At 52.4% G+C, this 125,821-nt stretch overlaps 1 protein-coding gene across 2 annotated transcripts; it reads right to left on the bottom strand.

The window, feature by feature from the left end:
• Positions 1–7,799: 7,799 nt before the first annotated feature.
• On the bottom strand, positions 7,800–76,680 carry Unc5b (unc-5 netrin receptor B). 2 transcript variants are annotated; one of them, XM_052744900.1, is made up of 17 exons: positions 76,573–76,680; positions 28,406–28,633; positions 25,326–25,469; positions 24,891–24,994; positions 23,721–23,901; positions 22,922–23,089; positions 22,060–22,224; positions 21,822–21,854; positions 19,757–19,951; positions 19,128–19,517; positions 18,492–18,579; positions 16,872–17,040; positions 16,546–16,779; positions 14,260–14,409; positions 13,434–13,598; positions 12,375–12,556; positions 7,800–10,482 (listed from the first exon to the last, which is right to left on the bottom strand). In XM_052744900.1, exons 1-17 carry the CDS (start codon positions 76,649–76,651, stop codon positions 10,317–10,319), a joined length of 2,841 nt encoding a protein of 946 aa, XP_052600860.1. In that variant the 5' UTR covers positions 76,652–76,680; the 3' UTR covers positions 7,800–10,316. The 2 variants fall into 2 exon arrangements, with proteins under 2 accessions (XP_052600860.1, XP_052600861.1); XM_052744901.1 differs by lacking the exon at positions 21,822–21,854.
• Between the last annotated feature and the right edge of the window lie 49,141 nt (positions 76,681–125,821).

Below are 125,821 nucleotides of genomic sequence, written 5' to 3'. Positions count from 1 at the left end.
GTGTGTGTGTGTGTGTGTGTGTGTGTGTGTGTGTGTGTGTGTGTGTGTTTGAGACAGGGTTTCTCTGTGTAGTCCTTGCTGTCCTGGAATTCACTCTGTAGACCAGGCTGGCCTTGAACTCACAGAGATCTGCCTGCCTCTGCCTTTCCAGAGCTGGGATTAACAGCATGTGCCACCACGCCAGACTTCAGTCTTATTTCTTATCCAATTGAAGACCACCTGCCCAGGGGTGGTACCACCCAGAATGAACTGGACCCTCCACATCCATCATTAATCAAGAAAATGCCCCACAGGCCAATCTGATGGTGGCTATTCCTCAGCTGAGATTTCCTCTTTACAGATCTGTTTGAGATTGTGTCAAGTTGACAAAAGCCATCAGGAATGGGGAGGGCCACCCTTCCGCACAAGGGCCTTCTTTATAGATGTAAAGTCCCCTTACTAAAGAGCAGCTTTTCTTACCATGTGTCTGAGGATTGCTGTTGCTGTGAGGAAACACCATGACCAAAGCACCCTGGGGAGGAAACGGTTGGTTTGGCTTACACTTCCACATCACTTCTCATCTTAAAGGAAGTCAGGACAGGAACTCAAGCAGGGCAGGGACCTGGAGGCAGCTGATGCAGAGGCCATGGAGGGGTGCTGCTTACTGGTTTGCTTCCCATGGCTTGCTCAGCCTGCTTTCTTATAGAACCCTGGACTACCAACCCAGGGACGGCCCCACCCACAATGGGCTGCCCCTCCCCCACCCATCAATCACTAATTAAGAAAATGCCTTAGGGCTGGATCTCTGGAGGCATTTTCTCAGTTGAGGCTCCCTCCTTTCAGATGACTCTCGCTTCTGTCCCGTTGACATAAATCTAGCCAGCCCAGAGGGGAAGGAAGAAAAAGAAGGAGGTTGTCTCTGTTTACTTTTTACTGTTGTGGTAAACACTACGACCAAAAGCAACTTGGGAAGGAATGGGGTTAGTGGCTCACATGCCCCAGTCACACACAGTCCATATGAAGGGAAGTTGGGGCAGAAACTCAAGAGGCAGGAACTCCTGGAGGGAGGGACTGAAGCAGAAGCCATGGAGTAAAAATGCCTTCCGGTTTGCTCAGCTTGCTTTTAATACAACCCAGGACCACCTGCCGAGGCATGGCACTGCCCCCAGGGGGCCAATTATTAATCAAGAAGATGTCCCATAGACTTGCCTACAGGCCAATCTGATGGAATCTGAGGTTCCCTTTTCTTGGAAGACTCTAGCTTGTGCCAAGTTAACAAAAAACTCACCAACACAGGCAGCGTTGGGAAGATTCAAGTTGAGTGTTGGGAAGATTCAAACCTATAAAAGTATTTGGGCCCCATCTTCCAAGACTGGAGGTCTACAAGCTCTCTGTTTTCTGCCTCTACCAGCTGTCTTCATTTACCTTTCTGCTCCTGTGATAAAAACACTCCCACGAAAGCACCGTAAGGCAGGAACAGCTTCTTTTAGCTCACAGTTCTTCTTCTGGTCCATCTAGGCAGGGGCGTCCAGGCAGCATGGGCCTGAAGCAGTGGATCGCATTATAGCTATTGTCAGCAGAGAACAGTGTATGTGTGCATGCTTGTCCTCAGCTCGCTCTCTCCATCTTTATACAGTTCAAGATTTCCCTGACTAGGGATTGGTGCCACTCACAGTGGGCTGGTTTCCCCACCTCAATGAGTATAATTTAAGTAGTGCAACCCAGACATGGCCAGAGGCCCATTTGCTGGATGATTCTAACGTCTGTCAGGTTGACAATGAACAGGGACCATTACACCTAGAGTCTTTGGGTTTTTTTTGTTTTGTTTTTTTACCATATGGTCTTTTCCCACAACTCGTCAACATGTAGAGAATAAGAGACTGTGGAGTGCTCAGTCCTAGACGGAAGGTCTGTGCCTGGCGGTGGCACACGCCTTTAATCCCAGCACTCGGGAGGCAGAGCCAGGTGAATCTATGTGAGTTCGAGGCCAGCCTGGGCTACAGAGCGAGCTCCAGGACAGGCTCCAAAACTACACAGAGAAACCCTGTCTCAGAAAAACAAGAACAAAAACAAAAAAGGCCTAAATAGAAGGTCTATACCACACCCTTCCCTCTCAGGGAAGACTCAGGGGTCGCTGAAAAAGATGGAAAGATTATAAGAGTCAGAGGTGGTAAATGACTATAAGGAAATAGTGTTTGGGGGCACAATGGGGGGAGGGTTGCACATATGAACTCATAGGGGTTGGGACAGCATGTACAAGACCCACGCGAACTTAACCAGACAAAATCTCATCGTGGAAGGAGACAGGTGGACAGAAGGCAGGGCAATTGTACCCCTACTGGAGGAGCAGCTAGGGGAGGGGGAGTCAGTATTCTTTAAGGGTGTGGCCCCTGTTAGGTTGGCCCCTCTCCAGGGCAGGCACTGCACTCAGAATTTAGACAACAGAAATTGAACCCCATGAGGAAAGAGAGAGGCAGAGAGAGAGAGAGAGAGAGAGAGAGAGAGAGAGAGAGAGAGAGCATGTGCCAGAGAGCATGAGCCAGAGAGCACAAGTTGGGCAGATAAGGAGTTGGGGATGAGTATGATCAAAATACATTCTATGAAGTTCTTTAAAAATTAATAAAATTATTAAAAATTTGAATTCACAAAAGAAACAAAAGAAATTGTGTATACACATTTCCAACAAAATTAGTTTATACTTTTCTTGTCCAAAAAACAAAACAAGACGAAAGGATAGGGGGTTCCTCTGTATCCCTCCTGCTGCCCCTCCCCCCTCGCCCCTCCCCCACCCCGACCCTGTCTCACAGGTGGTAGGAGTACCTTCTTTGGAGTCAGCCTGGCAGGCGCAAGCTTGTCTATCGGGATTTACCGGTAGATGCTGCCATCTTGTGGCCATTTTCCTGCCACTGCACAAGCTCCGGGTTTAGGCTCGCCAGTATCACCCCAACCCACCTGCCAGGGTTCCAGGGCTCCCAAATGGAACACACTCGTACTTCTAATATCCCTACAATAACTAGTTCTAATCCAAGTCCCTCCCCAAGGTGACTCAAGTCACCTCTCCTTGCTGCGTGCTGGCTCATCAGCTCCCTCAGAAAGTTTTGACCTTTAGGGGACTCCGGTCCTTTGAATCCTCTGACCCTGCTCCATACGTGGGACACCCCTTTATTTTCATCCTGAGTCTGTTTAGAGCCCGAGGTCTTAGTAACACCCTGAATACCCATGACCCTGTTTCCCTGGTGCCACTGTGCGCCAACCCTGGGCGTCTCACTTAGACCCAGTTAAAGAGTGTCACTGGAGAGGCACCCGCAGTTGGGTGGATCCACTGGAATCCATGACCACCAATCCAAGCCAGGGCTTCCCAGTATTCCCTACACGCCTTAGCTCCGCTTTCACCTGCTTCAAACCGCAGGGCCACATCCCACCGGCACGGTCTGTCCTCCCGTCCCCACTATACAGAAAAGTTGAAAATCACGAGGGTGTTCACCCTGCCCTGTATCCTCTACCCCTCTTCTGTATTTACAACGAGGAAGTTCCTCTACCACTCCTTCTTAGTCTGGCCCCCTCTCTGCCCCCACCTCACCCCACCCCCTAAGCCCCCTGCTTGCTCAGGAGCCTCCTGGACCCACACTTTCTTAACACGCCCCATCCCACGCTCTCTGTTGCTTTCTGATCTCTCATGTCCCCACAGAAGCATAATCTACATAGAGATCCGCATGCAAATCTCAGGTGGTGCTTGTGGATGAATGCACATGATAACAGCCGCACCATCCGCATCCTGGCCAAGAAGTCTGTATTAGTTCCCGTTCTTATTGCTGTGATACGATACTGGGCAACAGGAACTTAATGGAGGGCTTTTCTTGGCTCACACTTTGATGGCTCCCAGTCCATCATGGGGGGTAGGGCGAGTCCTGGGAGGAAGAGCAGAGCATGAGGCAGCTGGTCACATGGCATGCCTGCTTAGGGGCAGAGAGAAATGAATGCTGCCCAGCCAGGGACCCCAGCCCGTGGGACGGCACCAACCATATTACTGCTGCTCTTCCCAACGAATCTAGATAACTTCACAGACAGCCCACATGCTTCTGTCAGGATGAGACTCAGTAGTCACCATCACCCAACAGAGCTGTTCTTGTGCCCCAGAAGGTCATTTCTGCTCACTATAGCCTAAAACAAATGCCCTTTACACGCTGCAGCGTCAAGTGTTTATTATGCCGTGGGCGGTGCCCAGTGAACACATTTGTCTCTGCCTTGTGGTCTCCGTCATTAGGAAGGTCCAGAGGCTGAGGCCCCAACTGCCTTCCTACCTGTTTGTGTGTCCTGACTCTCAGTGGTCCTGGCTGTCGCTGGGACCTGAGCTAGAGTCCCTGACCACAGTACAAGCAGCTGCTTGCTGTGACTGCGTAGGCTTTGATGCATGATGGTGATGGTCTCGGGGGGTGAGGGGGGTGATCATCTTTTTGTGACCCAGGAGTTATCCAGGGTGGAGTCTCACAAGGAGGCTGATCTCCAAGCTCACTATGCAGCCGAGGATGGCCTTGAACTCTCCATCCTCCTGTGCTGCTGGGGTTACCGTTGTGCGGCGCCATACCTGGCTAATCGTCATCTCTAGGTGGAGGAGTGCCCAGGTCATTTTGTAAGAGGAAATCACAGCAGAGAGAGATGCTGGGTCATAGAGACCCCAAGACACTCCAAGGCTGCAGCCGCTGCCGGGTCTTGCGTTACTGTTCTGTCGTTTGATTCCACAGTATTTGAGGACTCACTTCGATGCCCCCTTTTTCTCATTGTCACAGCTGCTGTTGTTCTGTCCAGGTGCTTTTTCCACTATCCTTTGCCCAGCCCCTCCCCATGCTTGCCTCCTCCTCCTCCAATCCTTTCCGTTTCTATCAAGGTCAGCCTGCTAACCTTTAAAAGGACAGCTTCTGGTGTCCCCAGATAACTCGGTGGGTGAGGGTGAGGGAACCTATTGTAAGTGGTGGGTGGAGAGAACCATCTCTACGAAGTAGTCCTCTGATCTCCACGCTGTGGTACGTGTGTGCTCTCTCTCATACCCATCAAAAATAAATACAGCCAGGCAGTGGTGGCGGCGCACGCTTTTAATCCCAGCACTCAGGAGGCAGAGCCAGGAGGTTCTCTGTGAGTTCAAGGTCAGCCTGGTCTACAGAGTGAGTTCCAGGACAGGCACCAAAACTACACAGAGAAACCCTGTCTTGAAAAAAAAAAAACAAAAAACAAAAAATAAATACATTAAAAAAAATAAAATAAAAATAAATACATATTTTTAGAAGGGTCTCTTCACAGGGTCTGGAATTCCAGTTGGTTTTCTTTTCATTTTTTTAAGGATGTTAATTCATCATTTACTTCCAATGAAGATTTCTGTGATCCCGCTCTGCGGGGCATTTACCCACCAACCCCACAGTTCCCCCAGAGTTTTCTTGAGTTCGAGCAGCAGGAAATATTAGATAGAAGGATTTATATTGTGGAGATAAAGCAGATAGAAAATAAAGGATAGCCTCGAGAAGGCCTGGAATCTTTTCCAATGTGCCCTGACTGTCTCTGCCCCAGGGTATTTATAGAGACGCCAACGGGTGGAGCAAAAGACCTCCTCCCCCAGCACAGCCAAGTGCAGACCATCTCAGACACCTGCACTCAGGCCCGTGGCCCTAATCATCCTCTATGCGGGCCTGCTGGGTAAAGCCACGAGGAACCCGAGAACGGGCTCCCACACAGCTCTAAGCCTCACTGCTATTCCCATTACATACCAGAGGAGGGCGCTCCTGGGATGCCTGGAGAAAAGCATTCCAAGCTCCCGGGGTTGCGGTCAGAAACATCAGGAACTCCGGAGCTTTGGGACAGCAGCTCCTTCCCGGTTCTAACTGCATCGGTTTTCAGGCGCCACCTAGTGGTTTCTTTCTTATTGTCCCTGTGGCATATTGACTCTACCGCCCCAGAAGGTGACTTAATTAGCCACAGGACCCAGGGCCAGGTGTTCCAGGACGCTCCTTCTGAGAATCTTTCCTTCACGCCAAAGTCCACACCAAGCCCTACCGCCCCTCTTCTGCTGTGGCTGGATGGCATCTGTGCAGGTCTTGCCAAAGTGGAGACCCGCTGCTAAGAAGGGGGGCAACTAAGACCTCCTGCCATCCCGGGGAAGCGCTGCAGCGGCTTCTCTCCCACGACTCGGAGACACCGCGGCTTTAACCTCAGTCTAGGTACAACGTTCTGAGGCCTGGCCTTTGTGATCTAGAGTTAATGGTGGCTTGGGAGGCCCCTTTGTCCTTTATAGCCTGTCCTCTGTTTTCTCATTCTGTCGGCCAATGGGCTTCACAACTCTGTGCCGGGGACCACCACACCGTCCTCTCCACCCCACTGATCCCAAGACAACCAACCACTCTCTCTCTCAGGGCAAGAAGGACCCTTACTTCCTGTTCTCACCCTGACCCCGGTGTACCATCTACAGGTTTCACTTTTTACACTATGAGCTGCCCAGCCTAGCTGACTCCCCATACCCCACCCCTACCCGCAGGACGTGTCCACCTGCCTGTCGTATCAATAAATTCCCCTTGAATTTTCAGACCACACACCTTCACCCTGGGGCAGCTTCTGGGGCCTAGAAACTCACTGAATGTGGCTGTCTCAGGTCTAAAGCTGCCCAGGTAGTGAGAGCAGACCAAATGGAAGTGTGTGCACACTTGTGTGCACACACCATGTGCCCTGCCTCCCTCCCAGACCAGACACCCAGAGGACCCATGGATTTCCCTTTTCTTATTAACGTCTCATCTCAGACCTGCCTCACATGCCCTCCACACTGAGACAGCCCTAGAGCCAGTCACAGGTGCTGGGGGGCCAGGGCGGGCAAGGCCCACAGGAACCTTGATCTCTGGAGACACCCTGTATTAACGAAGATGAGGGTCTCACCACAGACAAGAAAGCAACCACTAGGTGGTGCCACCCTTAAATGTGTGGTGGGCACTGTGCTCCTCCATAATGGAGCCAAGGGCTCTCCAAACTCAAGGGACTGGAGCAACACAGGCTGGGAACTGCCAACCAGACCAAGTCACAGGGTGAGGACAGGGTGATGGGGACCAGCTTAAATGGAGGTAACCAACAGTCGTGAAAATTAAAACGTGCACCCCTCCGCCTGCAGATCCGTCCATCTGCAGGAAAACTAACACAGGTCCATTGATCTCATTAGAAGGAGGCCACCTGCTGGGAGAACTCAATGCTGTGTCATTGGCGAGGGAATATGCTGTCTGCAGGAAAACTAACACAGGTCCATTGATCTCATTAGAAGGAGGCCACCTGCTGGGAGAACTCAATGCTGTGTCATTGGCGAGGGAATATGCTGCCCCCCTCCCCCTTAGACGGGTATTTGTCTGGGTTGTTAACTGCTCACCTGTGCCTGGTACCCAACCACTCAATCCCTGTGTTCATGTCACTCTCATCCTGCCTGGACAGCATCCTCACAACACAGGCTGACGGCACTGGAAGGACCCCCAGCTTCAGTTGGGGTGCATCCTTCTGAACGGGGAGGCAGATGGGTGCTGGTCTTAGTCCACCATCATCCCCCCCCCCCCACCTATGTTCTGTGCTTTAAGCCTAGCTGGTGAGCAGGGTGAGGTCCAGGCCATCATGGGGACCTAACTTGCTGTGCACCTGTCAAAAAGCTCATTCCCCCTCCGCCCATTTTCCCTTCTGCAAGGTGAAGGGGTTGAGCTGGATCAAGGATTGGAGCTCTCACTTGCTGTGGATTGATGGGAAGAACAAGACAATCACACCCAACTGCCATTAAAAGACACCAAGAAGACATCCGACAGGCCAGGACCTGGATTTTTTCTTTTTTTATTAGACTAGGAAATATAATTTATCTCATAAAAATTAATCTCGTTACAAGAGGAATGCTGAAGGCTATTTACAGGTTGTTTACAGAACGGATGGGTGGGACTGAGAGCATCCCCAGCATATAATCCAGGGACACAGAGCCATGTTTACATCCCTGCATCCAAGCTCCCAGCCACCTGCCCTCCAAGGGTGAGTGGAAGGGGCTGACTCAGATGCCCGGGAGCTTCAAGATGGGGACCAGAGGGCCCTGGAAGATCCAGGGATGAGGAGGGTTCCCATCCCTCAGGAGGAGTCCGGCCAGAGCTCAGAATCATGGGCCCCATAAGAGAGGGCAGGAGAGGCACATAGGATATACACTGACTGACCCTGTGACAGCAAACAGGCATGCCCACCTCCAGGGGCACAAGCCTGGGCACAGAGGCCATGTCCACATATGGGAACAGGTGTGTGCGTTCTGGGGGAGGGGGGGTGCCCTGATGTGCCCAAGTTGAAAAGCACAGGCATGCACACACATGTGCCACACACACACACTCACGTGCCACACACACACCACACACGCGCACACACACATACACCCCAGATGACACACGAATACCCTGCAGGACCCGGCAACACCAAGCTGGCCAGGAATGGGTAGAGGAGGCTCCAGCTCACTGGAGGCAGGAAGTGGAAAAAGTCAAGCCAACAGCCCCGGGGCGGGCCAGAGTTGGCAGGTATTACCTGGGTCGCTGCTACCAAACTGTCCGCTCGGTGCCCTACCCCAGGCTCCAGCTAACTGCAACCCACTTGCCAAGTGCCCAGGCAGGCAGGCAGGTTTCTGAGGATGGGCAAAGGAGGGCATACAGACCACGATCAACTTCTCACTACTTGAGTCCCTTCTGAATTCCAGAAGAGTGTGAGGTGAGACCTCAGGGGGCCTCACAGATAAAAAGGACACTGAAGCCCAGAGAAGGCAGCTATGTGCCCAAAGTCACACAGCACAGCATGGACTTGGTTCCTGGTCTTCTGACTCCCGGGGTGCAAATGGACAGAGAGGTCCCTTCTGTGCATGGGCTAACAGTGACCAGCAAGGTCATGTCCACAGGGATGGGCATCTTTGGCAGGAAGAGCTGAGGGCCACTGTCTGAGGCAGTGTTTACCTAGGTGCCGGGGGCACCTTGGTCTCAGTCTCAGAGCCCCACCTCAGGAGCTGCGGCAGGGAAGCCAGGACACAGACACTTGCTGGGTCTGTGACCAGGAAACCTGCTCCCCCTTCAGAAGCTCCAACTTTCAAAATCCCAGGCTGTGGCCAGGAGTGAAGGCGTCCACTTAGTAAAGGCTACCTTCATATCTCCTGACCCCAGCAGGAGAGTGAACGGGCGAATGAAGGACTGGAGGCGCAGGGGTGTGGACTGGCCAGTGCCCACCTAGACACAAAGCCATCCAGACTGAGAACCTGGGGGACCCCTCCACCCTCTCCGCAGGAACCTCACCTCTGGGCCACATTACTAGACCAGGAACCTCCAGGGTAAGAAAGACCTGAACAGTCTCCCCAGGTCACAGCCGGCCTGGGCATCCATCCAGATTCTCAGAAACCCAGGAGGCCACAGAAGGGCATCTGCCTGGGAGGTCTGGGGGGTAGGAGGACCACCAGGCCCCAGCTTCCACTTGAGATTTAGAGCCCAGTGCCATGGCTCAAACTCCATACCAGCTCCCTGCAAAGCTGGGGAAATGGAGACCTTGTTGGAATTTAGTCCACAATGGATTCGGGAGGAGCAAAGCATTTCCCTGTGCGGCCTTTTCCGGACCACACCCGAGCATGTACACATATGTGCACACATGTGCCCATGAATGCGCTCGCCACTCTTAACCACATTGGAGAATAAAAGTCCCCCTGCCCACTCTACCCCCCTTTTTTCTTTTCTTACTTTTTTGTTTGTTTTTTCTTAAAAAGGACCTATCCAAGTATCTGGATAATAAATCACTTGCGTTTCCTAAGAAACTGGGGTGTTTTTTTTCCCCTTGTGGTTTTTGCTCACTGACTTATGAAGTGTTCATTCATTCTTTCTTCCTTTTTTTTTTTTGCTTGTAGATAGGAGACAGCAGTTTGTCTGAACTAAACTCAACCTTTCAAAGAGGACCAGGAATAGGAGAGACATCCCTAGCAAAAGACGATGTGAACACAGAATTGAAACCTGTGGGCCCCCAAAGTCACAGGCCTGAGGGTGGTGGGTGGTCGGGGGGAAAGTCTCTGGCCTTAGGCTGCCCCCAGAGGCCTCAGCCCATCCCAGTGTGAGCCAGGAAAACAGTGAGGCAGAGGATCCTGGCCTCTCAGCAGTAGAGCATAGAGGTTTTCTAAGGCTGGTGGTGGTCTGAGGGTTGTGGCAGGGAGTGTGGGGTGAGGGACCGTTCCAGCTGTGAGCCAGGGACGGCGGAGGCTGGACACCCCCATGGAGAGGCTGCTAGGCCTCCTTACACTGTCTGTCTCATACTGGTCCCAGCTGGCCTGTGGTCACAAGCACTCAGCAGTCCCCATCAGTGGCCATGGCTACCAGCATCTCACTCTTGCCCATCTCCTCCAAGGCACTCGCCAGGCTGTTGAGGTCCCCATCGTCTTGCTGCTGAGCTTCCCAGAGGTCCAAGATTACGCCCGTGGGGCTGGTTTTGGTGGCGAAGTAATTCAGGTACCTGTTGGAAAAAAAGAGAAACGTTGGCCTCCCCGAGGTGACCTGCCTGTGAGTTGGGAAGATCCAGGCGGTGAGAAGGCCGTGGGCTCCAGAGTCCCAACAGCCTTGGGTCTGAATCCCAGGTCCTCCGACTGCCGGCTGTACAGCCCCATGCACATCAGTGCATCCTCTAAGACTCATCCCATCTCCAAAATAGGAACAAACGTCAGTTATCTCCTGTTAAGAGTCTGGGAATGCAGTATTCCTGAAAAGGCTCGTGGATGGACGGCCTGATCTCCCTCCTGCAAGCAGAGTTTTTTTGAGGTGGGGCTTTGAACAAGTGCCTGGGTCTCAAGCCTGTACGTTCATCAACAGATAAACCCACAGAGGGACTCAACATCTGATTAAGGGCTGGCAAGACAGTTCCGTGGGTCAAAGTGAGGACTCGGGTTCAAATCCCTGGAACCAACATAAAAGCCATATGCATAGTGTGAATGTCTACAATCCCCACCTCAGGGAGCAGAGACAAGGGAGTCCCTGGAAGCTCCTGGGCTAGCCTGGCACACAGGCAGAAGAACCAAGAGACCCCACCTCAAACATGGTGGAAGGTGAGGCCCGACACCCAAGGTTGTCCCCTGACCTCCACACACGCCCCGTGCAGTGTGCGGCACACACACACGTTCTGAACACACGCTCGTGACATCTAAATAGATGGTTGGCCAGGGGTGGACCTGTGGAAGGTGGGACATGATGGAAGAAACCAGTCACGCTGGGGCGTGTCCTGCCCTGGCCCTTCCGGTCTACTTCTGAGGCGACTTTGCTCCATCGTAGCCCCCTGCCACAGTGCTCAGCTTTGACCTACAGCAGCGGCAAAGGCTGAGCAGGAGCCAAAGCCTCTGGAACTGTGGGCCGGGATCCATCTTTACCCCTTTAAACGGCCCGATGAACTCCACAGTGGGGGAAGAGTTGACTCCCACAGCCGCTCACACTGCCGATGAGGTCCAAGGTCACCCAAAGCACCCTCACCTCTTATTCATCACCATCATCAAAAGATGCGGGGACCCTGAGAGGCCTTCCAAGCTGCCGTGCTAACACACTTCTCCGACATGCACTTTCATTCTGGGCCTGATCCCGCAGGACAAGCTCCACTGAGGGCAGGGGCGGAGTCTTACCCATCTTTCTCAGCCCCTCCCATTTCTAGTAACCAGTTGTTTTTAAAAATTAATTTTTAACGCGTACGTGTGCGTAGGTCAGAGGACAATCTCCGGTGTCATCCTGAGCTACACTGCCCACCTCATTGGAGGCAGGGTTTCTCACTGGCCAGGAGCTCACTATTCAGCTGGACTGGCTGGCTAGCAGATCCCAGGGACCTTCCTGTCTCTGTCTCCCCAGTGCTGGGATTATAAGTGTGTGTCAGCATGCCCGGCATTCTGACGTGGGTCCTGGGGATTGAACTCAGGTCTCATGCGTATGACGTAAGCGTTTCACTGAACCATCTTTTATCCCTGCTCAAGGCCAGTGGATAAGAATTTCCAGTAAGTGACCATTTAACACTTTCACCATGTATCCCTGGCATTCAGAGTACCCTAAAAGAGCCGGGGCACCGAGACACTGGTAGCGATCATGGCTACCTGGTGTCAGGGCTGGGTCTGCCCCTGGTATGGGCAAGGAAGCGTTTGCCTACACTATGGCAGATCAGAGCGTAGAGAATGGTGGCGATCACTCAAAGCCCACCTGGCTCACAGGCCTATTCTCTGAGAGGGACACTGGGCAGAGGGACAGTGACCTCAGTGCGTACAAACCCAGCTGTGGATCTGTCACTGATGGCGGCACAAGGGGATCGGAGCTGGAGAGCTGGCCTTGGCCTGCTGGGATACGAGGACAACAGAGGTGACTGTGGCTTGGGATACTCACCGGTCCATCGATAGTTTCTGAGCCAATAACCGCCAGTCATTGCCCCGAGAGCTGGGGGCGTCCAGGCTGTTGCAGATCTTCTGGCGGATGGACAGTGGTATCTTGAAGGCATAGGGTCCCAGCTGGGTGGTGACAGTATTGCCAGGGGCAGAGCAGAGTGCATCCAGGGAGCCAGCAGGCGTCTGGAAGGGTCGGGAGGAGAGTGATACAGCCGGTGGTGGACAGGAGCTCATCCCATCTCCCTGCCTGGGTAGCGGCTGAAGGGCTGAGGCTGTAGCTTAACTATGCCCTGGGCTCTACGCTCACCTCTGTCTCCTCTAGGTCATCTCTAGCAAGGGTGGCTCGATGCCCGTATCAGGTGTGATCTTACTTGGGATCAGCCCTGGGCACACGCTGACTCAGCCTTGGGAGGAGGAAGCCCCAGGAGTCAGAGCCATGGCCTAGGCCATTTAGACCAGCTCTGGTATAGATAGAAAACAGAGTCTAGAGAGGACAGGTGAGTGCTTTCTACTACACTGGTCATCTCAGGGGGCTTTGTCTAAAGCTCAGTTTGGAGTTAGCAGGTAGGAGCCACAGGCCAGTCCTTAATGATATTCCCTTCCCTAAGACCTTTTTTTTTTTTTTTAGATAGGGTCTCACGTAGCCCAGGCTATCCTTAAACTCACAATGTAGCTGAAGATGGCCTTGGATCCTCCTGCCTCCACATCCCAAGGGTTGGGAGTACAGGTGTACACCACCATGCCTGGTTTATTTGATGGTGGAGCCCAAGACACCATGCATGCTACGCAAGCACTCTGACAAGTGAGCTACAGCCCCCAGCCTTGAGAGTCTCATCTCCCACACCGGGACCACTACAACCCCTCTCCCTGTGGTGTGACACTTGATCTGGTAATATATGCCATGTGAACAGCACTCAGTAAGTGATGGTTGCTCGCTCAAGGTGACCAGGTCCCTGCTGTGACTTGAGGGGTAGAGGAGGAGACTTCACGGGAGATGCTGGGGAGTAAGGTGCACTTGTGTGCCAGAGCCCCAGTCCCCTGGGCTGTCACCAACCCTCACCTCGGCCAGCGTGGTGTGCAGCTGGAAGATCTGGCCTTCCCCTTCCACCTGCCGCACGCAGACCTTACAGGAGAACTCGGTGGAGGCCAGGCTGTGTCTCTCCAGGGTGAAAGTGCAGTGCAGGGCCTTCTGGCTGCCGTTCCAGATGTGGTAGAAGGGAATCTCCTGCAGGAGAGGTAGGTAGGTGGTCAGGGTTGCAGGAGAGAGGAGGCATTTGCCAGAAGTGGATGGGGACCAGCCTCAGGGAGAGCTGGGCCTCTGGGGACAGTTCAGGTCTCTCTACGGAATGTTTTTAGAGTAGGAAAAGCTGGCTAGCTAAATGGTGACGACCCCCTTGGATCTGGGAGGGAGTTGAGAAATGGGAGGGGAAGACAGAAGTAAGTGTGTGTGTGTGTGTGTGTGTGTGCGTGCGCGTGTGCGCACGTATACACGAGCTGGAGCATGGAGCACCTAGGGCCTCCATGGTGGCATATACTGCAGAATGGAACAGAGGACCATGAGTGCAGAGATAAGCAGAGTTAGTCTGCAAGGCTTGTATTTGTTTAGACGGGTGTGGCCCCAGACCAGCACTGTGCAGTATAAAGGGCCTAAAGGGGATGTGGAGGTGATGGGCATGGGTATTGGGGGGGTGGGGGGTGCAAGAGGGGCTGCAGACGTGGCTGTCACTGGCACAGAATTTCGGGTTGGGCCTGAAGATGGCTGGAAACATGGAGGACAATAGACTGGGGAGACAGGACAGGGATGAGAGACCCGGGAAACAATGCTTGCGTCACTACAAAGGATGGAGCAGTGGTTCCTCCCCGCCCCTCCCCGCCCCAGTGCTCACCTGGTACTTGGCCAGTAGCTTGCTTCTCCAGTGGGCATGGGGGATGTCGTGGAGGGAGAGGCGCAGGTTGTGGTAACTGTCCTTAAAGAGCAAGGGCTTGGGCTCCTCCACCAAGTAGCCGCCCAGAGTCCGCTCCAGCTCCAGCACTTCCTGTTGACGGGGCAGTGGGAGGGACTGGTTACCCTTGGCCCAGGGGTCTTTTATACTGCAAGTTGCTAGTCTGGGGCCAGACCCATCTGATCCAATGAAGAAGGTGCTTCAGACAAATGGATGGGCAGATACATGAGTGGATGAATGGAAAATGGGTGGGTAGATGGATGATGGATGGATAGGTAGGGAGGGTGGAAGGGAGGGAGGGAGATAGATAGATAGATGGACAGACAGACAGACAGACAGACTTACTTATAGGTTATGGGGGATAAACAGATAATTGGTAAACTGAATAGATGATATAGGTGGACAGATAGAAGGATAGACAGATGCATATAGAGAACACATGTGTGCGTAACAGGAGCTTGGAAGGAGAATTAGATAAATGTATAGATAAGTTGGACATACAGGTAGGATACTCACAGTAAAGGAATGGTTGAACACAAAGATGATGAATGGATGGATGGACAGATGATTGAATGGCTCACTGGATAGCTGTGTGGGCTAGGTGGGTAAACAGATAAGCAGATGGATATATAAAGGAGTAGGTATATGAATAGAATATTTGGAAGGAAAGATACCTGAGTGAAGAAATAGTTAGTAGCTGGATGGCCACGTAGGCTGTTGACATGTACAGTAAGAGTAAAAAGGCAGTGGGAAGGAAGGGTGAATAGATGGGGCTTGAACAAGTAAAGAACGCAATCAGGCCAGAATGTGGCAGCTTCCCTGTCGATCCTCACACCACCCTCTGGCCAGGACAAACACTAGCCAGCACCAATGCCACCAGATCTTTTCGTCTGTGTTGCATCAGTCCCCAGCATGGAGCTTGAGAAAGCCACATGAGCCTCAGAGACATGACTAGGAGAGACCCCAAGTCAGAGCCGGGAGGAGGCATCGGTCCGTCCGGTCTGTCCGGAAGAACTATGAGGCTTCTCAGAGGGCCGCTGGAAGGATGGAGAAGAGAGCCAACTCTATATCCTCCAGTATCATGCTAGAATGAGACTGAGGACCTAGGAAAGGGACAGTGACTTTGAGACATGTGCGACAGGAGGTACCTACACTGGGCTCCACATCTGCCAATATTATCCCCTTCCATCTCCGCCTAACATCTCCTCATCTGCCCTTGCTTCTCCCTCACTTCCGGACTCCGTTGGCTTTTCTTTGTGTCTGTTAGAAGTCTGGGCTACGCTCGCTCATCCCATCGGTCCCTGGTCTGTCCATCCTACTGACCAACCACAAGGTCCAGCCTCATCTCCTGGCTACTGCCTGCTGTCTGGGACTTAGCCCCAGCTTCCCATTGTCTCTTGTTTACCAACACACACACACACACACACACACACACACACACACACACACACACCATAGCTGCAGACCATTCTACAGAGCACCTGTGAACGGGTGTACCACAGCTGGGCCCCTTGCCCCTGGACAGCATCCCAGTTACTAAGCATGACCCAAGCTTACTAACAGTGGCTCGTTTCTCCAGCCCTCTCTCTCACACATACACACTCCCTACACCCGTCCACACCTGTCTTGGCAGAAAGTCTTCCTGCTGGTTGGAAATGTCCTTCCTCTTCTCTACCCAGAGTGACAACTTGCTATCCAGGGCTTAGGTCTGAGGTCCACTTTCTCAAACTTCTCAAAAGAGATTTCCCTGCTTGTCTCCCACCTCCAGCCCAGAGTCAGGAGCTGTGGCCTCCACCCCTGTTTAAAAGCCCAGTGCTGGGGCTGGAGAGCTAGCTCAGAGATTAAGAGCACTGGTTGCTCTTCCAGAGGTCCTGAGTTCAATTCCCAGCAACCACATGGTGGCTCACAACCATCTATGAGATTTGGTGTCCTCTTCTGGCCTGCAGACATACATGCAGGCAGAACACTGTATACATAATAAATAAATAAATCTTTAAAAAAAAATTCAAAAAAAAGTTAAAAAAAAAATAAAAATAAATAAAATTACATATTTAAAAAAAAAAAAAAGAGTCCAGTGCTGTTCTGATGATGTCTGATGACGGAAGAGTGACTACTGACTGATGGAGGCTGGCGTCAGAAAGATGCCTGGCCGGGACCATGCACCCTGGGAGGGGAGCAACTGACGATGGGCTGTGCCGATGCCCCTGCAGTGCCCCCATATGCTCCTACCTTCAATGCCACAGGCGTGTCCTCCAGACAGTAGACCCTGAGGCTATACTCCAGGGAGGTGCAGAGGGCTGGGGCAAAGATGGCCAGCTGGAGCCGCTTGACTGCCGAGCGCGAGTAGGACTCGCCCGTGAACACGTAGGTGCCCAGCTGGTCCAACAGGATGTGGCAGGACTTAGCCTCCAGCTGGCAGTAACAGGGGGTGTTCAGGGTCTCCTCATCCAAGGTTACCACCTCCTACAGGGGGAGAAGAGAATGTTGTCCTCTGGGCTGGGATCGGTCAGGAGAGGAGCCGATCTGAGAGTCAGCCGCTCCACCCAGCGCCTCACCTCCCAGTGGCCCTGATGGGTCTGGGTCTTGAGCTGGAAGATCCAGTCTCCGGCGATGACTTCAGCACAGTGGGGCACAGTGAGGATGACAGGGCGGCACAGGAGGAGGCCCGTGGGACCACAGGTCACCGAGGGGCTCAATACTGTCTGGGTCCCTTCCGAAAGCGGGCTAGGGGGAGGGCAGAGGGAGACAGTGAGCGAAGGCCGGAAGGACCCATGCAGCAGGGGCACACTTCACTCCTGCAGGGCCCCCACCTCTACCCAGGGCCTGTGCCAAGGCAAGTCTCTGCTGCTGGGGGTGGGGGTGGGGGAACTGGGGTTGCAGACATCACAGCAATGGGAAGTAGGGATATGGTCTACACCAGGAATTACATTCTAGGTTTTGCTGTTACATCAAAACAGTCTCATCCAAAGCTTTGCACAGCCTCAAAGGTCTGGGGTTTTACATAACATTCTGGTCTTCCTTTACTTTCTTTAAAACAAAACAGATCAACCAAAACACAAAACCAAACAACAAAACAAAACAAAACACAGTCTGGAGAGATAGCTCAGTGATTAAGAGCACTGACTGCTCTTCCAGAGGTCCTGAGTTCAATTCCCAGCAACAACCACCCGTAATGAGATCTGGTGCCCTCTTCTGGCTTGCAAGGACACATGCAGACAGAAAACTACATAATAAATCTTTAAAAAAAAAAAGGTGGGGGTATGGGTGGGGAGAGAGAATGAAAGATTCAGAAACTAGAATGAGCTGGGCATGGCACATATCTTTAATCCCAGCACTCAGGAGGCAGAAATAGATGGATCTCTAAGTTTGAGGCCAGCCTGGGAGTATATAGGGAGATGCTGTCTCGGGGGAAAAAAAACCATTTGAGACCATAAACAAAACCATAGTGGTGCACACCTTTCATCTCAGCACTTGGGGAGGCCGAGGCTGATCTCTGAGTTCAAGTCCAGCCTGTCTACATAGTGACCACCATTCAGATACAATGACCTCTCATGAACAACGCACACGGCATGTGTACATGTGAATCTCTTGTTCACGTTCTAGGCCCATGTTCGAACTCAGACATTCCATTTTTCTTACTAGCTGTGAGTTAATCTTCTCTGTGGACTTGACTGGATTTGGGGTCATGGAAGAGATGCAACTCCTGACATGCCTGTCTGTGAGGGTGCCCCAGAGAGGGTTAAGTAGGAGGAGAGACCTACTCTGAAGGTGGGCAGCATATTCTGTGGGCTAGGGACCCGGACTGAATGAAAAGGAAAGGGGAACCCTGGGGCACCAGTGCTTGGCCCTCTCCAGTTCCGACCACGGATGCACCCCGCTCCCGTGACCACAGTCAGAGGGGTTGTCACTACGGTGAGCCCAAATCAATGCCCCCTCCTTAAGTTCTTATCAGGCATTTGCCACAGCCATGGGACAGTAAGCAATGCATTCATTGATAAGTTCCCTCTACATAGGAAGGATTTACTGCTGCCAGGTTTTACCCATTTAGAACACGCTTTCTCCGGGGGACCCCGGGCACTGGGGACCAAGCTCCAAGGGGCATATGGAAGTATCTGTGCCCAGTGTGGGCAGAGGAGAAGGGGCGCCGCCTGGCCAGGGTTGGAGCGTCTACTCACAGGATGCTTTCGGCTTTGTTGATAAGTAGATACATCTCATAGAACTTGCCCGGGGGGATGGCTCCATTTGGCACCAACAGGCTGACCCCTAGGGAGGAAGGGAAGGTCGTCAGGAAGGAAGTCGGAGGAAGTAGAGGCGATGAGAAGAATGGGGTGGGACCTGGCTCCAGCTTAGGAAAGTTTCAGGAAGACTCTAGATTGGGGAAGGGCGGGGGGCGGCAGATATAGGGAGTAGCCAGGCCGCTCGGCCATAGCTGGTATGCCCAGGAATACAGGAGTCTCTAACATTGCTGGGGTGGGTGGGGGGAGTGTCAGAAGGCCTTGTGCTTGTTCCATGCTGGCTCAGGTCAGCACTCTGAAAACCGGCCAGCTGATACCTGCGCAAGTTGAGATGGGTACCCCTGCCCCGCTGTCTCTCAAAATTGGGATCTCTCTGTGGGACTTTTAACGATAAGAGCCATTCTCCCAATCCGACAGGGGCGGGGAGGCCCCCTCCAAGTGGTTGACCCAAGACTTCCCTGACCTCGAGAGGCCCAGGCAGGCCTGATCTCAGGTCTTCGACCAGACTTCTCTAAGTATAATCTGCCCCAAGCTTCACTTTTCCCATCTGAGCAACGAACAGGACCATGGACCTACCTGTGCCAGGGATGCTCAGCCTTCCACCCAGGCAGCCAAAGGTGCCGCTGAGGCTGCTGCTGGGGTCTCGAGGCAGGCCCAGGAGCTGCTGGGAACCAAGGCTGGCACTGCGCAGATGGAGCAAGTGGGTGTCCCGGGGGAAATCGCCTGGGTATGTGCCGGGCGGGAGGACACCCAGCAGGTCGGCTCCATCAGCCAGGCCAGACCCAGAGCCGGTGGTGCTGGAGTTATAGACCTTGATCTTGAGGCTGGGCAGGGGATCCAGCAGGGGCGAATTAGTCATGGGGATCTTGTCGGCGGAGTCCTGCAGGGCGTACACGGGCCCACGGTAGATGCCAGCGCTGGCTGTCAGGTCTGGAGGGGCGGCCGGGTGCAGGAGCTGTGGGTTGTCTGCAGGGGTGAATGTGATAGTCAGACTCACCTTCCCTGCCCATCACCACACTGGCCCTGCCTACTCTGTTCCCTCCGGGCCTTCTGCCCTCTCCACAGGTCTGGCCACAGAAGGCTCAACTGCCACCTGCCACGGGGAGCTTCAGACAAATGGAGAAACCCACCATCTCTGGTGACAGCTTCACTGCTCTGCGGTCCCCCCACCATGCCTGCTACCCCAGGCTCCTCCAGGTCCTTACTAGGCCTTGCCGTCTTGAAGTTGACAGGGTGGAAACCGCCAGTGAGGGCAGCTGAGGAGTCAGTGATGTCCGTGTCAAAGTCCCGGCAGTTTCTTCGGTACACGACCACGCCCACGGCCATGAGGATGGCCACAACCACGAAGACGGCCACCACGAGGCCTGCATACAGCGCCACATCTCCTGAGGGTTCCAGAACTGTAGAAGCAGTAGGGTTAAGTAAGGGGCGGGCCCCTGAGGGTCCCAAGGAAAATCTAGATTCCAGGCTTCACCTGCCAAGGCAGATCGGTGGCCTCAGGGAAGTCTCACACCCCCAGGAGTCCATCCCTGTCCCCCCCTCCCCCTCCCCGTACACTGTCATAAAATCCCTGCCCTATTGCCCATCCTCTTAGGATCGTGTTGAGGGTAACAGAACCAATAGTTCCGATTCACAAGCTGAGGAGCCCGGGGTGTGAGGCTCGGAAACACGCGGGCACACAATTCCACCTAAATGACCAAGCTTCGCTCCGGGCCTACGACCTCCCTATGACCGAAGGCCCTGGCTCCCCGAAACCTCTTTAAGCGGTCTCCTCGGCCATGCCAAGGATGGGAGGTGGAGAGGGCGGGAGGAGTGGCGTGAGAGAGGCAAAGCAATGGATGGAGAGGTGATGAGCAGATGGGTGAAAAGAGGTGAACTGGGGGAGGCCACCCACGGCTACACCTCCTTCCTCCAGCAGGGGGCTGTGGTTGCACATAACTACTTATTGCCAGGCAGGAATGTGGAAAGGTCAGAGGCAGGGTCCACAGACCATTCTAGGAGGATGGGAATATCCCATCCACACCGTCCCTTGTGTACTCAAGTAGACATAGGCGGCGACTGAGAACTGAAATGTGACCAGTGCAACTGAGGAGCTGTGTGTTTTAATGAATTTCCTTCTAATTAAGTGAAATATGAATTTTAAAAGCCACCTGGGGTGAGCGACTTTCACGTCAGCCAGCTCAGGCACAGCCAAGATGGGGGCCACCGGGCAGGTGCTCTTTGACCTTGCTTCTTTTAGGAGCTCCAAGAGGCACTCATGTTTCATTAAAAGCAGGGAACTCCGGGAGAGGTAGCCTGAGTTCCAACGCCCGGCCTTCTGCACCTGTGGGTGAGCCCAGGCCTCCTAGCATGGAAGGCTATGGCTTCCTGCTCTGGGAACCTGCTCATTTCCATACTGCCTTTCTACTCAGCAGTCCTCACTAAGGGTTCCCCAGAGCATCCTGGCAACCAGGGAGCTGCTAGAGACTCTTCCTCAGGGCTGACCTCCTCCCTCTCCGGAGGCTCCTGCCCCAGCAGGAGCAGGCTCTTCCCTAAGCTTGGCTCAGATACTCTCACGTCCTCACTCACACTGGGGGCCACTTGCTTGGTGATTTATACTTCCTAATCAGCCACCGGCCTGGCCTCTCGGGGTGCTGGGCTGAAGACTTCCCTGCAGGTTTTATGATTCCAGAATGATCTGAAATTGCTCTTTAATTACCACAGGCCAGTCTGAGGGAGTGGCTGTGTTGCTCTGATATTGCAGTCGCAGCGGCAAGGGCCCGAGGGGCAGGAGAGAAGTCACCCGGGAGCTGAATCGGAGCAGTACCACTCTCGCCAGAGTTAACTTGGGAGGTGTGGCCCAGCTGCTAGGGGTACAGTGTGGGACAGACAGGACACTGTCTCCCGGCATGTCCCCGAGAGGAGGGACAATGATTAAGACCATCTGCTCTGGCCACAGAAATATCTGGGTTCAAGTCTTGGCTCTGCTACCTTCCTGGTTTGTTCCTTGGACAGATTTCTTCTTCTCTCTGAGAGTCAGTGTCCTATTCTATACCAGGAGGGTCAGGGGAGTCCTGGGGCCTTTCTGTCAGCCAAGAGTCTGCCTGCCTCTCTGTGATGGGAGTGTGGCACGATGCATGAGGTGGAGGGATCCTATTGGGTTGTACTGGGGGTGGAGGGGTGGGAAACGGCATCAACTCTCCCTGCCTTGCACCCCACACCCATGGAAAGCCAGCCGAGGAGAGCCAGGGATCCCCAGAAGAAAGAGGACAGTCATGAAATGGGACTTACGGTGGCTTTTAGGGTCGTTTAGAGTTCTCTTATCTGTCAAGGGAAATAAAGGGGGAGACAATGACATGGATGACAAAGGATGGTAGACGGGGTGATGGGGGTCACGGTACGGATGAGATGAAGGATGCGGGGGGGGGGGCGGACAGACGCCCCACGGGCTGCTCTGCTCAGGGTGGGCACAGTGGCTCGAGGCTGGGCAGGGGCAGAGGGGCCTGTCACCTGACTCCAGAGCACTCACTCTGCACGCACAGCCCATCGGTGCAGTTCTTGGAGTCAAGCAGCGTTCCGCTGCAGTCCCGGCCTCCGTTCTGGGGTGGGGGCGCCATGCACTCCCGGCTGCGCCAGTGCGCGCACTCTGTGCTGCAGGTTGACCACTTGCTCCACTCCGTCCACGCTCCATCCACTGCGGGAACACGGCCCGTGCCGTTATGCATTGGAACAGCAACAGCAAGGCACACACATGCGCCCACGTACGCATGCATGCATGCACCATTATGTGCAGGCCAGTCAGTAAATCAATACCATATCCACACACAGCCACAGCAACACAGAAACAGTAACAGCAATGCACACATGCACCCACGTACGCATGCATGCATGCAACATTATGTGCAGGCCAGTCAGTAAATCAATACCATATCCGCACACAGCCACAGGCTAGGGGCAGCTAGATGCACTCAGCGGACTATAACAAAGACACTTAAGGTCACTGGCTCAGAACTTGGGTGAGAAAACAGCGCACGGTCACATATGCGTAAACAAAGGACAAGCACAGCTGGATGGACAAGGACAGGGGCAGATGAACAGAGGAAAGACAGACAGGGAGGAGGCTGTTAATAGGACCAACATCTGCGGCCAACAGGCATCCCAACAGATACATGCAGCAAGCTCTCTGGGACCCCCCCAGCAGCTCTCGAAGACAGGAGCCCCATCGAGCTTCAGCTCACGGCCCGATTCCAGCTCTCCAGCAGTCTGGGGCAGAATCAGATGCTACAGACTACAGAGCATGCTGAGGACCTGGGGTCTGGACTCGTTGCTGCTCAGGGGGCTCTATAGACATCCCAAAGGCAGAGGAGCCTGGACGGGCTTGTGGCTCCTACCTGGGCACACGGTGGTGCAGGCTGTCTTCTGGAAGGCCTGTCCCTCACAGAAGGCACCTCCATTGAGTGGAGCTGGGTTGGTGCAGGTCCGTGTACGCTTCTGCCAGCCTCGGCCGCATCGATTAGAGCAGGGTGACCACTCTGCCCAGCTGGACCAGCCGCCATTCACTGGAGGGATGGGTCATCACACAGTTAGCACAGATCTGGGTTTCTCCAGGTCTTTCAAACCCATCACCCAACTTGACCCAGCCACTCTTCACCTGTGGGGCTGGGCACCTGAAAAGGTTTAGGAGGTCACTGTCTAGTGGCCTATTGCACAGTAACATAGGAAGGCTAGAAGGTTAACACTTAACCAAGGCCACCCAATGTGTGATGGGGTACCTGGGTCTTGGCCTCAGACTGAATTCCAGGAGAGGAATTCACTGCCACTATGGTTCTACCCTCCATCCGTGGGCCCAAAGAAAGAGCAGAGAACAGCCTGGGTAACATCCTTACCCCTACTGGGACAAAATGACTTGAGTGTGGGGATCTGGCTGTGACCCTGCCTTGGGCCTAAGAAGAAGTGGGTGTTTTTTTTTTTTTTAGAGACGGCCAAGGGGCCCTGAGAAGCAGGGGAGTGGACCCAGAGTGCCTTTATCTCTCTACATTGCTTCTCCATACAGTTCAGGGGGCCCACTGGCCTCCTGGAGGTCAGGATGGGTGGGATGTACTGCGGGCCTCCCCCGAGCGCCCGAGAGCTCCCACCATATAGGGCACCTAGGATAACCCTGGCACATCCCGGCAAGCACCCCATCCACACCGTAGACAATGACTGTGGCAGTGGTGCTCCGGCGCTTGGCCACAATATTCTTGGCCACACAGGTGTAGTTGGCCGTGTCTGACAGACGAGCCTGGCGGATGATGAGGTTGTGGTCAATGGTGAGCAGGAAGTTGGTGTCCTCAGTGGGGTCAATGACATCTTCATTCTTGAGCCATTCCACCTGTGGAGGGGAGCAGTGGGGACTCACGGTCTGCCTGCTGGCACTGGGGACGGGCCCCCTGCAGAGGGAAGGAGGGGTCCAAGCATAACTAGAATACCCCGCCCTGCCTATATCCACAGCCAGGTTCACACCTGGCAGCAACAGGGACCAGCACCACCGTGGGGCACATCATTTACCAGCGGAGTGATCTTGGGAGACCCAGGGCCTCAATTTTACCAACTGTAAAATGGACCCTGAACAGCACCCACCCCATGGGGCAGGGGTGAATGTGGCATGCTGGGCTCAGAGAAGTACCAAACATGCACAGGCTGCTTGCTAGTGTCTATCCTCCAACCCCCAAGCCTCTCAAAGCTGCAGCCCCCCGCAGCAGGACCCCTGGGTTCAGTCCTCAGCTCCGCTACTCACTACCGGTCACAATCCAGGTGGTCACACCATCCCTCCCATCTCTAACGGGGTGGCTCTGCCCACATCGCAGGGCTGCTGAGGAGACCAAAGGCCAACAGGTAGCAATCACCACCCAGGTGCCCACTGTGCCCACTGCCCAGGAGGGCACACGAAGAAGCCTAGGTGATCAATACAAAGTTTGGGGGCTTGACAGCTGAGTCCTGAGTAAGAGGCCCGTCCTCTGCTGCAAAGCCACACGTCCCCTCTGAACTTCTACACCAGTGTAGGGCATGCGTGGGAAAAGAGGAAGGTGATGTCTGGCTGATGGAGTGGACATCTAAGTGCACGCACTGAAACCTGGCGGTATCTACAAGTATGGTTTCCTGGGTCTGTGCCAAGTGGGGGTGTCAGAGACTAGAACTGGGGCTAGACTACCCAAGGAGCCCCGGGGTTCTCTTCCTGTGAGGTTGCATGCACCTATGGAGGGCTGGACAAGGTCCCGTGTGAGTGGAGTGCGGAAGGAGAGGCAGACAGACGGAGGTCTAGAGGCTGTGGCATTCCAGCTGCTGAGAAGTGCCCTGCCTGGCTGGCCACATCCCCCTCACCTCAGCCACAGGTATTCCCTCCGGTGGGCGGCATTGCAGAAGGACCTCATGATCCAACGGCACCTCCTTTGCCAGAGGCTCCTGGTCAAAGTTCTTGCGCAGGTCTGAGAGGAGAAGAGTTCCAAGTATATCAAGTGAGGGATGGGAACATGAAGTGCCCATTGTGGCCACTAGGGGGCAGAATATACCTAAGGATCTATATTACAGGCTCCCTTCACCTGGGGAAACAGGGCCCCGCTCCCTGACTCTGGGACCTGGCCTAGAGGCTCAGCTTTCCTTCCACAGGTGGCAAGGGCTGCTGGAAACCCTGGGGTCTGAGGGGGCCTGGCTTCTGGGTCTAAGAGCCCATGTGGGCTGGCATGCACACGCTGTCCCTTAGCAGGTATTTCTCTGACAGCAGTGGGGAGGTGGAGTGGGGGAATCAGGGCAGCATACAGGCAATGCGGATGTAGGCTCGGCGACTCTTGGTGGTCCCTGAAGCGCTCCAGGCTACACACTGGCACCAGTAGTCCTCCAGCCCGAAGAGTTCCTCCACCTGCTGCCGTGACACCTCGATCTGCACCTCTCGCACCCGCAAGCCTGGGAGAGAGAAGATGGGGTCCTCGGTGTCAGGGGAAGACACCACCTCCCTTCTACCCCAGCCTGTGGCTCCCCTGCAGGATCCTGCCGGCTTCCATTTGGAGCTATCGATAGCCATTCCCCAGGTCTGTGTGGAAGCTAAAGCCAGCCTTCTGTAGCCTCAGACCCATTCACCACCCAGCTAGTCTGTGCTTGTCAAGAACACACACGTTCCACAGGTCCCTCAGCAGAAAGACCCAAGTCTTCCACAGGGCCTCAGAACACTGTCTCCTGCCTTGAACTCTTCTGTCCCTTCTACACCCAGGGCACTCTTTCAGTTACCAGCGGTTTGGGCTACCCGCTGGTCCAGGCAGGGGCCCCAAGGAGGCCTGTTCCTCTTGTCCTCGTCACAGCTGTCCTCCCATGCATGGGCTGTGGGACCACTGTCACTATGCACAGCTTGTGGGGGACAACAGAACCCCAGTTCTCAGGGCTAGCAGGTACCATGCGCTCCTGATAGCAGGAGAGAGACCCCTGCGCTGGCACTGTTACTAGGAACCATGGAGTTACTGCCACCACGGGTCATCATCTGAGGACCCCAGCAGGCAAACCGCCTCTTGCTTGGGTTAGAACTCGTGGTTGGCTCTGACTGGGACAAGAAGGGACTCACAGGCCAAAGAAGTAAGGACTAGTTGTAAGAAGCCAGGACAACCCACCCAAGAAGAATACAGAGGTGTTTGGCAGGGCCCAGAGGGCCCTGGTTCTCTGCCTGCCTGACATCGCGCATAGGCCATCTTATTGCCTCTCCATTGGGACCTCCGGCTAACAGAAGGAAGGACATGGGGCGCAGAGCGGCTGAGTGACTGCCCCACAGTCACACAGCCAGAGTGATAGCGTCTGGGTGGTAGGTTTTTGTTGAGAGAAGACTTCATTATGTATGTGGACCTGGGCTGGTCTCAAACTTTCCATCCTCCTGCCTCAGCTTCCCAAAGGTTGGGATTGACAGGCCTGCCTGTTTGGTTTTGCTTCTAACTCTTTTATTCATCGGATTTTAGACGAGAGTGGGATATCAAGTCTTTTCTTTTATTACAGTGCCGGTACCATGCTCACACCTGCCACTGAACCTCCAGAGCAGCGCTCAGTGGTGGTCAAGTCTGGGGCGGGCCTTTCCATCTGGGCGGGTCTGAAATCAAGGCTTCTCGAGGCAAAGCAGAAATTGAAGGAGACAGAAAGGGGTGGGGGATGGACAGAAGGAAAAAAGTAAGAAAGACACAAACACAGACTGAGAAGGCAGCATCCGGCGTGACCAAGGAAAAGAAACAGGAAAGGGAAGAGGAGGAGGAGGAGGAGGAGGAGGAGGAGGAGGAGGAGGAGGAGGAGGAGGAGGAGGAGGAGGAGGAGGAGGAGAAGGGAGAGCAACATCAGAGCCAGGCTGGATGCCAGTGCTGCTCAGCTTGGGTTGCCGGGCTCCCCTCTGTCTGGGGGCTCCCTTCTGTCTGGGGGCTCCCCTCTGTCAGGGGGCTCCTGTACGTGCTCTCTTCCTAGGTCTACGTTCTGGGAAAGCATTCGACCCAGGGCTCTCACACCAGAGACAGGGCCTGGTGACAGGCACCTTCACTGAGCCAGGGGCACTGGGGCCTGCCAGCCCTCGGGAGATGTTTAGAGCCGCTGAGCCACCACCTGACAGCCCCGTGGGCCCCACCTCAGCAGGAAGGGCCCTTGTGCCTCTTCCCATCCCCAGGGTTCAGTCACTGTCCTTCCTTCCTGAGGGTCTGGGCTGCGTTCCAGTAACACTTGTTTGTTCATTCATGTAATATTTACAAGATAGGGCACCCCTAATCTGCAAGCCAAAATGCTTCCCCAAACTTATTTAGTTAGTTTGTTTTGTTTTTGTTTTTTTTTTTTGAGACAGGGTTTCTCTGTGTAGCCCTGGCTGTCCTGGAACTCACTCTGTAGACCAGGCTAGCCTCAATCTCAGAGAGATTAATCTGCCTCTGACTCCCAAGTGCTGAAATTAAAGGCATGTGCAATTTTATTACTTAAAATATCTTTACATTTAGTGTGTGTGTGTGTGTGTGTGTGTGTGTGTGTGTGTGTGTGTGTGTGTGCGCGCGCGCGCCTGCAGGTGTGAGTGCCTGGGTGCCCAGCATGCATCTGGAATAAGAAGATGGTTTTCTGGAGTCAGCTCTCTCTCTTTCTACCACGTGGGTCCAGGGATTAAGTTCAGGTTGTAAGACAGGTGCCTTTACCCACCAGGCCATCGTGCCAGTCAACTTTTTTTTTTTTTTTGCCATGTAGGGGATTGAACCCAGGACCTTGTGAATACTGACAAGCACTCTGCCACTGAGCTACAGCCCTTCCGATTCTTCTCACTTTTTGAGACAGTGTCCTAATATAAACTTGAACCTGTCATCCTCCTGCCTCAACCTCCTGAGTAGCTAAGATCACAAAGCCTGCACCATGCGACCCCATTCCAAAATCAAAACCTTCCAAGCGCTGACAGAATGTTGCAGAAGTTTCAGGTTTGGGAACGTTTTGAATGTTGCTTTTTTTTTTTTTTTTTTAAATTGGGGGCGGAGACTATCTGATTCATAATCTGGGCAAATTCAAAGTCCAAAAAATTCTGAAATCTAGAACACTTCTGGTCCCATGGGCTATTCAGCATGTGTGAGTCTCTTCTGGAACACCAAGAACAACTTCTGTCTAGGAAGCACATCGTGAATGTAACTGGAAAATGGCACCATTTTCCCCGTAACGCAAAGTTATGGAAGGACAACGCCAGGGCTGAATCTTGTGCACAAGTGTAAGACTGGCCACCCGTGTGGGAGGATGGGGAGTCCTCGTTCCCTGCTGGAGGCTTGTAGCCAACAACTGGGGGACCAGAGGGGACACTGAGGCCCAGAGGAGCATCACGGCTGTATGGCGTCTCTGGGGAGCCCGGGCAGGGCGGGTCTCACCTGTGGCCTCATCCAGGCTCTCCTGTGTGACGTGGTCGTTCTGGCTGACCCATTCTCCGTTGCACTTGAAGTAGATCTGTGTGGCGGGGAAGGCTCGGCAGCGCAGTTCCACGGGTTTGTTCTTTACGATGTAGGCGTCCTGTGGCTCCTGCAGGAAGTGGGGCAGCTGCTCGGCCGGTGCTGACGGTAAGGAGTCTGGGAGCACCTGGCCACCTACGTCAAGAAGGCCTGTGGAGGGAGAGTACCATGAAGTGCAGGCTGGACACCCCTCACCCTGGGGACCTGCTCCATCACTCACAGGAGGTCTCCTGAGCCCACAGCTTCCCGGTCCCGCTTTGCATCTAAAAGGCCAGACTTTGGGGGTGTTAGTGGTCCTTCTTCCTTCTAACTGGAGAAGTCAAGGAGACCAGAGGCGAGGACACCCCCTCTGGACCTGCCCACGTCCACTGCCCTGGCTCTGCCTGGCCTCGGTCACCTCCCACGGCGAAGCCTCAACACACAGGCTGAGGCTAAAGCCCAGAGCTCTGCCCCAACCCACCGCCGCCCGCCCTCTGCAGCTACAGCGTGACACAGAAGCATCCAGGACCTGCAGGGTGTGTGTGTGGGGGGGGGGGCAGGGGTGCAGTGCCAAGCCCAGGGCTCTGAGCATCCTGCAGCCTCCTCCCAGGCTCACACCCTTAGCAAGAACCTTAAGAGGAGAACCTTCAGAGCAAACAGCTGGGCTAAGCGGGGTGGCCACCCCCTCCGCCGCGCGTGGTGGCGGCTGGGTGGAAACGCCTGTGTCCCTGGAAAGAACAGCACCTTGGGAGGTGAGACAAACAGGAAGGGAGGAAAGCAGGCCAGGCCTCTGATTGGTCACAATTCACTTAGGAAAATTGGCTCTGCATCACAAACGCAGAACAATCAGGCAGCTGAGGACAAGCCGTGGGGGGGCCTGTGCTCCCCGCCCCTCACTTCTCCTGGGAAAGTGGAATCCAGTGCAGGGTGGCCTGTGTGTGTCCACGGATCACATGCGGCCCCTCCCACCAGCCATGTGCTGTCCCTGCCGTGGGGTCCTGAGAGGCCTAAATAGGGCATCATGCACTTGTCCCTCAGGGTCAAAAGGCTGTGCACGGCAACAAGGAATCCCCCTGAAGGCAGAAGGGCAGGGGACATAGTTCTGCAAGACTACAACAAACAAAATGTGTCTGTCCTTTCTCTGTGGGCAACGGGAGGCTGGCCTAAGCCGGGGGTAAGTCTTGGGAGAGAAGAGATGGACAAAAGAGACTAGCTTTAGTGGGGTGGGATGGAAGAGAGAGAGTGTGCAAACATATACCCCCAACCTAGTGGTAAACAAGAAACCAGCCAATGGGGTGCGAATCCATCTCTTCCAGAATCCTCTATGTGACCCAGAGAGAGTGCATCCTGATGGGTGTCCTGCTCTTTTGTTGCTGAAGACTGGGAGGGGAGCACCAGCTTCCTATCGGGCGACTTTGAAGATCCCTTGATGGTCCTGAAAGTGGCCTGGCACTTGGTAAGGACACATTGCCCTGTTGAAGTCCTACCAAATGCCTACCATAAGCAGTGAGCCATGGAGTATCTGGGAACAGGTGAGGTATCAAATTCTTGCAACAACCCTCTGTGTTCTGTTGTCTTCATTTTATAGAAGAGAAAGAGGCTCAGAGAGGTTGATCAAGCTATTTAAGGTCACACAGCAGAGCTAAGGTTTGAACCCAAGAAATAAAACATCTGGACTGGGCCCCTCTTGGCACAGCAGGAGCCCAGGTGTGGTGGCCTCAGCCAGGTCCTGAGGCACCAGCCAAGGATGAGGGTACTTGGGAGTTCCTGGGGACTACTCTGCCTGACCCTGCTTAAAGGATATTACCTAGCCCCTTAGACATACCTCATGATCACCCTCAACACAGTCACCTTCACTTTCTAGTGTGGTAGTAGTAGATCAGTCCATTTTCATGTTATCACAAGGCCACAAAGAATTCCCTCCCAACAAGTGAGGAATTTATTACACAGTCAGAGTCAAGGAACTCAGCATGAATTTATTCCTAAAAGCTCAGTCGCCATTTGGAAAAATACCCAGTATAATTGCACATCCATGGTCATCGTGGCTCCACTCACAATAGCAACAAAATGGAATCAGCACAGACGCCCATCAATTTGGATGAGCAGATACTGAAAATGTGGTACACACACACACACACACACACACACACACACACACACACACACACACACTGTGGAGTTTTTATTCATCCACAAAGAAAAATGAAATTTGCAGGGAAATGGGTAGATATGGAAATGTATATTACATGTTCTTTCTCACATGTGGATCTGTGGCTCTTAGCTTTTAATACACACACAGACACACTCCATACACACATACACACAATCAATCTCTCTCTCTCTCTCTCTCATTTCAACAACTTACTAACTGGGATGGCATGTGGGCCCAGCACCAGTTCTCAAAGCAGAGTATCCTTACTCCCAAGTATCCGCAGCCCAGCTAAAGGAGGCCCAGGTAACATTAGTGCTGGAGCAGCTTCTGGGACTACTGTTTCCCTAGGATTAAAAGAAATATCCCACAGCACCCTGAGATGGCATGGCCCACGGAATGGGAACCACAGTCCTAAGTCAGGGGACCTGGCCTCCCCACTTTCCAGAGCCCTTTTAGCCCAGGCTGTGACCAGGTATCAAGTACAACAGGCTGGCCTCACTCTAGGTGGGTGAGGGTGACCTTGAACTCCAGGCCCTCCTGAGATCCACCTCCCAGGTGCCGGGATCACAGGTGTGCACCACCCAAGCCTCACTCTTAACTTCCTGTCCCTATGGAATGAGAGCTCTGTGGGGGTGATTTAAATGCCACTACCCCCAACTTTAACACACACACACACACACACACACACACACACACACACACACACACACACTCCTTCAGGGACCCGGGAAGACCCTTCTCCCCGGGGCTGCTTTGACAGACCAACAGCTGTTCACAGATGCCACTTGCTGGAGGTTCCAGCCATGACACTAACCTTGGAGGTCACAGAGCCTCCCCACCTCTGGAGGTCCCGGCCTCTCTTTTGTACCCTGTCTCTAAGGCCAGGTTTGAGTCCACACACCACTCTGCTCTCCTCCAAGTGCCAAGTTCCCCTTTCTCTTGGCCACGGACACACGGGCAGGTGTGGAGCCAGTGGGCCTCACAGGCACTGTTGGTTGGAGCTCCGAGGCTCCTCAGCAGTTTTACTGGCTGTTCTGGAGAGCAGGGGATGTACCACACCCTTCCAAGGGACCTCAGTGTTCATGTCAGGGTGTTGAAGAAGGGCGGTGGGGATGGCGAGATCGTTCGGTCCACAAGCTTCTCCCTGGGCCTTGGGCTACGCCAGCAGTGAAGACACCAGCTCCAAAGGTGCCAAGACCTGTGGCACTGGAGTAGGCAGGAGGCAGAGGACCAAAAAGAAACCAGCTTCCCAGAGGTCCCAGCCCAAGTACTTTCCTTTCCTTCCTTTAAAAGGGTCTCACTCTGTAGACCAGGCTGCCCTCAAATCTGTGATCCTCCTGTTCCAGTCTCCGGAGTGCTCGAATTATAGGCACATTGTCACTAACCCCAGTTGCTCAAGCGTTCGTTCTTGTCACCTTATGAAGGGAGAGTAGAGTAGCTTTGCTTCTTCCCCTGTGATGACCTTGATGCCAGGCTGGGGCTGGGCAGGAGTGGGCAGGTTGTCCAGAGTCCCTGACTTGGTTCAGTCTGAACCAGGAGACCTGGAGAAGGTGGATTGCCTCTCGGGTCTCAGTTCTGGTCTGTTCACTTGAGGGTGTGACCGTGAAGGTCACCCAAGGAACCAGATGAAAGTGTGCCTTGAGAACAATGGTGCTGTGGTATGGACAGGTAGAGGATCTGGAGGCCTTGACTCCTTCAGGCTCCGTGGTCTGCTGTCACCTGAACCCCTTAGAGGGAGGTGGTCTGGAGACCTGCACGTGACCAGCTCACAAAGAGGGGGAGGGGTTAACCAACAATATCAGACAGCAAATTAACCCAGCCAGATCAGAGTTTAGTTTCTGGCTCAGGGCTGATAGATGGTTCAGAAAGCTGCCCAGCTGTGGCAGGATGCAGGCATATGCCCAGTGTTCCACACTGGAGGACAAGCACCCATCATTCTTTTAGAGGCCAGACTTTGTTCCCAGGGTAGAGGTTCCAGGACAAAGCTGCGGCTTGGTGGAGAGGGTCTTGACACCTCCGTCACGGACCTTTGTCCCTGGGGCCGAGGGACCCTGGCACGGTTCTAGGCATCTATTCACAGCAGAACAGGGCCATGTGTCCAGGGCTGGCTGGCACAGGATAAGGAGGGAAGGAGTGGGTAAGGGAGGTACGTGCAGAGCTGCCCCACGCTGGGCACATTCATCATCAGTAATCACAGTGGTTCTTCAGCTTCTGGACACCGGCTAATTCTCCCAGGCCTGACTCCCACTGCATGGAAAATCTCTCCCATTCACTGCAAACTGCTGAGCTCGGTGGGGAGCAGGCTGAGCTGGAGGAGACCAGCCAGCTTATTATTATGTTTTAAAAACACAAACCCCACAGATTGGACCCCTTCCTGGACACAAAGCCCTGCCTCCATCTGGCCCTGGCTCCTATGGGGTTCGGGCCGTGGTCCCCCCTCAGAGGCTGTCACAGTGCCCGTTACTGAAGACAAATGGGGGCTGGCCAGCTTGAGGATACCAAGTTGCTCCTAACAAAGAAGGTCTCTCACCCAGCCCTGTTCCCACACCCTCCACAGACCCATCTGTGCCCATGATGTCATTTCCTGTGATGGCCACAGGAAGTGGCCTTTCCAAGAGAGCCAATGGGGCAGGAACCTGTACCCCGAGAGGAGTCCCGATGCTCCTGTGAGGTTCCCTCCAAGGCCCAGGCATTGGGCTAGAGTGGCGATGTTACTTACAGAGTGGGGATGGACACATAGTCCTTGGGTCATCGGGCCACCCAATTCACAGAGGCACTTGGGGAAGCTATGCTACATGCCGTCCCTCCAGACCCTTCCCCTGAACCCCGGACCCCCCAGACATGGACACCTCTACAGTTAACTTCAGTGCCAGCCTTGGGGGGGGGGGGTCAGAGCTCTGAGGACATGTCATCTGCTTCCTCCTCTCCTGGGTAAGGGGACCAAGGCCTCTCTCATCCACCTAGTCCAGAAAAACGACCTCTGATCCCACTCAAGGCTTTTAAAAACCTTTATGGTACCACATACACACCAGCCACGCAACAAGCCTGCGTCGGCACTCCATTTTACAGGGCCAGAAACTGAGGCTCAGAAAAAGCCAAAGGGTACATCCAAGATCACAGCTACTAAGAAACACAGCACTCTCTCCAGTCAAACACATTGATGATCCTGTGGACCAGTGGGAACAGCTTTGTCTGTCTCCTCAGAGGTAAGGACCAGGCTGCAGCCCCTTAAGTCCACCCTGTGGGCCCCCTTCCTCTTGGCCTAACTCTCCCATGCTCCAGACCTGTTTGTGGGCACCTTCAGATGGCCTGGCAAACAGCCCTCCAGGTCTTACTGCTTCCCAGCCTGCAGGCCCCCCCAGACCTTCCCCATTGAACTTGCTTTTTCTTTTTGACCCCTGGACCCACCCTGCCCCCAGCCTGGAGGGGTCTTGAGAGACCTCAGCTATCCTTCCAACAGCTTTCCTAATCCTGTTTTAGACACCCACTCACCCATCCAGAGCCCCTGGGATACCCCCTCCCTGACCTCTACCTCAGGGCCTCTGTGAAATGAAAGCCCTTCCCCAGATTCATGGCTCTTGGGGAGCCATTTCAGCTCCAATGCTATGGCCTCAGGGCCTTCCTAAGACAAGCCTCCCCACACTACCCATTCTCATCTTCGCCAAAGGATGCTCACCACACTACTGCGTCCTTGGAGTAGAGACCTAAAGCCACCTAGTTCACTATAAAGCAAACTTCTTGAGAGCCTGGGGCCCTGTCTGTTTGTGGAGCTGGGTCCACTGGGAAGGCAGGCTTTTGCCTGGCTATGCTGGCCAACCTCTTTGGGATTGGGGTATCAGTTGGGGTACAGGGAGTGCCTGGGCCACGGGAAACAGCCCCTTTAGAAACTAGCCCCTTTGGAAACCCTAGATCCTCATAGCTCATCTGATCATTGTCCTCTGAAACAGAGACCAGAGAGGGTATATTTGGGCCTTGGATCACACTGTACAGAGCAGTGGAGCCCCTGGGCACTAGACCCCCAGGGGCATAGAAGGGACTTTATTTTAAAAATCTTTCCTCACGGCTGGGGTAAAGTTCAGCAGTAGAACACTTGCCTAGCATGCACAAGGCCCTGTGGGCTCAATCCCTGACACTATACAAATAAGTTACATTAAAATATTTCTCTGGGCTGTGGTGGTGCACACCTTTAATCCCAGCACTTGGGAGGCAGAGGCAGGTGGATCTCCGTGAGTTCAAGGACAGCCTGGTCTACAAAGAGAATTCCAGGACAGCCTGAGATGCTACACAGAGAAACTCAGTCTCAAAAAAACCAAAAACTTTTCATTTGCTTCTAATGAAAACATGTTTCTGAGTCTGTTCTGATTATAAAAGCAATCACACCCTTGATATTAAGAATGGTTTGGGGAAAATAAATAATAAAAACCACCCATTCCTACTGTTACCCTTGATGGCTTTTTGTTTTGTTTTGTTTTTGATTTTTATTATTTGAGAATTTCATACTTGCAAGGGCATGGCCTCGTCCTCCTCCATGCAGTAGGCATCAACTACTTATGCCCCATAACCGCAGGAATTTCTCATCTCCAGGCTCCTACCATCCCATGCCCTTCTTGATCTGGAAGTCATTGGTGTTATCTGAATCACGACTGTCCCTAGAGAGTCCACTTCCCATAGGCCCTGGATCTTTCCCATCTGGGAGACGGGGTCGTTTTAATTTGCTTTGCCAATGTCAAGATGTTGGGCTTATCCAATTCAGAAGTCTAAAACTCTTTTCTCAGCCCAGTTGCCCTGTTGGCTGCTGATCTCTCTTGTCACCTCTAGAAGAAAAAGCAGCTGAGCCTCTGAGGGTATTAGGGTGCTGGCTAACAAACAGTTTTTGGTTTTTTGAGACAGGGGTCTCGTTATATAGCCCAGGCTGGCTTTGAACTTGCAAGGATCTTCCTGCCTCTTGAGTGTTGGGATTTCAGGCATGCAAGCATGCCTGGCTGGGGCTAACATATCCATAGACAGCCTCGGGTTTCCAGGGGCCCCCCACCCCCACTCCAGCCTCTGCCTGGCCTCCCTGTGATGACACGGAGCTGTAAAAGGCTGATGCAAGCTGGAAGAAGGGAATGAAACAGACTCCGTGGGGCAGATGGAGCCGTTGCCAGCCCTCATGGGACGTAGGGCCCAGCTCAGCCCGCCTGTTTGCGCCTGCTGATGTAACCACCAGGCCGCCTTGGCTCAGGGCTGGGGCCGGCTCACCTGGTTTTCCAAGCGGGCTGCAGGCAGAGGGTGAGAGGGCAGGAGGGTGGGTGTGTGTGTGTGTGTGTGTGTGTGTGTGTGTGTGTGTGTGTGTGTGTGTGTGTGTAAGCAAGAGTCTGGGGAACTGCATGAGCATGCACTCCAGGTCACAGGGATCACTGTCACTTCAGGGGAGCTGGCTCCATTTCTGATGCCCCCATGGTATGAACGTGGGATGTAACAGGCTCTTGGTTAGTTCTCACCCATGAAGTTCTTGGGTGGAATAAGGAAGGAAGAAAAACACTCAAAGAGTCCCTGGTCAGCTGCTAGCCCGCTGGGTGACTCGAGGTCAGCTGCCTTACCTCCTGGGGGCCTCAGTTTGTTTATCTGTAGAATGGGTGTGGTGGCACTAAACCCACTCTGAAGCAGTTGGGGGCCAGAGAGTGAAAGCAGAACATGACACCAAGGTGTGCAGATGGCTAGGACACTTGGGGCCAGCAGTAGTGAGTGGATGGAGGAGTGCTTGAGTCCCAGGGAGCCCGAGCCACAGGCTGGGCAGAGAGGAAGCCCAGGAGCTTCCACAGGAGGAGAGAGCATGGAAGAGGAGTGCCAACTCCCCGGGGTCTTGGAGGAGCTAACAGAAACATGCTGGGGCAGAGACCTGCTAGGAACCCCAGAGGCACTGGGAACAGTAAAGCTTCTGGCTGTATGGTGAGAGCCGGACCCTCAGGGAGGCTTTGCCTCTGATTACCGCCCTGGACATTGGCCTTCTAGAGCTCTCTCTGCCCCTTCCCTGCAAAAGGGGAATGAGGCCTCAGATCATCGTCTCCCTGCTTGGTCCCTATAAGCCCCCGGGGCACAGAAAGTCACTGGACAGTACCAGCAAAGTTGGTACTTGGGGGTGGGGACTCCATCTCTGAGTCCCCAGCCCTCTTAGGTAGGGGGAGGCAGCAGGAGGACTAGCCTGGCTAACAACACCACTGAAGCCGGGACAATTGGCTTCCCAGGCCACACACCCAGCGTCCACTGGTCAGCAGGTCCTCCCACCGGCCCTTGAGGGTAGGAAATGGGCACAGTGACCTGCCCGAGTCCACAGAGGAGGAGAGTCAGCACCCAGACCTGAGTCCCTCCGCTGCATGCTTTTTAAGTCTTTTGGTGTTGTGTCAGAGCAACTCAGGTCCATCACCGTCCGCTCCTGCAAGGGGTCGGCAGAAGACTTTTCACGTGGAACCGAAGGAATGGATGACACGGTCACTCGGTGGAGCTCTGTTCCCTGTTCTCTTGCACGAATGCCCTGTCCTCCCCGGGAATCCAAACTCTCACTTGATAAACAGATACTGCCCTGTGGGACACCCCGTGAGGATGCAGCAGGGACACACAGGCCACATCAGAAGGCTCTGAGAACTAGAAGCCCCGCATCTCGAGTACCGTCCTCATCAATGTCTAAGTCATGCGCCGCATCTCAATGGCTTCCATAACTTTGCAATGTGAACCGTCACCACTGTTTATGGAAAGTCACGGGGTCACTAAGAGTCAGAGCCAGGTGTCCAACCCAGGCAGCGGATGTGCCACCAGCAAAGAGCAGTGCCCCCTTAAGGCTGCTTCCCCTGAAAGGAACAGAGAGCCATATTTTAAAATGTCCTTAACTTCCTCCCAGTTCAAACACCTGCCCCTCATTAGCCCAGGGCATAGGCAGTGTTGCTGGGGGAAGGGAGGGTGTCTCAAATAGGGCAACTTGAGGCTGTCGGTGGCCTCGGGTAGCCCAGCACACTCCCTCTCAGACTGTCCACCCTCTGGTTCCTTTACTGAGCATTTGTGGCTCAAGAGCGGTTCATATCATCTAGGAGAGGGGACCGCCATCGGATTCCCAAGTCCCCTGGGATCCAAAGTTCAAAACAATAGAGGCGTCGGGCTGCCCTTGCTGCAGAGGTTTTGTGGGTGGCTAATTTTAGCTGAGAACTCCAGCATTTTCCCAGCCACGTCCCTGGTCACTGTCTCGTCCTGGCCCTGGACAAAAAAGCCTCCCTTTTCCTCCCCAATTGTTCTCAACTGGGAGCTGAGAACTGCCTGGGGCTCAGGACAATTCCCTTTGTGCCTGTTTCCGGGTGGCTCTTAATAACTCAGGGAACGGTCAGCCTTGGGCTCCCAGCCCTAGCTCTCAGCCTCTACCACCACTTCAGCGTCCCCTTGCTATTCCCAAGAGGTGGCCTTGGTAGGCACAAAACCTGCAACTTCCTTCCAGGCTCCAGGGTCAGGGCAGAGTGAGGAACCGATGATGTGATGAGAGCCACAGTTCAGAGAGGGTTGTGAGTGGCCTGAGGTCACACAGCACTGTGGCAGAGCTGGTCCTGGACTGTGCATCTATTTATCTATTCCTAGGCCAACACCATAGGAGCGACATGCTGAAATTCTATCCCTTCTACCAGGGGTGCCTGAGTCTGACATTGGCACCATCTGGGGGGTGAAAGGCTGTCTTCCGGCTTTGCTGTCCTTTACCTGGCTACTCCTGGATCCTTCCTCAGGCCTCACCTGCAAAGTGCCCTGCTCTGACTGCAATACCCCACCCCACCCCGACCCCAGTCAGGGTCCCGCTCTGCTTCTGGCTTGTCTTCTTCATTGCCCACATCACCTCCTCCAAGCCCAGGTGGATTGGCACTGGCATGCTTCCTTGTTAGTATCCGGGCCCTTCCAGACCCCAGGGTCCCAGAGGACAGATGCTCTGCCACAGTACATTCAACGTATACTGCATTTGACCATGTGTGTGGGCACCGAGCAATTTAAAGATCCTGGGACAGGAGCCTGGAGACCCCCACCCCCATCCCGCTGTGCCAACTGAAGCTACAGGGTCCCAGGAGACTGGCTGGGGCAACTGAGAGGCTCTTGAGGCTTGGGACAGGGGCATCTTCAGATATGTTGCTAGCAGCGAGGCCTCACAATGCTCTCATTTTGAAAGTCGGATAGCATGAAGGCATTTCTTTGTCCAGTGCAGTGTCTGTGGGTTGGCCCGGCGTACGGTAGAGTGTAGATATTTTTCATTTTTGAGGCACAGTCTCAAGTAGCCCAGGCTGGCCTTGAACTCACTGTGTAGCCAAGCATGACCAGGAATTTTTGTCTCTTCTTCCCGAATGCTAGGGTTATCAGCCTGCGAGACCACACCTGTTTGTGCTGTGCTGGGGACTGAACCCAGGTCCTCGTGTATGCCAGGGCAAGCACTCTATCAACTGAGCCACATCTCCAGACATTCCTGTATATTGTAGATACTTAACAAGTGCCCCTTAGCCACACTTCTTTAATCCCAGCAGAGCCAGGCGGATCTCTGTGAGTTCGAGGCCAGCCTGGTCTACAGAGCGAGATCCAGGACAGGCACCAAAACTACACAGAGAAACCCTGTCTCGGAAAAAAACAAAAAAAAGAACTTCACCCTTGCATGAAGTACTGAAGTTCCTGGACTCTCCTCTGGAGGCCCCACCTTCCCACACAGACAAGAGGAATAAGGAGCCTTCGGGAGGGTGCCCAAGGCCAAGGCCAGCCCCCACCCCACTCCCAGCCAGCTCAGGGTGCCTCCCTGTAGAGGCAGGCTGCTTCTGTGGCCTGCCCCTGCAGCCACTCCAGCCGGGCCTGCATGCTGTAATTAAGAGTGCTCCTTGCAGGCCCTGGTAATGAGGGGGTGTCTGGTGCCAGCCGTAATTACAGCCTGGTTGGAAGGCGCAGGGGCCGCCTCCAAGCCACATTACAAAGTCTGCAGCGGGACTCCCGCCCGCCTGCTCCCTTTTTATGGGGCTGGTTAAAGGAAGGGACAGGAGTTGATGGAGAAGCCAGCTCAGGCTGGGGGCTGCGGTCTTGGGAGAGTTGAGAACTGAGAGTCCGGGCCTGTAACTGCTTTGAAATTATGCTCCTGCCTCACCCCTACCACACCCACGCCAACATTCCCATCCAAGGCAGAGGTCAGACACGCAAGGACACCAACTGAGACACATCCATGTGGCTCTCAGCTAGGCCCAGGGTCATGGGCCTTAGGCAACCACCCCAAGATGACACAGCACACCTATTTACTTAACTAAGGGTCAAGGCTTTAAACAACTTGGTGTCACTCACATAGCCAGTGAGGACAGATCCTCCGCTCAGGCCTGTGTCCCTGATGGTAGTGATACAGGGCAAAGAGCAGCTAAGGCTCAGCCAGGGCCGGGCCATGGTTTGCAAGCTGCTACCTGGGAGGCCGACTGGAATCCTCCTCTTTCTTTAACAGATGAAGAACTTGGGTTAGGGTCTTGCTCGGTGGCAGGACACCTTGTTTACCATGTCCAAGACCAAACACAGGGTTGGATCACCAGGATGGGGGTTCAGGGTTTAGACTCCCAGATTTTAAGTTTCTGCCCGGATCCCAGGGTCTAGTAAGGCACAGAGCCAGCACCACACCATCCTGAGGCTTCTAGGCCTCAGAGTATCAATCAGGATGTGAGTGAGGATGGGAGAAAGCCATTCCGGGGGCAAATTCCTGGCTGTCTGGCACACCCCCAGGCATGACAGACATCACTAATCAATGGTGGCACATCTGGACAGTGCATCAGTGCCCTTAATATAGAGAACAGTGAACTACAATCAGCTAATGAAGAAGACATTCCACCATCCCTGATTTAATCAGTCCCCACTCACCCTTTCTCAACAACTGGAGGTGGGTGACTCGACTTTCTTAGTGAACGGTCTCCATGCTCGGTCAGCCTGCCACCCCAACCCTGTAAATATGGGGCTTCCTCAGTAGACTCCCGTTAAACCCTACTGCAGGCTAGGGACCATTATGCTACACAAGACCCATAGGCAGCTTTTGCAACGAAGCAGAGTTCCCTGGAGAGTCGTCCAACACAGCATTGGGCATCTCTGCGCTCGGCTCCCGTGCCCCGCACCCTTGCATAGTCTCTTCCTGGGCTTCTCTCACGGCCCAAATACCCGAGGAGGACTCTAACAACCACTGCCCACTGGCCTCAGGTGACCCGCAGGGATGCAGTCTCTAAGATGCCTCCCCTCCCCCACTCTGCTCGGACCCCTCAGGGCCTCTTCAGTGGTGCCTTTAATCCCAGAGAAAGGGCGGTTGTGGCTGGCTTCAAGGGTATGTAAGAGCTGTCCTAGAGGACGGGGTGGGATGGGACTGGACAGGGTGGCCATAGCCCTGCCTGCCCCAGCCTCACTTTCACAGCGTAGGTCCTGACAAGCGAGACAAGGGAGCCCCTGAGACAACAAGGGAGGGTAACTGCCTCACCTCACCTGCTATGCTGAGCCAGGACCGGAGGGCATTTTCAGAAGGACACTCTAAATAGGAAACAGGGCAGCCAGCCACTGGGACTATGGGCCACACCCTGAGCCATCAGAGACCTACACAGTCTAGGCCCAGCCTGCTCTCTGACCTCAGGCAGCTTCCACCTCCTCTGTGGGGCTTGGGCAGGGACCCCAGTACTCCCCATGCCTCCTGGGACGGTGGTTCCTGGCACAGGAGCACTGGATTCCAAGATACGTTCTCTATGCAGAGCTTTGGGTCTGGGAGGCAGGAATGGTGTGGATGAGGCTGGTGCAGCCGGGAACCCTTCTGACAGAGGCAAGGGAGTGAACCCCTGCAGTGGGCCACTGAGCCCTGATTCGACCTGTCCCCACCAGCAGAGACAATGACAAAAGTCCCTTTGGGCCGCTGGCTTGTTTCTCAGAAGTTTCAGCTCGAACCTGAGCTGTGCTATCCCAGGGGTCGTCCCCAACAGACAGTGGCTTCCACCTGAGGAACTGCCGCCCTGCTGTCTGTCCCGAATGAGTGGACGGACCTGGGCTCCACCCTCCACCCTGCCCCAAGCACCTGTGTCTTCATTAGTCTCAGGTCTCTGTGTCTTATTATTTCCTCCTCTATAAAATGGGAATCACAGAGACTCCCAGGCCACTCTAAGGTAAATAGAGTCACAGTATGACAGTAACCACAGAGGACTGAGCAGGACACCAGACTTCAAGTCTTCTCCACAGACTCCTACAATCTAGCTGTGTGGGGCTAAGCCTTTACAGCCTCGTCCATGGTCTTGGATGGGGTAAACACTAGATTCTTATGAATGCAAGAGTCTTTTATAAACTGTGAAGGGCTGTCCGAGCCTAAGATTAGTCGTTACAATTTTTCTAATGGTCTATTTTACTCATTCACTCACCTCCACCCTGCCCATGATGGCCACTTCGGTCCCAGCTCACCTTGTGGGACTCTAGTGACGGCTGGTGTACAGGACCCCCATAGTCCTGCACCTTGAGGCCCAAGGTCCCCCTTGGACAGGTGACAGTCATCCTTGGGCAGAGTGGAGGAAGAAGGGCTTTGAATGCTCGGGTTTCTGCTAAGGGGATCTTTAGCCGTCACGTGGATGGCTCTGCAGGGCTGAGAACCAAGCCCAAGAGAAACAGCCACATAGGTGTGAGGACCCTGGTAACTGGGAGATGAGGCGGTTACATGGTTAGAGCTCGCCACACAATTCCACCCTTGGCTCCTTCTGCCTTTTCCTGGTAGGAATCTGGGAAGGATTACTTGGAGGTCCATGCTATGTGACTTCTGGCAAGGCCCATCCTCTCTCTGGACCTCCTTCTTCAAAAAAAGGAAGTGCTAAGTTCATGGCCTGTCCTGAGGTCTAGGTGCTGGGAATAGAGGTTTAGGAAAAGTCTATCAACTGCTGGGGGGAGATGCCAGGCTGCTTAGTCGGGGGAGGGACGCTATGTTTAGAAGAGCAACTATAGCCCTGGCCCTTAAGAATAAGAATGGGAGAGACTGCCAGCCTTTGGCCGATCTGCAAACCTTCCTCTCCTCTTGGCGTGGCAGTAGTGGGCAGAGACAAGCACAAAGCAGTTCATGTGGATGCCTCCAGCCTCACCAAGAGGTGGGAGCCTGGCTCTGCCCTGCCAACAGCTAAGGGCACCTATCTCACCCAGACACTGAAGGGGCCTTGCCCTTAAAAGGGACCAACGCACAGGACAGGAACTTGGCTTTGATAGCTGTGGGATTTTAGGTAGGTGATTTGCCTCTCTGGGCCGTATTCTTCACCTGTAAAACCAAGTCCCTAGATATCAAACAGAATAACCCCAATCCCACGTGGCATTACTAGCTAGATGGCCGGCATAAAAAGGATGCTAAAAAAGAAAAATGTTTCCAAGTTAGGTATCACTTTTCTTGGACACACTGTCTATGTCTCTGGCCTTTATTTTCCTGTCTATGAAATGGGTGCATACCCACGAGACCATTGGCAAGGCACTCAGTGTTTGTGGGAGCCACTGAGACCAGGTGACCTGGCAGAGGTCCCAGCACACCTGGCCATAGTCACCTCTCGGCCTTGCGACAGGCACGGGAGTTGTTGTCAAGTCCCAGGTGGCTGTTGGGCCCCCGGCCAGAAGCAACAACACCTTCCCAACCCACACACACCTCCGAGGAGCACCTGGCATGAGGAGGAGGAGGGAGCTCACCGCCCAGCAGAGGGATGCCAAGGAGGAGGGAAGCCAGAGCCTAGGCAGGTGGCCCTGGGTGCTGCCCCTTCCCAGTGGGGTCCAGCATGGGGACATGGGCCACCTAGGTGACTGACTGGTTTGGAGGCCTTCAGGAGAAGGAGGCCGGGGATGTATCTGGGCCTTAGAATCTGAACTATGGGCAGCATTTATTCACTTAGGCTTAGAAATCTCAGCCCCAGACTCCTACCTTTCCCATGAGGTAATAGAATCATTCCATTTAGCGAGTGGGGGGGGGGGGTAGGCAGAGGCTCCACAGAGGTGAGGGGCAGGCTGCTCACATACTGAGCTACAGATAGCTGGGTTGGGGGGGAGGGGAGGGAGGAGACCCAGGCTTCATGTTCCCATCAGAGGAAAGGCATGTGGTGACATCTGGGGTACAGTCCCTTCCTGCTCGCTTCTGAGCATCAGACATAGGATGTTCCAGCCAAGGAGGGACCCACTCGGTTGTGGGATTCCAGTGTTCTCCTCAACTAGCCTTGGAGGGGTACTATACCAGATGCTGGCCCTTCCCAACCCCCCTCAGCCCTGGTCACCCTGACCCTCCCTGACATTCCCAGCCTGACCACCCAATGTCACCTTGGCTTCTCCCAGCTCATGTCTCTGCTCCCTCACCCCCACGCTGGCTGGAATGCGCCTGTGGCTTGGCAGAGAGGCAGGAGGGCCTGGGCTCTGGACCCCAGCTCAGTAGCTGTGTGACTTTGGACAAGTCCTGACCCTCTTCCAGCCTTTGCTTTTCCATCTGTCACTGAAGGGTCGGATGAGACTCTTAGTCTATGATCACCAAAGCTCGCTTCCTAGACACAGGCTGGGGTGCCACCGAGCATCTGGGACCTCAAGTCTGAGTTCACCTCTTGGCTCCTCACTGGGGTGTCTGGGGAAGCTGGTCTGAGGAATGCCAGGCAAGGCCACCCTCCACGCAGGCATCCCCACTGGTCTCCATCTGCTCTCTCTCGGAGCTTTCTAGACTGGGCTCTGGCCTCTGTCTGATGTCCCCCATCCCGCTCTTAACCTGTGGTGGCTGCCCCCCGTCACTAGATCCATTCCTGGCAGAGTTATTTCCCTCTGCGCGAGCTTCCATTAGGCAGGAAGTACACCGGTTGCAGGCGGGGCACAGGGGGAATAAGGTGGCCATAAATCACTAGCCTCTCCCCGCACCACCAATGCTGCTGGCTCGGCAGCACCTCCCTTCCTGAAGGAGCTGCAGCCCGGTTACATGTGGCTCTGTGCGGGACCAGCTGTATGGGTGCGGCAGGCAGGCGGGCGTACCCACTCACCTAATCACTCCTGAGTAGGCCCTTATGACCACAACAGTTCAACTCTCCTCAGAGTGACACCTGGCTATCCAGAGGGAAGGGCCAAGGATGGGAACAGATCAAGTCATTGAGAGGACAATAACAAGCTCACAGAACAAAAATCTAACTCGGCCTCCTAGGGACATGGAAAGAATGTGACCCAGAGACCGTGGGCGCTCACATCAAAGAGTGCAGCCTTGCCCCTATTTACAGCTACCTCTTCCATTCCACACTTCCCCTTTTGCAGCTGGTAAGGAATAGCGCTTTTGTTTTGGGGTACAAGCTGAAGGAAGCCTCAGCCGATCATCTGGAAGTCAAACCTGCCATCGGGAAGGGTGAGAATCAGCCTGCTAGCCGGGCGCAGAGCCTCTGGCTTCCTCTGCGAACAAAGTTTGGTTGAGGAAATTAAATGAGATCACAGGAGTGATATTAAAAGAGCAAATTACTTAAAGGGCTTCCGCTCGGTCCAGATCTGACTGCAGATGGATGGCGCTAATTAGCAACGAGGAGTGGCCTGCTCCGTAAAGCCGGTCCTCACGCACTGGGGTTTCTAGGGGCTCTGAAAGTGAGAGCCCCCAAGCTCCTCTTTCACCACCCTCCCCCAGTCGGTGAGGCATAGTGAAGTATGGAATGTGGCCATCTGTCTGTGCCCATCTGCTGGGACTTCTGACAATGAACTTGGGAGGTGACTCTTACCCCAAATCCACAGAGCTATCCAACAGGGTGTGTAAAGTAGGGCATGACTTTTCACCTACGATCCCCACTTCTGGGAAACTCTCCCAAGGGACTCGACTAGCTGTGAGCACAAAGATGAGCGTGAAGTGCCCCTCTGGCTGGGTAAAGAACACCTATGATGTGAACTGCACTCGCTCAGGTATGACAGAGCAAACGAAGAAGTCTGCGCAATTATTCAAGGACAGTCGTGGGGGGCAGGGGAGGGGGCGGGTGTTACCCGAGGAGATCAGAGCGATATTAAGTACATGAGTAAACCATAAAACAAACCCGGGCATGTGCCTGAGAGGAAATGTACTAACAGGCAAGGAGGAGTCGGGTCTGGGTGGGAGCATGAGTGATTGTGTCTCAGAACTTCTCCCATCATTTGGGGGGAATTGTGACTGCAGTTATCTGGATGATGTAAACAAACAAGCAAATAAACCTCTTCCTGGACACCCAGACACTAGTGAGGACGTCAGAGCCTGGCGTTGTTTCAAAGGACCTGGGGATTCTGGGAAGTGACCCTCAGGGCAACCATCTCAGTGTCATTTACCCAGTGAGTGGCAGCCGAAGTAGGCTGGGGGCGGGAGCTTGGGGGCCATGGCTATCCACCTATGCACCTGTTCCCACAGGAAAGTACCTCTGGGGGGCCCTCATTGTTCTCTGGCTAGGAGGAAAGTGAGGGGCAAGGGGCACAGCTCACTCCAAAGCCAGGAAATAAATCTCCTTCTTCATTTGGGTCACCTTTATTTGATGGGGACCCAGGGGGTCTGAGGACTCGTGAGAAAAATCTCCCCAGGCCAGGCCCACGCCATTGAGTAGACTCCAGGGGCCCATCCCGGAGGCTTCCTCTGGCTATTTCCTGGCATTGTTGACCCCATTAATCCCAGCAGCAGCAGGACATGCCACCTAGCAGTCCTCAGCGATCAGCAGACTGTCGGGGACACAGGTCTTCACAGACCTTGTGAGATCTGATAATCTGTGAATGAGGAAATCCCCCCCACCCCCGCTCCCCTTCTCCATCAGCTCCACTAGGACACCCCCACTCCCCTGGTGCAAGAAGCCACTCGAATTTGCATAAAATTTACATCAATTTGCATAGCCACCTGCTATAGTGGAGAGCGCATTGAACCAAGACTCACACTTTGGAGCCCCGTCCGGCGATATGATTAACTGACTGTATGACCTCAATCCCTGTCCTCTCTCAGTATCAGTTTCCCTATCTACCGAACTAGGGACCCACATTGTCAGGAAGTGTGGACCTGGCTGGAGGACGGATGGAGCCGCTACGAAGTGACGGCAGGAAGACAGACAGACAGACAGCTGGGAGTGGGTCCCCACTGTAACCCCTACTTTGGGCAGGTGCTTCCTGAACACTTCCTGGGAGACACCTATGAGGCAGCACCTCTAACTTCCTGGCAACTGCCCTTCTGCCCACTGTCTCCCCACCCAGGCTATGGGGATGCCTAGGGAAGGGTACACACTCATGCTCTACCCAGCTGTTCCGTCTCTCCTCCCCTAGGCTGCCCCTGGGGAAAAGAGTAACTCTGGCACCCTGGAAATGCTTTCCGCCAGGTGCCAGGGAGCTTGGTGGGGCCCCAGGGAGTAGGAGGTGAGGCCCCAGGTTGTCCTGGAACCAACTGGACACAGCACATGTACACACTCTCATGCTCACCCACTGCCACATTAGCTTAGACCAAAACAGTAATGGAGAACAGGGGCAGCAGTCTAGACCAGGCTTTCCTGCAGAGTCCTTGGGCCTGCTGCAAACATTTGCCGGGAAATGGATGGGGAGGAAGTGGAAAGAAAGCCTCATTCCTGGGGAGCTGCTCTTGCGGCTCCTTGCGTCAAGATCTCTTGGGCATGGTGGCAAGGGAAGGGGAGGGCACCAAACTCTGGAGGGGGCCACTGGTGCCGGCTTCCCTGTGGGGTCGTCAGCACGGGGCAGTCAGTGAGGCTGCAACCAGGTTTTGGTGAAAGAGGCGGGAGAGCTTTGGCAGCAGGGGTAGGGAGCTTCTCAGTCTCAAGCCAAGGTGAGCCAGGTTTGGGACAGTCCCAAGGGGTCTGCAGTGAGAGAGCTGAGTGGGCACTAGACGCAGGGAGCTCGGGCTGAGCTGCAAAGGACCATGGGGCTGTAGCTCGGCTGACAGAGCACTTGCGGCACATACGCTGAGTCCTGGATTCATCCCCAACACCCTATAACCTAGGTGTGGTGTACAGGCCAGCACGAGGGAGACAGAGGCAGGAAGATGAGACATTCCAGATCAGCTGGGGATACAGGAGACCCCGTCTCAAAAATAAGGACAAGAAGCTGAGCGGGCGAGTGAGGGAAGTTTCCTCATACTCTGAGGTCAAAGTGCTACCTCCTCTCCCGCTGTCTAGTAACCTCCCCCTCCCCCAACTCCTTCAGGTCGCATCCACAGCCGGAAAAGAGTGATGAATAAATGCATGCTGGCGCTTAGCTTACCCTCTCCATTTCATACAACCCAAAGTCTCCTTAGCCAGGGAACGGTCCCACCCACAACTAAGATGGGTCTCCCTATTATCATCAACCCATGTAATCCAGACAATCCCTCACAGACATTCTCAGAGGCTAATCTCCCTGAAGACCTGCCTCCTGGCGTGGCGTTGACAGTGACTACCATCCATCATAAGTAGTGTCACCACGGTTGGATGTGCAAGGAGATACGTCACGGTTTTCTGGAAGGCGAAAAGGGGGAAGTTTTCCTCTTTATGAGGAGCCATCGGGTAACCCCGTGAGAACCACTAGGAAGCAGTAACAAGACTTTGTAATTTGGACCTGGAGCTTGATGCTGACCTTTGCAAACTGGTCCAGATGTGGCCCTCGATCTCTCAGCACAACACACCAGGCAACATTCTCAAGCTTTCTGACATTTAGGCCACCGCTACCCACCCTTGGGAGTCCAGGGAGGCTGGAGTCAGAGACAGGAGCTTGGCTGGGACTCCAGCAAACACCCCAATGCTCTACTCAGGAATGGGGGTTTTGAGGGGGCAATGGTTGGGACTTCCCAAGAGGGCTAAAGCATGTAGCCAAGGAAGGGGCTACTGTTTGGGGGTCAGTTGAACAGCTGAAAGCTTAGGGTCATTCCTGAGGGTCGGTGGGGAAGGGCACGGCTCTAATGTCTGCCAAAGGCATCCTGAGGAACAGGGACTGGAGCTTCTGTGTGGTAACAGGCCTTCAGCAAGCCGCTGGCTCAGGCTCGGCAGAATCAACTCTGGGCTTCCACATCCTGCTTTAGAGTTGGGGGCTGCCTGGCACGACAGCAGATTCCTCATGGTATAGGGAAATCGGCACCTGTAGCCCCCACACTTTACACCTGGCTATGTGGGAGCTTGGAATGCTTCTGCGTCCCATCCAGGCACCAGGACCAAAGCCTAAGCCCCGTGTGCATTGGGATCAACAGCCGGATTCCCAAGTATACCACCCTGCAGCCCGAGTCCTCCATCTCTTATAACTTGGCAGATGACCGCTCTGCCCACTAGCTACCTGCCTTCACCCTCCTTGTTGGCTGTGAGGAAGGCAGGAGACGTCATAGGTCCTACCACACGGGCTCTCCTGAGTACAGAATGACAGCTGGGAGGTAACGCCATGGAAGCTCCAGATCCAAGGGCCTTGCCCACATAGTATGGAATTGGGGTGACTGCCTGCAAGGCCAGGGTAGCATCCCAGCCAAACAAGGCTCATGGGAGGTCATCACTCTGTTGCTACTGTCCTCGTGCCTGGAAAGTCCTGGATCCTTGCAGACTGGTGCAGGGGAAGCTGGGCCAGGATTCTGGAGGCAGCCGGGAACCAACTATCCCAAATGTGGTCCCTTTGACAACACTGTTACGTCAGGGCAAGAGCTCAGGCTGTACCAGGCTCCAGTGCCAAGGCCCAGGCTGGCAGCATGCCTGAGAAGCCTAGGTAGAGTTCACATGTGGTGACAGTCTATGCCAAATGAGCAAGCTGGACATGTGGCCACTGTCCTATATTCAATGGTATATTCAGTCCTGGGGTCAGGTGCCAGTGCAGAGGTGTACAAGGAGGGACTGAATGCCTGGCCACAGCATAGCTCATATGAATGAATACTCCTCAGAGTCCCAGTGGCATCCATCAGAAGTGGTAAAGTTGGGACAACAGATGCCCAGGACAAATGTGTGTGCTCGTCACCTGCGGGAATACAGAGGGGTGGCGCACAGGTGCGTATGTGCAGATGGCCTAGCTGATGGAGTGAGCATTTATGTCTTTCTTTGAGGGTGTATGTGCCAGAGAAGACCCAGAGACGCCTGTCTCGGTGTGCGTGCCTGCAGTGAGTGTGAACCAGCGTTCACCCTGGGTACAGAGAGCCTCCTGGTGTACCCGTGAGGGTGCCCGCTGGCTCCCGCTCAGGCCGATATTCATGCGAGGGAGACACTTTTAAAACAAAGACCCCGGGCTGCAGAGGAAAAACGCTGAGATGCTTGGGACCACGGAGCTCAGCGGATCTCCACAGGTCTACTGGGGGCTGTTACATGAACCGCGTGTCCATTCTGCCTAACGTATAAATTACTAATGTAAATTAAAGGATAATTGAAGCCCTTTAGGCCCCAAATTTAAATTATTTAGCAGGTAGTCAGGAATAGGAGAAAAAGGGAGGAAGAGCTGAGTTTAACACCCAGAGGGGGGGAAAAAGTGCCAGCTCAGGGGGAAGAGAAAAGGTGCCCCTCCCCCACCCCCCCACCAGCTTCCAGCCTTCTGCTCTGGGACTTCTCCCTACTCTGTCTACATAGCTTCTTCCTGGCCATGTAGCCTCCCAGGAGAACATTCCTGCTTGGGTAAGCACTGCTGGGCCAGAGGCAAGGCTGCCTCCCCTAGGGGTGCGGCGGGTGGGGGTATACACTGACTTCAGCTGCTGGGAGTGAGGACCTGGGGCGGCCTCGGGATGACCCCACCCCAGGAGCTGAGAGCTGGAGCCAGGGGCCTGGAGCCTTGGCTTACTCCAAGGGAGGAGAAGACAGCCGGAGTGGCTGGCCATACACTAAAAAGAGTTCCCCATCCTTTCCCTGGAGGCTTGAGATGGACCTCCCAGGGGTCAGTCAGCGGGACACAGTAAGACCTCCAAGTCACTGCTTCATACCCTGACCAGGGCTCAGCAGCCTAGAGATGGCAAAAGTCTACGCTCAGGTTCCTGAGTCAGCCTGTGCTTGGCTAGGGAGTAAATGTCAGGTAGAGTACAGCGTTCAGGGGAGAGGGTAGGGCGAGGCCACTGGACAGTGTTGGCAATACCCACAGCTTGGCCAACAATGGAGCCTTCGGTGAGGAAGAAGGACACGAGCCAGGACCGTTGACACCTTTTTCTCTCCAGCTCACCCCATGGCTGAGAACTCGCCATGAGTGCCCTTTGCCCATTCAGCGTCCATGGCATGGCACCACGCCACATCGATGTCCCTGATATCTGGGGTGCTCCTTCTTTGGCCCTCCTGTCATTTCTGTGACTTCTCTGCTTTGGGGACAAGGATGTTCCTTAGCTACCCTGATTGTCTCCGGGAACGTCTGTCAAGAGGCTGGAGCTCGATTACTTTCCAGTGGCCGGCTTTCCGGAGAACCTGCCGGGCCTGAACATGCCACTGGTGGATGGTCAAGGCCACTGACGCTCACGTTGGGTCTATGCTGGAATCTAAGCAAAGGCTCAGCCCAGACGCTGCTGGCGCCAGCGCTCTTGGAGCAGCAGAGGCAGGACCAGACAGGTCCCTGGTCAGACGGGGGATGGGCAAGGGAATGGTGATGACTTGGGCTGGAGGGAAGTTACTGAATGCTCATTGCTCCCCTGTGGGTCTAACTCAGCTTCATGCCACCACGGACACTGCTGTGGCTCCATGATCCAGAGAGGCAGAGGGTGTCGGGTGGAAAGGGTGCCGGCTCTTACAGAATGACCATCACTCACTCATCCATCCCTGTAGCTGTTTCTCCCTCCGCAGCTGATTACCCATCATTCACCCAGTGATTCCTGATAGACAGTATGTATTTATTGTCACTTGGCTGCTCCTCAGTGCAGAGGGGTACCCAGCTCCCACAGAGCAGCCGACCTCTCTTAGGAAGGCTCTCTTGCCAACCCAGCCAGGGAGATTCCAGCATAGCCCCACCCCCTCCTACTCTGAACTCACCTGCCCCCCCCCCCATTAGATAGCCACCAAGCCACCCTGCTCCTTGGGGAAGCCTCACTGATACTCTTCCCTGGGGCCCTGCAGCTTGCCGGGACCTCTCCATGCCCCTCCCCCCATTCTCCTTTGCAGGGCACAGAGCACCTTCTAGCTGTCAGTCCCTAGTCAGAATACCCTATGCTCTGTTTCTATCTTTCTTGCTTTGTTTTTGTGGCCCAGTCTTGTCTCCAACTTCTGGTCCTCCTGCCTCAGTTTCCCAAGTGCTAGGGTTACACAGGTGCACATCAGGACGTCAGGCTTAGAGTCTGGTTTTTGTCTAACTTTTCACAGATGGGAACCTGGTTCCCCTCCGCTGAGCTATCAGCGAGGCTAGCAGAGGTCAAGCTTGGGTCTGTCCTCTTGAGACACTTGCTATCCCTACCTAAGGCGGTTGCACAACTCACTGAAAGTCAAGAGACAAGCCCCAAGCATGCACGGGACATCAGATCGTTTACAGAACACCAGCTACGCTATTTGTTCTACTTACTAGGGGACAGGGCCACCATCCAGGCCACCTAGGGACAGAATACAACTCCCTGGCATCCCTGCAGGGTCAAGGACCTCTCAACTGGGAGAGAGGGTGTGTAAAAGCTATCTCAGAGGTCAGCTGGAGATGGGCAGATAACCAGAAGAGCCCAGGTCTTCTTCTCAGTCTGGTGTCTTAATCAGGGCTAGGAAAGCATCAACTCTGGATACATACACCCAATATACCCCCCCATTGTCTCCCATCATCAGAGGCAGCTAGGTTGCCTCTTTCTCCAGACCACCCAGAAGGGCAGCTCAAACCCCCCAGCTTCTGTGTTCTCGGGCCCTGCCTAAACCCCTAGGCTGATGATACAGGGCTCTGTCCCACTGGACTCCAGCTTCATCCACATGATAGAGAGCTGAGCTCTAAACTTGAAGGGAGGTAGAAACTCCTGGGAGCTTCTGGCTTGAGACTGAGTAGCACTGGGACTTCACACTGTGAACAAGCTTCCAGGTGACAATGACAGACAAATGCTCTAAGGAGGCTCCAGTTGAACCCCAGCTTCACTCTACTTCTCCAAACACCAGCCCCAAGCTTCCCGGAGAGCAGGAGTCACGGGCAGCACATACACTGTGTAGTATAAAAAAGAATCCTTTTCAAAAGTGGTCCCCAAGGGTGGGGGAAGGGAGGTGGATGAGAAAGGAGCCGGAGGACAATAGTGAATAGAGTTAGGATTATTTCCTGAACTCTGACTCCTCGTGGGAACAAGGTTATGAAAAGCTTTTCTTTAAATGGTTATTATTTAGTGGGCTGCCCAAAATAAACACGAACATCCATTGCACGGAGCCAAGCAGGAAGCGAGAAACATCTGGGAGACATCTGGCTGCTGGAGAACAGGGAAGTGGTGGGAAGCTGGCTGGGGAGGGGACAGCAGGAGCCGGACGTCTGCGTGCAGCGGTCACCCATAGTTACGCCCTGACACGCTAGCACGCCGCGCCTGTGGCCCAGCTTGCAACATAAACACGTGCACAGAAGCATGTATACAAGCACACACGGGACGGTCCCAGGGACCCAGGAGGACCCCAGCTCATGGCAGGCTGGAGAAGGCGCACTCCGGAAGCAGCCGCCCTTGCGAGCAGACACTCTTAATGCTCCGCATCCTTCCCTCTTGCCTCTTCGCTGGGAGGCTGCTGTATTTATGTTTGCCCTTTACCTGATCCCCTCTGTGATTCTAGGAAAGCAGAAGGGGAAAGTGTAGTCTGGAGGTGACAGGAGAGCTGGACGGCCTTGTTCTGTTCTGTTCTAAGCAGGGAGAGACCTTAGGACAATTCTTCAGGCTCTCCTGAATCTGTTTCCTCCTTTGGTAATACCAGCTGTGAGTGATGCTCCTGAGTAGCTCCCCCAGAGGGAGAGCACATGAGAACAACCTGGGGAGAGTAGGCCCATTCCCCAGCATGCTGCCATATTCTTGGGAGGTCCCAGAGTGGAAGCCACCCTCTTGCAGCAGGCATAGGCCTAGGCTGCAGACAGGAACCTCATGGTGGCCTGTGGAGACCAGAGACAGCCTGGATTGTACACCTGGCACCCTGCACCATTTCTGTGTGGCAAATTATCATGCGTAGAGGTGTAGCTGAGAGATTCTGGATGCCCAGGGGTCCAGAGAACAAGTGTAGCATGCGGGGCAGTGGACGTTTCCGGTCTGCTGGGACACAGCCCCAGCCCTCTGAGGAGACATCACAGTCTAGTGGGGGACAGCACCATACAAGAGCCTGAACCCCCGGGCCCACCATCTTCCAGCCGCGAAGAGCTTCTGCCATGAGCTGTGTCCACACACTGTCCTGTCTCAGGGGAAAAATGATACCGCCTGGAACACTCTCTGTCCTCCTAAAGGAAAAGTGGAGTGGAAAGTCCTACTGGGTAGTTGTGATGCCCAGCAAGTGCAGCCCACCTACTGTTCAACCTCTATTCTCCCTGTGTGGGCTTCCCTCTGGGCAGAACCAGCCTGTAGGACTCCAAAGCGCCTCAGCTTCCTCACCAGCACAAACGAGACCGTCACACCCTGGTGACATGGGGTGTGCAGCAAGCCAAAGCCAAAAACCCCTTCCTACTCTACTGGGAGGTCCTAGCTAACTAAGAAGGGCCATGAACCTCAGCCAAGCACAGACTGACAGACAGGTGGGGCCACGGCAGCCTGAGTGCCAGGCTGCACGCAAGTCCATCACCACCATTTATTTGGGTGATCTCTTCAAATGGGGTCACATCCATTGTGCTGCCCAGGGTAAAGGGCAACACAGTGGCCTATCTCAGGAGTTTGAAACCACTACAAACCTGGCCTAACCCCACCTAGTAGCCTGGAGACATCACTACGATCCTGTGCCCTGGGGAGGCACTGAATTCAGTGTGGCTCTGGGTCTCCCCGGGGCAGCTAACAGAAGGTTTCCTGAAGCTCTACCAACCTGTGATTTAGAGATCTCCTACAGATGGGCCAGGCTAAGAAGAACTGCTGTCTCCCTGCCAGGGATCACTGCTGGTTCAAGTCCAGACAGTCCCTGTACAGGAACAAAGAGAGATAAGCCCAACCGACTTATCTCAGTCCTCTGTCGGCCTCTGTGCCCCCTCCCTACCTGATATGGTACCAGGTTCCACGACACAAAAGCTGGCAGCTCTCAGACCCACAGGGCTGAGCTGCAAGAGAGGCCTTCAAAGCCCCTGAGACAGGTGGGGCTTGAGTAGGACACCTGCAGAGGGCTCACAGTCCCTCCAGGGACTGCCTTGGCCTAGGTGACCCACTAGGCTTCTTGGACCTCCCCTAGGACCACCTGTCCTCCAATGGGAGAGGATCCCAGCTACACAAGACCTCAGAAGGCAAGGAGGCAGGATGCAAGCAAGACCCTAGCTGGTGGCTGGACTCCCCTCTGTTTGCTCATCGGTAGCTCGAGGCCCTAGTTTCTGCTTCCATACAGGCAGTGCTCAGAACAGGGCCTGGCTGGCACACAGGAAGCCTTTTGATGAACGCCGAGTCTAAAATTAAACAAAACCACAGAACTTACCGCATCAGGCTGCTAGCTTCAGAGAGGGTCATCCAAATGTGCCCTCTAGGCAAGGATCTTCACAAAAGCTACCTTCTCGGCCCCTGGGTCTGAGTACCAGAAGAGGCCACAGGCATGCTCAGGACAGAAAGACAGAGAGAACACACATCCCTGCTCTTCCCCAGCCCCGTCCTCCCCCCGGGGTCTCTAAGACATCAGTTAAGAAGCAGTGAGGAAGTGGAGGGTACAAGAGAGCATGAGGCAGCCATACTCCTGCCTCTACACAGACGCAACATTAAGAAGTCACTGCATGGGCCCAGGGGACCCCAAAGTCTAAGGGGTGCAGAAAGGATGAGAGGAGACTAGACCTAACAGGCTCACATCTTCCCGAGCTGTTGGCTCCATCCACAGTGTGGGCCTATCCCAGGCAGGCCATGCTACCAACCTCCATGGCTGGGCTCCCGGCTGCCCTCCCTCTGAGAACTGCCTTCCTTCACGGAGTCTTAAGGCCGCTTCACTAGAGAAATGGGAGAGTGCATTGGTGAGGAACCCGCATGTCCTCGGTAGCAAGTGGCCGGCCCAGAGGTGGGAAGGGGTAGCAGAGGATAGCAATTCAAGCATGACACCAACAGTAATCTAAATGACCTCAAACCCGGAGTGGGCCTCCTGGAGGAGAGCAAGTGCCTTGTGTGGGCAGGCCACATTCGGTTGCTTGTGAGGAGTACGGCACATGACCTCTAGGGCTACTGCTCTGAGCAGAGCTTCTGAGGGAAACACAGCGGTACAGGGGTGGGGAAGGAGGGTTCACCAGGGGCAGCACCTACGAGTCTCCCTCTCTCTTGCCTAAAGCCCCCTTTCCTGCTTGTTTTCACCAAAGCTCAAGAATAGTCCTCCCATGGACCAGCAGTTCCCAGTAAGCAGGCCCAGTGGCTTGCATGCATAAGCTCACATTGAGCATCCAGCCCAGTCCTACGCTTTTCTTTTTAAGAAAGCATAGCTCACAAGCTCAGCAATTATGATTATCATCATCATTATTATAATATATGTGTATGAGGGTTTTGCCTGCATGTACATCTGTGCACCGCATGCCTGCTTGGTGCCCGGGGAGCTGATGAGCTTCCATGTAGGTGCTGGGAATCGAACTCGGGTCTTTCAACAACTACAAATGCCCTTAACCACTGAGCCAACTCTCCAGTCCCGACACCTACACTTGATCACATGGAGACCACAGAAGAGAACTTCTGGAAGCTGACCTGAGGAACCTGGGCTTTAAGTCACCCAGGAGCCGTCAGGCACCAATGACCACCCCTGCCCACTACACACGCCCACAAGGGAATCCGGCTCTTGCACTGGTGGAATGAACTCGCAGACCCTCTCACTAACATCCCCACCACTCATGTGGTAGCAGCAAGAAGGATTACATGCCTGTGGGTTAAGGGACCAGCAGGTGAGGAGCCCCTAACTGCTCACACCTGATGCATCTCACCCACCTTGTCCACCTCATTCATCCCCATGCTACTTTCTAGGTCTAGAGAAACCTCTTCTGGGTAACGAGGCTCCCTAAGAGGGGAGCCACTGTCTCGTGCAGATTCTTGTACAGGAAATGTTTTTCCCCTGAAACTCAGCCACAATTCCTACAACCACCTGTTACCCGCTAGCCAGCCTCCAGAAATGAGCCTCCAGAAACCCTCGGAGGAGAGGAGGAAATCTTCCCTAGGTTATAGGTAGACTGGAAAGAGAGGAAGTGCTCAGGGGGACATGCAGCGGGACCTTCTCAAACCTGACCTTGCTCTCCCTCCACCTGGGACAGCTCATGGGTGAGAGAGGAGCAAGGAGGCTGTTGGCAACTCTTCCCGGAGGAGGTCCAGACACTTCCTTCCAAAGCCTGCCACGAGGACTGTGGGCAAGGACACACTGCAATGACAGGCTATTCTGTATCCAGGTGAGGTGGGGAGACAGAGCTCAGCCATGGCAGGTCTGGCCATGGAGCCACACAGACCAGCTCTGCCCTGCTCTCAGGGGAGCCCCGGGAGAGCCATGGCAGATCCTGGTGGATTTTGCATGGCTCTCCAGATCCCTTCCCTGAAACAGTCTATGCATGAGTTTCACAAGTGACCGGGTGCCTGGCACTCCACCTCATGGAAAGGCTGGGGTCCCTAGCAGGAAGTTAGCAAGCTTTCCATCAGGACTGGGGGGCACAGGCTTTCCTGTTTCCACACTCCTATTTATACAGATGCCCCAGATGCCTATCTGGGAGTGGGGGGCGGGTGGGAATCAATGGCGGTGTAGCTGTTTGTGGGCAAGTTAATGAAGCACCTCCTCCCCTCTCCCCTGCACCTGTGGGAAGATAAGGGAGGACCAGATCCCCAGTTACCTGCACAGGGGGCCTCTCCCCACCTCCTCACTTCTCCCAGCTCAGGTTACAGCCTGCTCCCACCACCCCACCCCCCACTCCAGACCCTCCCGCTCACCGCAGATAAAAACCGACTCAAGATAAGTATACGAGCATACCAGCACACACCATTCATCCTCCATAAAGACATTTCTAGCTTCCAGGCAGGGGTTGTTATGTTAAGGATGGAGTCAGGAGGCTTCCAGCCCAACCCCACTGCCCACAATAGGCACTGGGGGTATAAATACTCCACCATGAAGGTGGTGACTCTTCCACTCACCGGTGCTCAGGCTCTGTGCTAAGGACCTTTGGTGAATTCACTGCCATCCGATAACCTTAGGGCTCATCTACCCAATTAGCAGACCAGAGAACTGTAGCTACCTGAGGCCAGCATCCATAAGAAGGAAGAGCAAATCTCAGCTCTAGGCTCCAGTAGGAGCACCAAGCCAGAGGGCTCTCTGAACAAAGGACTGAACTCCGTGGCAATGTTATAAGGCAGAATGCTCTGGATTCCATTGTGTGGTTGAAAATGAGGCTCAGGCGGGCTCAGTGACTTGTCCTAAAGACTGAGAGATGGGAAGGGCAACTTGAAGCCAATCAGTTGTCACAGCCTGTTCCTATAATCCCAGGTCTTAGTGAATGACAATAAAAAGAGGGGCCTCTGCTCACACCCAAAGGGACCAATTCCTGGCTCTCCTGCCTCTACTGTTCATTCCACACTGGGCTCCTGGCTTTCCTTCACTCTTAGCCGTTTCCTCTATCAGCCTGCATACACCCATTCCCACCTTCCCCTAACTCTGACAGTCCTGGAGCCCTAACCCACATCCAAATATCCCTCTCCCTGTTCCCTTCAGGTCTGGGCTATAAAGACCCCAACTCCGGAGCTGCTACGCCAAGATTCAAACTCCGTGTGTGTGTGTGTGTGTGTGTGTGTGTGTGTGTGTCACTCCCCCCCCCTCCCCGCCCCGAAATAGTTTCTCTGTGCAGTCCTGGATGTCCTGGAACTCTGTAGACCAGGCTGAGATCCACCCTACCTCTGCCTCCTGAGTGCTGGGATTAAAGGTGTGTACCACCACTGACTACCCAGCAATAGATAGACACTTTCTCTTACCATAAGTGAAATGAATTCTGGGAGCTCCTTGGATGTGGTTTGAGTAGCCTGGGCACAGAAAAATATAATGAAAACAGGGGCTTCATAATGTCAAGAACACAAACAGCTCTGTGGTCTTCTGGAGCCTCAAACTCCAGGGACCCTTGGGCCTAGACCTCCTCATTCATCTCCCCAAAGGAGATAAGCAGTCTTCCTTTGCACAGAAGTCAAAAGAAATCTAATGGGATGTTCAAGCAGCAGCGTAGGCTAGGAGACCCAGAGCAGGCAAGTCAAGCGGCCATGGCTGGGGCTAATCAAGGTGGGGTGGGAGACCCGGCGCCTAGAAGCTCCACGAGGCACGTTACTAAGTGGGTGCTCTGCTGACGGCTTGAGGGCAGCTCCTTCTATAGCCCTAGACTGTGTATTTATGAGCTGAGAGGCTGGGGGTGGGGGGTGGGGGTGGCGCTCAGGAGGAACCCAGCCCATACAGCTAGATTCTCAGCCTTCTGGCTCCAGGTCCAGGAAGCCATAAAAGATGAGCTTGCTGAGCTCCCCCTCACCCAGCGGGTGTTTTAGGGACTAGGGAGGGGCTGGTAGGGAGGCTGGGGGCAGGGAAGGTGGGGGGTCTTGAGCAAAGCCTGCACAAGCATAGAGTGCTAGGTGGAATGGTCTTTGCCTCCTCATAGGCTCTGCCCTGTACTGGGGTTCCTGGCCTGAGCGGTATCATAGGCTGGACTCTTAATTATGGGAATCTACACCAGGCCAGAGTGAAGCTGGAAGGGTATGGGAAGGTGGTGTCTGTTCCCTCCTGTCCTTGCCAGAAGGCATCCTCAGTTTATAGCAGAAACAGGGGAGATCCAGAGACCTTAAAGGAGCCTGCCCCCCAAATCACGGAGCAGAAGGCTCACCTCCCCGTGAGGCAGGGGCTGTGATGCTGGTACCAGGAGACAGAGGAACAGACTGCTGGCCTGTCAATGGGCTTGGTACTCCCTTCTGGTCCTAAATGGATCACGTATAGACTGCCTGTTGAGTCCAGAAGCTCTGAGGGTAGAGGATGGGGGGGCTCTAAGGCTGGGCTTCTAAGCCAGAAGCCAGGGCATTTATCTTGGGAGACCACTCCCCAGAGTCTCTGGCTGGGCTCTAGGAGCCCTCTAGCATTCCTTCTCCCCATTCCCAAGTGTCCTGAGCCCTTCCCAGGCCAGCTGCTCCCACAGGATGTGGGTGTCTGGCTGGCTGCAATATCTACCACATCCCCTCTGGGCACTGTCCAGGTCCAGTGCTGATGAGTGCTTGACCACGGAAGCGACCCCACCCTCAGCCTCCATCTTGGCCTGCGGTGGCCCAGCCTCCAGTCTGCGTGCCCATTTCTCCCCCATGAGAGGCAGTCAGCCAGTCAGTCCTACCCTTAGGAAACCAGCCCTTCCTTGGCTTGGGGCTAAACCTCCTGTGGAGTTTAGCAAAAACAAAAAGATGGTTGAGGGCCTGGGAGCCAGGGGTAGGGGGGTGGGGGTGGGGGTGGCTCTGAGCTCTCAGCACAGTCCCTGGTGGCCCCCTGGAGAGGGGATGTCTGCAGATAATCAGGGGACAGATTTGGAAAGAAGGAGGAAAAAAAAGCACCCAGGCGCCAGACAGGATCCTTATCTGCTGGGGCGGAATGTCAGAGGCAGCGCAGCGGTGCAGGAGGCCTGTAGGACGCGCATCTGCATCTGCAGCCTGGGAGGGCAGAGGGGACCTGCCTGGTCCTAGGGGACAGACATGCGGGGGAGGGCTTTCTGGCCCAGACAGGCAGGAATGCGGCCTACCCGGAAAGGACTAGATGCCACATCCTGGAACCTCTCCTAGCTCTCACCTCCCCCAACCGAGAAGGGAGAGGGACCAAGGTTCCCAGCAAGAACACCCAGACCCAGTAGTCCCCAACTGTCAGGGCTGCCGGAGTCACAAGACTAGCTGGGTCCTCGGGCTACCATTACTCCTGTACCCCCAGAAACACCATGCAGGTCCTGCTCTGCGTTCTAGGACATTCACCCCCTCCCCCGAGGCGCAGGGCATGAGAAAAACATCACACAAAGGCAAGACCCAGCAGCCCCAAGAAGGCCACGGAGGAGCATTATGGTCCCGGGGAACAGTGTCAGTGAAACCCCAGCTGCAGCCGGCTCCAGAGTGGAAGGGCCGGTTTCTGGTGGGCACTATTTCCCTGTGGTCGATTCCCTGACCTTTTCTCTGTGACAGGGTCAAGGGCACAGGCCCCAGGTCCCCGGACAAATCCAGGATCTGCCACTGTGAACCTGGAGCAGGTAATCTGAAGCACCCACTGCCGGAGGCATCAGCATCCTTAGCTATAAAATGGGCTTTCCAGCATTAACGTTCCATGGCTCTATACCGGACCCAACAGCCCCCCCCACCCCCCCCCCCCCCCCCCCCCGCAAGAACCAAAACTAACTAACAAGAAAGCCTGTGGCCACAGATAACTCACACGCATCGTTCGCAGAACATGGAAACTGTGCCCCCTGTGAGCCCCGGTTCCAACTTCCTGGTGACCTCAGCCAATAGCTGGAGACTACAGGTGGCTGAGCTGGAGGGCATCTCCTCTGTGCCCCTCCCCCAGCCCCAGGAGGGTCTGGCTGGACTGTCCCTGTCAGCTGCAGACGAGCTTGAACCCATTAGCTGCTCTGGCCGCTGAAGGAGCCAGGACAGGGCGGTGGCTTCCACCCTTGAGGTTGAAATGATGGCAGAGGCCTGGGGAGTCACAGGGGAGGTGAGATAATGGGAGTGGGTGGGAGTCCAGGCAAACAGGTTTGATCAGTGGAAGGGACACTGAGAGAGCTAGCAGGAATCTCCAGCATTCTGCGGGCTGTTATTCTAGGCAGCTTTTTATTTACTCAGGGGTTGGGGCTGCAGCTTAACAGCTGTCAGCTCAATATTTATTACAGGAGCATCAGCCTGTACCGCGGACCCTGTGATGGGGTGACCACAGGACCCTCTTCCCCCATCTCCTTAGTGTGGAACGTACTCGAAAACCTGCAAGGAAAGGCTCAAGGCCTTACTTTCCTGAAAGAAAACCAAAGCCAGGTCTTGGTTTACTTTGGGGGAAACTGAGGCATCACCCTAGCTCAAGGTCACAAAGCACACTGGTCATCAGCTAATGCTCTGGGAGAGAAAAGACTCCAGACCACATTCGGAGATCCGGTCTGGATGCGACCTGCCTGTCAGCCTCTGCCTAGGTGTAGGCGGAGCTAGCCCAAATCCTAATGCAAGACTACACAGCCTTGCCTCCAAGGTGCTCAAACTCCTAGTCCCTCAGTTCCCTCCTCTGCATAAGCAGGGTCATGCCACCCACGTCATACCCTGGATGGAATATTACAGGAAACGGGAAGGTACCCTACAAGTAGAATTTGCTTATTCATTTCTGTGTGGCCTGGGATGTGCTAAGATACTCGGGATGGGGGCTTATGTCTGTCCATGGTCACCAAATGCCTTCCTTATTAGGTTTCTTACAAAGGCTTCTAAAGAAGGCAGAGGCGACCAATAAATCCCCACCAAGAGTCCCTTCCTAACCGACTGAAGACATGAAAATGACCCAGTGCATCACTGGGAGTGCCAACTGGCGGAAGTGGTGGTGACATCATGCGCCCATCCGGCTCCAAGCCTTCCAGCAGCCTGAGGTCAGCTCACAGAGCCATGGCACCTCCCCCAGCAGCCACACGCTGGGCCAAGTGGAGCCTGGCACTGCCAGGGCCGGGGCTGGGCTGCCAGCTCGGATTCCGTGAGTCCTTCCTTCCTCACATACCCGCTCTGTGATGGCTTCTCCTCCCGGCCCCTCCTCCTCCATCGCGTCTCTGAACAGCACTCCCCACAAACGTGAGATTGCTGCTTCTCATATAACACATGAGCTGTGGTGTGAACTTCTGGTAAACGGAGATCTTATTTAAACTGCATGCTATCAGGGGAGGAGGAGAGACAGGTTCCAACATAGCTCAGCTGTCTTGCCAGAAAACGGAGGTGCTGGGGGGTGCTGGAGGTGCTGGGGCCCAGAGCCATCAGTGTTTCTGAGAAGTGCTTCCAGAGGGGCAACAGGGCCCTGGACAGCAGTTTGCATTTATCTGGGAGGGTCAGACAGGGTACCACTTTCCAAGGAGGGTTTGGCAAGGAGGTTACCCCTCCAGGGAACTGTTGGCCATGTGGAACAAAATAGCCTGAGGTCATAAGGCATCCCCAAAAGGCAAGACTTGGGTGGGATGGAGAGCACAGAGTGTATCTGATCCCGGCCCTCCGCCGTCTTTGCACAATAGAACCACAAAAGAGCTCTGACAGATCCCAGCTCCCAGGTCCAAGCCTACAGCCACAGAAGTCAGAACCTCTGGGTGCATCTGGGTGCCCCAGGATCCCACTGTTCAGCTAAGGTTGGAGAATCCCAGAACTAGACTCACCCGGGGTCTTGTCAAGTCCCGACATCTGCAAACGCGGGTGGGGAAAGCCAGGTGTGTGAACTTGGGGCAAACTCTAGCTGATGCTGCCGTACGACACAGAACTCACTTAAGCAAGCATCTGCTCACTGAGGCCCACTCGGTGTGGGACACTGATCTGAGCACTGGGATACATCCCTGAGGGACACAGCCCTGCCCTTGTGGAGTGAGAAGCCAGGTGCCTGATGAAGCAGGGAACTTCTGTGTACACACACATGATAACTCCAGATGGTGGCAAGTACTGACAGGTGGTTACGACGGAGCCTTCAAGGAGGGGACACCTGAGCTGACACGTGACCAAAAAAAGGAGTCAGTTAGGTCAAGCTTGGGGTTCCCGTACTCCACACCGGGGCAGGTTTCCTCATGTGAAAACAAGGGCTCTTCTCCATGAGCTATGGAACCCACACTCCTGTCAACAGCACTCACATTCACAGGGTGCCCATGGTGGTGCCCTGCCATGTTCAAATGGCACCTAGCTGGACAGGAAACGCTAGAGGCCAATGGGCATGACAGTTGTCCTCTCTACCCCTCAGGAAATTCTACAGGCTACTGGGCTATGGAGACACTAGAAAATGTTCAACTGAGAGAAGGAAGGGGTTGGAGTCTACTAAGCTAACCCTCCATCTAACAGGTAGGGAAACTGAGGCATCTCTGCTTCGTAAGGGTTAAGGGGACAATGTGCCCCAGCTTGCTGCCTTCTCCGTCTTCACCACTAAAAAGTCCACATCAAGTCACTCCGTTGCTCTCCGTGTAAACAACCTGTCCTGGTCATGGTACAAGCCTGGGGACGCATCCAGGGCACCCCCATGGCTCCCTGAGTTGATGAGGGAATGGGTGGGGTGGCCTTTCCTCTCACACTGTCCAAACCACCAAAGCTCAGACAGAATGGTACTAGATAAGGTTATGGAGTTTGAAGAAGTCTGGTGGGATCTGGAGCCTCCCTTGTAGCGAACAGAGGTCCCAGCTGTCCACTCCTCAGTTACATCAGGAAAGAGAGCGGGAACATAGTTGGGTTGGAGTGGGTGACCCACGTACCCAGGAAGAAGCCAGACGGGCATCTTCAGGAGGTTCCTGCTCAGGAAAAGCAGGCTGGGTCACACTGGCCACTCAGTGGACAGACAAGTGAAATTGGTTTCCAGTTTGGCCGCTGGCTTGCTGAAGAGTCATCCCTGATTTCTACCTTCAGGGTAAGGCCCGGAAGCCAGTCTGTATGGCCTTGGCTCTGCTGGACACTTGGGGACCGGGAGCTTCCCACTCTGAGCCTAGGGTTGGGGGGGGGGGGGTCCTGCTCCATCAGCAAAATGCTTGCCTTGAGTTTGACCTCCAAAACTCGTATAAAAAAAGTTAGGCACGGTGGCATACCCTTGTAATCCCAGCACTGGAGGGGGGGCGGGGGAGGCAGACACAGGTGGATTCCTAGAGCCAGCTAATTAAACTACTAAGTGAGATCCAGACCGATGAGAGACCTGTCTCAAAAAGAGATGGATGGTCCTGGGGCAATGACACCCAGGCTGTCCTCTGACCTCCCCACACACGTGCAGCTTCACACACAGGAATACATGCATACACAAAGCATGGAGAAACATGGGAGGGTGAAAACACAAGCCATGGGAGGCGGGCAACCTCTCTATCTCAGGCTCTGGACAGCCTGGCCTGTCCAGGGCAGACCAGAAATGCAACAGATCATCTCTCCACACCTCTGCCTCAGGACATACTTAGACAGCATGGAGTGATTCTCACACCGGCTCTTGTTCAAGTCCAGGGAACAGCCTCATGTACTCTGGGGGGGCGGGGAGGGTCTGTCATTAGGAATGCCCTTCCTGCCCCCTAAACATGAGAATTCCCTAGAAGGAGTCTTGGAAAGGAAGTCCCGGGAAGTGCCGTGAGGAGAGAGCTCCAAGAACGCAGGGGTTTTGTTTGGTTTCTTTTTTTCAGCAGACACCAGGGCGTCTTGGCAGTGGGTAAGCACTCTGGTACAGTGGCCAAGGTGGGGAGCGGGGAGGCTGCCAGTGGCCCTCTCAGAAGAGGCAGCCTCTCGGCCACACCCCCTCCTCTGTAAGGCCCCAGGATCCAGGGCACAGTGGGCAGCATCAAGGTGTGAAAAGCACTCACTGACTTGACTGCCAAGCAGGATTCTCAGGCTTGAGCACGCTCTTCCAGTCCTTAGCGCTAGGGCCCCTGGCTTGCCCACTTCACGGGCACACTGAGGTTGTTCGGTCCCGCATCTCCTGGACGCTGCTGGCATGCTCCTGTGGCTGGCTACTGACACGGCTCCCCTACTTACACCCTAGTAAACATGCTTTCCCTGCCATACTTAAATGGCCAAGGGCTGCCTGAGACTGAGCCTGGCTTTGGAAAAGCCCCATCATTCCACTGGTCTGAGGCACTTTACCCAGACCCAGGCACATGGTGACTGCAGAGTCTGTACTTCAGAGGACAGCTCCAAGTCCTTCAGTTCACCCAGCACCCATCACTCCACAGGTAAGCATCTGACATCCTCCTCTGGCCTCCGCATGCACGCACACATGGATGCTTGCAACGGCAACTGTACACTCGTGTCCATATACCACACACACATATATACACCATACACACATAAAAAAAATAAAAGAGAGTGGAACTAGACAGTAATCATAAGCACAACTATGGGATGTTTTCTCCGACCCCCATGTGCATGATCTAATTCAGCCCTTATTCAGGTCTATTTGAAAGCAGGCTACGTTAATCTCACATCTCAGAAGAGAAAACTGGACAAAGAGCAGCCAACTGTCCATTGAAGGATCCTGGGGATCCAGAACCCCCCAAGAAAATGCACGCTTTGTCTGAGATTTAGATAATTTACAAATGCTTTGCATCTTACAGGATGACCCCAGGAACTGGAAAAGGGGAAGGGGACCGATGTCACCCCCTACAGACTCAGCCTTGGGGTGGTAAGGTGGTGGCCAGCAGTGAGCACGTGCAATCACTAGGCTCATGGGGTCCACACGGCAGGACCCTCACCACGCACTCTTCCGATCTCAGCGTCCTTTGCCAAGCTTGACCTCTTTATCTCAGGCTCTGGACAGCCTGTCCTGTCCATGGCGGACCAGAAGGGAACAAAATGCACAGGCCTGCCTGACCGTTTTCTAAGAACGGGTGGCCAGCAGAGCCTTATGTAACTTCTACCGGCCACAGCAGATGGTGCGCTGGCTCCCATGCCATCCAAGCCGGAGCTGACACTAACCTGCCCTGACATGGCACCCGGTCTCCTCTGCTCATGAGCACAGGGCACATGCCAGGGCATAGGGGCATGGAGAGGTGTGGAAAGTGGCCCAAACGTTCGTCATTCAGATCGGTAGTCACGGCCCAGCCAGGCTCAGCAAGAAGCCAAGGCCCACTCGCTAGCAGGCAGGTTCCAGCCGTGCAAGAAGGGAACATGGTACCCCCCTCGCTATCCGACTTTTGGGGCAGTACCATCCCTGGATCAAGGCCTCTGGGGGGGGGGGGTCAGACAACAGTTTCCAAAGCATGGGTCTTTGGGAGATGCAGAGCTGTTTGCTCACTTAGCTTTGCCCAACTCCATTCCCTTGTTTCTCTTCCTGGTGGGTGGACTGAGGCGGCTGGAGGGTCTGTTATCTGTGTGTCACACTGAGACTTGGCCTTTGAGCCAAAGCTTCCAAGCTCCTGGAAATTCTTCAGATAACACAGGCTCTCTCACTGATAACCCTTGGAACCTACAAGTTACTTCATGGGGCCAACCTGAGCCTTATCCAAAACAGCTACAAAGAATCTCAGAACTCCCTAGGATGACCCGTTCCACCTTAGGTCTAATACAGCCTGTCAAGCAGCACTTTCTAGGAAGAAGAAAGATGAGCAGGAGTTATGGGTAGGCTCCCTCCCTTCAGTGGTCCTGTCTATCCCATTCCATCTTCCCAAAGACTACCAGGTCTGCCACTTTCAGACAGGAGAGCCCCAGGCTCAGGGAACTGCACTTAAGAGATGCAGCCAAGACTTGAACCTGTGTTTTCTGATTCCAGGGTAGACCCTGCTTATTTGACTAGAGGAAGCACAGAGGGGGCAAGAAACTATTTAATGCTACCCAGCAGATCAGCTTTGGGACCGAGATTAGAATTAGGCTTCCAATTTCTCCCAAGGTTTTTCCTGCTATTTCTCTCTCTCTCTCTCTCTCTCTCTCTCTCTCTCTCGAGAGAGAGAGAGAGAGAGAGAGAGAGAGAGAGAGAGAGAGAGAAAGGAAGAGAGGAGGGTGGAAGAAGGAAAGGAGGGAAGGGGGAGGGGAGACCAGACCAAGTACTGGCAAGCCAGGAAAAGTGAGGCCAGATGAAATTTGCAGCAGGGGTCAGCGTGCACAGCAGCCCTGGCTGCTCTAAGCTGCCAGCCAGGAGTTCAGATCAGCCTGTGACTCCTGGCAAGGGCCAGTGGCTACCCAGCTGTGCGGGTGGTAGCTGAGCCAAGCATCTTGCTGCCTCAGCCCAGGGCCTGGGGATATTTATCTCCTAGGAATGCTCTTGAATATTACTTCTGGATGTGCCACGGACAGCCTGGAGCAGACTGACCCTGCAGCCAAATCTGCTATCCTCACCAGGCTCCACGCATGCCAAGAAGCCAGGGGCAGTTTGCTGTGGAGGGGCCGGGCCTGGACTCAGCCCCTGGCCCTGCGCCTCCCCACATGCTACTTAGCCTGCACCTGCTGCAGGCGGCAGAGCCAATGTCCATGCAAGGGGCACTCTGTGCGGCTACAAGCCATGATCGATGGGACTGGGCATGCAAATCGGATGCAAGTTTATTTCTGAGATAGAGTCTCACTGTGCAGCCCGATGATGGCTGGCATTGCTATGTAGACCAAACTGGTCTTGAATTTATGATAGGCCTGCCTCTGCCTACTGAGCACGGGGGTTACAGGTATGTGTCATGTGCCTGATCAAATGCAAACATCTTACAGCCCAGCATGTATCTAGTGTGCTCTCTCCCCACACAGCGGGACCCCAGGACACCCAGTCGCAAAACTTGGTTAATTCCTTGTGGCTTCATGAGATTTACTGAACAAATTCTTTCTTACCCAAGGGCCCTGGCCACTGAGTACATAGCACTTACTGCACCCAATCTTGGTAAGTACTTAGTAAAAGACAGTAAACGTAAAGAAGACTCGGGCAAGGCAGAGGGGAGGCGGGGAGCAGAGGACCAGGAATGTCCCACTCTCCAGTGACTCATCCAGGCAGACAGGCACCGGTCAGAGCTCCCTCCTGGCCAGTGGCATCTGCACATAGCTTGTTTCCGTGTGGTCTCCCTTTGCAGCTACTGAGCACCCGACGCTGTGCTGGTCCTAGGACATATCAGAGAGTCAAACCAGACGCAGCAGGCTCCCACTTAGTAATCACTGCTGACAGTGATTACACTGCTGTCCCACCTTCTGGTCATTTCAAACCCTCCCGTCTGCCTCCCAGTCCCCGAGACAAAGAAAGGGGAGACACGGGTGTGAGATTACTACCCCCCGAGACAGACCCCACTCCGGATCACTGCTGGCTCCGCCTCTGCCCGTCTGTCTCACAAAATGACTCGAAGGTGTTCGGAGCAACTTTCCTGGCATTTCTGACTCAACTTCTTACAAGCTCTGCATCTCCAGCTAGGTGCCGAAGCCCCAGGCTGGGCAGCCAGGCGCCTCTGATAGCATTACCCAGCCGCTTTGCTTCAGCTCCATCTCTGGACGCCAGTAATGCCTCCGGGCGCCACCCAGGGCCTCCGGGGATTGCCGACGAGTGGGTGAGCAGAACTGAAGATGCCTTCTGAGCTACCAGGCAGCAGGGTGGCTACCAGAAGCAGAAAAGACACCCTCTTCCCTACCACCCCCCGCCCCCAGCTCTCCCACCAACGGAGATGCTGCCACTGGGGGCCTCAGGAGAACAAGGCCCATCCCCCCCACCAGAGCTCATCCCAAAGGAGTAGGGCAAGGTGAGAAGAGGAGGCAAGGCAAAGGACTTCAGAGGATCCCAGTCGGTGCCCGATTATGTCACATGGTTCACCAGGGAAGGCCATACTGTCAGGTTGGTCTTGGGGAACCTAGAGAACCAGCTGAGCTACCTGGCCCGGGAATGAGACACAATCACATCCTTTTGGCTCCAAAGCCCTGGGCTCTTTCCTCAGGGCTGAGCAGAGACCCCAGGCCCTGGAAGTCTTCTGGATCAGACAGGACTCTGAACCAGACCCTTCCTTGTGGAACTGCTGAGGCCTTCTTCCCTCCAGGCATTCCCTCCTCTCCACAGCCCAAACTGCTGACCCTTCAAGGGGCAGTCAAGAGCTAGCCTTCCTTCCTCCAGGAAGTCTTTCCTGACCCCAGGCCCAACATGCATTTCCTGTTGTTTCTACTTCCAATGGTAATGATGACAGTCGCAATGACCAATGGGCATGTGTATGAAGTGTAGGGCTGAGCTGGGGTGCCTGTGTCCAATGTGTGCCCGGAATCCTCACTTCTACCCCACAAATCAGCTTCCCTTACTCTGGAAAGTGAACAGAATAGGGCCAGAGTCAGGCTGTCTGTCCCGTCAGAACCTCTGTAGACCTCTTAAGCCTTGGTGGGATCCCTTTCCTCCTTCAGTCAGTCTCCTGAGCCCCTAGAATCCAGGGCTCCCAGTCTTTGAGGCAAGAGATGCCTACAGAGCAGGGGAAAGTGAACTTACGTCCTAGAAGGTAATTTATAGACAGGCAGGAAGAGAGACAGAGACGGACACAGAGACAGACCAACCGAGACCCAGGGCTGCATAATGCACACATGGACTTTCCAGTCAATAAATTGACTTTTTTCTGGATGGGCCTCTGTAAACACAAATGAAGTGAAGTGGTGCTGGGTCTTGGCTAGCTCTGTCTGCTGCTAACTGCCAGCTAGAAAACCCCACAGCCCTTAAAGATCTACCTTCTACCTCCCTCTTCCAGACTCCAAACACAGCTAGGACGGGAGATCAACCAATCCTGACCCAGAGAGGGAAAGGAGGTCGTCCAGGGTCATATAGCAGATGAATAATAAGACTCAGTAAGTTCAAGGCCAGGAGCTGCTGGGCCACCAAGTCCTGAGGCTCCCTGCCTACTCCGGACCCCACTTCTCGTCCTGAGCACGACAACAGGGTGAGTGGTCACTATATGCCAGGCACCTCACAAAAGTCTTTCTTACTGGACATCGGCTCACACAATCTGCAAAGCAATCCTGTGAGGACATGACCACCCCTATCTGACAGATGAGGGAACTGAGGCATGGCAGTTAGGTAAGCCGTTAATGACAGCCGGGGGGGGTAGGGTAGGTGATCTGCTAGCCTCCTCAAAATCCTAACTGGCCACACCAGGCCCCCTACCTGGCAGCTAAGGCCCTAGGGACTGGCCTCTGCAAAGGAGGTATCAGAGGAGGTAGGTGAAGACTGAGGCTGGGTGGGGTGGTGGTGAGGGCAGCAAGCAGGGAATGCTCCCTTAATCCCCCAAAAGGAGCTCATCCCTACTTGCTCGGCTCCATCCAATTCCAAGAGCCGCAGAGAGAGCAACAATGTAAGAAATCTTTCCATCTCAACCCCCTGCCCCAGGTTCTACAATGAGCTAGAGGCACCAGGGGCATCCTCATGAAACCTAGATGCGAGGGGGGGGGGCACACTACTGGGACCGGCTCATCACCTCCTCTAGGAAGCCTCCAGTCTTTGCGAATTTTTCTGCTGTACCTTCCTGCAGCGTCCAAGACTCTTAAGAGCCATTTAGCATTTCTAGAATCAGGGTCCCCCTGTAGACAGTGACCTCTTGGGGAGCCAGGGTTTAAGGCCTCTGTGAGTGATCTAGGCCCAATCCTGCCTCTTCAGCTTCCCAAGAAAGCATCCACTCCACCCCACCCCAAATGAGGTTCTTGCAAACATTCACAGAAAAGGGTTTTGTAAATTATAAAGTGGGTTGGGGTGTGAAGTTTCCTGCTCCCAAGTATCACATCTCATCTGAGAGTTAGAATGGTGGCGGTCCTCAGCGCAGACACATGCAGGAAGGACAGACAGCCTTCCACAAGCTCTCCCAAGGTACCTGTGTGTGTACGCCTATGTCCAACGCCAGCCACACCTGCCCAAGATGCAGAGAGCCCCTCATGCAAGCTCTGCAAGTTCCTGCCCTAGAAAATTTCGGAGACCTCCCTGGGGGAGATGGGCTGCAGAAGTCATAGCCAGGTGGGAAGGTAAACCATCAAATCATCTGGCCATCTCACTCCCACAAAAATGCTCTGGGTGAGCTGGGGCTGGAGGAGGAGGGGCAGGACTCTAGACTTCAACCACCTGGATCAGCAGTCCTTGCCCCTAGGCTACCTGCAGATAACCCTTCTTGGTCGTCTAGGGCACAAGACCCTGGGGTTCTTGGGGGGTAGGGGGGTCGGGGGTCAGGGAGACACCAGACTTTCCAACAGCAGATTCCAGCACTCAGGCCAGACCCTTCACACAGCAGGGTGCAGGATGGCACTAGGTCTTCCAGCGCTGCAGGGCAAATGGCAGGTCCAGTCCTGAAGAGGAATCCCCAACAAGATATAATGGATGGAGCTTCCCAGACCTTTCATGACTCATGGTCCTTACATTACACACACCTATTTATACCCAAACAAAATGCAACCACGCCCATCAGGACATTGCACCCCTCCCCCCACATGCTCAAACATATACACACACACACACACACACACACACACACACACACACACACACGCCACACCCTCCTATACAAAAGGTGGAAACCATAGCACACTCTGGTCCTCCTGCACACTTCACCTACACACACACACACACACACACACACACACACTCACACTCACATAACGCACCTAAGAGCCACAAGACACTCACCTTCCCCTCCCCTCTCCAAAACGCGGTTCCACCTGCCACCTTCCCACGGCACATTCTCACAAACACTCCTCAGCGCACAATCTCACACCCACAGGCCCGCCTTGCTGGAGCTAGGGAAGTTGCGATGCGCTAGGGGCAGCTTCAGGGAGCTGAGAAAAGAGGGGCGCCAAGAAGGAGGGGGGCACAGTGCTCAATGGTTAAGCGGCACCTTTGAGCTCCCAGGACTGGGCAGACCCAGACCAATTTCACTTGCCTGGGGAGAAAGGTGCGAGCGAGGTGGACACTGGGAGCAGGAGGGTTCTGGTGCAGTGTGGTTGGTACTGAATCCAACCCCGCAAGCTTCGGAGACGCTAATCAGGCTGCTTTGTAGGAAAGGGGACAAATAGGAGCTCTCCCAGCAGCCCCGAGCTTTGGGAGGGAAAAGGAAACAAAGAGAGAGAGGGGGTAGGCAGCTGATTTATGCCTGCACTTCAGCAAATGTTTTCCCTGCCATTAGCCCCGGGAAGACCAGGAGCCAGAGGAAGGGCGCGCGTGGGGGGTGGGGACCTGTGGCTTAAGGAGCTCAGCCTGGGCTTGTCTGCCCGCGGGCTGCAGCGGAGTTCCGATCCTCAGCCTCCAGATCCTACGAACCAGATTTGGCCTGTTGACTAACTCCCTGGGAACAGCCGGCAGCCGGCTTCAGAGTGCCAGTCTTCTTCCAAATGCCTTCTTTTTTTTTGGGGGGGGGGGTGCTCACTTGTTGCCCTAGCTCAACCAACATCGCCCAGGTCGCGGGGAAAATCCCCCAGGCGCCGTGCCAAAGTACAGGCTCCCGAAAGGGCAGGAGGTGGCGCTCCAGCCCAGACTTCAGGACCCAGCCAATCGGGAGGGGAGCAGGGTTCCCCGTGCCTTCGGACACATGCTTATCCCTGAATGATTCTCATTATGGCCTTTTAAATTCCCTTTAAAAGAGAGGGGAAAAGCACAGCCCGCACTTGTTTGGGTTCATTCTGGCTTCACAGCTGTAATGACTCCATTTGTGGAAGCTGTTTAGGAAGCTGGTGGAGAGGCGTTGGAGAAAGGATGCCAGTGGAAGTGCCAGCTCAGGCCTGGCAGCAGCCTTTCCCCTCCCTTCCCCCTGGGGGCCATCTGCCTAGGCAGCAGTTTCTCTGGTGGGCTCATGGCCACCAACCTCAAGTCGCAGCCTGGTACCCAAACCCCTTGCTCTTTCCTGTAGACCTCAGAGCTCCAATCTGTCTCCTTTCTACCCGAAACCCTGCTGATGCCCCAGAATACTATTGTGGCCAGCTGGCCCAGAGGAGGACTGAGTACTGTTCACTCAGAAACACCAACCTTGCTATCCAAGCACCTGGGACGGAAGGGCTACAGGTCACCCTGCTTGTCCCCCAAGGTCCAGGGCAGCCCATAGCGACCCTATACATCAGAGTGATTCAGGGAGAGGATGTTGGGGGCCCAAACCTCATCCTAGCCCCTACAGACAGGAATGGAGTCCTAGTACCTTTCACCTAAAGATTCCATAACCAAAGGGTGGCATTAAAACGGGGTTCCTGGAGTGTCCCCAACTCTACAAATGGATGTGGCCATCTAAAAGGCTGCCATTTGACCCTGCAGGCCAGGGAGCTCAGCCGATGACCTGTGTTCTGCTAAGACCAGTACTTGCTTCTCTAGGTGCCTCATCCCTGACCCTTTGCACAGCTGTGTCCTGTTGAGCGGGATTCATGCTCCCCATTCCAGCTACACGTCCAATCTAACTGTCAAAGGGATCCAACTTTAAGATGAGGCCGCAGGTTCATCCGGCATCCTGACCCCCAGGGAAGCTGTCGAGCCTGAGGGGTGAGGATGGAGAGGTGAAGGAGCCCGAAGAAGCACTAGCTGAGGCAGGCCCTTGGGCTCTGAGTTCAAAACCCTGATTCTACTGAGCTCCACTGTGACCCTGGGCAACTCCAAAGGCCTTTCTCAAAAGCTCCAGCAGCTAAAAAAAAAAAAAAACGGAGGGAACTGTGAGGTCCTATGGAATTCCCCATTGTGTGGGGGGAGGGGGTGGACCAGAGCAGAGAGATTCCAGGAGACATTCCTCCCCTGCCGTGGTACATCCACTTTAATGAGAAAGCCCATTAAGACACTTGATTTTTCCATTTGTTTAAGCAGGATGGGTGCTCGCTGTGGCGCGGAGGGAGCTCAGGGTAACACCAGCAAGCCACACAAGCGGCGGCAGCAGCAGCAGCAGCAGCTCAGACACCAGGAAAACTCCCATTTTAATTGCTCCTTTAAAAGACTGATCAAGAGCTCTCGGCTCCTTCTCAACCATCCCAGCCAGAGGCCTGGGAAGGGCTGGATGGGGTAGGGTGGGGTGGGGTGGGGATAGGGTAGGAGACTCCAAGGGCCAGCCAGTGCTTTTGAAGTGGCCTCTCCCAGCTCCCAGTCACTTGCTGCTGGCGTCTTCCCAAGGGTCTGAGGTTCTGGGAGTCTGGTTTTGATTCTTCCATCATCAAACTTAATGCTTTAAAAAGAAAAAAAAAAAATTCTCTGTGCTCTCAAGGAGTTGACTGTCATATTCTCAGGAGAGTGGAGGGAAGTGCCTGGTACTTTGGAGCCGTCGGCCCTGTAAACTCTGCTACCTCAGCAACAGACATCTCATCCCAGCCAGGTGGAAGAGTGTGGAAGGAATCCCCTGTAGCTGAAGTTGGTCTAACTAACAAAGGAGCCCAGCGTACTAGTCCAAAATTAAACATGAAGCGAAGACAAGATAAGGGGAAAAACCTACGTTCAGGCTTTTCTTTTCCTCATCCGTGAAATGGGATCAGGAGGGAGACATTGGAAAAACTCAGAGCCTTCTGGTAGAAAGATGCCCGATGCCTGAGGCAATGGAGAAACCAGGCTGTGTGGGAAAGAAGAGGAGTGTCCTCCCTCCCAGAAGGTAAGTTCCTAAAGGCAGCATATTCTGGGCAAAGGGAGGCTGCAGGCAGACCCCAGCAGCGGGCCCTTCTCCAGGCTGGTGGGCAGAAGGCCCCTGCCGGGCTATGTAATGAGCACAATTCCAACACGGCTTCTGCTCACTCAAAGCTGGGTATGAGAGGCCATTTCTGACTGGGCACCGTTCGTGCCCAAATCCATCAAAGCCCTGGGCCTGGGGTTTCTTCCGGGGAAGACGGGGCCGAATGCTTTGTTAAGCAGAAAAAGCAGGCCATCTCCAGCATTCCTGGCCCAGCCCACCCACTCAGGCCCACCAGTCCCATTTTTCTCCAAATGGAGCCCCAACCTCAGTAACCTTGGTATCTATTCCCGATTCCCAAGATACAGCCCGACCCATGTGCCACTTCCAAAGATTTCACTCTACCCTTCAATCGCCCCAGACGGCCTTAAACAGAAACTAACACCCAATCCAGCACCTCCCACATCTAACTGCACCCTTTAAAACAAGGCTGGTCATTTAGCTTGCCTCCCCCCCCCCCCCCCGCCCCCTTCCCCATCATTACCTTCCAACTTCAAAACACTGCTTTAAATACCCGAGTCTGCCCAAATCATAATTAACTTGGATCAAATGATTGAGTGTTGTAACTTTACAGCACAAGGCTTGGGGAAAAGAAAATAAAAAGTGGGGGGATGTGCTAAAAGCAAGCTCTGGCCGTGGGAATCATTAATTCCAGAGGAGGGACCTTTAGCTCTTTAAGAAAGAGAGGTGGGGAGGAGGGAAAGGCGGATGTCAGCATCACTGAGGAAGGTGGGGTGGAGAGAGCTGAAAGCGCTAGTTTTCTTGCCCCATCCTAAGCCTTTGCTTAGAGAGGCCTTTCTGCAGGATGCCCCTCCATCCCCCCCTCCCCCAGCTTCGGGAGTCAAGGCACCCTGCCGGCAGTTCACCTGCTTGGGTACCAGAAAGGCTGGCGCGAGTGTGTACTTTTCCTTCCAAGGAAGATACAGCTCACTTTGCAACGCCCAGCAGAGCTCCTACAGGACCAGCAAGACACTTCCACGATCGCGGCGGGAGAGGAGGATTAGGGACTTCATAAACTTAGGAGTCCACCGAACGCTATTAGGGAATCTTGCTGCGTCCAGGTGAGATGCAGAGGCGAGCTCACCCGGTCTATTCCCCAGACGGTGAGAATGCCAATAACCCACTTAAAATTGGGGAAGTCGGCAGGGGACATTACGTCCCTCCACCTTCTGCCAGCATTCACCCAGAAACAATCCACCAACCACGAAACCCTTCCAAACCCTCCGGCGCCGCACCTCGGGAGAGCAGGGTGTGCAGAACTCGGCCCCTCCCCCTTCAATAGCTAAAGCCTTCGGGCCTCCGCTCCCCAAAGGCGAAGGGGAACAAGCGCTTTCAGGGCTCCGCAGTCTCCGGCTCTCTCCCTCTGACCCTCAGAATGCTGCGCGTGCTGCCCGTGGGAGCCCGCGGGAGTCCGCGGGAGCCGAGACTCAGACTTAAGTTACAGGCGAACGGCACGGAACACACATTCGGCCCAGGTAGCGACAGTGTTTCGGTAGCAATCGGGCGGGGGTCACCTGGAAGTGAATCAGATCCCGTTCCATGGGCAAGCAACTAACTATCCCTTGGAGGCAGGAGCAGGGAGCTTCGGGCTTACGTGGCACCCCAGGTGGCAACGCGTCGCCCCCTCTCCCGGGCACCGAAGCTGCCTTTTAACTTGGGCGCGTCCACCGCGTTCCCGGAGCGTAGCGACTCCCTAAGAACCCCCCGAACTTGCAGTTGGACGCTGGGACTCTCCAGGTCCGCATCCCCGCGTCCTACTCCCTCTCGCTCCTACCTGCGAGGCTCAGTGTCGGGTCCCAGCAAAACAGCAGCGCCAGCAGCAACGCACCCCGCGTCCCGCTCCGGGCCCTCATGCTCCTGTCGCCCGGACCGGGCGCCTCTCCCTCGGGGCTCTTTCCCGGGCCCCAGCCTCGCCGCCTTCGCCTTCGTCTTCGCCGCCTCGCCGTCCTCGCAGGCGCCCGGCAGCGCCAGCCCGTGCCCTCCGTGGGCGCAGCGGCAGCCACGCTGCGCCGGGAAACCGCCCGGCTGCTCGGAGCGCTCCGGGAGTCGGACGCCGCTGAGGATCCCCGCGCTACTGCGCCCTTTCCGCGATTCCCCCGCTGCGAGCGCCGTCCGCGCCCTGCTCCGAAGTTGCGCGATCCCAGCGGAGTGCGCTCAGCGGCGCTCGCAGCGGCCGCGCCGCGAAGTCTGTCCGAGTGGGGTGCGCGCTCTTCTCCGCGCCCTGCCGCTCCCCGCGGCTCGGCGCCCTCGCCCTCCCTGCCGCCGGCCACAATGCCCGGCGCCGCCGCGCGCTCGCCCTAGAGTCAGCCGGCCGGGGCGGGGCCTCACGCGCTATGGGGCGGGGCGTGGAGGACGGGGGCGGGGCCGCGGGGCCCTTCAAGGGGGTTCCCCACCGCTGGGCGGCCGCGGCCGAGCTGGGGCCTATCAGAGGGGACCCTCGAAGAACGTAGGATTCAGAGCACAGAAAAACCAGTCCGCTGAAAAGCCAAGTCCACCGAATCTTCTTTCCAAAAATAAAGAAAATAAGCCTTCGTGCCCTCCTTAGCTTGGGTATAAGTCAGCTTTCGCTTTTGATTTTGTCTCAGAAGGGGGGGTAAGGGGGCTTTAAGAAAAATCTCAAACACCCAAATCCTGGTGGAGCTGGGGTTGTGGGTGGGGAGTTACAGTTGTGAGAATTTGGGTATGAGTTAGGATCGTGATTGGCTCTATTTGTCTACATGACCTAGGACAGAACTCTGTACATGGGATCCGGAAGGATGGCTCATCTGAGTGAGGATGTGGTGAACCAGCCAAGTGATAAAGGGGAGTGTATGGAGAAGGGCCTGCTGCTGCCTTTGGCTCAGTGTAAACTTGGTTCTGCTCCTTCTGCGTGTGACCTTGAAGGAGCTTGCTCAGTTGTTTCCATCACTGTCCTCTGTGAAATGGGGAATAATGGTGTTAACTGTCTCAAAACGGAACAAGGAACAGACGTGGAGGACGAAGGAGCGTGGGGGTTCCCTAGATTCTTGCAGGAAGTCCTGATCACCGGAAGGTGGGCCCACAAGCTTGTGTGGCCAGGTGAAACTTGGAGGATGTCTGTGCATCTGCTGACATGAACTTCAGTGTGGCAGTCCATGAATGGGTGTTACTTCAGCTAACTCCACAAGTCTCTAGTAAATACCATATACACTCATTTTTACAGAGGAGTAAAGCCATTTATCCAGGATGACACTTTTGGGTGAGGGAGTGAAGGGGATGGGGAGATGAGACTGAAAAAGCCCTGTAGCTGAGCGTGGTGGAGCACACCTTTAACCCCAGCATTCGGGGGGGGGGGGGTGCAGAAGCAGGCGGATCTCTCTGAGTTTTGAAGCCAGGGCTACATAGTGAGACCTTGTCTCAAAAAAAGAGAGATAGAGACAAAGATGGGGATGGGAGGGGGGAGACTGGCAGGTAGCAAGAGCCCCCCTACCTACCACTTAGCCCAGATCAGCTGACCACATAAGCTTTTCCCCTTTGCAGATCTGGAACAGTCCTCAAATACGGAGGTAGCATGCTTCTTCATGAAGGGAGCAGCAGCCTCGGCAGGCTCTGAAGTTGGTAGGAGGGTGGGAGGTGTGTGTGTGTGGGGGGGGTGATAGTTGTTAGGACGTCAACAGAGCCAAGCAGTCCCCAGTTGTTCCTAGATTGGAGAAGAAAGGGTTTGGGAGGCATAGTGGCTGGCTAGAAGCTTGGTAGTGTGAGGGCAGAGAAGCAAGAAGACCCCCTGGGGGAGGGGGCAATGAAAGCAGGACTTTGGGACACCCCCTTTCTCCCAGCTCCGCATACCGAAGAAGACTGGAGATCTATAGGAGGCGATGGATATAGGCAACGCCCCACATCATGGCTGGCCACCCAGGGCCAGGAGGGTGGATATGGGTGGAGTGAACTCCCAAGGCAGGACTTTGGCTTCTGTGGGCAAAGGTAAACGGGTTATTTTTAGCCTGGCCTGGAACAGCATGAGCAAGGGTAAGGGCTGATCACACCCAGCCATCTCCACCCATTCCAGACCACAAACACACAGCTCTCCACAACCCTGGACAGTTACACATACCTGCAAAAGGAATATACAAGTAAAATAGACAACAGAGACACACAGGTGCAAGATGACCTTTCCTGAAACACCCTGTGTGTAAACAGACACCCACCTAGAAAAACACCCACAGACCAAAGCCCACGGGACTAAAAAACCCAAACACACCTCCAGACACACACACACACACACACACACATAGACATCTGACTGGAAAGACAAACAGGTATTTGGATATTTAAAGGCTGCCAGGAAACACCGTGGGCGCATGGGTACCAAGACTCACATTTCATGCTCAGACCCTAGAAGGGCACTGTGCCTGAGAGCTCAGTAGACCCTGCAGGTTCCTTCTCCCTCAGTGGGATATTGGAGATTTTTCTCTAAAAGTTGCTAATTCATGCTGGGCACAGGGGGGTAACAAGCATTTTTCCTCCTTTCCACCCAGCCCTGTTCCAACCCTTCAGTCTGGAATCTCTCTCTACTTTAAAAAAGCCAAGTCACTTTATTCTAATTAACTCACAAATAAAAGCATCACACAGCTAGTGTAAGGCAGCCACTCTAACCCTGGTCCGGTTGGTCCCAGGCTCCTTCATCTCAGTGAACATCTCTGTACTTAGAATGGCCATTCTGAGGCCATGGGAGCTTCCTTAGGGTTCTGCATATTCACTCTCAATTACATTTTTTATTCACTTATCCACCACAAAAAAAGGAAAAAAAATAAAGAAAAGAAAACCTACAACAGAGTTGCAACTAGATAAAAATTAGATTTATATTCTCTTTCATGACTCATGTATACTTATAGCTGCCTTCTGTCTTTCCTCGTCATCCAATTTCTCCAGTCTTAACATCTGCTCTGGAATTAGGGTCAGCCCTTTCAGGGAATCTCCCGGTGACTCCCCTGGGCTCCTTCCTGTGTTAAGTCTCAGGAAGATGCCTTTCCCAGCCACCTGCAGTTAGGGGTGTCATGTTGCCGCCCCACCCCCCGCGCCCCAGGTAGCCCAGGCAACCTCATCTTTGGCCCTCAACTGGGAATGGCCACTTCCCTCCCACGTGCAAGGTAGCACAGTGGAGAAGCTGTACTGTACAAAACTTTCCAGAAGTGTCTCCAAACCCTGTGCCATGACACTCCGTCGAGGGGGGGCTTCTTCTAGTTGGGCAGGAACGAGGGCCCTGGGTTGCCAAAGTTGGCCTCTGTTTTTATTTTTCGTGATGTATCAATGATGTTCCCTGCACACAGTAGGATGCATTGTGCGTCGGCAAAAGAGAAAGAGAAGTTATTGATACAAGGCCTACAATGGCTATAAGAAGTAGCCCCAAGGCTCCACCTCCATATCTTGGAGGCCCGGGCAAGGGGCCCAGGTCTGAAGCTGGAGGTAGGACAGTCTTTGTGGGGGCGCAACTGCTTTGAAAGCCCGGGCCAGTATTGACCCTTAATGGAGGCTTCAGATGCTTCTGGGACCACTCTCATGTCTTCCAAACAGGATAGCATGCTGGACTGGAAGGTGGAGCTTATGGATGTAGCCCCAGACCCCCACCCCCACCCCCACTCCATCCCCCGCTGTTCTTCTTACCTGCTGGGAGATCTCGGGCCACTTAGTTGCCCTTTCCAGGTATCAGTGCCCTCCGTTGTAAAAGAGAAATAATCACTACTTCGCAGGACTAAAAGGAATATGCATACATCCTCTAATCTAGCTGAATAACAGCTACCTATTTCATAACAATTATGATTTGAAAGCAGCCTTTGGGGCTCCCTGCAAGAGTGGCTGGCAGCTTGTGCGTAGCGTCTTTAGTCCTGGCTATGCTCGCAGGTTGCCACCAGGGGGCGCAGTGCAGCCTCGGCCTCCTCAGCGCCGAGGCAGGCTCCGGAAACAAGGCAGAGAGGGAGCAGGCTGTGGAACTGTCCCCAATCCACCCTTCTGGGACCCTCCTAGGAGAGATTTCTGTCCCCTGGGGGATGGGAGTCGGGGGTAGGCTTTCACAAGAATCAGTTTGCAGGTCCTTGAGTGGGAAGATTTGAGAGTTAAGTTCCCAAAGCTTCTCCTGATTAGTCCCGGGCAGAAGGACCCCTAGACACCTGCAAACTGCAGAAAGGAGTCTGTGATAGAAGTCCTTCCGTCTGTAATAATATTAGCATAGCCAGTGCTGATCCTGGCCTAAGTCCTTCACATGCTGACCACACACATGATAGGTGCTGTTGGGGCCCCATTCACAGATGAAGGCAATGAGACCCAGGTAGTAAGTTGACCAAGATCAAGGTGAGGGCAATGGAGAGTTCCACCGGGACACAGTGGATCTCAAGCGGAAACTCCCCTTTAAAAAAAAAACTGAGATGAAGCCGCGCGGTGGTGGCAAACGACTTTAATCCCAGTACTCGGGAGGTAGAGCCAGCGGATCTCTGAGTTCAAGGGCAGCCTGCTTTACAGAGTGATTTCCAGGACAGCCAGGGATACACAGAGAAGCCCTGTCACGAAGAGAGAAAAAAAAAAAAAATGAGATGAGGGGGCCAAAGAGATGATTAAGCCAGTAAAGTACATGCTGCAAAACCTGGAAGGCCTGAGGTCAGATCCAGAACACTCAGTAAAAAGCAGGGCTCAGTGAGTCCTGTAATCCCTGTGCTGAGAAGGTGGGTACTGGAGGGTCCCTGGGACTCGCTGTCCAGACAATCCACATAATGGGTGATCTCTAGGTTCAGGGAGAGTCCCTCTCTCAAAACATAAGGTGGGCGCGCGCGCACGAGCACGCACGCACGCACGCACGCACGCCTCATTGGGTAAAGTCACTTGCAACCATACCTGATGACTTGAGTTTGCTCCCAGAATCCTTAAGAGTGGGAAGAGAGAACTGACTCCCCAACGTTGTCCCTAACCACTGTGCTATCTCTAATTTTCTTTCATTTTGAGACTGGGCCTCTTGTAGCCCAGGCTGGCCGTGAACTCCTGGTCCTCCCGCCTTTTTACTACCTAACTGCTGAGATTACGGGCAAGTGCCACCACGCTGGGCTTCAAAACTGCTTTTATTGCCAATGTATGAAAGTAAATTTTATTTTCGTGATTTGCAGAAGAATCTAAAGTACAATACAGAATATTTCCCCACCTCCCTTAGGCAGTCCCCTTTGCCATGTCTAACACACACATGGAATAGTTGCTTCACGTGATGCGTCCATGACGGTAGGTACAACATGAAGAACAAGAGTTAATTCAAGTTACCTTGGCTTGTGCCTTATATCCTCCTTCTGTGTTGGGGGCCCAGTCCAGGACCCATCCCACTGTGACTCTTTAGGGCCCTATTGGCTGTGGTAGTTTCTCAGCACCCCACCCTCATGTCTGATGACCTGACAGCTGAGGATGATTATTTTGGAAGATGCCTCCCACCTGGGATTTGCCCATCTCAACATTGACAATCATCTCCAGCAGGGGGTTCTGATTTTTCCTAGCCACAGCACTTCAGCTTGTATAGTGGCCACTGGTTATGGGCAAGCATGCCTTGACATGGCCTGGGTGGGTTCACTGTCCTAAAGTTGGGGTGCTGGGAGGTCCCCCCAGAGGGTAAAAGATGAAGCCATAAGCATGGAAAAGGGATAAGGAGGGATTGCAGGCACCAAGTCCCAGGGACAAAGGCCCTGAGGCAGTAAAGGGAGAGGTGAGACATGTCAGGAAGTTGCATGACCAGACCCCGGAAGGAAGAGACCAGAAGGAGCAGTCCCAGCCAGGGCTAGCTAGCCCTGTGTGCTAGGGCTGAGATCTGACTCTGGAGAAACCAGGAGTCACAGCTGCTGAATGACAGCAGAAGGCCTCATGGGTGCTGTGCCAGGGAGCACCTTCGGGTTGCATGTCACAGCAGCCTGAGGAGGGGTGGGTGGTGAGGGAGGTGGCCACTGAGCGGTCCTAGAATAAGAGGCTCTGTCCCAGGGCTACAGGGAGTGTACCTGGGGAATCCAAAGAGGGAAAAAGAAGTCTCTGGACTTTGTGCCACCACTTTGGGGGCTTGGAGTCAGGAGGAGAAACAGCAAGATGATGAGGGTGCATGGGCTGGGGAGAGGTGGTGAGTTGGAGTTTGGATGCTGTGAGTTCAAAGACTCCATAGACTCTCCAGCACACAACTGTGGGCAGAGCATTAATTGTTGGGCTTGGAAGTGGTCATTATTTAGAAATTAAGGACCCTGGCTGACGTACCCATTGATAGTTCCAGTCCTTACGGCCGGGAACACCGCATGAATTAGCTGTCAGTAACTGTGATATGCAAGAGCGGGGAGTCATGGTCATTCTCACTTTGAAAACAGAAGCACTGAGACTTGGATGACCCCACTTGGCTAAGGACAGAGACAGGCTCAAAGCCAGGCAGCTGGTTCCAGAGCCCACGCAGGCAACAAGCACGGCATGTGGGACCCCATGATCCCCGACACAACCTGAAGGGCTGTGCTGCTGTGGGATGGTCTGTATGTCAAATGTGTTGCTCTGATTGGTCAATAAATAAAACACTGATTGGCCAGTAGCCAGGCAGGAAGTATAGGCAGGACTAACAGAGAGGAGAATTGAGAGAACAGGAAGGTGGGAGGGAGACACTGCCAGCCGTCGCCATGACAAGCAGCATGTGAAGATGCCGGTAAGCCACGAGCCACGTGGCGAGGTATAGATTTATAGAAATGGATTAATTTAAGATGTAAGAACTAGATAGCTAGAAGCCTGAGCCATTAGGCCAAACAGTTTAAATAATATAAGCATCTGTGTGTTTATTTTATAAGCGGGTTGTCAGACTGCCGGGGCTTGGCGGGACCCAGAGAGAAAATGCTCCAGCTACAGTTCTTCTGTTTTAGGCCATGCTTTCCTACTGGTCCCCTAGGTTGTTTTTGGAGGTAGATGTTAGCTGGTAGCACATGAAAATGGAAATGGAGGAGCTGGAAGACAGCTCAATGGGTAAAGCGTTTGAGACAAGAGCATGAGGACCTGAATTTGTATCCCCAGAACACATGTGGAGCCAGATGTGGTAGTCTACATCTGTAATCTCTGCATGCCTGTGGCAAGATGGAGGCAGAGACAGGGGGGTTCATGGACGCTCAAGGGTCAGCTAGCCGCTGTGTGGATGTGATAGTAGACAACAAGAGACCCTGCCTCAAACAAGTTGGGGGGTGAGGTTTTCTCCTAACTCTATATATACATACATACATACATACACACACACACACACACACACACACACACACACACACACACACACAGAGAGAGACAGAGAGACAGAGACAGAGACAGAGAGAAAGAGAAAGAGAGAAAGAGAATTTTTTTTTTGAGACAGGGTTTCTTTGGTTTCTCTGTGTAGATTTGCACCTTTCCTGGAACTCACTTGGTAGCCCAGGCTGGCCTTGAACTCACAGAGATCCGCCTGGCTCTGCCTTCCGAGTGCTGGGATTAAAGGCGTGCACCACCACCACCACCACCACCACTACCACCACCACCACCACCACCGCCCGACCGAGACAGGGTTTCTTTATGTAGCCCTGGCTGTCCTAGAACTCACTCTGTAGACCAGGCTAGCCTCGAACTCAGAGCTCCGCCTGAGTGCTGGGATTAAAGGCGTGCGCCAATACATTTGGCGAGAGAGAAAAATTCTTACGCTCAGCAGTTAAGAACATTTAACTGCGAGGACCCACTTTTAGTTCCCCAAAGCCACAGCAGGCAGCTCACAATCGCTTCTAACTCCAGTTCCAGGCGACCAGATGCCCTCTTCTGGACGCTGTGGACATTGCATCCATGTGGAGCACATACAAATAAGCAGGCACATACACACATTAATAAAAGTAGGTTTTTGTTGTTGTTGTTGTTTAAAGGAAAGTAAAATTCCCAAAGGAAAATGACTTATCTGAGGTCTCTGTTGAGGACAGACTGTGTTCTCATGATCAGCCCATTCCACCAGCTTCTCCTAAGTCATGAACGGGAGTTATGTATGTAGAGGTCAGACAAAAGGAGAGAACACATACCATCCTGGGGGGAAAACCACAACAACCTTTTTCTGCCTTCTCACAGTTGACTGTTGAGACATTCCAATTGCAATGCATTCAGGTGAACAGTGAGCTGCTACCTTATTTAATAAAAACATCTAGAGTCACCTTACTCTATATTTATCTTGAAACTCTAGGAATACAGCTCTTGGCACATACAGCCTCCTTTTGCTGAGCCGAATCTGTCCAATTTCAGTATTGCTTATATGACGCCTCCAGTATTGTTCATGCAATAGTAGACGGCTTATCAAATTAAATGCAGTATCTACCCTTTTCAGAGAGGGCAAGGCAACATAAATAACCCACTCCGAGAAGTTCTGTATTTAAATCATCTTCTTTACAAAACACAGCTTTCTTGGAGAATTGTGATTCTGTGTGGTTTGCATTGAGGCAGAAGCGCGGTCACTGAAGTTATAGCTGTCACTTGAACTAAAGGGCAGAGACATTTCAGAAGGAATTTGGAAGACAGACAACTTCCACTGCCATGCTTCTCGCAGTTCTGAGTTTTTGGTAGCACGGTCGGTTCTCTTGAAGACTGAGCCAGCGTTGAAGATAACGGACTGTCATCTTCAGGACAAACGCCAGACACGTCCTCCGATGGGAACCGTTCCGAGCTGATTCCCATGCACTTTCTGGAAGGGCAGGAGGAAGGAGGTCCTCCTGCAGAGAATGGTCCCTTGGGATGGGCTGCTGGCAACCAAGAGCGTTTTCCTTTTCACTTTGCTAAAACATACATTGAAAAGCCTCTCTATGATACGTAAACAGTTTAGTGACTTTAAGTACATTTTAGAGAAAATAAATTATGCCAGAGAGAGAGAAAGAGACAGAGACAGAGACAGTGACAGAGAGAGAGAGAGAGAGAGAGAGAGAGAGAGAGAGAGAGAGAGAGAGAGAAGGGGGCCATAGTAAAACCCCTTCTTTCTAAATTCCAACCCTAATGAAGCTCCCCCATCTACTATCAGCACTCGAATCTGTTCTCGTTGGAAGTGAAGGACTCAATGCATCTGCTTGTGACTATTTAGACATCCCTCAGTTTTGCTTATTTGCCACAAAATCTCTTCCACCCTGGACTGTGAACTTGGCCCTGTCTAGCTTTCCTCAGCGGTGGCTGTGGATGGGCCTGTTCCGAAACCGCTATGCTGGTTGGCATGTTTAAGCGGGATCACACTGTTGTAATATGTGTCTGTTTAGAGATGCGTGCTCTCTCTGAGCATGGCTAAGCTTTCCAGATTTTACTCACTTCTTTGAACTGACAAGTTGTGTGATATCGTATTTTCAACAAGGGAAAACTTGAGCTGCAAATGAAGGGAGCTATAAAAAAATTTCCAGGGGCCGATACCCAGAGATAGCCCCATCACTCAAGGGCACAGTGTGGAAATTAAGACCTAGAAAGAGATGTGGCTCAGTGGTTAGGTGCACTGGCTGCTCTTTCTAAAGACCCAGCCAAGTTCAGTTCTGAGCACCTACATGGCAGCTCACAACTGTCTGTAACTCCAGTTTTTGGGAACCCAGCGCCCTCTTTTGGCCTCCACAGACACCTGCACATGGTGCACATATATGTGGGCAAAACACCTGTATGCAAAAAATAAAAGAATAAAAACAAACAAACAAAAGACCTAGAGAGACACTGCTGGATGTGGATGCTCACTGAGCCAAGGAATGCTGAGTGTGGAGAAAGTCAAGCTCAAAGAACCATTAAAACCAGGTTCTGCTCTCTCCTGGCAGGGCTGCCTCCGCCCCCTCTTAAAATGAGATTGATTTTTAAAATGTAATTAAATGTAATTTACACACGGGGAAATGCAGATCTTAAATGTGAAGTTCTGCGGAATCTAGACAAGCACCTAGTCCTACTAGGATTAGGAACCCCGGGAGGACAGGAACACCCCCACCTCTCAGAGAACCCCACCCCTTCCCAGCCACACTCAAGAGCTCTGGAAGACTGCAGGTGAGCCTTGCCTGTCCCCAGATGTCACTTCAAAGCCTTGTGACATGTTCAACTAGCTTGTTGCCCACACCGGAAGTTCAGGTTTTGTTATTTCTTAGTCGTATTAATTACTCGAGTGCACCACATTCTTTTTTCCTGTTCTATAGTTGTACATGTTTGGATTGTTTCCCATTTTGGTCTAGCAGGAACAAAGCCTCTGTGAATATTCTTGAGCAAATATGATTTTTTTTTTTTGTGGACATATGTTCTCATTTCTCCGAAGTGAATACCGATAGGGAAAACTCCTGGGTCATCTGGTGATTATATATTTAGCTTTCTAGAAAACTGCCAAGGGGCTAGAGAGGTGGCTCAGCAGGTAGGAGCATTTGCTGATATTGCAGAGGACTTGGCTTGGCTTCAGTTCCCAGCTTTCACATTGGACAGTCAGTCACCACCACTCCAGCTCTAGGGGATCCGGCACCCTCTTCTCACCCCCATGGGCACCTGCACACATGTGACATACATTCACATAACCTGATTCATTTATTCATTCATTTGTTTGTTTGTTTATTTATTTTGGTTTTTCTAGACAAGGTTTCTCTGTGTAACAGTCCTGGCTGTCCTGGAACTCATCTCGTAGACCAGGCTGGCCTCGAACTCACCGAGATCCACCTGCCTCTGCCTCTCAGGTGCTGGGATTGAAGGCATGCACCACCACCGCCCGGCCCTAATTTATTTTTATATGTAAGTGTTTTGTCTGCATGTACATCTGTATAACACCTGTGTGCATGGTGCTTATGGAGGTCAGAAGAGGGAATCAGATTCCCTGGAACTGCAGTTCCAGATGGTTATAAGCTGCCATGTGGGGGCTGGGAATTAAACTCAGGTCCTCTGGAAGAACAGTCAGTGTTCTTAACCACTGAACCATCCTTCCAGACCCCCCCACATAAACATTTAAAAATAAAATAAAATTGGCAAACTTTTTTTAAAATGTCACTGTCATTTTATGCCCCTCTCTTCAGTGTGGGAGAGCCCAGTTGCTCTATACCCTTGTCAACATTTGATTTGGGCAGCCATCCTTCCATGTGAGCCGGGAGAGGGAAGTGACGTCAGCTTCAGTTGCTACTTCCCTATTGATTGGTACTGGGCACATTTCTGTGTGCTCATCTGCCATTTGACAGTATTTTTCTAATGAAGGGTCTGTTGAAATCTATTGCCTCATTTTTACTGGGTTTTATCTTGCTGATTTGCAGGAGTTCCATAAATACCCTGTGTACACAACCTGTGTCAGCTAGAGGTGAGTCTTCTTCGGAGTCTTCGGTCTGTCTTCCCATTTCTTTCTTTCTTTACTTTTTTTTTTTATTTTTGGTTATTGTTTTCTAGACAGGGTTTCACTGTATAGCCCTGGCTGTCCTGGAACTCCCTCTGTAGACCAGACTGGACTTGAACTCAGGTATCCGCCTGCCTCTGCCTCCCAAGTGCTGGGATTAAAGGCATGTGCCACCACTGCTCACACTATCGTCCGTTTTCCTAACAGTGTCTTTCAAAGAGCCAATGTTTTAATTTTTTTTTTTTTCAGAGAGGGTATCATAGAGCCCAGGCTAACCTTGAATCCCCTATCCTCCTGACTCCACCCTCCCCTACTTCTAATTTTTAAAGTTTTGTAGCGATCAGTTCTTTATGCTTCTTTTGTGATCATGGTAGTTTGTGTCTCCCGTATTTCCTTCCTGAAGTTTTCAGATCGTCAGCCTTCCATTTAAGTGTGCGATGCCGTCCTAATTATCCTTCATGGACAGGGAAAAGTGGCTGTCCTAGTTAGGGTTTCTACTGCTGCAACAAAACACCATGACCAAAGAGCAAGTTGGAGAGGAAAAGGTTTATGTGACTTACTCTTCCAGATCATAGTCTTTCACTGGCGGCAGTCAGGACAGGAACTCACACAGGGCAGGATTCCGGAGGCAGGAGCTGATGCAAAGGCCATTGGAGGGGAGCTGCTTACCGGTTTGTTCCCTATGGCTTGATCAGCCTGCTTTCCAATAGAACGCAGGACCACCAGCCTGGGAATGGTACCACCCACCGTGAACTGGGCCCTTCTGCATTGGTCCCTAATTGAGAAAATGCCTTACAGCTGAGTCTTATGGAGGTATTTTCTCAACTGAGGCTCCTTCCTCTCTGTTGACTAGCTCCCGCCAAGTTGACACAAAACTAGCTAGCACAGTGGCCCTTTTTCCCCCACATGATTAACCAGGGGTGTCAGCAGTCTTTTGGAAAGGTTTTTGTTTCCCATTGAGTTTCTGTGGATGCTTTGGTCAGTCAGAACCAGTGGGCTGTGCTCTGTTCTGGACTCTCAAGGGTGGTGCCTTAACCTCACCGTAATACCATACTCTATGTGTTATGGTAGATTATAATTTTTAATTAGATTTATTTGTTTGTCTGTTTGTTCAGTGTGGGAGGTACATATGCTATGACGTATGTGTGGAAAGCAGAGGACAGCTTGTGGGAGTCGGTTCTCTCCTTCCACCTTGTAGGCTCTGGGGATCAAACTCAGGTCTTCAGGTTTGGTGACAAGGGCCATCTTGTTGGCTCTACAGAGGTCTGGAGTTCATCCTCAGGTCTCTTGCCCTGTTGGCAGCTTTCAATATTATTTTGACATCCTAAATTTCTATTTATCTTGGAATTAGCTTGTTAAGTTTTTTACAGTGAAACTAAATCTTAACATGAATGGAATGTGCACTTGTACAAATATAACATGTCAAAAACATTGCTTAGTATGTAAATCACATGGCCAATGAAGAGACAATAATCTCCCAATTTAATTATTTTTCCTATGCTAAAAAGGTAAGTCAGTTGATATGAAGTTTGTAAACAATGCAAAATATATAAGGAACTTCCACAAGACGTCAAAGAAGCAACAGTGTCCGAGGCTTTGATATCGTGCAACGAAGTGGAAATAATTCATGAGCACGTATCACTAATCGGCCTGTTTACTCTGTGTATCTCCCCTCAGGCACCAGCATTGCTGTAAGTCAGAGGACAATTGTCAGGAGCTGGGGTTCTCTTCATCCACCACGTGGGTCCCAGGAATGGAACCCCAGGCTTCAAGCCTGGCAGCAAGTGCCTTTAACTGGTAAGCCATCTTTCCAGCCCTCAAACATGCAACTCTTGCATCCCAATGTGTTTCTAATCATGAAGAAAGATGTGACTGCCATAAGTGTGGGAGCCCGTTTTCAGGTTCCTCGTGGCTTTACCCAGCAGGTCCGCATAGAGGAGGATGATTAGGACCACGGGCCTGAGTGCAGGTGTCTGAAATGGTCTGCACTTGGCTGTGCTGGGGGAGGAGGTCTTTTGCTCCATCCCTTGGAGTCTCTATAAATACCCTGGGGCAGAGACAGTCAGGGCCGGTAGGAAAAGGTTCCAGGCCTTCTCGAGGTTATCCTGTATTTTCATTCTGTTTATCTCCACGATATTCTCTGCAATATAAATCCTTCTATCTAATATTTCCTGCTGCTCACACTCAAGAAAACTCTGGGGAGCTGTGGGGTTGGTGGGTAAACACCCCACACATAAGATATTCAATCACAACACATATGTATTTTGCATGCCATATTTTACTTATTGCCATTATGGCAGGGGACACAGGTGGAGGTCGGAGGGCAACTTTGAGGGTGGGTTCTCTCCGTCCACTTTTTATATGGGTTCTGAATATGGAATTCAGGTTACCTGGCTCGCACAGCAAGCATCTTTACTGGCTGAGCCATCTTTAACCAGCTCACATGTGCTATTGGAATCCACATCTCAGCGAAACAGAATTCATGATGCAGTTGGTGTACCTCAAGGTCCTTTCCCGTGACCATCAGGCTTTATTATTTATTAACACAGAACGTCTAAAATCACATGTGGAGGCCCCCAGAGGACTTGGAGATGTCATCAGCCTTTCTGCCCAGTAGGGTCATGGGGCTGGTCTCAAGACTCTCATTCACTGACAAGTCGGTGATCCCATGACCGGCGGAAGGGTGGGCCTGTCTCCCTCAGTGAAAAACTCTGAGATCTGGCTCCCTTCCAGGTTGGGTCCAGCGGGGTTAGACAGAGCGGCTGGGACAAGCCAGCCCCCAGGAGGGAAGTCAGTGTCTGCCAGCCTAGCTGTGATGTAGAGAGTGTGCCCTGGGGTGTGCAGACGCCCCCAGAGCCAGGTGAGCTCAGAGCTGCTCCACGTAGGCAGGGCCTGTACCTGGCCTATGTCTTGATAAATTGCCTTAGACACAGTATACTGAAAGGCACCAGGCTTTTACAAAACGGGCTATGTCCTGAGGTACTGGAATTCTGGCTGCTTGCTACCCCCATGGCTAACCTTCGGCCAGCATCAGGTCTCTGCTTAATTCCCCCGTCCAACATCAGAGGACCTTTGTCTCTTTCCCAAATGGGAACTTTGTTCATTTACTAGACTGAATCTTGTTCCACTAGCCTGGGGTCCTCGGACCTGTTTTTCATGGTTCTCTTGCACCTGAGCTGAACTTTAATTCTGAGAGTCATTGAGAGTTTCAATGAGCGCCTTCAACTGGCAACCTCCAAATGCTCTTCCATGCGATCACACAGGGAGCCGAGGTTGCAGAGAAAAAAAAAAGAAAAAAAAAAAAAAAGGAAAAAATGGGATGCCAGCTGTTCCTTGAAGCCCAGAAATATTAATATTATTAACAAAAGAATGCTGGGGACTCCAACAGGATAGTATTGAATGTATTTATTAACATTCAATTTATTAACATCACACATTACCATCCAGTCTCCCAAACATAAACAGTATCTTCTTCATTTTCTTAATTTTTCTCAGGGTTACTTTATTAACTTGGGACAGAGATTTTTATTTTATTTATTATGTATTCATTCATTCATTCATTCATTCATTCATTCATTCATGTGTTTTTAATTTTTATGCCAGTAAAATGTCTTAAATCTCATGCCCTAATTGTGTGTGGAATACGATTAATTTGATCTGTTGAGCTGGTATGCCCGTCAACTGACTGCGGCTGACTAGTGCTGGTCATTTTGTTCTCAAGTGCTTTGAATTTCAGACTGCCAGATCCGCTCAGCTCCAGGGATTGACCTGAGTGAGGTATCAAGAGAACAAAGAAAAGACAAACACAGAGACACAGAGAAGAGCTGGGGTCTGGTGGACTGGGCTCTCTGATGGAGAAGCCTCAGCACCTCAGAAGCTCTGAGTACTTGTTAGATACAGGTCGACGGGAGGCGGGGTTATTGCACACAACTGAACAGGGAGTGGAATTGTTGCAGACAAACAAGGAGGCCGCTCTAGCCAGTCTTGGCAGGAGCAGCCTTGGTGCAGATAATAGCTAGGGGAAGAAAGCTGCGGTGGATGTTTTCTGCACATACTGTTCACATTTGCACTTGGACCAGAAGGCTTTGCTGTCCCTCCCAGCCTCATCTGGGAAAGGTTTTGTCATTCCTGTGGGGTTGAGGCCCTGGGGGGTCCATGTTAACAACACATCTTCATTCACTCAGGGTTTCCCTTGTTCTCTATACCAGACATGCATCATTGATTGCCTTCGAATTAAATAAAGCATTGTTCTGTTCCTTTCCAATAGTCTTGCAGGATATTTATTTTTCTTGCCTTATTGCACGGTCTAAAATTGCTAATACAATATTGGATAGAGGAGCCAAGAATGGACATCTTTCACTTGCTCTAGATCCAAGGCGGGAGGTATTTATAAAGTTTGCATCCCTCTAATGTTCGTATACTGAAGTCTAATCTCCAAGGCGATGGCATTAGAAGGCCATGCAGGTGATTAGAAGGTAACAGGCCTTGTGACAAGGTCACCAGGGCTCTGCCCTCCAGAGACTTACCCTGGCCCCCTTGAGCCTTTCGTCTCTTCTACCAAGTGAGGACAGTGTTATTGTTTCCACCAGGTGAGGGTGGTGCAAAAATTGCCAGCCATGAAGCAGGCCCTGCCCAGACACTGCATGTGACCTTGAACTCCCCAGCCTTCAGAACTATAAGACTTATATTTCTATTATTTATAACCTAGCCAGACTTCAGGTATTTTGTGATACAACAGGTTTATACTAGGAAAATATTTCCATGAAGATGTGCACAGTTGTGGGTTTAACATTTGAGTCAGTGATCCATTCTTAGTTACTGTTTGTTTTTAATTTTTTTTTTTCTCTTTGAGACACGGTTTCTCTGTGTAGCCCTGGTATAGACCAGGCTGGCCTTGAACTCACAGAGATCTGCCTGCCTCTGCCTTGCAAGTGTTGGGATTAAAGGCATGTGCCACCACCGCCTGGCTTGTTTTAAATTTTTATTTTATGTGTATTAGTATTTTGCCTGCATGTATATATAGGCACCATGTGTGTGCCTGGGGAGGCCAGAAGAGTGTGTCAGGTCCCCTAGAATTGGAGTAACAGACAATTGTGAGCCACCATGTGGTTGCTGGGAATTGAACCCTGGTCCTCTGCAAGAGCAGCCAGTGTTCTTAACCTCTGAGCCATCTCTACAGCCCCTGAGTTACTCTTTTTAACATTACATAAGGCTCCAACTTATGGGCCTCTTTGCCCCTCTTCCTCCTTCTTTTTTTGTTTGTTTTGTTTTTCAAGGGTTTCTCTGGGTAACAGCCCTGGCTGTCCTGGACCTCGCTCTGTAGCCCAGGCTGGCGTCAAACACACAGAGATCCGCCTGCCTCTGCCACCTGAGCGCTGGGACTAAAGGCCTGCGCCACCACCGCCCCGCGTCCCTCCTCCTTGTTGTCCTCTCTCTCCCCTCTTTCTCTCCCTCTTCCACAGCATCTTCCTCCTTTTCCTCCTTTTCTCTTTTTGTCTTGGAATATCCAAGCATCCTCGCACAATTTGTTGTATAGACTCCCGACTTGTGCTTTCGTCCAGGTTCAAGCTTCGTTGTGCACCCAAGTGTGGGCCGATCTCTTACCTCTTCACTCATCTGTCTCTACACCACTCTGCTCGATTTCATTCATGCTGCCTCCTTAATACACCTTGAACTCAGGCAGCATCAGCTCTGAAGCTTGGCTCTTCTCTTGCAAGGGGGTCCTGACTGCTCCCAACCCTGTGCTATTCCCATGTAAATTTCAAGACAGCCCGTGGACGTCAGCTAAGAAGCCTGCTGGGACACTGATTGCCTTCTATCTCCACACCAAGTTTGAGACCTGATGTCTTAATGACATTAGGTGTTTAATTTGTATCAGCGACGTTATCTACATTCAGAAATGTCACCTCTTTCCCCAGATTTATCTCTAAGTACCTCATATTTCAATGCTATTGCACCTGCTCCTTAAATTTTTTAAAAATTTCAGGTGTTCATTGTCAGCATATAGAAACACAATTGACTTTTTAGCATTGATCCTCTTCTGCTACATGGTGAAACTTGCTTATTAATTCCTCTAGCTTTTCTGTAGCTTCGTCCGATTTCTTTTTTACATATAGCAGTGTGTCATTTTTAGTAGAGCGAGCTTTGTTTACTTCTCGTCCGTTTGGTTGCCTGTCTGGCCTTTCACTGAAGGGCCTGGCTAGAACCTGAAAGACGCTGTATTGACTAGCTGAGCCCGGGACTGATAAGAAGATTTAGTGGGTAAAGGTGCTTGCTGCCAAGCCTGAGGTCCTGAGTTCGAGCCCAGGAACCCACATGGTGGAAGAGGAGAACCGACTCCCAAAGGTTGTTCTGACCTCCGAATGTGTGCTGGGGCGTGTGCTCACCCTTTGCCCTACACACAAAGTAAATAAATAAAATGTAAAAAAAAAAAAAAAGTGCCGAGGGTGGGCACCCTCAGGTGCTCCTATTCTGCGCTTCAACCTTCCCCGCTCAATGCGTTAAACAGAGGTGTCCGTAGTGTCCCTTGTTGCAGGGCGTTTACCCATCAACCCCACAGCTCCCCAGAGTTTTCTTGGGTGCGAGCAGCAGGAAATATTAGATAGGAGGATTTAGATTCTGGAGATAAAGCAGATAGAGAATACAGGATAGCCTCGAGAGGGCCTGGAACCTATTCCAACGGGCCCCGACTGTCTCTGCCCCAGGGTTTTTATAGAGACGCCAAGGGGCGGAGCAAAAGACCTCCTCCCCCAGCACAGCCAAGTGCAGACCATCTCAGACACCTGCACTCAGGCCCGTGGTCCTAATCATCCTCCTCTATGCGGACCTGCTGGGTAAAGCCACGAGGAACCTGAAAACAGGCTCCCATACCTTGTCTCATCCAGGATTACACCCAGTTCTTGTTTCCTGAGGGTTTTTGTTTTCTTTCCAGCAATGGGTGTCAATGATGTCACATTTATGAAACTCCTTTTTCTTCCTGGCAGGACCTTGAACTCAATGCTGGGAAAAGGCCCTGCACGTTGCCACTGTCTCTCTCAAAAGTTGTGAGCTTAGCGGGTAAATGCGGAGGTTGGGGAGCCAGGCCTCTCACTCTGGCTCTTCTGCCTTCGTAATTTAATTTCTTTTTAAGCACTGGGAACTGAACCCAGAGTCTCAAAATTGCTAGACTAACACTCTACCCCCAGCCCCTCACTGGTGGATTCTAGGCAGGGGCTCTACTACTGGGCTATATCGCCAGTCCTTTTATTTATATTTATATTTTATTTATTTACTTATTGGTTCTTTTGAGACAAGATTTCTTTGTGTCGCCCTGGCTGTCCTGGAACTTGCTCTGTAGACTAGGCTGGCCTGGAACTCACAGAGATCTACCTGCCTCTGCCTCCCAAGTGCTGGGATTAAAGGTGTGTGCCACTACGGCCCACCTGGCTTTTTTTATTTTATTTTAAGACAAGGTCTCATTAAATTTCCCAGACTGGCCTTGAACTCATTCTGTACCTCAGGCTGACCCTGAATTTGCAATCCTCCTGCCTCAGCCTCCTGTGTAGCTCGGGTGACAGACCTCTGCAGGACCAGCCCTGGCTCCTCAGCTTGACGGCTGTGCAGCTTTGATAGAGACTTGACCATCTCAGGCTCAGTTTGCACATGGAGGTGGGTGATGCTGCCTCTCATGATTGTTGGAAAGGAAAGGTGTGTTTGGGGGTGGTGGTGAACATTGTGATCAGCAGAATGTCTGCTGGGAGAGGACCCTCCACTAATGACATTCCTTGAAAACAGAACTCACCCTTTCCTGGAAGGCCGCCTTGGCTTCATCTCTTGGTACCAAAAGGGCCTTGAAGGGGCTTTAGTTCCCCACCCCCATAGTCTTGCCTGCCTACATCAATGTCATCATTCAAAGTCCTACGTGCCCATGTGGACAGCAGACATTTTTCTCAAGCCTGTGCTCTGCTTCTCCTCCCTGAGAGGAACCCTGAAGTCCTCACCCCCTGCACCTTGGACTGTCACCTTATCTGGAGACAGGTCTGTACAGATTCATCCTCGTTTAGATGAGGTCATAGAATGGCTCTGATCCAATGTGACTGTGTCCCTACAAACAGGGCAGACTTGGACACAGCTGCATACAGAGAAGGGCAGTGTGGAGGCACATGAGTGAAAATGGACATTCAGGATACTCTAGCCAAGGCCAAGAAACTACCATCACCAATGATGTTGGCTACTGGAAGAGGCTGGGAAAGAGGCCAGCATGGTCTGAAGACTTACAGGGAGCACAGCGTGCCCTTGATCTTGGACTTCTAGCCTCCCAAACTGTGAGGTGCTATGGCAGTTGAAGCAACTGAGTGCGGGTGCCTTGTTAGGGCAGGCCTGGGACCTCATCAAGCACTGGTAGGTGTCTAAGTGTACATACTCAGCTTTATTATGTGAGCTCTGGGTGATTAAACTTAGGTCCCCATGCTTGCATGGAAAGCGCCATATTGACCGAACCATCTGTCCCCTCCCTGGAAATGTTACTCCTTTACTTCTTAAATTTGATTTTATCGATGGATTTACTTTTACAGATATTATATTGATTGTGGGAGTACATGGGATCACTTGTGCCACTGTGCATTGTATAGAGGTTAGGGCGCAACTTCTAAGAATCAGTTCGCTCATATCATGTAGGTCCCGGGGATTGAACTCAGGTCGTCAGACTTGGCAGCAAGTGTCTTTACCTGCTTAGTCATCTTGCCAATCCTGGAAAAGTTGATTATATTGGCCCTGATATGCTGCCACATACAAGTATACTCTACCTACCGTCTTCTCTGAGCTTCCTCATCTGAGTGCCCCCACCCTGGCTTGCCCTACCCTCAACAGTCACTGGTGCTCCCGTGTGCAGACACTAGCTTTTTGCCAGCTTCTTGCCTGGTCAGTCCTGACCTTGCAGAGACACGCACCTGTATCTGACAAGATCTAGGAGTCCAGGCGAGCCAAAGGCACGCAGAGCTACGGTACAACTTTACACCTTGGGAAAAGCTGTCGGATCCAGAAGCGGGGACCATTAATGTCTCAGTGGGACCTGAAGTCCTGGTATGAAATGACTCACTTCCTGGAAGATAGCCGCCTGAAGGGATGTGGAGCCACCTGTTTTGAGAATGGTGGAGTCGCTGTCTTGTTTCTGGGAATAGTAACTGTCCTATCTGGTAGGGTTGTGATTGTCTCCAGATCCATCCATCCTAATCTCCTCATTTGATCAGCAGGAGCACGGAGCTCTTGTTACACAGAAAGATGACAGCCTGGGCTCCAGTCTTTCTGCCTCCCGGGCTTGTCTGCACTATAGTGCTTTGCAAACTGTGTTCTAGGGAGCCCTGGGCTTCACCCAGCAGTAGCCCAGAGGTAGCTACAGAGGGAGAGCTACGGAGGGGCCGTCTTTCCCATTCACCTCCTTCAGACAAGCCAGTTTATACCGCATGGCCTCTATAAATTCTCACCACTGACAGGTAAAAGGTTGGGAACCACAGTGAGCCTGCACCAAGAATGAGTAGGGGGAGGCTTTGCAAAAACTGGAAGAGGCAGGGGTGCTCCTCTGTGAGGCTGTGCAAGCAGCATGCACACGCAGTATCCCTGGGATGACTCAGACAGGGAGGGGCCAGGTGGTCTGGGATCTCCTCTAGCAAGAACTTGGTTTATAGGGGCTGAGCATGCTCAGTACCAACTACAGAAGTTAAAGGAGAAATGTTAGGATACCTCAAGACAGTTGTTTGTTCACTGAATACACTGAATACAATGATGAAATGGGTCTACTTTGTTTTTGTTTTTCTTTTTTTTTTTTTTTTTTTTTTTTTTTTTTTTTGTCTTTTTTTCCATTGTTGCTTTTGTTTTTGTATTTTCAGTACTAGGAAGGGGACCTAGGACCTTCCTCAGACCAGGCAAGCGCTCTACTGCTTAGCCACACCCCTAGCCCATTTGGGGCTGTTCCTGAAAGGGGAAGCTGTGTTCAGAGAGGAGTGTTTGAAGGGAAACAGGAAGCAGAATGTTTGACTCCTTTGCTGACCTGTAACATCACTCAGTCGAGCTTCGCTTGTCTAGATGTGGTGGCACCATAGAACTTATTTTCTAGCTCCCCCACATAGAGGTCTGATGGACACTGGGTGTGGGATGAGGGGACTCATGTAGAATTTTGTCCCCAGGTTTGTGACAAGGACCAGCTCAAAGGTGACTTCAAGAGCTGTGGTAGAACCCACCCCATGAAAAGTACACAGAGAATCCAGGAGAGAGGAGATGTAACAGGCCAGAACAGCCAATCAGGTTCCTCCCTTGGCCTGAGAAGGACTCAACTCAGCCTCCTTTCACTAGGCAGATCTGTGTTGCTCTGGGCAGTTCCGGGCAGACCCAGGAGCTTTAGAGCTAGTAACCTGCATGCAGACAGTTCCAGTTTGAACTGGGATTGCATTTCACTGGGGTGTGCCTTTCTTCTGCAGCATCAGAACTGATATGTGATGTATGTCACATCGAGGGACCGTCCAGCTTTAGGCTTTCCTGGGAGTCTCCTCCAGCAACCAGCCACAGGAAGGCCACCATGGTGACTCCTGCCCTGGGCCTGTGCAGGCACTAGGTGAAGGAGAAGAGAGGCTCTCTCTTTTCATGCCTGGCCACACTGAGGCATTCTCTGGGTGTGAGGTCTGTTGACATCTAAGGGAATGGGGACAGCAGAACCTGAAAACAGACCCCCAATCCTCACACTGCCGTCCTGGATTCTGGATATCTTGAATAAATATACTTCTAATCTTAGAATCATAGCATTCTTCCCCCTCCTGTTGGAGAACACACAAATGGTATCCTACATGCCCTGGGGATCAGGAAGACATGCTAGGGTCACATCTACCCGAGTCACTTAAAGGCTAGTGCATATTCTAAGGAGGCAATGAAGGCCAGCATTCTAGATCTTCATCACTGTCAAGTGGTAAACATAATGCTAGTCATGTGCCCTATTCCTTATCAGCAGCATTAGCAGATACCATAGAACAAAGAGCTGGTTCTAGCATGTGACAAACCCTCTGAAGGATGGGAAAAATAATCAGCTTGTTGCCACACCTTTTATCAGGTAGGTAGGAGATGGGCGATAAAACGAATCGCCGACAACGTAAGGCCGAACATTCATAGTTCCATCTCCAGTATGAACATACATGTGCATGGGACGAAAATGTGTGCAAGGCCAACCTGACAGGAAGAGACACAAGAAGGTAATCAAGAAAAGGTCAGAGCCCGGCAAAACCAAACCAAACACTGGAGAGAGGCCACAGTGGGAAGTTGCTGCCTGGAAACCATCCATCTAGCCAGCTGACAACAGCCTGCAGGAAGAGAGAGCAGCCTACACAATGGGAATATTCAAAAGGGAAGAGCTTGAAGCCACCATGAGTACAGGCTTCCCAGGTGTTACTGCGCATGTCATTTTTAAGTTTCTTTTGTGTATGTGGTTCATGCGAACATGCGTGTGTGGGTGCACAGGCACGTGTGTACATGTCCCCGTGCAGGTCGCAGGACAACCTGTGAGGAGGTTCACCTTGCTTTCTTGAGACAGGGTCTCTCACTGGGCTCATTAAGTAGGCCGGCTAGCCAGCAAGTCCCAGGGACCTGCCTGTCTCTGCCTCCCTAGAGCTGGGCTTACAAGCACAGGTCACCATGCCTAGCTTTTTAAGTGGGCTCTTCAAACTCAAGTCCTCAAGTGGCATCTCCTCAGCCCCAACTTTACATTTTCTGGTGGCCATGTTAAAAAAGCAAAAAGAATTTTTTAGGGTGGCATTAATTTGGGTAAATTTTCAACACGCCCCCAAATATAATTTATTTCAACATGCAATCAATATAAAAGCGATTCCTAGTTATTATATCCCTCTTGTGCTGTCTTTGAAAGTTCTTCTCAATTTGGATATTATCATTTCATTAGGATTATTTGATCAATGTTTAGATTTCATAAAATTTACCTCACTAAAGTATTCGTGCTCTTCCAAATATATTAAAAAGTTTTCCAATAAGCGAATCAAGTATTCATTTTTTAAATTTAAATGAATTAAATGAAACAGAATGGGAAACTGGGCTCCCTAGTGACTCTGGTCCCATGTCATGTGCTCAGTGGCCATTGGTGGCCATGGCTGCTGTGTTGGGAGCAAACGGTCTTCCCCCACCTCTGCTAAGCTCCTTGGCCGCTACCTTTAGTCCCTTCTCACAGGCTACCAAGAGTCCTTGGTCCTCAGGGTCATCTCCAGACCTTGCTTCCTCTTTAGGGGTTCCTCAGTGAAGGGACCACCATTCCCATGAAAGCCTTGGCTTGTCATCGGCTGTAGGAGGGGTTGGGCCAGATGCGTCCCCACCCAACAATCTGGTCTCACTGTGACCTATGTTATTTTCTGTCCCTGAAGCTCAGAGGGACTTGTCCATCAGCAGGAGAACCAGGCCGAGACCCATGCCTCCAGTTGTCCAGCTCTAGGCCTGTATCCTCCATTTCCTCCTTCCTCCTATTATCAGGCCAGGTTTACGGACAGACAACCACAGACACACGGATTGTTACAGCTGGCTTGTGTGTGAGATCCCCTTAACCTTGCTTCCCATCTTCAGAAATCTGAACCCCTTAGGGGCTGAGAATGGAATAGGCAGGATATCAGAGAATGCCAGCTCAGTGACTGGCCCACTCCAGCAGCTCCACAACGTCCACGCCCGTTCTGGGTCCCCCAAGCTCTCAGAGCCTCAGTTTCACCACATGTCCAATAAGATCGCCTAGTTCTTTGACTATGGTGACCTTTGAAGGGACAGCTGGAGTGAGTTGCCCAACCTAGCACACACCTGGATTGTCCCTAGCAGCCCAGGAGCAGTCACTTGGTCACACTCTGGGCCTCTTGCTCATAGATGCCATCTTCAGTCCAGTGGGAACTGAGGTCCCTTGACTCATGGGACCCTTCCTGTCCCCATGTCCTCCTCCTTTGATTTCTCATCCAAAGGAAGACTGGCTCACTGTGTCTTAGTCTTATCTTGGGGGGGGGGAACTTTCCTTATTCTGTCCTGTGAACATGGAGCAGGTCCTGTGAGCCTGGCGGTCAAGTGATCAATGTCCTCAACCTTTTCAGGAAAACATTCACTAGCCCTAGGCCCCCTGTGGTTGCGGCCAGCCCAATGGTTCCTTGAACCCACCCAGGCATCGCAAAAACAGCAGAGTTACATGTGCATTTTCAAATGGGACAGGACCACCTCTTCCCAGGTCTATCCGTGTGTGCTCCCTCTCCCATACTCTCAGAAATGCATAGACAACCATGCTGAGGAATGGTGGTGGGGGGGAACAGACATCTTGTACCTGCCAGGCACATATCAGGGCTTAGATGTTGAAAGAAGGCGGAGACAGTTCCATGCTTGAGACACATCCTCCCAGGACACTGTAGAAACTCGAATGGAGGATCCTGAGAGGGAGGCCACCTTAGAGATGCCCCAGGGTACTGAATGGATAGTACAACTCTCCCAGAGCTGACACCAGGCTTGCCACCTGTTCACAACAACACTGCTTAGAGCAAGACAATGCTGGACAGGACCACCTGCGAACTACAGCCTGCCGCAGCCTTGCTCCGCCTCTGATGGACAGCTGTTAGAGTCTCCGATGTCTCTCCACGTTCAGTCTGTTTTATAGTTTTGTTGATTGTGGGCCGAGAAGCCCTCGTACAAACCAACCAAGGTGTGTTCACTTGTCCCTGGCCTGCCCTCCCCTACCCATTGCTGCCATCTCACATCCCTGTCCACTTTGGGGGACATTTCCCATAAGTCCCTAAGATCACACAGACAGGCAGATTTATGCCGACATGATTGCAATGTCTCATGTTAAAACAAAAAAACGGCCGCGTGCATTGTGACGGGTCCACGCAATGTCGTGACAAGGGTGTTACTTCCGGTCACTGTGCAGAGCTCTCCAACATTCTACTGTGTGGGAACACCTGTGTGATACGCCATGGGAAGCTGCACCTGTCTGTCAACCTGGCCTTTTGGGAGACTGAAGTAAAAGGCTCCCTTGGGCCCAGCCATTTGGGATCAGCCTGGATCACATATCAAGACTCTTGAAGAGGAAGGAGGAAGGGGAGGAGCAAGAGGAGGGGTAAGGGGGGAAAGGAGGGACACAGGAGGAGGGGAAGGAGGGAAAGAGAAGAGGGAAGAGGGAGGGGAGAGGAGGGAGAGGATGGAGGTGAGGAAGGAGAAGGGGAGAGGCAGCAGTGGTATTCTACAGAAGGAATGGACTATAATTTGTTTGGCTGGTTCTCTGAACGTTGTCTGCGTGTGTGCACACATTTGTGTGTGTGTGTGTGTGTATGTGTGTGTGTGTGTGGGTGGGTGGGTGGGTGGGTGGATGGGTGTGGGTGTGGGTGTGGGTGTGGGTATGTGTGCATGCTCGAGAGCATTCATGGTGAATTTAGACAATACTTCAAGGCCACCTAGGCCAGTGGCCTTTGTGAGACAGGAAATGCAGGACATGCCATCGCTTGGTAATACCTGGTATCCTTGACACCAGCTTTATGACAGAGACAGGGGCATAGATGTGAGTATGGAGGGCAGCGTGTCTCTTGCTCACTACTGACAGTGTGCAGCAGCATGCAGCTTCCCTCGGTGTGGCTCCTATCATGGGTGCTGGCTCCCTCTTGCCCACCACGTTCAGGAGAGCCAGGAACAGGGAAGCACCAGGCAGTTCCCCTCCTGCACCTTGTGGCTGAGCTTAGAGCAGCCCTGTCCAGGAATGCTGCAGAGCCCTGGGCAACTTGGCAGTAGGAGACTGAGGTACTGGGTGCTGGAAACAGCATACAAGAGTCCCTTCCACGGAGCTAGTCTGGCCCTGGCCCAGCTGCCAGCCCAGCTGCTGTGTGCAGATAGAGGTAGGGTAGGATGCCCAGTCCCTGAGGAGGCAACAGAGAAGCAGCTAGGCCTAGCAAAGATGGGGGGAGCTGCCCCTCCGATGCCTTGGTCACAGCTCTCAGTGTGGACCAGGTGAAGAGAGAAGGTAACACCTTCACCACGGCGGCATCCTCTACCCTGCAGGGAGGACACGCCCCTCCCCCTCCTGCTGGGGACAGAGCTTTGCTGCCAAAGGAGGGGGAGTGAGTGGTGAGAGAGGTTAGAGGCATCCAGGGACCCCGGAGGAGAAGAGACGCTATTAAAAATATAATTTGCTATGCGTGTTTTTTCCGATTACAAAAACCAATGCATATTCATTGTAGAAAATTTGGAAAATAGAGATAAGCACAAGAAAAAGAAAAAAAGCAAATAAAACCTGCTCCTAATCTCCCCCACTGGGGGACAACTATTCCCACAGCCAGCGTGGTGGTCAAGAGCACAGGCAGGGACGCCAGGCACAGTACGAGCAGTCCACGTAGCACAGAGTACATCACGTCCTGGGCTCTACCTCGGAGTAACAGCAGGTGTGGTGGTACTCAGGGGATAGGAGGGGCAGAAGTTCAAGGTCATCCTGGGCTACAAAGAGAGTCTGAGGCCAGCTGGGCTCCATGAGACCCTGTCTGAACGCACCCGCGCACGCACACACGGCTGGGGCCTGACCCTTCTGGGCTTGAACCCTGGCTCTGCTATGACTGGGTGTGGATCCTGAACAAGCACCCAACCTACCCGTGCCTCTGAGAATACTGGGTCTTCCCTGGGCCTTGCCGGAAGAACTATGGGAAAACGCCTAAACTCTTGGCACGTATTAAGTGACCAGTGAGGCTGGGTACGGGACGGTGAACACTTGTGACTCCAGCATCTGAGAAGTGGAGAGAGGAGTACAAGGTCATCTTAAGCTGTATCAGGAATTTGGGACTAGCCTGTGCTACCCGAGACCCTGTCTAAAAAAAGATAACAAAGTAACCACGACAACACCAAAAAGGAGCAAGAAAGAAGGGAAAAGAAAAAGGAACTAACCAGTGAGTGTGAGCCACGCCTACGATAACAAGGACTCTGGTCACCTCCACTGACTGACAGATGTCTCAAAAACCTAGTTAAACCATGTCTCTCAGTGTATCTTGCAGCTTTCTCCTAGCCTGAGATACAGGACCCCAGTCCCTGAGTATCTGGGAACTTAGAATTGCCCCAAGCCTCAGTTAAATGTCTACCCGTCCACAGAAGTAGTCCTCAGTGGCCATCTTCTATGTCCACGAATGAGGAGCAGGAGAAAGGAGGGGGGCTGGGGCTGAGGATGAGTGGGTAGGAAGAGAAGACTGGGCAAGGAAAGATGGAGGAGGGGTAAGAGGCCGAGAGAAACAGTCATGTTTACCTTCCTCTGGCCCTTGAACCTCCTGGCTAGACCACACACCTTCCCACAAAGTTACAAGGCTCTGCCACCCCACCCCACCCCCAGTCCCTGGCTGCTCTGCAGCCCCTCATCAGCCATGGTCTGGCCTGTCAATAATTCATTGCCGGCAGGATACGATCGCTATCAATAATGCACACACAATAATGTTCTACAGCTCTGAGCACAATTGTGTTACTCCTAATGTACGAGGAGCTGGGTCTAGATCCCCAGTAGCTCCCTTAACATGACCCCCAGGGCTCAGGAGAGTGGAACAGGCCAAACAAGAGTGGCAAGAGCCTCTTCTGTGGGACGAGGCAGGCCCCCTGTTGTTGATCTTTTTCACTCTTTACTCTTTTGACTCTTTTGGGGGGCCTGCCACCCAGCTCCCAAATAAGACACACACAGGGGCTCATTATTACTTACGAATGCCCGGCTTTATCTTGGCTTATTTCTAGCCAGCTTTCCTTAACATAAATTATCCCATCTACCTTTTTTTTGGCCTCTGGGCTTTTTCCTTTTCTTCTGTATATCTTACTCTGTGGCTGGCCGTGTGGCTGAGTGGCTTGGCCCCTAGTGTCTTCCTCTCCTTGTTCTCTTTCTCCTTTTTCCTCTCAGATTCTCCTCCCATTTGGGGCCCCGCCTATCCTTTCCTGCCAAGCTATTGGCTCGTTCAGCTCTTTATTAGACCAATCAGGTGTTTTAGACAGGAAAAGTAACACAGCTTCACAGAGTTAAACAAATGTAACATGAAAGAATGCAACACATCTTTACATCATTAAACAAATGTTCCACAGCAGAAACAAATGTAACACATCTTAAAATAATATTCCACAACAGACTCCAACAAGCCAAACCAGCTCCCACCTCTCCTTTTGAACACCCCACCTACAGGCAGAGAGCACCCCAAGCCCAGTTCCACTACAGGCACCTACATGCTGAGTTCAATCTCACCACCCCATTTGTGAGCCAGTGGCTTGGCTTTGCTCGACTCCCTGGAGGCCAGAGAAGCAAAACTCTATACTAAGAAGGAAGCTGGGGGAGCATTTGCACATTGACTAGGCTGGACAGAGGTCTGGGGTTTATTCAGGCCGTACAAGGGTGTCATGCAGGGTTGCTCAGAAAAGCAGCTTGCTGTAGAGGATAGGCAGGCAGGGACTGTGCTGTGCATGGGGCTGGCTGTGTGAGGCTATAGGAGAGAAGGGTCTCACACCCTCTCTAAACTGAAGATAGCATGACAAGGGTGCTTCAGTCCAGGGTGCCACACTCCCTTCTGGATATAGCTTTTTCAATACAAAAGCTTTATTTTAAAATTGGAGTCAAACCCTTAAGGGTAGGCTCCCAGCAATAGATGGCCAACACAGATGAACTCAAATGGTATTTTTTTTTTAATCTTACATTGCTTTATTTGTGCATTTTTAACTTACTGGTCCTTTGCTTGTATATTATGGTTTCTGATTTTGGGGGGGTTTATTTTTGGTTGTTTTATGCACATCAATGTTTTGCCTGCATGTGTCTGTGTACCATGTGAGTGCCTGGTGCTCACTGAAGTCAGAAGAGGGAACTGGATCCCCTAGAACTGGAGTTATGGATGGTAGTGAGCCACCATCTGGGTGCTGAGAATTGAACCCAGGTCCTCCACAAAAACAACAAGTGCTCTCAACCACTGAGCCATCTTTAACAGCCCCTTGGCTTTTTGTGTTTTTATGGGCTTTGTTTTGTGTGTGTGTGTCTGTCTGTCTGTCTGTGAGTCCGTGTTTTTTGTTGCGTGCGTTTTCTTTTTTTAAAAAAAAAATAATTCTGGTTTGTTTGTTTTGCCTGGTTGTTTTTTCTAAAGAGAAAGAAGAGGAAGGTGTGGAGTTAGATGCATGGGGAGGTGGAGCGGTCCTGGGAGGAGATGTGAGGGGGGGAACTGTCATGAGAATATCTTGTATGAAAAAAAAATGCCTTTCAATATTAATTAATTAATTAAAAACTCAGGTTGAAGTATAGCTGCAACTGTGTCTCTGAGGGGTGCCCCCAAGCAAACTCACCCATGAGCAACCTGCCTCAGCTGTCACTTAGACTCCCCACATAGGTGCTGCCTGTGTTTTCCCAAGAAAAGGGCTCTCTCTCTCTCTGTGAGTACAGAGTGGCCTGGAGTTTGGCCTGGGCTCAGGGAACCTAGTGATTGGGGTCTCTGACCTCTAGAGCCAAAGAGGCTACAGCCCAAGGGGGCCACATTGGTAAAGCTTGAGTTTATAGAGTTTAGAGACCCTGGTGAGGCTCCAACTTTCAGCTCTGGGGTACCCCTAATCCTGTCCCTCCCCACCCTGAGCAGCCCAGTCTGTGATGCCCGCTGAAAGCTGAAAGCGTAGCCTCTGGACCTAAGAACTGCTGCGTGCTAGCTTGGGGCTGGCCAGCACTCCTGCTTCCCAGGAGAGAATGGGGCTCCCAGGATGAAGCTGCAACCCAGCAGCCCGGACCTGTAGGACTGTTGAAAAGGCCAGCTTCACCGGTTAAGCTGGAAGCCCTGAAAATCATTGGAGTCTTGCCCTGTCAACCGCCCCCTTTCCTTATCATTCATGGGCTGGTCTTATGGTATTCCCCTGATTGGAGCCATGCGTGAGTGACCCAAATCTAGTTGTAGCCGTGAGTTAATGATGGGGCCCAGACGCGTAGCAACATGAATGCTGGTCACACAGCACCTGGGCCAGGTCCTCCGGCAGCTTCCCTTTAAAACACACAGGCAGCCGCTTCTTTCCAGATTCACCGTATCTGGGAGGGGCATGTCTCTCCTGCGCACCTGTAGCCCAGCCCCTCCTGAAATATTAACCTGGCTCTTTATCAATGTTTCATCCTTTCTCTGCTCCACATCACCCCTGTGAACCATTTCTCACATTCGAGCCCGGAGCATGAAAAATGGATGCGCTTGCTCCACCTGCCCTGGTGCTTTGGCCCAGGTTTGGGATTTAACAGGAAGTGATCTTGTTCACATGTTCTTTCAATCATCCAATTCCCCAGCACCCCCAGCACCTCCTGCCCCGCTGGGCTCAGTATTACCTTGCGTCTGCTTTCTCCGTGCATGTCTCTGTGCTGTCTGAGTGCCCGGCAGGCAGAAGGAGCTGTATTTGACTACGGCGGCTCCGAGATCTTAACCTACTTGCCCAAGTTCCCACAGTGAATGGTGGATTGTCTCAAAGGGGCAAGCATCAGCTCTGCAGGTTGCTGCTCTTAGCATAGGGCACCCCTACTCCTTCCCTCCCCCACCAGTATCTCCCTAACCCTGATTCTCTAAAGAATGGGATTGATGGTCCTAGCCCTGATCTTTTTGTCAGGTGGTAGAAATAACAAAATTTAAGAGAAGAGGCAGGAGGAAGTAGATGCTGTTGAAATTAGTCCTCAGCCTTATCACACCATGCTCCTTCTCAAAGACCTTCCATGGCTCCCTATTGACCGTGAAAACTCCTCCATCCCCACCCACTTCAGTTTTGTAAGAAAGTTCCTTCAAAACACACCTTACCTTATCTCCCTTGTTTCTCATTACTTCCTCTCCAGTGGGTGGTCCACATTCCCAGACCCTCGCTAAGGTGCTCTTTAGAGATGTTTCCCCTTGAGCGAGGCAACTGTTTCTGCAGCTGCCAAGGATTCCTAATGCTGGGGGCCAGCAGGCCCAGGATGGAGCCTGGGCTCTGGCATCGTATCCCTTAGGCTCTTGTCAACTGCCATCTATAGAAACAGCAAAGCCGCTGGGCGGTGGTGGCGCACGCCTTTGATCCCAGCACTCAGAGGCAGGCAGATCTCTGTGAGTTCGAGGCCTGCCTAGGCTACAGAGTGAGTTCCAGGAAAGGCGCAAAGCTACACAGAGAAACCTTGTCTCGAAAAAACAACAACAACAACAACAAAAAAAAACCAGAAAAGAAAAAGAAACAGCAAAGCCAGATTGGGCTCTCAGAGGCTCACAGCTAGCTTTGGGATGAGCCTCTCGGAGCCCAGGCATAGGAGTTCCAAAGCCTCATTTTGCCTTCTATCCAACCCTTGCTCCTCTTCTGAGAGCAAGGATATTGGTTTCCCAATACAGGGGGACTCACTTCCCCACAGTGGCTGAGGGGAAGTGGGTCCCTGTGCTGGTCATTTATTTCCTCCTTAGTCTGGACTAGGAGGAATCTTAGAGAGCTATCACCCCTGATTCTTGGCGGTCATCTGTCCCTCCATGGATTTCCCAAGTGACCACCCTGCCACCCCTGCCAGGCTGCATACCCTTGTGGAGCAGGCGACCCTGGCTTTGACCTCAACCTCTCAGCACAGAGCTTGACATGTAATGAACATTGGCTGAACTCGAGACTGTGGCCCCCACCACAGCACTGAGGTAAGACTGCTGGATTCCAGGAAGATGCTGGGTTCCAGGAAGATGCTGACTTCCGGAGAGAGCCGAGGGCAGGACTGGGCCTAGAACCGGGCTCCCCGAGTTTGTAGTGAGGACAGCTGGCATGTTTGCACTCTCTTTCACCTCGCTTCTCCATCACAAGGACTGTGATCCAGAAAGCACCTAGCATTGTCTTTCCATCCTCGAGAAGCAGCAGCACCCCTGTCGTAGGGACCAGCCACAGCACTTACTCTCACGCATCTGTGCAAATGAGCAAAGTTGCACGCACTGAAGCAAAGGGAGAGGAGGGGTGCCAGAGGCTGGGCGCCGGGCACACGGGTGCCCTGTTGCATGGCAGGTGGCTATAGTTAACAGTACTGTCTAAAAAATATAACCCTGCAAGAGGGGATTTATCACCACAAAGACTCAGTAGGCATTTGAGTGGTGGATATGCTAACCATCCTGGTTTGATCATTAGAATGTGTATGTTCATATCTCAAACATCATGTATACCCTGCAGATATGTATAGTTATGGTGTCAATTAAAAGCAAAATAACGGGCTGGGGGTATTGTTCAGCTGGGAGAATGCTGGCTCAGCACGCACAGGCCCTGGGCTTTATCCCCAGTCCTGCATAAATCCTGTGCATGTATATGGGATGTGGAGGCACAAGGATCAGACATTCAAGGCCATCCTCAGCTATATAGTGACTTGAAGTCAACATGGGACACATGAGACCCTGTCTCAGAAAAAAAAAAAATAGGGCTGTCAAGATGGGTCTGATGCTAACAGTGCCTGCAGTCCAGGCTGAAGACCTGCCTTTGACCTCCGGAACCACAAGATGGAAGGGGAGAACTGACTCCCATACATTGTTCTCTGAACTCCATAAGTACCAGGGCACAAACATGTACACACACACACACACACACACACACACACACACACACACACACAATACACACACACACCTGCACACACAATACATACATACACATACACACATACAATACACACACACACACACACACACACACACACACACACACACACACTGGAAAATGAAATAAAATACTAACAAACCTGGAAGACAACCACCCATGCCCCCAATGCTAAAGCCATTTTTGTCAGGCAGCTCTGGACAATGGAGAACAGAAGACCCCAACACTCTGGTCACAGACTAGCATGCTGGGTGCCACTTGGGAACACACTTGGGAAAACATTTTCCCAAGTCCAGTCCAGACCTAACGAATCAGGGTCTCTGGGGCCGGCCGGGGTCCAGCAATTGTGCATTAAGCCTCCAGGTATTACTAATGTCACCGTAGGGTCCAGAACAACTGATCTAGAAGGAGGCAGGAACAGCTGTCTATAACCCCCCCCCCCCCCCCCCCCCCCCCCCCGCAGAGTCCTGCCTGCTTGCTTGCTTGCCCACCTCCTGCCAGTCCTCCTGCCCACTGGCCCTTGGAGCACATGTCTCTCCACCCAAATCTCAAACTCAAGCAAGTCTCCGGTGAGAAGCTGAGCGATCTACATCTGAGAGAGCCAGTGGGCCTCCTGGGCCTCTTGGCCATGGGCGAAGAGAACTGATTAGACTGAGGAAACGGCCCTGCCCAGCTCGGGCTGGAGGGGACTCTATGACACGTGAATGATGAAGACTGATGAGAGGGAGGGTCTGAAAGAAGCTGTGGCCACCAGACTTGGCGCCACCTCAACGAGGCTGGTAGGGAGGGAGTAATAATTGACTCATTGACTAGCTGTGGCTTTGGGGTTAAGGGAAAAGGACCACTTGCCCTCATCGTGAGGTTATCCAGTGGTCAGGGATGGAATAGAAGATAGAGCGGCACAGATAGCTCCAGGATCAGGCTGGAGAGGAAAAGGGAGCTGGCACTCTAGTATCAAAGTCCCTAGTCTGATGAGAGCCAACACCAACTAAATGCTGGAGGCTACAGGTGCGTTTGGCCTTGGGTCCCAAAGCAGGGAAGAGGCAGGGGTGGGGTGGCAGAGATATAAGTCTGTCGCTGGGATGCATCCTGCCTCTGTTGCTCTCTTAAGCTGTATCATTGGTTGGGGCGACTGTTTGTGAATACCCTGAAGGCAGCCCATCCTAGCTCTGTTCTCTGGAAACAGGCCTGCTGTGAATAGCCAGGCTCCCCACCCCCCACCCTTCCCCAGGGGTGCTGAGCTCTTCCAACACATCCCAGCTTCTGACCACTCCTTAGAGCCTCATAGACTCTCCAAGCTAGCTTCTTAGGGCCTGGGGTTTTCCTATCTCTGGTCTTTTTTGATCTGGCTTCTATCCTTAGACACAATTGTCCTCTGGATGGTAGTGGTGGCAGTTTAATGTTAATTGTCAATTTGACAGGATCACAGAAGAGACAAGCCCTAGGGCATGTTGGTGAGGGATTGTTACCTAGATTAAATTGATGGAGATGGGAAGACCCACCGTGGGCCCACGGTCCTGGACTATGAAAAAGCAAGCAAGTGTTCACCTCTCCTTCCTGACTATAGATGCAAGGACACCTGTAGCTTCACGCTTCTGCTCCTGTCTGGGCCTCCCCCAACATAATGGACCGCACCTTCAAACTGTAAGCCAAAATAAACTCTCCCTTAAATTACTTTGGCCGTGCATTTTGTCTCAGCGGTACGCAGAGTATACGTACCCACTCTCTCTGTCTTAGCAGCCCCCTTATTGCCTGCTCTGTCCTTCCTCTGGGAATTTTGTCCGTCCCAACTTCTAGGAAGCCACTGTGTTTGGCTGAGTCATTTCTCCTCCATTGTATCCGTCGTTCAGCCATCTTCTTGCCTCACTGGGTTCCACTGCTACCCTCACCCCTTAGCCAGCCTGCGTCTGCTTCCACCTCCGCGATCAGGTCTTGTGAACCCCACGTGACCTAGCTGGGCTTCTCTTTGCTCACTTGCCAAGGACGCTGGCTACTGTTCAATGAAGCCTGACCATCCATCCATCTCCAGGTGACAGGGTGGAGTGCCCCGGAAGTGGGTGTGTGGAAATAGCTTCCTGGGGCCATTCTTCCCCTGGCTGCCAGGCAGAGGGGTAGAGAAGGCCAGCATCGGGATGTGGCTGGCCAGCCCTGGAGAGTGTAGTTGATAAGATGATGGTTTCCTTGTCAGAGAATAACTCCTGAGTTCCCCATCTGCCTGGCTGCCTGCCTCTGACGTCTTCGTCTTCATTACGGCAGGTTGGAAGCTGGGCCCCTCATGGCGCATTTAGGGAGAAGCAGAAGTCAAGACCTTGCATCTTTTCATGCTGTGCCAAGCTGCCGCTGCCCTGGGATGGAGCCATCCCCTCCATTGGTCCAGCCAGTTCCAAGCCATAGGCTTCCTATTCTCTTCCCTCCAGTTCACCGTCTCCAGCTCTAGGTGTGGTCCTGGCGTGGGGAGCTAGCAACTGTGTGTAGCGTCTTTAGTGTGGGGACCAGGTCTAACCTTGCCCCTCAAGTATTTCCTAGAGAATGAGGCTGCGTTTGCATAGTGTGACTCTGGGCTGGCTTTGGTTCCGAGGAATAGATGCACGTCAGAAAACGACAAGGAAAGTGGACGGAGCTCGCTCAATGCTGTGAATTACCAACCCTCTCAGCATCTTCCTGGGAGGTCCTTGTGCTGTCTGTCTTGTGGGCAAGGCTGTCTGACCAGTCTGGAAGGCTCTTGGCCATCCTGTAGCCCAATGTGGGTCCCATTCTCTTCCTTTTAAATTTCTGACTCTGTCAAGGTGTCCAGGACCCCAGAAGCCTGGGTTCTGTTAGGAGGTTATCTGAGTCGTGAAAGAACAGCTGCTGTCTGAGTCTAGCAGACCCTGTCACTCGGAGAGTGAAGATAAGATGGGTAGCATGGCCCTGAGCTCAGTGCAGAGGAAGCTGACACTTGAGACCTCTCGGAAGGCTAGGCTCAGCTTCTGGCTTGGGAGTAGCTTGGGCACCTGTCTGGGAGAGGCAGCCGGCAGCTGTCTCCCACTTTGGGGTTATGGGGAAAAAAAGACACAGGGCCTGCCTGGCCATGCATACACACAGAGAAAAATGGAAGGCTGAGGAGAGGATGGGAAAGTTCTCTGGTCTCTGGGGTGACCCAGAGTTGGTTGAGGTCTTCGTGATTCACCATCTGGATGGTGGCTTCAGTGGGCTCAGCTAAGAACATGCCAGTGACAGGGCTCTGTGGCTGTAGCCAGCCAGTGATCAGATGGGATTGGAGTGGGGAGTTAGGGATGATGGGAGCATGTTTATTTGCCATCATCATTATGGAGACTTATCTCAAACTTCCAGGCCTCTCTGCCCTGGTGTTAACAGCCTAGGAATCCGAGAACAATCTGAGGGGCTGTGACCACCAGCTTGTCTAAATTAGAGATGTCCCATTGGGAGATGCCGTCTAGAATACCACAGGTTTCTAAGGGGCCAGGCAAAGTTGTTCTGGGGCAGAGATCCTAAACCTGTCTGAGAACAGGGCCCCCTGTTGGCAGAGTGGGTGATATGGCCCCACTCCTCTCAGCTGGGTGGGACCGGTTTTGAAGGCTTTCTTCTTCAGTCCTCCGACTTGTTACTCAACATCACAGGTTTGGAATGAGCCATGCTGTGAAGAACAAATGACTCTCTCTGATGCCAGCTACTCCCGAGTGAGATAACCGGGAAATGAAATCAAACGAGGTCTGCTTTCTACTGTTCTCGCTTTTCATTTCTTACGGTTTAGACTTCCTTCTGGGATGGTTTCCTTTCTGGCTGAGAGAGCTGCTGAGCAAGGGTCCCTTGCTCCGGAGACGGACTGCACTTCACTATCTTTTTTTTTTTTTTTTTGGAAGAATGCCTTTGCTAAATATATAGAATTATTTTCATGTTATAGGCCATTGAAAATACTTTAATAAGATGGAGGGGTTGGTTCCCATATTTCGAGGTGAAACATAATTGGGTTCTGCCAACTCAGGGCACTTGATGCTGTCACCTGCTGGCAGCCCAGGATGAGACCGTGCCTGCAGGGACCTTCTAGGGTCTGCGGCTTGTTATGGAGGAAGCTGTGGTAGTGGCTTCCTGGTTCCTGGGGTCTGGTCATGGCAAAGGTGTCAGCTTCCTTGGAGGGCTAGAAGATGGCCCGAAGTCTGTTCTTTAGGCCTTTGTGAGCTTCTAACATGGCACCTTAACTCTTGTTTGATGCTTATACTTATGCATTAACTCCAGACAGCTAAAGGTCACGTTGGGCATACGCAGCCACTGAAGCAAGCAGGTGTATCAAGCTTTAATGATCTTTCTGGCAGAATAGATGAGGCCCTGGGGGGGTCGAGTTTGGGCTAAGTATAGGGGAGGAAGCCAGTTAGTGTAAGAGTGACATTCAGTGGAGACAGGGAAAGCAGATGGAATGCCAGAAGTCACAGGACTGGTAAACAGGTCACAGAGAGAAGCCCAAGAATTCAGCCTCACAACCAAGAGGAGTGCAGTTAGAAGGGTTAGGGAGTGTTTGAGAGACTCCAGTTTCAGAGTCATGGGAAGTAGCACCATTTCAGTCCTGGGCAAGCATGGCTTGTGATGCCCCCGGGCCATTGGAATATGGACAGCAGGGTCTGGACAACCCAAGTCATCCCTAAGCTGGTGTCGGGAAGGCAAGCATTGGCTCGGAAGAACAGTTACAGCTAACTACAGAAATGGCAGAGGTGCTGGAATAAGGTGTCAAACTTAATGACTAGGAAAAAGCACAGGTGAGGATGCACAGAGGCAGGGGGTGGGTGGCCTGGTAGTCAAGGGGGAGCTTCAAGATAGGTCACATGTAAAAGGGAGGGGAGTCTAGAATGGGGGCGTCTGTGTGGCTTACCGAAGTGTGTGACTTGGCACCCTTTAGAGCTGTTAAATCTGTACTAGATGCTAGGTTAAAGACATTGGGATGGAGGGTGTTCTGGTAGTTTGCTCACAGTAAAACACTCCTCTTGACAGGAAGTGGGGAGACGGCCTGTCAGATGGCTTTCCGTCTCTGGAGTCTTCCTCTGTCCTCCCTCCATGCCCAGCCCCACCCCTCTTTTGGTCTAAATCACCGCATCTTGTTCTGTGTTCCTCCTCAGCGTCCCTCTCACATCTGTCGTGAACCACACCTGGCTCTGGACCAGATTTGAGCTCAACTCTTTTTTTTTTTTTTTCTCAAGACAGGGTTTCTCTGTGTAACTACTAGTTGTCCTGGAACTTGCTTTGTAGACCAGGCTGGCCGCGAACTCACAGAGATTCACCTGACTCTGCCTCCTAAGTGCTGGGATTAAAGGCGTGAGTCACGGCCGGGCGGTGGTGGCGCAGGCCGGGCGGTGGTGGCGCACGCCTTTAATCCCAGCACTCGGGAGGCAGAGCCAGGCGGATCTCTGTGAGTTCGAGGCCAGCCTGGTCTCCAAAGCGAGTACCAGGAAAGGCGCAAAGCTACACAGAGAAACCCTGTCTCGAAAAACCAAAAAAAAAAAAAAGGCGTGAGTCACCACGGCCCGGCCCAAACTCAACTCTTGATGAGACCACTTTGTAGGGGACTGGAGGCCTTTCAGGCGTGTGTGCGATCCAGCCATTACAAACAACACAGTTAACTGGCTCTACTGCTTTGTAAGGGATTTCAACATGACAGCATTCTACAACTGTCTAAAAAGTTCATCCCGTTTGCCTATCTTTATGTTAATTAATTTAAAAATTTCTAAATTAGAATATAATTCCATCATTTTCCTCTTCCCTCTTCTTTCCAATCTCTCCATGTATCCCCTTTCTCTCTCAAGTTCACTGCCTCTTTTTCTTTAATTGTTACACAGACACACACACACACACACACACACACACACACACACACACACACAAATATATAACTATAATCTGCTCAGTCTATATAATGTTACTTGCATGCATATGATCTCAGGGCTGACCACTTGCATGCATATGATCTCAGGGCTGACCACTGTCATGCATGTCATCTCAGGACTGACCACTGTCATGCATGTCATCTCAGGGCTGACCACTGTCATGCATGTCATCTCAGGGCTGACCACTTGCATGTATATGATCTCAGGGCTGACCACTGTCATGCATGTCATCTCAGGGCTGACCACTGTCATGCATGTCATCTCAGGGCTGACCACTGTCACGCATGTGATCCATCCTTCACTCTTGCTTGCTCAAGCTACTTCTTACATGGTATCTGGGGCAGTTTTGAAAACCATCAATTTCTTGGAACCTAACCATGTTCAAGGAACAACATACTATTACTTCCCTTTGTGACTTCCTGGGTCCTTCCAGCGTGAAGCCACAAACGAACAGTGGCATTATGTCTACAGGGTAGGGACAGGTTGCCAGGTAAAGCATGGGTGGCACCTGGGTATAGGTCTTGCTTCTATTGAAACACTGTGTCTCTGAAACTCAGGTGCACTGGGTGGCCCTGTGTCTTTGTTTCCCCCCCCCCCTTGAAGGCTGGCACCCTAGTGTGGAGATGTCACAGCATTACCACTTATCCCCTCGTGGGTAGGCTCCTTATGGATATCCTCCTGCTTCAACTCAAAAAAATCCCCACCTGTGAAGGCCACATAGTGTTCTGGATTGAAGCAGCCATCAAAACCCCATTGGCTCCTTTGAGAGTAGCTCTCTTAGTGTATCGAATATTCCAGAAATGTATTCTTGAATCTTTCCTTCTTCCCAGGAGGTATCTAAGTCTTGGCAGGTGTACTTCATCCATCAGGGAGGTCATGAGATAGTTGCTTGGTCTTCTTTTCACATTGAGCATCCAGCAAAGGCCCTGAGAATACCACAGTCTCCAAGCCTTGCTGAGGGTAAAGGAGGAGCCTGCAGGTCCAGACAGACTCTGCACTGTTTCCTCTCCAGAGAGTGCAGTTCTGGTCTCAGAATGCCTGGAGAGGAAAATATAAGCAGTTACTTGCATGTTGCTGTGTTTTCAGACTTAGCTTTCACATAGACAAGTATATGTCTGCTCTTTAATTGGACCTGACTGTCCAGTGGCCTATAAGTCCATGGATCAACTCTCTCCAATTCCAGTTCATACTCCCCTAGTCGCACTGGACCTATGTGGTGGTGGACTTGAAAGAATTATTCCATGTTGTCTCTGATCATTACGCATGAGTAAGAGGGTGACCTTGGAAGTTACCTGGAAGGGTATATGGTGCTAATTGATGCTGGGATTTGGCTTTGGGAGTCTACCTGGACTTAGCAGTCATCTGGGAGACTCTGTGCTGGGAACCTCAGGGGAGTGTGCAGTTCCAGCCTGGTCTACATGCTGCACCTCTGATCGGGATGCTCTGGGTCTTAGGGTGTAGGTGGAAGAAGTACTGGGCTCTGTAGCTCATGGCTGGATTGAGCTGAACTTGCCGCCATGCTGGTTCTCTGTCAGCAAGACTTCCTAGGATCTGGCAGACTACTTTCTTCACTAACCTCTTCTCTTTGCGCCAGTAACATTCTACATCCAGCAGCTGTAAGAGATTATGGTAGCGTCATTGACATCACTATGGGTCCTTGGTCTGGTGCTCCTCTTCAACAGTGTTTCCTGGGCTGTGGCCTGTGTTTGGGTGGAACTGAGGCAGTTTGCAGCCTTTTGCTGCAACAGAGATGCAACAAAGCCTTTCGGTCAGGTCTCCTCTGCCTCGTCAGGCACCTCTGACCTCTGAGGGGGAGTCTTCAGCAGTCAGCTGTGTTTGCGCCCACAGACAGAATGTAGGAGTTGGGGGTGGATCTGGGGTTTGTGAGAACCACGTATGCCTGTGATGAGGGCTAGATGCCTGTTGCTATGGTACTGGTTTCTGAAATAAGAAAAAGCTTTATTGCAGGTCAGCTGACAAGGAGACAGGAGGCATATACAAATCCATCTCTGGTTGGCTGGAAGCAGAGACACTGAGGCAGTCCCAGGCACGGCGGGGGGAGCTAGCATGTGACTGAGACCAGAGAGTTTGCAGTTTCTCATTGTGGTCCCTCCTGTGACTGCCGACGGCACCCTTATTTCACAGATAGGTCCACAAGGCCCTACTCTTTTGCCTTAGGTTCTGCTGGTGAGACTTTTGCCCCAGCAGGCTCTTAAGTTGCTGGTATGGCCCAGTATGACTCAGCGCTCTTAGACTAGGTTCATGGCCAGGCTCTCAGCCCAGAATGGGATCCTCTGGAGATTAGAAGTGTAATGAGAACATGCATCATGCATGGTGGCTGATGGTCCCCTAGCCCGGTGGCGCCCTATAGAGTAGGCTGGGCTAGATGGGGCTAAAGGCAGCTTGGCAGTGGAGTGTCTCCAGAGTAAGCTACTATTAAGTACCTCAGTGAGCTCTCCTCTGCCTATACCAATATTATTGGGTATTTCTTTTCTATCTAATCCCAATCCCTCCTAAATCTAGGACTTTGAGTGATCACATGATGCAAGAAGAAAATCGTACACTTGACCTTTCCTCACACAGCCTCTGGTGGTCTCAGAGCTTGGCAGCCATTCCAGGGTGGCCCTGAGAGGAGAGCTCTGGTCCTCACATAGGTGTCCCTACATTGGTTCTGAGAAGACTGAGGATCTCATCCTTACTGTGGATGCACCCCAGATGATCAGAGCTGGGACACCCAGAGAAGTCGTGAGGTGAGATCCTTGGGCCTGAGGTCCACACTGGAGGCCTCATGTTCCCATACCAATGGATGTCTGTATATAGGAATGAACCCTGCTAGGACCTTCCTCTCATCTGTCCTTGAGTCTAAGGCTTTTTGTGAGGCCTGGCCCCATGTATTTCCAAGACCATACAGGCTAGTCTTCATCTTTGCTCTGTGCTGAGATCGTCTTAGAGACAGCAGAAGCCCCATGGGTTTAATTGTCCTTCCAGACTAGACCAGAGGAGCACTTGCTCCTTGCTCTCCAGAGCCCCCCCCACCCCGTTTTCACCTCTCTGCATTCTCAAACATGGTTGGAAGTAGAGTTATCCATGTTGTAGCTCTTAATTGGGGTGGGTCTCCTTATTGACTCGTCCTGTGCGTTACCAGCTGTGAGGTTTCTATGGTTTCTTCTTAGTGACAGATGAAATTTTGTACCCATGTCACAATCTCTTCCTAGTCCACTTCAACTTTAGTCCCCTTTCTTGGAGTCTAGTGGGGAGTTCTGGCTGGAAGAAGGGTTGTCACTTGCTCCTGGAGGGACAAGACCATCCCAGGAACACAGAGATCATAGATCCCAGTGTCTCCAATAGCTGACAGTCACAGCAGTGTCTTCAGGCCAATCCAAGCCAGCCTGGAGCCTCGTGAGGACTTTGTGGTGATGTAGATCCCAAGATTCAGCTGAGTTCTATGTGGCAGCTGAGTTCTCCTGAGGAGAAGTCTGTGGTTAGAGGCTTGGTCCAGGGCTCACACAGGAGCCAATGGGAGGGGCTGAGGCATGCTGAGACCTTACAAGCTAAGGTAGAAGCCACATACAGGCTGTGTCTCTAGAAGATGGTTCAAGACTGTTTCCTCTTGGAGGACTCGATCATTCCCTGGTCTTAGATATCACCTCTCTCCTTGTGGTTGTAGTAGAAAAAAAACTGAGGCTCATTGCCTGAGCAGACCAGGAGCTTGGCTACAGCGTTCCCATCTGGTATAAACCCATTCTCTCCCCTGCTTGGGTTGCCAGCCTATGACTCATGGCAGCTAGGTGGCATGTAGCTTGGTCTTGACTTTCTTAGCAAGGTATCCCTATGAACCCTGCAATGACCTTCAGTGTTTCCGACCTTCCTTGTCCTTCAGAACATACAGAATATCCTTGGGACTCATGGTTCATGGTGGCCAGTGGTGTGGCCATCTCTAGAGAGGTCATGGAATGACAGACCCATTCCTTCCTTCTGGTCTGCTGTTGGCTTCTCATAAACAATTAGGACTCTACAGGTGTCAGCCCCATTTCCCTTTTGTGGATTTTTGTCTTCCGCCCATGTCTCCACTCAGGGGCTGCTCCTGCCACAGCACCAACATCCCCAGACAGAGTCCCTATTTTGGCTACTCTTTCCTTGGTTTTCTTGCGTTTTGTCTTGAGCTCTAGGGCTGGTCTGAGATGGCTCCATTTCCATCTGCCCTTATTTAATAGCTTTATAGCATCAACGCTCAGCCCTCTTGGTAAGGGAGCATCTTTGGTTCAGCCTGGCCAGTGGGGTTCCAGTAATGTCTAACTGAAGGCTCTCATGTTCTCCTGGATCAGTCCCTGAGGCTGGTAGCTCTTACCCAGGGTCTGTTCTGAAGCCCGTGGCTGCTGTATCATCTGCTGTGGCTCTGTCTTCATGAGCACTGGGAGGCGTCCATCTGTCTTTCTGCTCATTGGAGGTTTCCACGTGTGATGGCTTACGGGGCATTCCTGATCTTTCTCTAGAGGCGTTGGCTGTTCTCCCAGGAACAGTAGATGACTCTTCCTTTGGGAAAGATGTTTCTAGAATAGAATGGATGTACATGAATATTTCAGGAATTCACGGTTATGGGCCTCTCAATGATACAAATGCACTATTATTACAAAAGAGAAGGATGGTAGCTGTCTTCATATGGAACACACCACCTCAGATCTTCTTTATCCATGTAAAGCTATAAACACCAGTCTTTCCTAAAAGCGCTGGCCACTCCCTCAAGAGACCTATACCAGAAATGTTTCTCCCATACAATGAATTCTTGAAATACTATTCACAAGCTTTTGTTACAGGCATTGCCAATGCAGGTGCTTGATTATAACGAAAGAAATAGATGTACCCATGTTTACACTGGACCACATCACCCCAAATCTAGTTCGTATATGCAATGCCTCAAACCACCATCATAGCATGTGACAGGCAACTTCCTTACAAGTATTAACACTCTGAGTTTCTCCCGAGTCGCTGGGGGACAGATGGGCCTGCCTCATGGATGCTGGCCGTCACGATGAACTAAGCTTGTTTGTAAACACTGTTTTGTCTCTAGACATCCTCACCTGCTTTGCTGTCTCTGAGTGAAGGCATGATCATGAAGCTGGCTGAGGGCCTCTCTTGGAAGTGATGATCCCTGGGGTTCAGTGGTTGAAGCCTGCTCCTCTCCAGATTCACTCATGGGACTTACAGCCCCTTCCTTCCACTGTGCAGGTCTTCCCTGTTCTGTTCCTCCCTTCAAGCATGGTTATTTTCAGAATCTGGGCATGCTGGCTGCTTATGACATCCTTCCTTCCTCCTCCTGTACCTCCCTCCACCCCACCCCTACCCCGCCCCATGTCTGTCCTGCAGAGCTGACTTCCCTTTCTTTTTAAAGAGCTAGTCATTTTTATTTTACATGGATGAGTGTTTATATATGTGTATGTTTGTACACTGAAGGCATGCCTGGTGCCTGCAGGGGCTAGAAGAAGAAGGTGCCAGATGCCCTGGAACTGGAGTTATAGACAGTTGTAAAGTTGTCATGCAGGTGCTGGGAACTCAATGCTGGTCCTCTGCAATAGCAGCCAGTGCTGTTAACCACTTAGCCATCTCTCTAGCCCTCTTGGTTCTCCTTCCTTAGCCTCTTCTGCCTGACACTCCCAAGGCCAGCAACCCAGGAGAGACTTAGTCACGTTGTTCACATGAAGACTGCTGTTAGCTTGATCTTGGGCTACTGAACCTAGGTCCAGTGCCTTTGACTGGTGGGAACAAGATGACCCCTTGAGCCTCCTGCTGGGACTGCCTTCTGCCCTTGCTGTCTGCTCTGCTCCTTCCTCTGTCCCACGAGCCTCTGATCAGACCTTGGGTTCCACTGAGGCAGACTCACAGATCTTGTAAGGACACCTGATGCTCAGATGCTGCCTTACTGACTTCGTTTCTTTAAGCTGACACACCTTTGTTCTTACTTGGGTAGAGACCTTAGCCTGGGTCCCTGCTAAGTTATTCCTGAGAGTTACATCCTGATCCATAGGCAGAAAGAGGGGGGTGGAAGACTCTGAGCTTGATGTGGCTTTTGAAACTTCACAGCCCACCCCCAGTGACCCACTTCCTCCAATGGGGCCATACCTCCTCATCCCTTCAGTCCTCTCAAATAGTGCCATTCTCTGGTGACTACGCATTCAAATAAGAGCCTATGGGGGCCGTTCTTATTCAAACCACCACACAGGCCATTTCACCATGCCTTTCCCAGCTCCTCTCCTGGGAATAGCACTCAGATGCCTCCATCTCTCAGTGCATACTGTGCAGAGAACAACTTTGCTTTATCTGCCTGGGGGACCAATATTTTGGTTGCTACCCTTTAGGTAAGTCGGATTGCCTAATTTAACAAAGTGATACCAGATTGTTCTCTGGAATAGCTGCCCAGAGCATATTCACAGGGCCAAGCATCCATATTCCCATCTCCCTGAATCCCTATTAAGAATCCACATAGTCCAGCTATCTAGCACTCAGCAGTCTAATTGGTATGAAGGGATTCCACTGTGTCATTGGCATTTCTGAGTTTGAGCATTTTCTTAGGAAGCACTTTGTGTGGCCCTGACCTTGCCTTTCCTTCTGGGGCTTCCCCTTGGTCACATTTCAAAGGATATTCTCTCAGTCAAGAGGCTGGCCCCTCACAGAGTTTAGATAGCGCATGTCATTCTGGTTTCTGCAACCTGATTCTGACGTCAATGGAAACAACTTGGTTATTCTGATCAAATTCACATCTCTGCTCTATGGTTCATGCCCTTAGTCTTGCAAAGTTCTTTCCTAGCCCACAGCCACATAATGACATAATTTATATCCCCTTCTGTTAGGTTTTTAATAAACCTGGGTCCTTACAACAATGGCCATGTCTAAGAAGCTTCTCTAGATGACCAGATGCATGGAGTGGTATGGCTCTTAATTTGCTGTGTAACAGAGGATGATTTTGAACGTCTGCCTCCACCGTCCAAGTACTAGGATGACATGTGTGCTACCCTGCCTGATTTACATATAATGGTGTGGTGTTCAGCCTTTTTTCCTTTTCCCTCTGGGATGAGCTTGCTTCCCTGTCCTACTTAGACAAGCCTGTCCTTGAATCAAGATTTGTGACCACCATTTTGACACGTGTGCATCTGGACTCTGCTGCCTTGTTTTGTGTGTCCTTGCGCACAGACCTTACTAGCTTTGTCTCTGGCCCCTGTCGACAGGGAAGTCCCCTTCGTGCTGTTTTGTGGTTGACTAAGCTGTTTGTAGACCTTTTTCTCCATAGAATTTTAGAGTACATTCATATTTAAATAAGGGCATTTGCGATGACATTGACTTTATAAACTAATCTGGAAATAACTAAGACTTCAAATAGTTTATGGTCTTAAACTAATTCTCTTATTAGACTTTAAGGGAATGCCTTAAAAACTTTACGAAATGCCTTTCCTGGCTTTCTAAATCTGTTAATTCCTAAATAGGGGGTTCATTAGAAGACCACTTGATAGGCTTTTTCGTTTACCTATGAAAATGAGGACATACTGTGGTAGGCTTTACTGAAATCAACTCTCATTTCTGGACTAAGAGCATAATCCTGGCTAGTGACCTCTTTAGTGTGCTGTGCTCTTGTTCACTGGTGACATGATCTGAAGGTCTCTGGCTGGGATTTCAGTGACCTTCCATAGCAGTAAGGGAGTCATTCTTGCGGAAAGCTGAAAGAACTCTGAAGAAAGGAGGACCCACACAGGCATGTGTCACCAAAAAGGGACAGGATGTGGGTCAAGGTGTCCACCCTAGGAAAATCCCTAGGCATGAGTATGAAGAATGAGTCTTGGTTCCACATATCTCTGATGTAGAGTTATACTTTCTGGAAAACCCAGACCATAATCAAATTAAGAAAGGATATATTTTCTACTCCGGGGCAGGCCCATCAAGGTGGGCCACACCAGCTGATGTGATGTGTCCAAAGTCTGTCTGATCATGACTAGGGTGCACTCCCTCTCTATCCCTTTGGGATTGTTCTATGAGTAAACTTATTACCTGTTCTATCTGTAGACATCTTGTCTAGCTGTTCTAGTCTCCTTCGCTGTTGATGGGATAAAACTCTCTGGCCAAAAGCAACTCTGGGAAGACAAAGATTTGTTTGACTTATATCCGGGTCACAGTTCATCACTGAGGGAACTCAAGGTAAGAACTCAAGCAGGAATTTGAAGCAGAAACCATGGAAGAATGCCGCTGGCTGGCACACTCTCTGCCTCATGCTTAGCTAGCTTTCTTATACAGACTGGGCCCATCTGCTTAGGGCTGGCACCACCCACAGTGGGATGGGTCCTCCTCCATCAGTGAGCAATCAAGAAATACCCCACAGACGTGCCCACAGGCCGATCTGATGGAGGCAACTGTGCAATTGAGGTTCTCTCTTCCCAAATGCTTCAACTAGACCATTGAACTAAGCAAGACACAGAGCCTGCTCCCATGGACCCAGCTGACACCTGCAGGCTCTCTTCTTAAAGAGCTCTACAGCAGCTCTGGCATTTACATTCTCCTCGGCCGATTCCCCCAGGACTCTGAGACAAGCGCTTTGCAACAGGTTGTGTTCAGAGCAGACTGCTGGTTCTCACCCTCTGGATATGTGAGGAGTCTACACGGTAGCACAGACTCATCCGTAAATACAGGGAGGATGGGCAACAAGGTCCACATACCAGATGTGAAGGACAGCAGTGGGTCACTGTGGCTTGGGAGGCCAAGCCTCACAGGAGGTGTTGCAGGGGGCCTCTGTCAGGCTGGTTTCTTCCTGTAGGACCCCAAGGCTGCCTCTTGACACTAGCTTTAAGTGCTGATGCTTTGGGACAGGTGACCTCCATGTTGGAGACCGCTGAGGTGGGGGTCCCTCCTAGACTAGTTAAGTCTGGTACACACACAAACAGGTCTCACCCTGGTGTTGATGAGCAGTGTCCAAAGAGGAAATATTAGAGGCTGTTCGTGAAAACCGCAGACCTCCAGAAGGTTCTGCTGTTCTGATATCCCTAGACAACCGACAGCCGCTGTGAACATGACCTTTGCCATCCCTGGCGGGTCCCCGAGAGCTGACTTTGCTCAGGACTGGTCTGTGTGGAAGTGCTGTTGTTTCTAACACATGGTGGCCGTGACAAGTGTTCAGGTACCTTGATGTTAGTAATACTCAGTGACCATCTCTGTGCCTTCTGTTTCCCAGTCCCCTTGCACCATTGTCTTACCAACAACCCTTGACTTGATGTGGGTGGAAGCCATGTCACTTCTGACTCAAGGCAGTGAACAGTGCCGCGACTCTCCCATGCTCTCTCCATGCAGAGGTGGTGCTGGGGCTCATGTGTTCACAGAAAACTCACATTTGTTCTTTGCTTGGGTAGAGACCATAGCCTGGGTCCCTGCTATTTAGCCATAGTTATTTCTGGGCGCTGTTCTGACCCCTCACTTACCCTACTTGCCCTCAATCGTCAAGGCCACTGAGGAAGCCCTGTGCATGGTCCCAGACTCCTCAGGATTATTACCATGGACTTTGTCACGTATGGGTCTGCTCACCTCTCCAACCTGAGCAAGACTTCCTGGAATCCATCGGCTGCAGTAACTATCTGCTATAGCCTGGAGGTATAAAGAGAGCTTAATGCTTGTCTTTAGGGAACTGGAGGTAATGAGTGACAGATCACAGGTGGTGTGTGATAGCCCTGGGCTATAACAGAGGCAAAAGCTAGAGAAATCCTCAACTGCCCTGGGACTGTCCTCTGCCTGTGAGCCAGGGCTCGGGGGTGCCTAGATGTTTGTAGCAGTATGGTAGTGTGTGTGTGTGTTGGGGGGGAGACCTGGTAGCACAATGGGGCTTCTGGCTCCACATAGTCACCCTTGGGTCCACTGTGTCAGGGCCAGTAATGGCTAAGGTCACGCTATTTAGTCAATTTTGCTCTAGAGCAGTGGTTTTCAACCTTCCTAATTCTGCGACTCTTTAATACAGTTCCTCATGTTGTGGTGACCCCCCAACTAGAAAATTATTTTCGTTGCTATGTCATAACTATAGTTTTTCTACTGTTATGAATCATAATGTAAATATCTGATTTACAGATGGTTTTAGGTGACCCCCACAAAGGGGTCTCGACCCACAGATTGAGATCCATCGCTTTAGAAGGTTTTTTTTTTTTTTTTGTCTTAGTGCTGGATGACCCAGTTAAAGTTTTGATTAGAAACAGCAATGCGGAGGGATCTCTGGTTGTACCCACGGGGCTCAGGACCATGTGTTCTCACAATTCTATCACAATGTGCAGCCCAGGTACACTCAG

Source organism: Peromyscus californicus, unplaced genomic scaffold (assembly GCF_007827085.1).
Source record: "Peromyscus californicus insignis strain IS unplaced genomic scaffold, ASM782708v3 Scaffold_19__1_contigs__length_69161282, whole genome shotgun sequence".
NCBI classification, from domain to species: domain Eukaryota; kingdom Metazoa; phylum Chordata; class Mammalia; order Rodentia; family Cricetidae; genus Peromyscus; species Peromyscus californicus.
The sequence above is the reverse complement of the archived record's forward strand: the minus strand, read 5'-3'. Positions and strand labels throughout refer to the sequence as shown.

What these genes read in the sequence shown, in the direction of transcription:
- Unc5b (XM_052744900.1), bottom strand. Translation starts at nt 76,651, where the DNA reads ATGAGGGCCCGGAGCGGGACGCGGGGTGCGTTGCTGCTGGCGCTGCTG. An exon ending in AAACGACCCTAAAAGCCACC is followed by an intron (nt 19,952 to 21,821) that starts GTAAGTCCCATT and finishes CTGCTTCTACAG; the next exon opens with TTCTGGAACCCTCAGGAGAT. An exon ending in AGCTACTGGCCAAGTACCAG is followed by an intron (nt 13,599 to 14,259) that starts GTGAGCACTGGG and finishes CCTCTCCTGCAG; the next exon opens with GAGATTCCCTTCTACCACAT.